The sequence below is a fragment of the Oncorhynchus tshawytscha genome, linkage group LG34 (assembly GCF_018296145.1).
Source record: "Oncorhynchus tshawytscha isolate Ot180627B linkage group LG34, Otsh_v2.0, whole genome shotgun sequence".
NCBI lineage: Eukaryota > Metazoa > Chordata > Actinopteri > Salmoniformes > Salmonidae > Oncorhynchus > Oncorhynchus tshawytscha.
Genome location: NC_056462.1, coordinates 15,252,397 through 15,396,575, shown reverse-complemented (window position 1 = coordinate 15,396,575; position 144,179 = coordinate 15,252,397). Strand labels below are relative to the sequence as shown.

At 45.0% G+C, this 144,179-nt stretch overlaps 3 protein-coding genes and 1 pseudogene across 17 annotated transcripts in view; 1 reads left to right on the top strand and 3 right to left on the bottom strand.

The window, feature by feature from the left end:
* Window positions 1-54,651, bottom strand: part of LOC112234715 (GRB2-associated-binding protein 1) — a 70,187-nt gene extending 15,536 nt beyond the window's left edge. For 2 of the 15 annotated variants that reach the window (XM_024402974.2, XM_024402976.2), the window contains exons 1-4: window positions 53,906-54,531; window positions 53,666-53,795; window positions 2,595-2,723; window positions 2,135-2,300 (exon numbers count right to left, since the gene is read on the bottom strand). In XM_024402974.2, the coding sequence (XP_024258742.1) occupies window positions 2,135-2,300; window positions 2,595-2,723; window positions 53,666-53,737 (367 nt within the window). In that variant the 5' untranslated portion in view covers window positions 53,738-53,795; window positions 53,906-54,531. Of the gene's footprint in view, window positions 1-2,134; window positions 2,301-2,594; window positions 2,724-5,973; window positions 6,288-13,354; window positions 13,686-22,006; window positions 22,110-22,472; window positions 24,127-24,194; window positions 24,431-41,312; window positions 41,455-53,665; window positions 53,796-53,897; window positions 54,546-54,628 lie in introns of those variants that run through there. The other 13 variants (XM_024402970.2, XM_024402972.2, XM_024402971.2 and 10 more) reach the window with 13 other exon arrangements.
* A 3,912-nt stretch (window positions 54,652-58,563) lies between these two features.
* On the bottom strand, window positions 58,564-68,506 carry LOC112234713 (ubiquitin carboxyl-terminal hydrolase 38). The gene is made up of 11 exons (XM_024402964.2): window positions 68,224-68,506; window positions 66,971-67,706; window positions 66,186-66,321; window positions 65,901-66,030; window positions 65,151-65,252; window positions 64,391-64,549; window positions 63,959-64,152; window positions 63,669-63,768; window positions 63,434-63,540; window positions 61,218-62,586; window positions 58,564-59,586 (listed from the first exon to the last, which is right to left on the bottom strand). The coding sequence occupies exons 2-11, from the start codon at window positions 67,650-67,652 to the stop codon at window positions 59,425-59,427; spliced, it is 3,141 nt and encodes a 1,046-aa protein (XP_024258732.2). The 5' UTR covers window positions 67,653-67,706; window positions 68,224-68,506; the 3' UTR covers window positions 58,564-59,424.
* Window positions 68,507-68,692: 186 nt separating this feature from the next.
* LOC121841821 (SWI/SNF-related matrix-associated actin-dependent regulator of chromatin subfamily A member 5-like) lies at window positions 68,693-80,001 on the top strand. The gene is made up of 23 exons (XM_042312117.1): window positions 68,693-68,981; window positions 69,835-69,945; window positions 70,051-70,217; window positions 70,357-70,457; window positions 70,937-71,037; window positions 71,257-71,436; window positions 71,805-71,960; window positions 72,131-72,262; window positions 72,469-72,537; window positions 72,844-72,953; window positions 73,061-73,287; window positions 73,516-73,637; window positions 73,863-74,015; window positions 74,265-74,397; window positions 74,518-74,666; window positions 74,841-75,068; window positions 76,766-76,879; window positions 77,169-77,291; window positions 77,483-77,615; window positions 77,760-77,878; window positions 78,601-78,813; window positions 78,980-79,093; window positions 79,338-80,001. The coding sequence occupies exons 1-23, from the start codon at window positions 68,907-68,909 to the stop codon at window positions 79,404-79,406; spliced, it is 3,099 nt and encodes a 1,032-aa protein (XP_042168051.1). The 5' UTR covers window positions 68,693-68,906; the 3' UTR covers window positions 79,407-80,001.
* A 114-nt stretch (window positions 80,002-80,115) lies between these two features.
* On the bottom strand, window positions 80,116-131,226 carry LOC112234742 (annotated as a pseudogene).
* Window positions 131,227-144,179: the final 12,953 nt, after the last annotated feature.

Sequence of the window (144,179 nt, the reverse complement as noted above, 5' to 3'; positions counted from 1 at the left end):
CTCTGAATCTTTACTCTCCCTCTCGTCCCATCCCACTCTTCCTCTCCTCCACTGTTCTCTTGTACACCCTCTCGCTCAATCGCGCCCCAATCAGTCACTATTCTCCTGCTTTATCCTGTGCACTCTCCTTCTCTCCCTCAATCACTCCCTATACATTGCATCCCTCCGCCTCTTCTCCCCATTCCCCTCTTCAGTTCTCTCTCTCCCTCCCGCTCTCCCCTCCTACTCTCACTACTATACTGCTTTATACACTATCACTCACTCTCTCCATCCCCTTGTTTGTCTGTCTTATGTGCTGATTCACCCAGGCATCAGGAAAATCCCTTTCCTCCTTAATCTCCCCCTCCCACACCGCTGGGCTCCAGCCCTGCTGCTCCAGCCCTGCTTCTCCAGCCCCCTCCACTCGCTGACATTTCCCCAGCCACGGTGCACCCTCGCCTGGGCGCGGGAGTGGGCTGAACTGTCCCCTCTTTGTTTGTGCTGTATGATCAGCGAGCGAGACTTCGCGAGGCACAGAGAGCAGTAGCCAAGGCAATATGAGAGCCACACTGCTCGACCACAGAAGTCTGCATGGGTATTAAGACAAACTTGCTGCTTGAAACCATAATAAACTCAACATTCCAAAATGGCCCCATAGATAAGTGATACGTTGTGGTTGAAGTTACACTAGAACAGGGAGGGTAGGATACAGCCACAACACCGAGGAAGGAGTGAAGCTGACCTTGTTGGATACATGGTCTCCCCGTTGTCATAGATGTAGTGGGTACTGCTGATATCATAGTCCAGGACATTTCTCCTCGACTAGGCCTCTAAAATTGTTCCCTAACATTCTGATTAAACCCACATGCATTACAATAGTGAGTTTAGATTATAGGGTCCATTTCTGCAACTCAACCACGGCCTAAAATTAACACGCACCAGCTGCAAAATGCAGGTAGATTTTGGAATTGTTTTTGTTTCATAGCTGGTAAATGAATCACACAAAGTCAAAGAACTACGAATCATATATAGCCTATACCACCTCTGCTGCAACACTGCCTGGGCTGGAGGCTGTGCGCACCTGAAGAGTGAAAGATTCATTTTTAGAAGCACTACGCACAGGCATAAACGTCAGTTTAATTTACAGAAAACTTTAAGTCACCTGATGTGAGACTTTGTCCTTGTGTTTCTTGGCCATTTTCATTGTTTTGTTCACAAGCTAGGTTGTTTTTCTATGTTTGAGTTTCAACAGCTAGAGGACAAGACAACTCTTCTACTAGTCAGACTCAATCTCACAGGCACAAACATGAAGACTGGAGTCACGTTACCACGGTAACCCCCAGCTCTTAAAGGGACAGGTGAACATGGTCTCATCTGTGATATTTTGGTTAAAAATGTAATTAATTTACCACATTACTTCTTACTAGTAATAAATGTTTTAGAAGCAGGCTCATCCGTTTTGAGTGGCTGATAGATTTTTCCATATAAAAAAATAGAGGTAATTTTAGGCCCCGAACTCAACAGTACCTCCCTTGTCACCTGAGAGGGAAGTTCAGGTCTGGAGGTACCTGTATGTGGCCCCCACTGATGACGGTGGGAATGGCCGTAGACAGAGGAACTCTAAATAAACCACAATTACAGTTTGGTGGGCCCCACTCACTCGCTTTTCCCTGAGTAAGCGCGCGCGCGCGCGCGTGCGAACGAAGTAACGAATGTGAGAGAACAAAAATGAGAGGGAGAACAAATGAGTGACAGAAAGACCGCGAGAGAAAACAAATGAGAGCAACTGAGAAAGGGAGAACAATAAAGGTAGAGAAGGAGAGAAAGTGGCAGTGGGGCTCAGCTTAGGGGGGGCACACAATGCTTTAATTATACAGTACAGGGAAACATGTGGTAACGTGAACCCACCTGAAGACACGGCTCATTAGGCCTCATTAAGCCTGTGCTGGAAACAAAGGCTGCTTGGCACACAGTGTCCAAACCTACACTACACCAGGATATGATCATTATGTGAATAATACGTGTGGGGAAAGACTACCGCTTCCTCATGCATATCACTGTTCTGTTGCATTTCTGCCTTTCTCTCACTGTATAGACACATCAGAGTTCCTCTCGTGTGTGCGTGCCTGCGCAGGGATGTGTGTAGCATCATTACCGTCGTCCGTGGGGTTGAAGCCGCAGATGTCACAGATGTAGCGGACCCACTTGTTCATGTCGTCCTCCGTGTCGGCCACCAGGTAGAAGACGCGGTCGATGGTCTTGATGTCGAAGATGAAGCTGTGCTCCAGGTCCTTCTTGTTGAACGTGAGCCCTGCGTCCACCTGTGGGGGGGGGGCGTTAGCATGTAGCTGTAGCATTACCAACCACGTAACAATAGGGCTTAGCACGTAGCATTACAAACAATATTGGTAGCAATACCCGTTGTAGCCACAGCAGCTATAGGCCACTGTCAATGTCATAACTGTCATAACTGCCTTTTAGTGGTACTGTAGCATTACTAGGACCATTAGTTTTCCCTGATCACATGACCTGACCAAAAAAAACATATTACATAACTAGGGTCCAGAGTAACAAACTCCGGGCCCTAATCAGCCATAGCATAAGTAGTGTTTCACCTGTTCACACAGGTTGAGGTCGATCACGCGGATGGGCTTCTTGGCGTGATCATTCTTGTAGTACTCCAGCACGTCTGGGTCGCCCGAGAGACGGCCGCTGCGGAGAACAAACCACCGCTTCTTCCATGCCTGCAGAGAGACGGGAGACATTTTAATGTTGATGATCTGTTCACATATCATCCCTTACTTAAAAATTCCACAGTACACCCATAAACTCTCCCCTACCCCCACTTGAAAAGCTTAACAAACCCCTGAAGACTTCACAACAACCCATATTTTTGGGCATGGCCTTGTCCTAGAGTGGCTCAGTGGATCAGACAAGAGCAAGAGAGAGAAAGGTCACTGTGTTCGCTCATACGGCTCCATTCCTGGCTGACCACAGGCTGGACAGGGGCTTTGTTTTTCCGCCCTGGCCTCTGTGTGCTTCTCTCTAACCCTCCCTCTAGCTATCCCTCCCTCTCGCTCTCTCCTCTGGTCCTGTAAGCCACACAAGGACAGGCCTGTGTTCAAAATTCACCCACTCTCCCCTCTTCTTATATCCCAATCCATCCCTCTCCTCTGAGCCCCACTAGGACAGACAAGCCAGAACTATGTGTCTGGAACACCCAGGGCCCACAGTCACTACAGACAGACATAGTTTGGTCTGGTTAGGTCTAGTAGCCCGACTGTGGAAGAACACAACCAACCACTCTAAAAAGGGCCACAGGCAATTAGGATTTTACAAAAGGATTTGTCCTCCATCTGTCTATGAGACACAGGTTTCATCCAAAATGGCACCCTATATAGTGCCAAACTTTTAACCAGGGCCTATAGGGTTCCATTTGGTACACAGCCACAGTGCTTCCAAGGCAGATAGGGTTTAAACACAGGGCACAAGACCCAGACAATGGGATATAGCATAGGAAAACTACCTAAATAGAAACCCATTCTATTTCTATGGCAGACTTAAGACTGTGGGATGGATAGGGTTGACAAAGGCACTAAGAATAAACCCTGGGTGTCAGTGACCGTCAGGCACTACCATCTGAAAGTCAGTCAGAGGAGGGAACGAGACAGAACCAAGTGAGATGCCTAAACAGGAGTCTGTTCACTAATGCTTTTATTTTTTACCAATGAGGCCCGGCCTATCTAGATGTCTTGTCACCTTGTTAACTTGTTCAATGAAACCTGCTCCCTGAACTAGGAGAAGCTAACTCAAGGATAAGAGGGGCTAAAAAGCACATGATGAAAACAAACTGTGGCTAATTGCTATGAGCCACCAACTCTGATTCGCTGAGTCACTTATTCTAAGCTTGAGTTTTTTGGAAGGATTCATTCCCAGATTGCAGCTTTAATTGTGCTTAATCACTCCGCTTCAGGTTGAGCAATATTGTGGAGCGAAATAGACTGCCTATCAATGGACACTTGATAGAGCTATTGAATATTGAACAGTGAAATTGGATACAAAAGATGACATAACAGAAAACAAATGCTATTCATGGAATTTCAAACAAGGAGGGGAAACCACACCAGTAGAAAAACAACTCCCCTTGGAGATCAGAGCCCTGGCCTCACCCGAGCACAGCAACGGCCTGTGAGGAATGCAAACTAAAAGCTTTGTTGTTGTTTTTTCGGGTTAAGATTTTAACCGGATTAACAATGCTGTGTGGTTTTTTTCACCCTCCCTTCAATTCTTTTTCCATCCACAGAGTTCCCTTTGTTAGCGGGCCAAGCTCCGGGTAGGGACGAACAGCCAGGAGGAGAGGAGAGAGAACTCCGGGTGGGAAGAGCATCGTCCTGCTGTCCTACTCTGTCAACAGGAGAGTCGACCCTGGAGAAATAAACAGGCTGGCTGAAGGAGGAACTTTACATGGGCGCGCGGGCACGCACACACACACACACACACGCAGCCGTGCACGGCAGAAACGCACACACACTGAGAAACGCACGTTCATACACACACACACACACACACACACACACACACACACACACCCTTTGAAATTCTAATAGACCTACATTCATGGCACAACCCTGCAAAAACCCTAACACTCCTTACAGTCATGAAGTAAACATGCCGACACAGGGTTCAAGAGGTCTGCTTGACCCCGCCCCGCTCCCACACAGTATGCTCCGCCCTAAAATATCTACATTTAATAATCACCGTTTATTCAACCATAAAACAAGAACCAAAAACAGCCTGCAGATAATACACAGAACAATTAATTCCGTCTGTGTACAACTGGTCCTGTCCAGCATGAACTGCAGCCTAACCTAACCCAAGCAGCACACATTAGCATGTTGTTGATGCGCTGCTCTGTTGCGGTCAGAGAAAAAAGAGGAGGGCGACCCCTCTCTCTGGTACATGACAAAGCACTCTGGGCTCATGTTACCCTGTAGGGACACAGACAGGGCCATGGGGTGAGGTTACACTGGGGGGAGAGAAAGAGCGAGAGGTTAGGCCAGGCCTGAGACGTGTTCATTTTTTGCTAAGCATTTCTTATTGGACAAGCTCAGGTAGTTCCTTCCCGTTTCAGTAGTTTTTCTACCGTTTGGTGCCTAATGAAAACGACCCTGGTTTAAACAGACATGGGGACATTTGACAGACGCTCTTATCCAGAGAAATTAGGGTTAAGTGCCTTACCTCAAGGGCACGTCGACAGATTTTTCACCTAGTTGGCTTGGGGATTGGAACCAGAGACCTTTCAGTTACAAGCCCAACGCTCTTAGCCACTAGGCTACCAGCCACTCTGCTGCTGTCCATAGTACCAGCTGGTCTGACTAGTTTCAATGGTGCTGGTTAAGAGCTTGTTGAAGAAGGCTTGTTTGAGTGGTGCTTCACTGCAACTTCAATACGGAGTACTTGATTAAGGGGTGCTTTTCCCATATTAGCATGGTAGCAGACCGTGTGTAGGGGTGGGAGGGAAATGGTCAGGGATGAAGAGCTGAGGGAAAATATGAGCGATGAGAATCACTCAAAAGCTCTCTCTCCACTGACCCACACACCCCATGTGGCCATTCCATTCAGCACACCTCTAGTTAACACTTAGCTAAACTGGTCCCTGTAAACCCCTGCCAGGTTCCTATCCAGTGAAACTGCACGCAACCAGAAATGCCATTGGCGTCTCCAGCCAGACAGCCAATGGCATCTCGCTGACACATACTTTCTATTGTCAGTGGAAAACAGGCCAAAAAGCTCTTCACAACAACCACACATGACAGTGAGTGATGCACACAGTAGCTGAATAGCAGCACTGTTAGACAGTAACTGTCCACAGACATAGCCTGGTTCCAGATCAGTTTGTGTGGTCATGCCAACTCTTATGGCCCTTGTGACAATTACCATAAGAGACGGCAAGACAGCACAAACAGATCTGGAACCAGGCCAGCACAGACCTACCGTGTGCTATCGATCCTGAAAAGGCCAGCAGTGGCAATGAAGACTCTAGCAGTGCTGAACCCCTGTTACTGTCCTCTTCTCCATTGTAGTCAATGAGGCACAGAAGTCAATAACCCAATAGTCCCCAAACTGATCCGAGAGCAGTCGTTACTGATCACACGACACAGCTAATCCAGTTTGGTCTACTTCACAAGGCCCAAGACGATAGAGTAGATCTCAACTGATCACAAATCAGTCCTTACATACAACCAACCAACCAAACAATCGAAGTAGTAACCAAGTGTGTGTGTTGACTCTTCACTGTCCGGGGGAGTGGAGTGGGACTGGGTGGGACGAGACAGGAGGAGCCCCTGGTGCAGCAGCTGTCCCCCCCTCCCTCTCCCCAAGCGCCCTCCCCTGCCCTCTGATAGGGTGTGATGCAGGAAGAGACCCCTGTGCCCGCTCCAGCCTCCAGCCAGACAGAGACACCATTGAGGGGACAACCGGGAGGGCTGGATGGGGGAATGCCATCCGAGTGCAGTCACACTGTTGCCATCAGGGCACCACTGACCCAGAGACAGAGAAGAGAGGGGGGAGAAGGGGAGAGAGATGGAGTGTCTGAGAGGGAGATGGATGAACAGTATAGAGAGAAGAGAGAGGTAAAGGAGGATGAAGACAAGAGTGACTGAGAAAGAAGATAAGCGGGAGAGAGAAAGCTAATACAATATACTTGAAGCACTTTACCACATTGGGGGTTTCCCCCCAATTGAAGACTGGTTATGGGGTGTGGGGGGTGAATCAGAGTGACAGGGACAGACGTTAGGGAAGGGGGTAACAGTGGGTGGGGCACGGGGCCCCTCAACCGCCACATTCCTGGCTATGGCCTTGGTCCTGCCCTCGGCCCTGCCCTCAGCCCTGCCCTCCTATCCAGAGAACAGTGGCCTGTTGGGCTTGACTTAATCAAGCTGCCCCCTGGAATATCTGGAGCTCCAGGGCTCCAGTCACAACCTTCTGCCTGATAGATAGGGGCCACAAGGGGCCCAGAGTTTTAGAGATTCCCAACTACCCAATCGTCTGCCCATACATATGTATTTATATACTGGAGTCTTGAAATATCTACTGCTGTACATATGATGTAGTATATCGTGTGTAAATTCATGCAGTGTACATACGTATAGATTGAATTTGGATTACTGTCAGTGCTATTTGGCTGTTAATTGGATACGTGCCGATATGTCTTGATTTCCAGAGTAAAAAAAAAAAGATTGTTTACTATGACATTTTACTGCATTGTTAGGAGCTAGTAACATCCACTACATCTGCTAAACTGTGTACGCGACCAATACACTTGGATTTGATTACTGTACCAACTCTGACAAACTGGGAGGTTGGCAACAATACCAACCCATTATACATCATGATGTAGCCTAGCGTCTGGTTTATTATAGTGATAAACACAGACCCAGATTAAAACCAAACAATACCAACCCATTATACAGCATGATGTAGCCTAGCGTCTGGTTTATTATAGTGATAAACACAGACCCAGATTAAAACCAAACAATACCAACCCATCATACAGCATGATGTAGCCTAGCGTCTGGTTTATTATAGTGATAAACACAGACCCAGATTAAAACCACTCCTGTACTTAGTGTTTATAATGGAGAATCTTCTTTGAAAGCTATTTAAAGTAGTCCAGGCGTGGGCTTAATCTCTGTGCAACCGCCCTCGACTGTTCTAACATACTAACGTCTATTACATAGTCTAACTGTGGCACATCTCATAATAAACAACCAAATGATGCAATAGTGACAGTGAACATTCCAGAAGGATAAGCGCACCAGCTGGTTGGAGAGTTCCACCGGGCTATAATCCTAATCAAAGAATGTTCTGGAAGGGGAACTAGAAGAATGGGACATTATGCCGCCATTGAGGACAGTGATTAATGACATGCTCCGGTACTGTAGCTAGAAATGAGGCCAGACAGCTGGAGGAGCTGGCTGGTGGTTAACAACCGTGAGACTGCAGCACCTCGGAGTAGGACTGCTGCCGATCTAGGATCAGTTTCACCTTTTAGATAGATCTTAATGAATATGATTACATTGACAGGCCAGACCTGGATCAGCGTTCCTACTTTGAGAAACTATGTGAATATGGGCCCAGCAACATGATATTCAATATATTCTTTATCATTGCTAACTACATAGTAGCTTCTTCCTGCACTTGGGGGCTAATTCTATTGAAAAAGGTAGCTAATGCACCCGAAGAGCCTTTAAGAGCACAGATGGCTACGGATGGTCCTCCAGGGTAGATAAATGGCACACTTAAAACACATCCATATACTCTACATATCTGATGGCTTGAGAGTTAAAGCTAGAATCCTTAATTGGGCTACAATCATTTTTGGTCTTATAAATTAATGATATATACACCTATTAACTTCCACTATTAAGTTCCACTGTCATAACCCATCAGCACCCAAAATATCAGCCTGTTTTACTCCAATGTTTATTAATTAGGTAAATGTAAACAAACACGGTATAGTCTCAAAACATGGTTAAAACTATCATTTTGATATCATGGCTGGTCTGTCCTTGCATCCATAGCTCAGTCTATGAATGAGACTGGTTCTATTTCTTTAGGTCCATTCCTTAACCAAAAGAGGCAGGTGGAGGCTTTATTGTTTCAAACAAATAGTTCAACTTTAAGCAAGGCAGGCCTTGGGCTTTTTGGGATGCCTGCCACAGTAGCATTTGGAGCAAAAGAGAGAACCGTCAACTGAACATATAGGACGGTGTTGTTCCTAGGATACCAGCGCCAGCGACTGACAAGCAGGCGAAAGGTGACGCTGAAGTCATTTGTAAGTGTGAAATGGGCCCTGGCTCGTGTGCCAACGAGGGCTAATGTGGCACAGCGTGTGTCCTGCTGGACCGTCAGACTCAACGAGCCGGAACACCGGAGTCCAGTCCGTTTGGAACGACAACAGGAGCCACTGACCACATAGCCACTGCTAACCATAAGCTCTTGCATTGGTTGTAATAGTGGAAACTGACAGTGTTTGGTTGGTCAGGGATTTAACCATGGTGCTAGTTTTGCGGGGGAAATTAGCAGTCTATTATATAGCTGTTAAAGTCCAGCTTTAGCTTGGTTGCCTCTTCATAAAGGGCCTACCTGCACATTGAACAGATATTCCCACATTGAGCCAGGTGGGGTGGTGAATGGTTCAGGGGGTGTGTTACGATGTCAGCAGCTCAACAAGGAGTACCACAGATTGGCCTCGTAATCAACTGACTCACCCAGGCATGAGCCAAGAACAGGAGATGCACACAAAGACCGAAAACAAACTTGGCACTGGAATCGGATATGCACTACAGTAAACCAGGAAATTAACTTGAAGGGTTTAATCGGTCTTGGTAAGTGTAGCGAACCAACGTAACACCACGAGACGAATCATAACCCACTGACTGACTGGGTTACATAACTGATTACAGAGGTTACTGGGGCTGTTTGTGTCGGAATTTGTGACCAGAGCCCAGCTGTCCCAACTACATATATAAACACACACAGCTGCTACCTTTGAGAGGAAAGACTGAGCCAGGCACACTGGCTTGTGTTCAGTGTGTGTCAAACATGTCAGGGCAGAGTCCCGGGCCACCACCCCTTGTGCTGCTGGCACTGCCACCAACACAGGGTTACAGTGTCTGTCAGCTGCAGCAGTCTGCCTAGCTACAACAGTCACCTTCGCTGACAAACAACCACCTCTCACTCCATTATATTTAACACTGCAGGCCTATGCTGCCTAGTGACAAGTGAACACGTGGGTTGGTACAATATGAAAACAAAAATCAAGGCCAAGTTTACATTCTTTTAAATGTTTTTGACATTTAGCAGACCCTCTTACAGAGTGACTTACTGTAGTGAGTACATACAAGTCACGTAAAAAGTAGATCATTACTGTTTTAAGGAAACAAGGTTGCAATCTACAAAGGAAATTGACCGCTGAAAACGTTGCCATTGCCTCAAAGTAAATGCATCGTAATGGCTGAGACTCAGGTTCTGCAGGGGAGTGATGTCACTCACTATTGACACTATGGTAAACCCTAACCAACTCACCAACCTCATCAAAAGCCACTTTCCTCATTACCAGATGGATTGGGATTCCCTTCCTTCCCACTTCCCAGAGCTCCAAGGGCCAGAATAGGTCATACTACCTCTGCCTAGACGATACTCCGGGAGGTGGTATCTGCATGAGGTCTAAAGGCACACGCCCTGTGGTTAGCTCTGAGGCTATTATGTCTGAGCGGCCGGGCTAATGGGTTAAGCAAGTGTCGTAGTGGAGAGTCAACCATTACCCCTCTGGTCCAGTGTTCTCTCCCTCTCTATCCCTTTCCCTGGTTCAAATCAAGAGCATATATCAACTTTAAATGGATGGAGCAGCTATGTTTTTACGGTCTCTCTCCTACACTCAAGACAGCAGGTGCCTCACGAAATATCCCTTTCTCTCAGTCCCCCTTTCTTCTTTCGGCCATTGTGTGTGCTTAGTAAGGGGTGAGGTGAGGTCAGATTGTTTTACGGTCTTGACCTGAATAATGATACAATTGTAAACCATCTTTTCTCTTAAGAGTTTCAAAGGGAGAGCCTGACAAAAGAGCGCATCAAAGTCTGTTGATTTATGAAAGGAAACATCTGGATGATAGTGTCCTGAACCCTTTTGCTCCCATGACTGAGTCAGTATTAGCCTGGAACTATCCCTTACTCAGATTGTTGTTAGCATTAGCGTAGAACTCTCTGCTTAAAATCAAACTTGTGGAATGCAATAGATTTACTCTGTTTTTCTGTTTGGTATTAGCAAAAGCATGGGGCTAACAGCGATTACGCATTTGTAGCATAGCATTGGCACAAGTCACTTTGCACATGTTTTTAGCATTATAATAGCCTAGCTCCCTCAGTGACTGGTGTGGTTGTTAGCAGTATAAGCCTAGCATAGCTCCCTCAGTGGCTTTGGGTGTGTTAGCATTTAGCGCTGGGCCCAGCAAAAGCAATCTTGGTGGAGTTGGGATGGAGAAAGAGGGCGCCGGGGGCATGTGACCTGCAGCTCCAGCTGCACTGACTCATCCCCGGCTCGGAACAGCCTCTCCGTTTGTTCCTCTGAAAACAGCTTCTCTCCAAGCCCAGAGAGAGAGAGACAGAGGGGAGAGGGGAGACAGAGGGGGAAAGAACCCGAGAGAGACAGGACAGAACCAGAGAGGAGACGGGAGTGAGAGGAAAGGAGTGGAGAGAAGAGGTCAGGGTATCGATGATGCCATAACAAATAACAAGATGGCTTGGTGACACTAACAAAGAACGGGGTTACATATTTTCAGGCCGGCCAGTCTGCAGACAGTGACTGCTTTTCTTCCAGACCAGGTCACGTGGAGGTGACGTACGACCAAACCCTTCTCATATGGACTACAGCCATATGAGATTTATGGACTAAGCCATAAAGAAACAATGAGCAGTCAGTAGTCCAAGGGTAAAAGACCAGGCAGAGACCCAACCCAGAGAGGTACAGTTGATGGCAGAAGTTTACATACACCTTAGCCAAATACATTTAAAGTCACTTTTTCACAATTCCTGACATTTAATCCAAGTAAAAATTCCCTGTCTTAGGTTAGGATCACCACTTTATTTTAAGAACATAAAGTCAGAATAGTAGAGATTATGATTGATTTCAGCTTTTATTTCCTTCATCACATTCCCAGTGGGTCAGAAGTTTAGACACACTCAATTAGTATTTGGTAGCATTGCCTTTAAATTGTTTAACTTGGGTCAAACGTGTCAGGTAGCCTTCCACAAGCTTCCCACAATAAGTTGGGGTAATTTTGGCCCATTCCTCCTGACAGAGCTGTTTGTAGGCCTCCTTGCTTACACACGTTTTTTCAGTTCTGCCCACAAATTTTCTATAGGGTTGAAGTCAGGGCTTTGTGATGGCCACTCCAATACCTTGACTTTGTTGTCATTTTGCCACAACTTTGGAAGTATGCTTGGGGTCATTGTCCATTTGGAAGACCCATTTGCGGCCAAGCTTTAACTTCCAGACTGATGTCTTGAGATGTTGCTTCAATATATCCACATAATTTTCCGTCCTCATGAAGCCATCTATTTTGTGAAGTGCAGCAAGGCACCCCCACAACAGGATGCTGCCACTCCCGTGGTTCACGGTTGGGATAGAGTTCTTGGGCTTGCAAGCCTCCCCCTTGCAAGCCATTGAACCCCCCTCCTCACATAACAAAACAAATGGTCATTATGGCCAAACCGTTCTATTTTTGTTTTATGAGACCAGAGGACATTTCTCCAAAAAGTACGATCTTTGTCCCCATGTGCAGTTGAAAACCGTAGTCTGGCTTTTTTATGGTGGTTTTGGAGCAGTGGCTTCTTCCTTGCTGAGCGGCCTTTCAGGTTGTGTCGATATAGGACTCTTTTTACTGTGGATATAGATACTTTAGTACCCGTTTCCTCCAGCATCTTCATAAGGTACTTTGTTATTGTTCTGGGGTTGATTTGCACTTTTCACACCAAAGTACGTTCATCTCTAGGAAACAGAACACGTCTCCTTCTTGAGCGGTATGACGGCTGCGTGGTCCCATGGTGTTTATACTTGCGTACTATTGTTTGTACAGATGAACGTGGTACCTTCAGGCATTTGAAAATTGCTCCCAAGGATGAACCAGACTTGTGGAGGTCTACAATTTATTTTATGAGGTCTTAGCTGATTTCTTTTGATTTTCCCATGATGGCAAGCAAAGAAGCACTGAGTTTGAAGGTAGGCCTTGAAATACATCCACAGGTACATCTCCAATTGACTCAAATGATGTCATTTAGCCTATCAGGAGCTTCTAAAGCCATGACATTTTCGGGAATTTTCCAAGCTGTTTAAAGGCACAGTCAAATTAGTGTATGTAAACTTCTGACCCCCTGTAATAATGAATTAAGTGAAATAATCTATGTACAATTGTTGGAAAAATTACATGTCATGCACAAAGCAGATGTCCTAACCGACTTGCCAAAACTATAGTTAGTTAACAAGAAATTTGTGGAGTGGTTAAAAAACGAGTTTTAATGACTCCAACGTAAGTGTATGTAAACGTCTGACTTCGACTACATCGCTCTAGCCCTGACTAACAGTAGCAGCCTCGGTTCCAGCCATGTGTTGTGGTGAATGGAGGAGTCTTGTGGGAGAGAGGCAGCTAGGGAGAAGAGAGCAGGGAGCTAGTTGAGGCATTAGGTGCGGTAACCCGAGAACCAAGCGTTCTTCAGCTGCCACCCCCCATTCGACAGCAACCTCCTCTCAGCTCTGCCTGTAAACCAAACTACTAACTTGTTCCTCTCTCCCTCCTGCTCTCCATCTTGTTCCCTCTACCTTGAACAAACAGGTCTGTTTGTTCTCAAGTCAGGTTCCGCTCGAGCACCAGGATAGAACAAGATGAGGAGAACCCACAGACCACGTCCACGGTGTACGCGCGTCATTGGCCCTTCTTATTAGAAACCACACAGCGATACGTTGCAGTCATCTCTCACACGTTGGTTGGTTTGCCTTTGATTACACTTTGCTTTTCCAGACTGTGAACGCATGAACTGTGCTTTGAAAGGTCCCACAAACAAAGACGGTGCCGTGCAAACGCAGGTCATTTCAACAGAATAACCCTCATTGAGATCTTGTTTTCCCAGCAAGCATGTGTTCTAATCAAGTGCGTTTCAGAGCATATGTAGCCTAGATTCTATGGGGCATTCCGGGTAGTGGAGCATTTGTTGTTTTTCTTATAGAGCTGCTCATGCAGGCAGGCATGCCACAGGACTGTGTTTGTGCAACAGTGCTGGGAAAAGGGAGAGACAGTGGGAGGAGCCATTCTGGAACTTTTCCTGTTCCATGTTCATGACAGATGCGAGACGCATTCAGTTGCAATACCATTGGCTCTGGCATTCATCATAATGCTGTCCTCTTTAAAAGCTCAGTGTTGCAACAGGTATACAAGTCAAGCTTTCCAGTAATGACTTGGGAGAAGCCAATAAAAACACAGACCTGCTGGAAATAGTATTCGAAGAACTAGACGTGAAAGCACTAGTGAGAATCAACTCCCACCATATATAAGGATAAACTTTTTATTATTTTTTATTGTGAAATAGCTCTCTGCTTACTCAAAAAGGTCCTGAAACCAACCACACATTCTGAATGACGTCCAACATTAGGGCTTATAAACAAATACAATCGCGTACACCGTTGTGGTACGCCAAGCCAATCAGCAAGGACCCCAAGGCCATCCCAAACAATGCCCGTTATTAAAGTAGAGTATTAGAAAGCGTCAGAGGTTTTGGCGCTCGCGGCCTTGGTGATGAGGTCTGGAGAGAGAGGGAGGTTGGGGGCACAAAAGCCTCTCTATGCTTAGCCCAGCAGCTTGCATAAATCAGTCTTTGTTTTCTGGGCATGTCTAAGATTCTTGCTGCTAAACAGCTATTTTTACATCCTCATAGGCCACAAGAGATAATATGGCGGTCAGCGAAGGCCAGTTGACGCTCGAGCAGTGTGTATGCCCTTTGGCTGAGTGTCTGTCCAGGCGTCATCCCCTCCTCCGCTGGAGGGAAGGGGGACTTCCATCTGCAGGCAGGCAGGCCTGAGGTCCAGCTGCCTGGAGACTGGTGGTCAGTGGTCAGTCCCTTCTCCTGTTATTTACTGCCATCAACATGTGACCTGGGATCAGCTTTGCCTGCTAGCAACTGTCACTTTAATCACTAGCAACAATATAACAGGTCCTGGATCTGCTTATAAAGGCAAATTGTGCACACAAAGACATGAGTATGGCACCTCTAGAGGTTTGGGGAAACAAAACAACAGTGTGATGATACTGGTGCTGATACATTGAACAGTGTTATCACAGTTTTCTACTAGAGAAGGTAACTGTCAGTGTGTCGAAAGGCCATTGACAAACCACCAACTGCCACAATGTGCGTTTATTCAAGGTTCCTCTGAAGTGAGAAAAGGCCTCCCTTGTTTCTGTTCTAATCAGTGGGAGTCGGTATGTGTCCTAACAATCCTCCATGGCCAGACAGGAACCCAGGGAGAGAGAAGAGAGACAGAGGTACAGGCCAGCCGCCCCTGCAGATACACACACAGAGCCAGAGAATAAGAGAGAGGGAACGAGAAAGAGCCACACGGGGGCAGGAAATGAGGGCTAGGAGCTGGAGGAGCGATGGCAGTTTTCCCCGCGAGTGAGCGGGAGAGAGACCGAACAGAGAGAAAATGGTCTCTGTGATAGTCAGCATCTGGCTCTGTCCAACCTGGCACAGTCGTTAGGGGAATTCAAAACCCATCTAAACCGCTGGTACAGTTCATGTCAAACAGACATAGGAGGCCAAAATAAAATAGTTCAACAGAAAAGGTGGCAAGTGTTTCAGTTCACAGCTATTGTAAAGCCATTGGTTTTCAATCAGTAATAAAATACTGAGCTAACACCTCAACAAGCATGAGTGGATTTAATAGTACTCCCTCCAACAACTGAATAGAACAAACATCTGGATCTATTTGTTCAGTAAAAGTAGTGTATGGCTGCCTGGTTCTCCTTACGCCAGCCTCTCACGTCGCCCAAAGTGAACGAGACAGACCATGTCAAATACAAAGCTGCAGGAGCAGAACAGAAGCTCCTGTTACGTTGAGAGAGATCAAGCCAAAAAGGAGACCGCAAAACACCTCGACCCCTCTGTGACCCCGTTCTTCCACCCCAAACGCCTTCCACCACAGATGAGTGAGAGTTTCAGCCCATGCTGCTCCACTAACACACACTCCACAGGTGAGTTTCAGTCATCTCACCTGGCCTCTCCCAGCAACCCTCTTGGCAGCTTTAATCCCCTTGCACACACACACACACACTCTAGGTATTTGATATTACCTCCCCTGGCTGACACACTGTCCAAACAAACACAGGAGACTGAGCGTTCCCTTTACTGTACCTTACGAGTGCTGCGCGCAGGGTTTTGAAGAGTCTCCTTGAGCGTCTGGTTAAATTGTGAGAGTGTTGTCTGCTCTCCTGTCTTTATGGAGAGGTGCAGTGTGTTGCGCAGGGCTGCAGTGTGACCTCTCCCTCCTCTGACTTCCTGTGTAGTGTAATCAGGTGGTCCCAGACCTCCTTAACTGCCAGCAACAGAAAGCAGCAGCCACTAGCCACCAACCCACCACTAAATCAGAGGGGGAGGGCCAGACAGGCAGGGGTGGAGTGTGTGTGTGTTAAAAAAATTAAAATGCACCCCAATACACACATATATTTGGAAAGATAGTGAAACGATTACCCAAGAGCATCTCTGAAAATCAAACACACACACACATATATATATTCCCATTCCACTAAAAAAGTTGTTTTATTTCACTGACATTGATGGATAACTGCCTTCAGCAGTCATGAGGAGAGTCTTCCTCTAATATTGGCACTCTTTTCCTCCTCTTTGAGAATGAAGATATGGTCATCGTTTCACACACAACTTATCAGAACCACAACATTTTCAAAATTCCCCTCAGCACTAACAGTAACTAAAAGACAAAAACCTTGCTTCCGGCCAGTAACCAAAATATCGCTGGTAGGAATCTGCCGTTCTGCTCTTGAGCAAGGCAGTTAACCCCCAACATCAACTGCTCCCCGGGCGATTCAGAAGGGTTGAGTTAGACGAGTTAGACCTTTGGGTTGAACGCATTCAGTTGTGCAACTGACTAGGTCTCCCCTTCCCTTTTCAGTAAGACGGGTTTACACGCTTTGCAAGCAGAAAAATGTCCCTAATAACCCTGTTGTGGACAGATCTGACATCAGGCTACATCATGGGACTTGAATAAATGCAGAAAATTGACTAAATAAAAACATACTACAGTGACCGTGTTATTTTTTGCAAAAGAATATTCGTTTCGCACTTCAAACATAACGTTTGTACGTGACAGTTAGAGATGTTGTACCCTGTTATGACTTACACCAAATATGTTGTCTTCTCACACTATTCCAACCCCTCAATCAATAAACAGCTTATGAAGCTCTAAGCCTATACTAAAGATCACATATTGCCAACAAATAATCTTGAACTAAAAACACCAAATATTTTGGAATTCCTCTACATACTTGACAATGGTTAATCAATATCCAAAAACGGGATACGTTTTTTTCTGCAAACCCACACGTTCTCTTTGTTGTGGCACCAATGTGAGGGGTTATGGTGGAGTAAACAGTGTCGCTGTGGTGTGTGTGGTGCGGGACTAATCACCAACATTTCCCTAAAAAAGGGGAACCGGCCCTCGTAATTCAAGTGAACAGAACTCAGGCCACCTCTCAAAATGGAGTGCTCACGCCGCACAACAAATTAAACTATCAATGTGCTGGCAGACGCAGAGTCCACAAAAATTGGCTGAAATTGACCACGTGTGAATACTTTAAGTTCTTCCGCTTGTGTAACAGTAGAACTTTAGACGGTCCCCTCGCCCATACCCGGGCGCGAACCAGGGACCCTCTGCACACAACAACAGTCACCCACGAAGCATCGTTACCCATCGCTCCACAAAAGCCACGGCCCTTGCAGAGCAAGGGGAACCACTACTTCAAGGTCTCAGAGCAAGTGACATCACCCATTAAAACGCTATTTAGCGCCACCGCTAACTAGATAGCCGTTTCACATCCGTTACACTTGCATTACCAGTGCTGGCACATCCAGCTATCTATTTGATCTGTGTAACACAGAAAAGGCCGTTTCCATATCCTAATAATTCTAAAGATTGTAACACCTAGTTCTGAGCATCGACTAGGACCTAGGCCAAATTAAGACAAGCAGATAAAGGTGTATACGTGACTAATGCCATAATCAGTTTGACATTGAAATATTACTGTGCATGTAAAACATGCTCAGTGTCACTTCTTGAGACTTTAACTGATTTCCTGAATCTTGGGCCAGGTAAGAGTCTTACTTCCTGTGCTCGGTTAGTTTCATCCTGGGCTTGGTTGCCACAATTACTGTATAATCGCGTAATGAACAACAGACTGAAGAGGGGACGGTCGGGCATTCATGCGGTTCAGTCCATTTCCACAGTAACATGACCTCTAAACATATAACTTTGTTGCTCCTTGCTGAAACAAGCAAGGTTTTGCGGCAAACAAGAATTTGGTCTGCCTATGCAACGCCCCCCCCTCCCACACACACACACACACACACACACACACACACACACACGAGGAGAGGAGGAAATGTGCACCAAAAACAAATTATACTATTTAAATTTTTGTTAGTGAGTGTGGTCATTCCATTAACCTTCACAGGCCTAAACACAACCACAAAACAACATCTCAGCACTACCAGTAACAAAAAGACCTAAACTGAAAGACAAAGACTTGCTTCTCAGTAAGACAGCCACATTCCTTGCAGACAAAGCAGCAGGATTTTATTATTTTTCCAGCCAGTATCACATCTTGAGACTTCAACCAATCTCCTGAATCCTGAGCCAGCGAAGTCTTCCTTCCGGTGCAGTTTATGGTCCTGTTCCTGCACGGTCAATAAAAGAGGTTGGAGACGGCACGGTCTGTGTGGTTGGTTTCCTCCCGGGCCTGGTCGCCAAACACTCCCCATTTACAGAGCACAGCCGCCTCTTACACTGAACAAAAATATAAACCCAAAATGTAAAGTGCTGGTCCCATGTTTCATGAGCTGAAATAAAAGATCCCAGAAATGCCTAATACACACAAAGAGCTTGTTTATATCCCTGTTAGTGAGCATTTCTCCTTTGCCAAGATAATCCATCCACATGACAGGTGTGGCATATCAAGAAGCTGATTAAACAGCATGATCATTACACAGGTGCACCTTGTGCTGGGGACAATAAAAATGCCACTAAAATGTGCAGTTGTGTCAAACAACGCAATGCCACAGATGTCTCACGTTTTGAGGGAGTGTGCAATTGGCATGATGACTGCAGGAATGTCCACCAGAGCTTGGTGTCAGGTGGATGTATTATCTTGACAAAAAGGATAACATGCTCACTAACAGGGGTGTAAACAAATATGTGCACAAAATCTGAGAGAAAAGCATTTGGAACACTTCTGGGATCTTTTATTTCAGTCACCTAACATGAGAACAACACTTTACATGTTGTTTATATATTTCTTTAGTGTATTTGCACATTGTTACAACACTGTATATACCCATAATATGACATTTGAAACTTGAGTAATGTTCAGGGTTCATTTCTTACTGTTTATTACCGATTTCACTTGCTTTGGCAATGTGAACATATGTTTCCCATGACAAAGAGAGAGAGAGAGACCGTGAGACTAATTTATGCTGCAGCTCTTTGCTATTCACGAGAGTGGTGAGCGTAGCTTCTTGTAGTTGGCCAATCATAAGTCATCAAAGCGGCAATAGGGTACAGTCAGAGCCTCCATGTGGGGCAAAAATTAGGAGATATATTGGAATTATAAATTAAAGGAGAAGGTTAGGCTACAATGACCAAGTACAACAGTAGGCTGCTACGTTTATATTCTAGATGGAGTTGTTTGTAACTGTGTAGGACTCACGCTATACTATTAGTCTACTATAGAACACATCTGATTGGTTGGTTGAGGTCACTCGTCTCTCCCTCCTGCCTCCCTGTTCCCCATGTCACTCGCTCACACTCACAGTAGCCCACACACACACAGCCCCTGCTAGAGCGTCACTTCTCTACCTCCTCTCTTTATCAGCTCCGTTGCTGAGGGGAAATTGACACTTCTGCGTTGATCTGTTAATTTCTGATCGTTTTCTAAACCAATGAAGATGTCCAGTGAAAGCAGGATGTGCAATTTGTTGACATTACAACACAGTAAAGACTTGGAGACACATTATCCTGAATGTTAATTATTAAAAACATCTGTTAAATTCACTGCTCTGTTTTGCTTGTTTACAGCGGGTCATTTCATAGCCAATCGTCAGAGGCACTCTAGTAACGTTACGTCACCAAGACTCTTACTGAGGGGAGTTACTGGGGCCGACTGTGGTCCTCTCAAGTCCACTCGTGTCGACTGACTGGTATGAAATGGACTAGCATGAACTGAACAAAGAGTTCATATTTAAAACCAAACACACACTTTGTTGATAATTGATTGAAACAGGGGGCTGGGTAAGAGAGTGGGCTTTTCCTGCCTTTAACAGGATATTCTATGGGCAAAGTCTACGTGCTCATTTAGAACACATACGGTGGGGGAAGGGGATTTTTGTCCAAATAGAATAAGAGTGGCCCTCTAAAAACAAAAAGGCACACAGCGAGTGACGTTGCCGAGCACCCAGGGAGAGGTCACGCATGACAGTCTAGACTGCAGCTCTGTGCATACTGACTAAGGTACTTGCTTTTTATACCTTCTCACTTTCTTTCCATCACTGCATAAATTGCTCTGTTTAACTGGCTAATTTGAGGCATTACCATGAAACAGGGAAAATAAATATATTCGGGCCAACCCATCGTGATTAACTTGACATTAGGTCAGTTATAAAACTTCAGTTCAAACTAATTTCGCTTCCAATAAAAAAAAAAAACTACTCTCCCACATCACAAGCAGGAGAAAAGAAAAATGTATTTGAAAACCACAAATGGGAGGGGGGGGACTACCACATCCAGTCTGAGGTCAATAGATCATGCTGTCTCCAGGAAAACCACCATAGGGCTATGGGGCAATCAATCTAACACAACCACTCTACAGAGAGTCAGTCCCTAGTTCCTATCCCCAGCACCTGCACTGATATGTGAGCCAGCAGCAGGCTTGATGAAGGTGGAGACACAGGGCTGAGGAGGCCACACACTTCCATTACACAGCCCTTGGCTAATATGAATCATGGAGAATCCCCCTCAATTCATGTGTGTGTTCAAGCAAAATAAAGAGGGGGAAAAAAAGAGGGGAAAAGGAGAGAGAAAAATAAAGTCATGCTAGTAAGAGGTGGAGGAATGGGCTGAGGAGCACCCGTGACCTTCTATTACAGCGACCTTGTAAACAACAACAACCATGCCAGGTGTAGGCTAACACCAGAGGGGTAATACTACCAAGCAAGATCAATGAGTTAGCCAGCAAACTTTGATAAACAACCAGAAATGTGTTTATTTTCTGGTTGATAAAAGGAAGCTGAACTTAGATATGTGTTTTTGGTTGTTGAGTTGAGTAGACCATGCCCATTTCAAGTATATTTCTAAAAACAATATATATATATATATATCTCAACAGAGTCTAGCCCTCCCTCACTCGAGCAAGCGAGCGCTCATCATGCTGGGGAATAGGACTACAAAACTAAGATCACATCCAACTCCTCTCTCTGTGGTGAAGGAGTGAGAGAGTTCATCCTGCTGTGGAATAAGACTACAAAACTAAGATCACATCCAACTCCTCTCTCTGTGCTCTATTCATTTCTTCCTACACTGGTCAGTAACACAACAGAGATGTACAAATAGCAAGGGGACAAGATTTGACTCTGGATGGGCCAACATCAGAAGGAAAAAACAGTGGCCAGTCCACCTAATGTCGTCATCATATACTGTGACCTTAAACACTTTCCTCCCCCTGGAAATACACTGGCAGGGACCTACATCTGCCATGTAACATCGACGATCCTCTCTCTCCTCCTCTCTGTAAGGGAAAGGCCAGCTGTAAAAATAGCCTACAGTTTATGCAGAGCACAGCTAACAGCAACAGAAAAAGGCATGGAATCAGCATAAGTCTTCATACACATGAGGCCGCAATAACAACGGAGCAGACAGACTGGAGAATATGGCGACCCAAAAACCCCCAGACGCAGAGATCATAAAACATTTGCGTCGCTGAGACTAAGACTGACTAATGATGATTTCTGTGATGTTGCGAGAGAGAGGAGAATTCTAAAAAAAAAAGAATAACTTTTAAACAGGAAAAAAAGGAGCTCCACTTCTCTCATCTTGTTTTCATATGACGTTAACAATGAAGTGACCCAACAGCCAAGGTACAGTATTCTGCCAAAAAGCCCTACACACACACACAAACAACGGCAAGAGAAGCATCCTCACCTTACAATTCCATGTCCTGTTGAGAGGATATATCCTAAGTGAGGATGCATAGAGAGCATCCCATCTACATAGCCTTCCAGTATGGTGCTGTAGCTGTATGCATCAGACCCTGAGCTACACTGGCTGGCTGGATGTGATCACTGTATTGATCTACCATGATGAACAAAACAAGCCTCCCTCCCTCCCTCTCCGCCGTCCCTCCCTCTCCGCCGTCCCACAGTCCCGCTCTTTGATGTGCAGCTGTGAAATTCACACCCAGCGAGACACTGTCACCGTCGGACCCTCTACACTGACAGTCCAAAGAACACAAATCCATGTTGGATAGCCCTGCTATCCAGCCAAACAGTACACACACACACACTTCTTCAAAGGCTTTCCTGTAATCTTGGGACCACAAGTGTGCAGTACTGGAACAACACATTCTGCTTCTTCCCAGTTGAGATAACGGAGGTACTTTAGTTCTTACCGGTCTGTGGGAGTGTTGGTCAGCTGGGAGGTGTTATCCGAAGAGGCCCAGTTAGAGGCAGTTCCCCTGTCCACCAGATCCTACTTTCCCAATGTCCCATCTCTGCTGCTGTCCATCTGTCATACTGTCACCCAACGCCGTACTACTGCTGCTGTGACGGCTAGGCTAGGTCTGTGTGACTGACTCTTAAGGCGAAGACAAGAGGAGCTCTCAGTCAGGGGTCAGGCCACAATCATTCATTAGGAAAGGCAGAGAAAGAAAGAGGGGGGTGGGGGGCGAGAGAGAACAAGAGAGGGCGGGAGATCAATAGCACAGTAACAGTGGTCCCGTGGGAATGGCCTGGTTTTAGAAAACGAGGACCGTTTTCATCTCCCTCTTCAACTGGTTCCGTTTTCTCCACCACCTGCAACCCGAAACCCCCAGCGACAGACAGGGTTGATGGTTGCCAGAGTGGAGAAATCCTCCCCACCACATCCCCCAGTATGTACAGCTCCAGTCAGCCCAGGTTAGGCTGCAGAGGCCTAAGGCGGGTAAAGCATTAACTATGAGTGAGTGGGCTTAAACATTAACGTGTCGGTTGATTTCCCATCGTTCATGGCTGAGAGAGCGTGGTTAAGTAACAGCTCTCACACAGCGACTGAACACACAAACACAACCACCGACTGAACAGTAGGTACTAATCCATTCCTCGAACGCCAAACCAAACACCCCCCCGTCTCTCTCTCTCAATGTTTACCAGGAAACAGGGTCTTTTAGAAGAGAAAAACAGGAGAGCGAGAGAGGAGAGACAAACGCACAAGGAAAAACCATCCCTTGCTGCTGGAAGTTTCCACTTTGTTGGCATTTTTATCCTCTTTTTTAATCTTCCTGGTCATCTGTTCCCAACACACACACACACACACACACACACACACACAGGACAAAAAGACTTCCTGTTTTGCCTCCATTGTCACACGGCAGGAGGTCCGTTGGTCAGGGCTAACTATAGACCCCCCCCCTGTTGGGCTTGGACCCATGGGAGGAGGGAATCCTTTAGGCGAGGGGCCCTGTCCTGAGTGTGAGGGGGAACTGGGGATGTCCTGTCCGCCCATCCATCCATCCATCCAATGTCCCCTTTGGGCCCCCACAACTCCACAAGTGTAGCGGAAAGGATTCACACACTGATTACACAGGTTAGATAATATACTGTATAGTGCAGGTTACAAACTCAATAACCCCATTTACATGGACATGCAAGTAAACCTAATGAGATTTAGCTCTCTTGAGAAAGGTCTACTGTTTATCCCAATGCTACCAGACAGAAAGGCTCTTATTGAGAGTGTTATTACCACAGGTACTGCCCAGCTTCCTCTCCTCGTCTTCAAATAATACACGTCGCCTACAACGGCCAGCCTGGAGGAGGCTTCACCTTACATAAGAGTGAGGGCGGATGGCACACTTCCACCGCCCACTTCCGGTCTCCCGCGTCACTGGGTTTTTAGCTGCGGAGTCAAACACTGTCCACACGCAACGGATAAACAAACAAGCTGCGGACAAAGGGATCTATAACGTCCGACTTGAAAGAAAGAGGCACCATAGGCGCCGAGAGAAGGTAGGTGTTACCCGCCAGACGTGTGGTTCGAACATCATTTCCCCAACAACAAGTAAAAAAACATGCATAGCAACAAGAGGAAAACATGGCTACCACTAGTATGCCAACGAACTCAGGGGGCAAAGTTTTACCTGGTGGTGCCGATTCGGAGTGGAGACGGGTATAGGGAAGCGAAGACAGGAGCGTGGTAGCTAGTCATCCAAGCTGCTTGCCAGCCAGCCAGCGTCGAGTCGACCAAGTCTGGTTCCTTTCCTCCCCACCTCCGTCAAGCCTAACACCCTGCTCCAATAACCACTGGCCCACAGGAAGTAGACACAATGGACTGAAAATAACAGAGGCCACCTCCCCTCCACCCACCACCTCCTATTCCCTGCTCAGCTACGACAGGCTGTTTCCACCGAGAGGAGAGGGGCCTACACTAGCTAGGCCAGTGGTACAGCAGTGAGGCAGGACAGAAAACACCCTCACCGTCCGCCCCTCGCCAGGCTGTGGCCAAATGGAGTCAGGACCTTAGTTCTCCTTATGTCTGGCACCACAAGGCCTCAACAGGCCTGACATCCTGTTGAGTCCGTTCCAACCCGTTGTCATGCAAAGTTCATGACCCTACTAACAGATGGTCAAAATACGATGATATGCCTAATAAGTCAGGGCTTCACCACTACCCATGAAGGACAGGTTAACTTCTGACAGACACAACCACAGTATGTTGATGAAGCTGATGGAACCAGAGAGAGACAGCACTAAATCAGTAGAGCTTCCACACTACAGCAGCAGGCTGTGGGTGGTGGAGACGCCAGCCAGACACATGACCAGACCTCACTGCCCACTGAGGGTGTGTGTGTGTGTGTGTGTGTGTGTGTGTGTGTGTGTGTGTGTGTGTACGTGCATGCCTGTGTCACGTGGGTTTGCGTGCTCGAGTGTGAATGCTAGGGCTGTGACGATTACGGGATTTTGGGTAACAATTCATTCTCATGCAAATGAGTCATGATGGTCATTTTCTATTTGGAAAACAAATGTGCACTTCTAATGAATCTTCAAAATTGAGCTATGACATACTATCTTAAAGATTTCACTCCCGACCATGTGGTTCTGCTCATAAAATAATTACGAACCTTACCCTTGTCACAGAAATAAAGAAACGTTAAAGTTCAAATCCCCCTCTTCCTAAAAATGAATATATTGAGACGATGACAAAATATATATATACACGTTTAATGTCCATAATTGTCAGTTACACATTCATACAATTACTGAGGCAGCCATAGTGAATGCATGTGTTTACATGTCTACATAAGACTGTATGCATCTAACGGGGAATCCCTAGCCGGTATACACACACACACTCTCCCTCTCCCTCTCTCTCCTGGGTCCCATCCTGAGTGTCTGAAGTCAGTGACCAGCAGACGACACAGACCGTCTCTAATCCAATCAGAGAGCAGAGCTAACCCAGACCAAATCACATTTACTGCCCCGGGCTGCGTTGATTCAACCATAATCCAATTGCTCTGCTCTATGACTGAGGAGGAGGGAAAGGAAATGTGCCTGAAGTCGCACAGACTATATTTAAAGATAAGGAAATGGCACGGACACAGTAACAGACACGTGGTTTGTGGATGTGCTTGATGTCGCAAGGGACATCACGTTAGTGTTTCCTCACCAAACCATTGGAGTACACAGTGTACAAAACATTAACACCTTCCTAATATTGAGTTGCACCCTTTTTGCCCTCAGAACAACCTTAATTCATCGCAGCATAGACTATACAAGGAAAGCGCTCCACAGGGATGCTGGCCCATGTTGACTCCAGTGCCTCCCACAGTTGTGCCAAGATGGCTGGAGGTCCTTTGTGTGGTGGACCATTCTTGATCCACAAACTATTGAGTGTGGAAAAACCCAGCAGCGTTGCAGTTCCTGCACACTCAAAACGTTGTGCCTGGCACCTACTACCATACCCGGTTGAAAGGCACTTTGATTTTTTTGTCTTGCCCACTCACCCTCAATGGCAACACACAATCCATGTCTCAATTGCATCAAGGCTTAAAAATCCTTCTTTAACCTGTCTCCTCCCCTTCATCTACACTGATTGAAGTGGATTTAACAAGCACTATCAATAAGGGATCATAGCTTTCACCTGGTCAGTCTGTCATGGAAAGAGCAGGTGTTTTGTACATGGAGTGTAAAATGAGTATTTACAAATGATTTGGTTCAACAACAAAAATATAGCGACCAACACGACTGCAATATTTGACCTTCTATAATCAAACCGTCCTTACGGGGGCTAAAAGCTCTCACACACTACTTGCAAATGTGAACGCTTCAACAAGTGCAACTAAAGTAAGCAGTGAGAAGCAGTTTATTTTAAAATCAGGTTATACCACACCTGTCTCCTCCTACAAGTGCAGGTACATCCCTTTGAGGATCATAATCCTGCCCTTTCTATAGTGACTCCAGTCACATGACGTTCCTGTGTGTTTCTCCTCTAAGAAGTGTTAAAAGGTGTTGGGCCTGTTGAGGCACGTTGTTCAGACAGCAAGGAGAGAGACACATCCCCCTCTCCTCCAGTCCCAAGGAACCCTTCTCACTGGCCCAGATTATCACACCGATACAGACACCGTGCTTCACTTTCGATTGAAGGGGATTGTCTGTGAGCGCGTGCATAGTGTCTGTGATTGGAGCCGCGAGGCAGCAGAGGCAGCAGCAGGAGAAATGTGACCCATTTCCCAAGTCAGGCCTAATGCAAGCAGCCCCAAAACAATGTCAGCAATTTCTCAAATAGTTTAGATGTTTTTTGGCCCTTTTTACAGAGGACGGGGGTTGACTTGTGCCTACTCAGGCCCAGGAGGCTTGTACACATGGGGGTGTGACTAAGTGCTATGACGTGTGCAACGAGTTAGGTTATCAATTGTGGGAAAGGACCCATAAATAAGCATTTCACTGTTAGTCTACACCTGTTAATTACAAAGCATGTGACAAATCAAATTCTCTGTCTGTGGTGTGAGTGAGTGTGTGTTCCTGACTGGGATGCATGTTTGACTAGGATGTGTGTGTGTGTGTGTGTGTGTGCGCGTCTGTCAGTATGTGTGTGTGTGTTCCTGAGAATTGTGTCATGATGCGTCTCTCCTGTTAAACTCTGCACACCACAGCTGTGAGCCTGCAGGAGGTTTCAGTTCCTTAATGGGATAAACACCACTGTGTTCTTGGAAAGAACAGCAACCACCCCACTTCCTACTCCTGAAGCAGTTCTCTGAAACTATGAGCAGTGGGCTATTGACATGCTACTCTGTTAACACCAGTGGTGCAGCATTCAGGAGTGCAACCGTTCATAACACAGCAGATGTGAGAAACTATGGGCACAACTGAACTGCATGAGGTCAGCACTGTTTTACATGGACCGATAACTTTTCCAAGCATAATGTATTTGACAGTGGTGGAGCGCAACGGTTCACTGTAGATTCAAGACATTAAGACACAACTAGGACCCGGTTTCCTGGTATGCGAAGAACCTCATGGAGCAGACGGTGACTAACAGAGCAAAGACACCTTGATGGACAATGAGAAGACGGGAGTAGAGAACTGTGCGGCTGTCTATGTGGCTTACAGTCGTCAAGACAGACAGCATAACAGTTTGCTTACACTGCTGCTGGAGACAAGACTCTCTCCGGACTAACCGAGAACTAAATCCCATTTTGGATTGGTCTGCGTCTCCTCTCCAGTGATCCGTCAAGATAACCCCACTACCCTCCCCTCCATGACCCACAGCAAGCCTCCCTCCTCCTATCCCCCTCCACCAAACCACTACTAAATGTCTCCATCCCGCTACACAACAGAGCCAGCCAGTCTCTCATTCTCTTAACAGCAGCACCACCAAATAAAGCAGCGGCCCAGCCCCAGGCCTTTACTCCCTCCATAACATTACTTTGACTGTTTTGGCCCACAGGACAGAGGGTTTCCGTGAACCCAGTGGACATAAACTTTAATAATCTAAAATAATGAAAGCCAATGGCCCGTAGGCTGTGAGTCTGCTGTGTATGTGTTCCCATAGAACAAGGCTAGTCTAATGACAGCATACTGTGTTACAGCAGCAATTTCCCCCAAGCCACTGGAATGTCTTACTACGCACTATATTACGCTCTGCCACATAACAATGGGCTGGTTTTTGAGTTCTAAATAACCGTTTTCACATCAGTTTTGTGACACAATTTTGTTGTTTAGATTTGTTTACATCTGAGAGGAATTGTAGAGCAGTGAGAGTGGAGGCAAATAAACACTCATGTGTGCGCACGCACACACACACACAGACACAAAGTGCCAATAAGCCTGGTTGCCTAGTCTTCTCAATTACAGTGCCTTCAAATTATTCTTACCCCTTGACTTATTCCACATTTTGTAGCGTTAGAGCCTGAATTCAAAATGGATTATTTTTAAATTCACTCATCTACACACAATACCACATAATGAGGTCTGTTCAACGCTGGTCCGACCAATCTGATTCCAAACTCCAAGACTGCTTCCATCACGTGGACTGGGAAATGTTTCGTATTGCATCAAACAACAACATTAACGAATACGCTGATTCGGTGAGCGAGTTCATTAGAACGTGCGTTGAAGATGTCGTTCCCATAGCAACGAATAAAATATTCCCAAACCAGAAATCGTGGATTGATGGCAGCAGTCGCGTGAAACTGAAAGCTCGAACCACTGCTTTTAAATCAGGGCAAGGTGACCGGAAACATAACCGAATACAAACAGTGTAGCTATTCCCTCCGCAAGGCAATCAAACAAGCTAAGCGTCAGTATAGAGACAAAGTAGAATCGCAATTCAACGGCTCAGACACAAGAGGTATGTGGCAGGGTCTACAGTCAATCACGGATTACAAAAAGAAAACCAGCCCAGTCACGGACCAGGATGTCTTGCTCCCAGGCAGACTAAATAACTTTTTTGCCCGCTTTGAGGACAATACAGTGCCACTGACACAGCCCGCAACCAAAACATGCGGACTCTCCTTCACTGCAGCCGACGTGAGGAAAACATTTAAACGTGTTAACCCTCGCAAGGCTGCAGGCCCAGACGGAATCCCCAGCCGCGCCCTCAGAGCATGCGCAGACCAGCTGGCTGGTGTGTTTACGGACATATTCAATCAATCCCTATCCCAGTCTGTTGTTCCCAAATGCTTCAAGAGGGCCACCATTGTTCCTGTTCCCAAGAAAGCAAAGGTAACTGAGCTAAACGACTACCGCCCCGTAGCACTCACTTCCGTCATCATGAAGTGCTTTGAGAGACTAGTCAAGGACCATATCACCTCCACCCTACCTGACACCCTAGACCCACTGCAATTTGCTTACCGCCCAAATAGGTCCACAGACTATGCAATCTCAACCACACTGCCCTAACCCATCTGGACAAGAGGAATACCTATGTGAGAATGCTGTTCATCGACTAAAGCTCGGCATTTAACACCATAGTGCCCTCCAAGCTCGTCATCAAGCTCGAGACCCTGGGTCTCGACCCCGCCCTGTGCAACTCGGTACTGGACTTCCTGACGGGCCGCCCCCAGGTGGTGAGGGTAGGCAACAACATCTCCACCCCGCTGATCCTCAACACTGGGGCCCCACAAGGGTGCGTTCTGAGCCCTCTCCTGTACTCCCTGTTCACCCACGACTGCATGGCCACGCACGCCTCCAACTCAATCATTAAGTTTGCGGACGACACAACAGTGGGAGGCTTGATTACCAACAACGACGAGACGGCCTACAGGGAGGAGGTGAGGGCCCTCGGAGTGTGGTGTCAGGACAATAAACTCACACTCAACGTCAACAAAACTAAGGAGATGATTGTGGACTTCAGGAAACAGCAGAGGGAACACCCCCCTATCCACATCGATGGAACAGTAGTGGAGAGGGTAGTAAGTTTTAAGTTCCTTGGCGTACACATCACAGACAAACTGAATTGGTCCACCCACACAGACAGCATCGTGAAGAAGGTGCAGCAGCGCCGCTTCAACCTCAGGAGGCTGAAGAAATTCGGCTTGTCACCAAAAGCACTCAAACTTCTACAGATGCACAATTGAGAGCATCCTGTCGGGCTGTATCACCGCCTGGTACGGCAACTGCTCCGCCCACAACCGTAAGGCTCGCCAGTGGGTAGTGAGGTCTGCACAACGCATCACCGGGGGCAAACTACCTGCCCTCCAGGACACGTACACCACCCGATGTCACAGGAAGGCCATAAAGATCATCAAGGACAACAACCACCTGAGCCACTGCCTGTTCACCCCGCTATCATCCAGAAGGCGAGGTCAGTACAGGTGCATCAAAGCTGGGACTGAGAGACTGAAAAACAGCTTCTATCTCAAGGCCATCAGACTGTTAAACAGCCACCACTAACATTGAGTGGCTGCTGCCAACACACTGACTCAACTCCAGCCACTTTAATAATGGGAATTGATGGGAAATGTAAAATATATCACTAGCCACTTTAAACAATGCTACCTAATATTATGTTTACATACCCTACATTATTCATCTCATATGTATATGTATATACTGTACTCTATATCATCTACTGCATCTTTATGTAATACATGTATCACTAGCCACTTTAACTATGCCACTTTGTTTACATACTCATCTCATATGTATATACTGTACTCAATACCATCTACTGTATCTTGCCTATGCCGCTCTGTACCATCACTCATACATATATCTTTATGTACATATTCTTTATCCCCTTACACTTGTGTCTATAAGGTAGTAGTTTTGGAATTGTTAGCTAGATTACTTGTTGGTTATTACTGCATTGTCGGAACTAGAAGCACAAGCATTTCGCTACACTCGCATGAACATCTGCTAACCATGTGTATGTGACAAATAAAATTTGATTTGATTAATGTCAAAGTGATTTTAATTGTTTGTTTTTTTTAAACATTTTTGCAAATATACTGAAAATGAAGTACCTCATTTACACCCCTGAGCAAATATTTTGTATAAGCACCTTTGGCAGTGATTACTTAGTCTTTCTGGGTAAGTCTAAGCGCTTTCCACACCTGGATTGTACAACATTTGACTCATTATTTTCAAAACTCTTCAAGCTCTGTCAAATTGGTTGTTGATCATTGCTAGACCATTTTTAGGTCTAGCCATAGATTTTAAAAGTAGATTTAGTCAAAACTGTAACTCGGCCTCTCAGGAACATTCACTGTCTTCTTGGTAAGCAATTAGAGTGTAGATTTGGTATGGTGTTTTAGGTTATTGTCCAGCTGAATGAGAGATTAATTCACCAGTGTCTAGTAGAAAGCAGACAACCAGGTTATCCTCTAGGATTTTGCTGAGCCTAGCCCCATTACATTTATATTTTTTATCCTGAGAAACTCCCGTCATTAAAAATGACACGAATACCCATAACATGATGCAACCAACACTATGCTTGAAAATATGGAGTGCGGTACTCAATACTATGTTGTATTTGCCCCAAACATAACACTTTCTATTCAGGACAAAAAGGTTTTCCGAGTGCCTTGTTGCAAACAGAAAGCATGTTTTGGAATATTTTTATTCTGTACAGGCTTCCTTTTCACTCTCAATTAGGTTAGTATTGTGGAGTAACTACAATCCTCAGTTCTCCTATCACAACCATTAAACTCCGTTTTAAAAGTCCCCATCAGCCTCATTGTGAAATCCCTGAGCGGTTTCCTTCCTCTCCGGCAACTAAGTTTAGAAGGATGCCTGTATCTTTAGGGAGGAGGTCAGAGACCTAGCAGTGTGGTGCCAGGACAACAACCTCTCCCTCAACGTGAGCAAGACTAAAGGAGATGATCGTGGACTACAGGAAAAGGAGGACCGCCCCCATTCACATTGATGGGGCGGTAGCTGGTTCGATAGTTTCAAGTTCCTTGGTGTCCACATCACAAAAAACCATCCTGGTCCAAACTAGGGTTGCACGTTTTGGGGAATATTCAAAAGTTGGAAACTTTCCATAGGAATTTATGGAAATCTATGCAAATTAAATGTAGATGTTTTTTGCATTGGATATATTTACCATATCATATGGAGACAGAAACAAACATTGTACCTTATCATAAGTAGACATAATTGAAATTGATTAAATCCTTCCAATAGAAAAAGTTACAAATTGAACATTAATTAAATGAGTTGACTCTTCACATGGGATGATTTCACTGAACAAAAAGGGAATATTGAATGATCCATCGCATCTCTCAAAAACATTTAACATAAATCTGTAAAATGATAGTCTAGAAACTGAAGCTTTGCTCGTCTTTCATGTCTTCTCCCTGGATTACATCAATGTCCAGCTCTTGAACATCAGACTGAGACATCATCTTCAATGTCACTTTCCAACCTTGTTGAGGATGGCTGGTCAGGCTCAAAAAGCCTCAAATTTGCCCAGGTGGCCACCAATTTTTCAACCCTTTTATTGGTCAGCCTGTTGCGTGCTTTGGTGTGTGTTTCCAAATAAGGACCAGTTGCGCTCTGAGGTGGCTGATGATGGTGGGATTTGGAGAATGGAGGCAACAGGGGAAAGAGCCGCAGATCTATAAAGTCCTTTCCACCAGGTGGCTGATGAGATATGTTGGCACGACTGCCATATTCCGTCTCCATCCCAAAGCCCTTGCTTGAAAGTGTACTTCGCCAGACTGCCAAGAACCTTGTCCTCATCCAGGCCAAGGTGGAGAGACAAGGTAGTAATGACACCATAGGCCTTGCTGATCTCTTCACCAGACAGGATGTTCTTGCCAGCATACTTGAGGTCCAACAGGTAAAGGGTTCAGGCAGAAGTCTTCACGCTTTTTGATGTATTTCAGAACTGCAGTTACCTCTGCTTGGAGCAACAGTGAAGTGGGCAGGGCAGTACAGATTTATTCTCTTATATCTACAAGCAGTCTGAACATCAGACAGGATGGAATTGTCTCTCTCAATCCGTGTAATGGCAGCTGCTATAGGTTTCAGGAGTTTCAGGCTGCTTACCACTTTCTCCCCAAATACATCATACAGGAGGATTTTTTTATTTTACCATTATTTAACTAGGCAAGTCAGTTAAGAACAAATTCTTATTTTCAATGACGGCCTAGGAACAGTGGGTTAACTGCCTGTTCAGGGGCAGAACGACAGATTTGTACCTTGTCAGCTCGGGGATTTGAACTTTCGGTTACTAGTCCAACACTCTAACCACTAGGCTACCCTGCCGCCCCAGGATCCTGATGGAGCTGTCCATATCAACAGACTGTGATAAGGACATTTCTTGGAGACTCCTTCTCCTTCAGGAGACTGTTAATCATGATGACGACACCACCCCAACGAGTGTTGCTGGGCAGCTTCAATGTGGTGCTCTTATTCTTCTCACTTTGCTTGTTGAGTAAATTGCTTTGCTTTCCATTGTTTTCAGTGCCATGATGTCCTTGAGGAGCAGATTCGATGCATGAGCAGCAGAGCCAATGGGTGTGATGTGAGGGTAGGACTCCTCCACTTAAGACCAAGCAGCCTTCATGTTTTCAGCAGTGTTTGTCACCAGTGCAAATACCTTCTGTGGTCCAAGGTCATCGACGACTGCCTTCAGCTCATCTGCAATGTAGAGACCGGTGTGTCTGTTGTGCCTTGTCTGCTCTTGTAGAATACTAGTTGAGGGGAGGAGATGATGTAGTTAATTATTCCTTGCCCACGAACATTTGCAATACGGTGTGCTTTCTCTATGATTTGCTTGACCTTCACCTGAACTCTGCATCCAGCAAATGATTAGATAAAGCATGTCTGGTTAGAGGGGTGTATGCTGGGTGAAGAACATTCAGAAATCTCTTCCATTACACATTGCCTGTGAGCATCAGAGGTGAACCAGTTGTATACAAAGCTCGAGCAAGACATTCATCAGCATTTCTCTGACTACTTTCTCTGATTCTATGAGCTGTTGCTATCGATAAGGTGTCCGATTCATCATGTTCACCTCGAATAGAAGTAGAGGGACTTTTGTCAGAGGTTGCTTTTCGTGAGCGGTGAGGAAACTTAATGCACTTGGCCAGATGATTCTGCGTCTTTGTTGCATTCTTCACATATGAATTGGCACAGTATTGGCAGTTGTACACAGCTTTTCCTTCTACATTAGCTGCGGTGAAATGTCTCCAAACATCAGATAGTGCCCGTGGCATTTTCCTGTAAAGATTAGACAAACATGAGTAAAAAAATATAAATGCAATTCCACATACAGATAAATAGTTAAGCAGTTAGATTGAACAACTCCTTTGTAAGATACAGGTTTTAAAATGAAACATGTATGGAAACAGGTGAATTAACACTCAGTTAGCAGGCTCAAGCAAGCTAAAACCCACATGGTAGCAAAAACTAACTAGAAGAAATGGTTAACAAGTATGAATTTTTTTTTTTTTAAACACACTTTGCTGTAGGCTACTATTTACTAGTTAAAAAAACAAAAACATGTCATAAAATATATTCACCCCACCTAGTATCGTAATCAAAACTTACCAGAAAGCATGTAGTCCTTGGCTCAGACAGTGTAGTTGTGTGGGATCAACAGCATCTCATTAGTGTGCAAGATCTTGAGAATCAGCTGTACATGTGATGGAAGAGTGCACTGCACATGTGATGGAAGAACGCACTGTGCATGCAGAGGGTTGCAATTCCATTGGGGATAGTTTAACCAAAACATGCCACAATACCTAGAATTGCCTTGTGTATCCCACAAAAAAAAGGTTCACTTATAAGCTAACTTTTTTGATGAATTTATGCAAAATTCCAGAGCTTAACTTCCAATGGAACATTTACCGCCAGGTTTTCGACACTTTGCAACCCTAGTCCAAACACACCAAGACAGTCATGAAGAGGGTACAACACCTTTTCCCCCTCAGGAGACTGAAAAGATTTGGCATGAGTCATCAGATCTTCAAAAAGTTCAACAACAGCACCATCAAGTGCATCCTGACCAGTTGCATCACTGCCTGGTATGGAAACTGCTCAGCATCCAACCATAAGGAGCTACAGAGGGTAGTGCGTATGGCCCAGTAGATCACTGTGGCCAAGCTTCCTACCATTCAGGACCTACAGTTGAAGTCGGAAATTTACATACATCTTAGCCAAATACAGTGGACAGAACAAGCATTTGATACATAGCCGATTTTGCAAGTTTTTCCTACTTACAAAGCATGTAGAGGTCTGTAATTTTTATCATAGGTACACTTCAACTCAACTAAAACAAAAATCCAGAAAATCACATTGTATGATTTTTAAGTAATTATTCTGCATTTTATTGTATGACATAAGTATTTGATCACCTACCAACCAGTAAGAATTCCGACTCTCACAGACCTGTTACTTTTTCTTTAAGAAGCCCTCCTGTTCTCCACTCATTACCTGCATTAACTGCACCTGTTTGAACTCGTTACCTGTATAAAAGACACCTGTCCACACACTCAATCAAACAGACTCCAACCTCTCCACAATGGCCAAGACCAGAGAGCTGTGTAAGGACATCAGGGCTAAAATTGTAGACCTGCAGAAGACTGGGATGGGCTACAGGACAATAGGAAAGCAGCTTGGTGAGAAGGCAACAACTGTTGGCGCAATTATTCGAAAATGGAAGAAATTCAAGATGACGCTCAAATCACCCTCGGTCTGGGGCTCCATGCAAGATCTCACCTCGTGGGGCATCAATGATCATGAGGAAGGTGAGGGATCAGCCCAGAACTACACGGCAGGACCTGGTCAATGACCTGAATTGAGCTGGGACCACAGTCTCAAAGAAAACCATTAGTTACATACTACGCTGTCATGGATTAAAATCCTGCAGCGCACCCAAGATCCCCCTGCTCAAGCCAGCGCATGTCAAGGCCCATCTGAAGTTTGCCAATGACCATCTGGATGATCCAGAGGAGGAATGGGAGAAGGTCATGTGGTCTGATGAGACAAAAAAAATGCTTTTTGGTCTAAACTTCACTCGCCGTGTTTGGATGAAGAAGGATGAGTACAACCCCAAGAACACCATCCCAACCGTGAAGCATGGAGATGGAAACATCATTCTTTGGGGATGCTTTTCTGCAAAGGGGACAGGACGACTGCACCGTATTTGGGGGAGGATGGATGGGGCCATGTATCGCGAGATCTTGGCCAACAACCTCCTTCCCTCATTAAGAGCATTGAAGATGGGTCGTGGCTGGGTCTTCCAGCATGACAACGACCCTAAACACACAGCCAGGGCAACTAAGGAGTGGCTCCGTAAGAGGCATCTCAAGGTCCTGGAGTGGCCTAGCCAGTCTCCAGACCTGAACCCAATAGAAAATCTTTGGAGGGAGCTGAAAGTCCGTATTGCCCAGCGACAGCCCCGAAACCTGAAGGATCTGGAGAAGGTCTGTATGGAGGAGTGGGCCAAAATCCTTGCTGCAGTGTGTGCAAACCTGGTCAAGAACTACAGGAAATGTATGATCTCTGTACCAAATATTAAGTTCTGCTTTTCTCATGTATCAAATACTTATGTCATGCAATAAAATGCAAATTAATTACTTAAAAATCATACAATGTGATTTTCTGGATTTTTGTTTTAGATTCCGTCTCACAGTTGAAGTGTACCTATGATAAAAATTACAGACCTCAATATGCTTTGTAAGTAGGAAAACCTGCAAAATCGGCAGTGATTAAATACTTGTTCTCCCCACTGTACATTTAAACTCAGTTTCACAATTCCTGACATTTAATCCTCAGTAAAAAAAAAATCCCCTGTTTTAGGTCAGTTAGGATCACCACTTTATTTTAATGTGAAAAGTCAGAATAATAGTAGAGAATTATTTCAGCTTTTATTTCTTTCATCACATTCCCAGTGGGTCAGAAGTTTACATGCACTCAATTAGTATTGGTAGCATTGCCTTTAAATTGTTTAACTTAGGTCAAACATTTTGGGTAACCTTCCACAAGCTTCCCACAATAAGTTGGGTGAATTTTGGCCCATTCCTCCTGACACAGCTGGTGTAACCGAGTCAGGTTTGTAGGCCTCCTTGCTCGCACACGCTTTTTCAGTTCTGCCCACAGATGTTCTATAGGCTTGAGGTCTGGGCTTTTTGATGACCACTCCAATACCTTGACTTTGTTGTCCTTAAGCCATTTTGTCACAACTTTGGAAGTATGCTTGGGGTCATTGTCCATTTGGAAGACCCATTTGCGACCAAGCTTTAACTTCCTGACTGATGTCTTGATGTTGCTTCAATATATCCACATAATTCCCCTCATGATGCTATCTATTTTGTGAAGAGCACCAGTCCCTCGTGCTTCACAGTTGGGATGGTGTTCTTCAGCTTGCAAGCCTCCCCCTTTTTCCTCTAAACATAACGATGATCATTATGGCCAAACAGTCCTATTTTTGTTTCATTTCCATGTGCAGTTGCAAACCGTAGTCTGGCTTTTAATGGAGGTTTTGGAGCAGTGGCTTCTTCCTTGCTGAGCGGCCTTTCAGGTTACGTCAATATAGGACTCTTTTTACTGTGGATATAGATACTTTATTACCCGATTCCTCCAGCATCTTCATAAGGTACTTTGTTATTGTTCTGGGGTTGATTTGCACTTTTCTCACCAAAGTATGTTCATCTCTAGGAGACAGAACACGTCTCCTTCCTGAGCGGTATGACTGCTGCGTGGTCCCATGGTATTTATACTTGCGTACTATTGTTTGTACAGATGAACATGGTACCTTGAGGCATTTGGAAATTGCGCCCAAGGATGAACCAGACTTGTGGAGGTGTACAATTTTTTTTCTGAGGCCTTGGCTGATTTCTTTTCATTTTCTCATGATGTCAAGCAAAGGTGGCACTGAGTTTGAAGGTAGGCCATGAAATACATCCACCGGTAAACATCCAATTGACTCAAATGATGTCAATTAGCCTATCAGAAGCTTCTAAAGCCATGACATCATTTTCTGGAATTTTCCAAGCTGTTTAAAGGCACAGTCAACTTACTGCATGTAAACTTCTGACCCACTGGAATTGTGATGCAGTGAATTATAAGTGAAATAATCTGTCAGTAAACAATTGTTGGAAAAATTACTTGTGTCATGCACAAAGTAGATGTCCTAACAGACTTGCCGAAACTATAGTTTGTTAACAAGAAATTTGTGGAGTGGTTGAAAAACGAGTTTTAATGACTTCAACCTAAGTGCATGTAAACTTCCGACTTCAACTGTATATACTAGGCGGTGTCAGAGGAAGGCCCAAAAAATGTTCAAAGGCTCCAGTCACCCAAGTCATTGACTGTTCTCTCTACAAGCGTTATCACCAAGTCTAGGTACAAGAAGCTCCTTAACAGCTTCTACCGCCTTCTAACCCCCCCAGAACAATTCAAATGGCCACCCGGACTATTTACATTGACACCCCCCCTCTTTGTTTTTACACTGCTGTTACGCGCTGTTTATTATCTATGCATTGTCACTTTACCCCTACCTACATGTAGAAATGACCTAACCTGTACCCCCCGCATATTGACTCTGTATTGGTACCACCTATATATAGCGTCGGTATTGTTATTTTATTGTGTTAGTTTATTTTGTAAATATTTTCTTAACTCCATTTCTTGAACTGCATTGTTGGTTAAGGGCTTGTAAGTAAGCATTTCACACTACACCTGTTGCATCCAACACAGTAAAATCAAATGTTATTTGTCACCTGAGGGACCTTACAGACAATTGTATATGTGGAGTACAGAGGTGAGGTAGTCATTCAAAAATCACATTAAACACTAGTATTGCACACAGAGTGAGTCCATGCAACATGTGACTTGTGGTAAGTACATGATGGCCGCCATCTTCATGCACTTTCGCTATTGGCTGGTGAAGCTGTATAGATGTTGGTTTGTGGTAGAGGGATGGAGCAACAGAAACCAAAGCTCAATAGCTATTATCACCAGTGCTTGACTTGGACTGAAATAGGTTCAAGTACTCATTTTGGGGGCCAGTACTGTTTATATTTAGGTGCAGGAGCTCCACAATACTTGAGCTGATATTCTATAAGAGGAACAGGAGCTCAAGCAGTAGAAAATCCGACGTGCCAGTACTCATCTCCAGTGAGCTCCTGTCAAAGTCAAGCACTGATTAGCCCATTGGAGAACGACACCCACTGGCTTCTATCTAACTGACAACTGAACAGAGGTGGAGTCCATGTGTTCTCTTGATGCGTGTTTGTAGGGAAAGCACAGAAAGAGTCATCTATTGTATATGTATGGGAGAATACTTCAACTACGCGAAGGGAGTCCATTTGTGGTGTAGGCCTACGTCATCAAATCAGATGGGTTGTACCTCAATTATATTACACAAAACAAGAGAAATGTTTGCCTAAATAATAAATTATGCAACAGTAATCCATGTTTCAGATTAGTTTAGAATTCAAACGTATATTTCCTTATATCAGATAGACTGCAGAGAGAAGTGTACCACTAAATACCATCTGATATCGTCAGTCATACAGTAGGTTGACCCCTATTAGCTTAACCCAATAACCTGAGAATTGACAAGTTGATTTGTAGTTTTACTGAGTTATTGATTGGTTGAAGGATTGATTGGAGTTTGAAATGTGTCCTTCCTTCCTAATAGGCCTGCAATGACATAGGACTACTGTTACTTCCAGATGCACGCACACACACACACACACACACACACACACACACACACACACACGTGTTAATTGTTTATCCAACAAGAACCGCAACTAAGAGCGATTCCCATATTTCCTGTAGTTAATTGCCCTTGTTGCTATACAGCAGCCTGTTCAATTTAGGCAGGATAGTATTCAGTTTGGGGGATTGTTGTGACAACTGATGGGGGACAGGACATAAGGGCTCGGACTAGGTCATCTGACTATAGTAGTACAGGGCACAACAATGTGGAAGGCTCAGATATAAATATATTACGTGGAACAAACATGCTCTCATGCTAGGAGGAATACTGTAGGTTCTACTCATGAAATTTCTAGCTGTGCTGTTCAACAGAGGTTGTCTACTTAACGTGGGGGAGCAGGCATGGTGGAGGTAGGTGGCAGAGACGTCCCTCCCCTTCTAAATCTCCTCTTTGCCTGATATTCAAGTTGATTCTCAACAATAACATCTGTACAAAAGGTTGAGGATCAAAACATGTACAGCAGCCCCCCCCAAAGTCACATGTTTGTCAAAACGGCATCTTTAGGAATTCAACACATTCCATTAGCAGGGCTGGGCCATTCACATGATCAGTGTTTCTTGGCTGCAGAGAGCGAGCAGCCAGGCTGAGGGGAAGACCAGCTGCCCAGACAATTCCCCTCTTAGTTCTGCTGTGGTTTGTCTCGGCCTGCGAGTGCGTGTCTGTGTCTGGTCTGTACACACAAGAGAATGACTGAGCGAACAACTCGACAGGCCAAATGGCCATCAGAGTAGTGGTCCAAACCACACACTGGCATAGTGGAGCTGAACATACAAAACAGATCAAGACAAGGCTATGCCATGTTTTATGTTATATGTTAAGGAGGTATGACAATGAATGCATTGCCAATGCCAGACCTTCTACTTAATTTAACTAGGCAAGTCAGTTAAGAGCAAATTCTTATTTACAATGACGGCTTAACCCGGCCAGACCCAGACGACGCTGGGCCAATCGTGCGCCGCCCTATGGGACTCCAATCACAGCCGGGAGTGATGCAGCCTGGATTCAAACCAGGGACTGCAGTGACGCCTCTTCCACTGAGATGCAGTGCCTTAGACCGCTGCACCACTTGGGAGCCCCACATAACCACATGTATGGGCATAACACTGATCAACATAATGGCCTGCTGATCGATAAATTCTAGTTGAAAGAGCAGTATCTGGCTGAGGCGCATCTACTGTAAACAACAAATCAGCATGTGAGAATACTTTCTGGAATGTTGTCATTACTTTACGAATAAACTATGAGGAAGGATCTTTTGTTTTTGGGAGGATCGTTGTTCAGCTCAAAACCACATCACTTTCACTGACCCAACACTTAGATGCTCTGTCACAGGCTGTATGGTTTCTGAATAGGGGAAGCTGAGTTGGTGTGTGTTAAAGTAGCAGGTAAGAGCTAAGCTCCAACGGAGCTTGAGTTGTGTGAACACCTGCAGCTCGTCAGTCCACCTGGGAACCATAAAGCCAGGGTCTATAGTTGGAAATCCCCAAAATGTCCAGATAAGCAGCAGTAAACTCAACAAAATTCCCTCAACAATAAATACAACAAAAATGCTTACATTCTGCATAGTAGTACTGACCTGGAATTCAATGCCTGATCGACCAGTCCAGTCGCCTAGCCAAATGCCATTGGTATAATCAGAGCGAGAGACGAAGTCGGCCCTACAAAACGTCGACGGGTCGAGCACTCAAGCTAGTCCACAGGGTTCCGAGACGTACCCGAGAGACATACAGAAATAACGTTGGGAGAGTTCACGGGAATACTGAGAGAGAGAAGGTGGGAGTTCACCGTCTCTCAGCCACCAATCAGAGGGAGTGTAATCTAGCCCGCTCTCACAACAGGGTCTTCACTGGGAGTGGGGGGGGTGTCTCACCCCCTTCCTCTGGCTGGTAGCCAGGCCGGAGATATCGAGCAGCACCAGAGCTGAGCTCTATAATGCAATCAGGCTGCCCGCAGGACACTCATAGGGGACAAGCTAAGAAAGGACTGGCCTGCCCCTCTCAACCTCTACCTCTTGACTAGACATCTCTTTTTCTCTGGTATAAACTCATTTAGATAATGATTTTTTTAAAGAGAGAAGGAACAAGATGAAAAGCGAAAAATAACGAGAAAGAGAGCGACAGAGGTAGGGAGGAGTGTGTGGTCTGTCCGTATGGGCCGGCTGACTCGCAGTAACCCGAGAAATTACACGGGGCGGCGGTGGGCATTTCACAGCTTGTCTCCAGGGTGCCCCCTCCCCCCGTCGCACAAACACACATAGGAATCCTCAAGAGGGGAGATTGGGCCACAGCAGCAGTGGGTCTAGAGGCTGTACGAAGGCCCTGCAGAAGCACAGGTGCGTGTACATGTGGCAGAGACAACAGATGAGCCGCCACGGGGGGGGGGGCGGGGCCACTTACACACACAGTCCCTTGTAGTCGACTCTCAAAAGTAGACCACTCACATGGATTGATAGAGCCCACAAACAGTTCAGATGTCTAGATCAAACAGTAAAGTCACTAAACACTGAAATGTGAAGGGCACACCATTTTCTCTCAACGACCATGAATTACAGTGGCTGTAAAATGTATGAGGTCTGGATATTAAAATGTAGCATTACAGGCTTTACGGCCCAGTTATGCTCATCTAGTTCATGTCTGCGTCCCAGAATGGCACCCTACATAGTGCACTACTTTTGACATGAGCCCTAGTCAAAACGTAGTGCACTAGATAAGTAATAGGGTGCCATTTGGGACGTGACCAAGGCATGCAGGAGGAGGAGGGAAGATGATTTAATGGTTGTTTATAATGAAGCATGTCTTTTCTATGAAAGTGGATCTGGGAAGAGGCTCAACTATAAGCTGACTAAGAGGAGCACTGAGACAGACAGGCAGAGTTAAGAACCTCTACTGGGTTAAACAGCCCACAGCAGCAGCTCACACTCTGATACACACCCAAACTGTGGGATTAGGTTAGAGCCAGAGAAAGAGAGGAGACAGAATGACCCAGAGACAGCGACAGAGCGACCCAAACAGAGTGATTCAGAAAGAGCGACAGAGCAACCCAGACAGAGCGACCCAGACCGAGCGACAGAGCAGTTGTCAGAGGGACCGAGCGACCCAGACAGAGCGACCAAGAGAGAGCGACCGAGAGAGAGCGACCGAGAGGAAAAAGGTATCACAAAAGTGAAACAGAACAAAAAGCACTAGACACCAGCGTGGTAGACCACTATTCTCTCTTCCCTCTCTCCCTCCAGACATCTGGTAGCCATCAGCACCGCACACAGGAAGCGGCCGCCATGCCGTGCTGGGGCGCCAGGGAGCTGCGCCTTTTTCCTCCGTCAGACTCAGCGCTGCGCTCAGCAGAAACAACAAATCAGGCAGCAGAGGCCAACCCTCACTGAACACAGCAGAAGCACAGAAGAGGCTCACATTCCTACTGCCACAGCCTGCCAAGAGGAGCCCTGAGCAGGGAGAGGGACAGAGTAGGCTGACTGAGGCTGGCTAATGGTGTGGGTTTGAGGCTAGCTCGGTGCATCTTTTAGTTTCCTTCCTTTCTCTCCCTCCCACTCTCTCTGCCTACTGATGGCCTATGAGGAGGTGGAGTGGATTATTGATTGACATTCTGGAATATCCTAAATTGCACACACAACACATGAACACACACCTTGCTCATTTAGTCTCGTAACTGGTTCTGAACTCCTTCCAGGACGATTTCACATGTGCTTATACACAGGCTCCATACACTCTCAGCTTTAGAGACTTGTTCCCATGACTGCACAAACAATCCAGTGGTCTGGACCATAGAAACAGGATCACTAGAAAAAGCATCCCCATTCAAGTCAATGTTCTGTGATGGGTGGATGGCCTGCAGGTCATATTTGTATTTCTATGGTCTGGTCCCGTGAGCTGCTGGAAGGGGAAGCCAGCTCTGCCTGAGAGGCCAAAGCAAAGGGACCATCTTTGGACATCTGTGTGCTCCTGGGTCCCTGCAGCAGCCCCCTCTCTCTGGAGCAGCAGTAAGACTCAAAGTTGGGGCTGGAAATAACCTCGCTCTCTGTCATAAGGTCTATTTTTACTAGCCCGATGACTCCAACTGAATTCTTCCGCTGCTCTGTTTGATACATAATTCAGTCTGAGACCACCACAAACTACTTCAAACGATGTCAACGTCAAAATAAGGGGTGTTGTACAGAACAAAGTAATCAGCGATTGGATCATCTCTAACCAGAGAATCAAAGCCAATGACAAATGTAAATAAAAATGAACTGCACTTTACCCACGAGTGTCCCGGCCCAACCTATCAGTTTCTGAGACCAATCAGAACGGTTAGAATGTTTGCGTCGGGGAGGTAGTAGGTACTCAGATAAATTGCAGAGAAGAAAGTAGCATCCGTGGTCGTGGCGTAGCCAGGCAATATCTTTACAGCGAGACATTTTTCCAGCCAGAGGTCACTGGACTGGCTTAACATGGAACAATAAATAACGATTTCTAAAGTTGAACTCTGAACACGTTCGTATTATATCGTACTGCAAGTTGCATTTATGTAGCCTGCATTGTATAACTTAGGACCAAATCTGTCTTCATTGTCTGCCCTGGATACAGGCATTTAAACATATCCAGCCAAGAGTCTGGAGAAGTGTCTTATCTGTGCTTCATAAGAACTGGGTCTGGGCAATGTTAGAGTTGGCATTTTCAACAATAACACCATGTGACTGTGGAGCTCTACAATCACAGGAGAGTTTCCACACAAAAAAATAGAAATGGTGTGTATGTGTGTGTGTATATTAGAGGTCAACAGATTAAATAGGGCCGATTTCAAGTTTTCATAACCGGAAATCGGTATTTTTGGACACTGATTTGGCCAGATTTTTTTTTTTTACACCTTTATTTAAGTAGGCAAGTCAGTTAAGAACACATTTTTATTTTCAATGACGGCAGAGGAACGGTGGGTTAACTGTCTTGTTCAGGGGCAGAACGACAGATTTTTACCTTGTCAGCTCCGGGATTCAATCTTGCATCCTTACAGTTAACGAGTCCAACGCTCGAACCACCTGCCTTATTGCACTCCACGAGGAGCCTGCCTGTTACGCGAATGCAGTAAGAAGCCAAGGTAAGTTGCCAACTAGCATTAAACTTATCTTATAAAAGACAATCATAATCACTAGTTAACTAAACATGGTTGATGAAATTAGTTTATCTAGCGTGTCCTGCGTTGCATATAATCGATGCAATGCAGGGTGATTATTTAACAAAAGCGCATTTGCGAAAAAAGCACAATCGTTGGACGACTGTACCAAACCATAAACACCAATGCCTTTCTTAAAATCAATACACAGAAGTATATATTTTTAAACCTGCATATTTAGCTAAAGAAATCCAGGTTAGCAGGCAATATTAACCAGGTGAAATTGTGTCACTTCTCTTGCGTTCATTGCACGCAGAGTCAGGGTATATGCAACAGTTTGGGAAGCCTGGCTCGTTGCAAACTAATTTGCCAGAATTTTACGTAATTATGACATAACAGTGAAAGGTTGTGCAATGTAACAGGAATATTTAGACTTAGGGATGCCACCCGTTAGATGAAATACGGAACGGTTCCGTATTTCACTGAAATAAACGTTTTGTTTTCTAAATGAGTTTCCGTATTCGACCACATTAATGACCAAAGGCTCGTATTTCTGTGTGTGATTATGTTATAATTAAGTCTATGATTTGATATTTGATAGAGCAGTCTGACTGAGCGATGGTAGACAGCAGCAGGCTCATAAGCATTCATTCAAATAGCACTTTAGTGCATTTTGCCAGCAGCTCTTCGCTGTGCTTCAATCATTACATCATTTCCCATCAATTCCCATTATTAAAGTGGCTGGAGTTGAGTCAGTGTCAGTGTCAGTGTCAGTGTGTTGGCAGCAGCCACTCAATGTTAGTGGTGGCTGTTTAACAGTCTGATGGCCTTGAGATAGAAGCTGTATTTCAGTCTCTCGGTCCCAGCTTTGATGCACCTGTACTGATCTCGCATTCTGGATGATAGTGGGGTGAACAGGAACAGAACAGAAACATTAAGGACACCTGCTGTTTCCACCTGCTGTTTCCATGACAGACTGAACAGGTGAAAGTTAATATCCTTTATTGATGTCACTTGTTAAATCCACTTCAATCAGCATAGAATGTCAATGAAGGGGAGGAGACAGGTTGAAGAATTCTCAAGCCTCAAGACAATTGAGACATGGATTGTGTATTCAGAGGGTGAAAGGGCAAGACAAACAATTTACGTGCCTTTCAATGGGGTATGGTTGTAGGTGCCAGGCGTACTGGTTTGTGTCAAGAACTGCAAAGCTGTAGGGTCGCTCACACAACAATTTCCTGTGTTTATTAAGAATGGTCCACCAAAGGACATCCAGCCAATTTGACAACCGTGTGAAGCATTGGAGTCAACATGGGCCAGCATCCCTGTGGAACGCTCAACACCTTTTAGTCCATGCCCTGACGACTTGAGGATGTTGAGGGGAAAAGGGGGGGGGTGCAACTCAATATTAGGAAAGTGTTTGTAATGTTTTGTACATTCAGCGGGAGATTGAGTCTTTATCTATGACAGTATAAACAGCAAGAGCCAGGCAATAAAGGAACACATCTGTTTACAGACTGCATCAAGCGAGGCCAGCAGCCCAGCTACCAAGCAACATGACAAAAAGCAAACAGTGTTGTTTAAGGGGGGGGGCGGATTAACTTCCAACTAGTTGCCATTTTCCCCAGGAGGAGCGGTAAGGAGAGAGGGAGAGAAGAATAGGGGGGTGGGTGGTGGTAGCGTTATTAGCAGTGTTTGTCAGCGGAGCACGTTGGGAGTTATAACAGGCGGACTTTGGAAAGACGACATGGGCCTAGACCACAGTCGCAGTTGACGAGAATAGCCACAGAAACAGAACTGGTCAACAGGACTGTCCACACAGTGGTAGTGAGTGACGCAAGGAAATTGTTACATTTGGGGAAGGATGGGGTCTGTGCTGGTGGGCCTTCCCACTCCACAACACTAATAGGACAAGTCAGAACATAAGGAAAAACAGATGTACAAATAGTTATAACTATGTAATAACTTAGAAGTTGAAAGGATCTTATCCCTGCTATATCATCACTGCAGTCCACACTGTCAGACAGGGTGCCTTGTCTGACAGGCTACACGTACCTGCTGTAGCACTAAGCCTGTGGGTTTTTGGCCGTGGGTCAACTCCAGGCCTATTCTTGGTCCCCGAGATCCAGACAGACTATCAGGCAGAAAGTGTGCATAGATTAACTGTCTAGTGTATGTTATAAAGAGACCTATGGCTTTCATCACTGGATTGCTAACTACACCAATAAAACCAAATCAGGCGAAAGCGAGCACTCCCGTTGCCACACACACACACCTGAGTGAAAAACAAGCCGCTCAAATACACCACCACACAGGTCAAGTTAAATCAGGCTTCCTCGATGTTGTAAAACACTGGCGGAGGTTTTCACCCATGTGTTGTGTGTGTGTCCCTGTAAAATAACCAAAACTTTATTCATAGGGCTTAGCTTTAATTGGCTGCTGTGTTATTGTGGTTATGCGCATTGTTTATCATGTCGTGATTGGGTTTCAAGCAGCCCCCGCAACGCAAACAAGCAAATGAAAACTTAGACAACCAAAAAGCGCCTTGGGTCGTCTGGCGATACTGGTGGAGCTCTGGGTACATAAACACTAGTCACGTGGTCGTTTTCTTTTTTGGAGAATCATTCAAATACAAACAATGAATGGGTCTGAGACAGTTAATCTGTTTGGATAATATTTCAGTCTTTCGAAACGACTGAAAAGAGGGATAAACAGGGTGTATGTGGTACGTAACAGCATTGTAATGGCTGTGTCAACAAGATATCACCCTGCATTAATGTTGTATGTCTTTTTTCTTTATATTTCTAATGGACATTTAAATCATTGATGGCCGATGCGATCCATTATTTTCTGGGCATGACTGCTCCCACACAACAGCAGCAGTCTGCTGCTTTTCAAAATGGACTGTTCCGTTGTCGTGGTAGCCATAAGGACATACTCTGAATCCCAAATGGGACCCTGTTCCCTATATAGTACACTACTTATTGGTCAAAAGCACTGCAATACATAGGGAATAGCGCTGTTTGGTACACAGGGGCTCTCCAAATCTGTTCCTGGAGATCTGTCCCGTAGGTTTTCACTCCAACCCTAATCTAGTGCACCTGCTTCTAATAAATATCTGGTTGATAAACAGAATCAGGTTAGTTACAACTGGGGTTGGAGGGAAAACCTACAGGAGGGTAGCTGTCCAGGAACAGGGTTGGAGAGCCCTGGTCTTCAACAATAATGTATGCTGGCTGCTGGCTAGGAATAGCCTCCTACGCTAACGCCACATAAGCGCTTCTGTTCTACTTGCTAAGCAGATTTAATGAATCCTGTACTCAACAAAAAAGCTATTCCTTTGTTTCGTTTGACCACTCCACTGAGTCCCGTCTGTCTATCCACCCGCTCTGTCGTTTGTTCAGAAGTTGCAGAATTTCCTCCTTGGTTGGTCGCAAATCAAAAATGTTAAATTAGGCTTGAGCACAAGTAATGGCTTATAGGGCGCTGCAGCGAGCTACATACAGTAAGTGGTTCAGGTCAGGAGACAGACTCCCTCAAGCTGCTAACTGGTGAGAGACATTTACAGAAGTGGAAGAATATTTTCTGAGCCGGCTAGAGGATGTCCTCAGCGAGTCTACTGCCGTCACCCTATGGATTTGTCCCAAAAGGCACCATATAGTGCACTACTTTTGATCAGGGCCCATAAGTAGTGCACTATATAGGGAACAGCCATTTTGGACAGAGGGACACTCAAAACAGGGACCTTTAGGGTTCAACATTTTCCCTCTCAGCTCGTTGTGTCAGCCTGTCTCCGGAGAGTTGTTGTTCAAAAACTGAGGCCCTGTGAGGGAAAGGATGGGAAAAGCACAGCGTGAATAACCCCTCAATGCTTTGGGTGCGACCAACCAATTGAGCTTCCTATGAGGAGAAGAGCAATCATGTCGCCATATGGGGAGGGGACACCAAGAGCTATTCCCCCTGCAGCATCCCGGCCTCAACCGTCTCCGCACATTAAGTGGAGCTGACGAAGTAACAACCAACTTTTATCCCCTTTAATTTCCTTGGGTAGTTTAGAAAACACAGCGCAGATGTCTCAAGACACACAACCTGCAGGGCTCTCTGATGAAAGCTTTACAAGTGGGACCTCCATAAATTCACAGATTGCGAGAGAGGCGAGAAACGAAAGAGGAAGTTTGCAAAAATGAAAGTGCAATGTCAATGAAATGAAAACCTAACAGAGTTGCATGTTCAGAGCAAACGTTTACCTATCTGCGGCTGGGACAAATCAGACTGGAGTGGTTGTGGTTTCCTCATACCATCTCACCAAGACGAGAAAGGTGAACGCAACGGTTCTGAAGGTGACCTTACATTAATACATCCTATAGGCCAGGGGTATTCAACGCCTACTCTACGAGGTCCGGAGCCTGCTGGTTCTCTCTTCTACCTGATAATGAATGACACCCACCTGGTGCCCCCAGGTCGAAATCAGCACCTGATTAGAGGGGAACAATTTAAAAAAGCAGCAGAACTGGCTTTGATGTCCAGGGTTGAATTTGATGGCTATAGTATATCAAATTGAAAAAAATACCTATCCCGTGTATGGATAAACCTGTAACACACTAAACACCCACAACACTGTGGTCCATGAAGTCTATATGCCAGCGTATGGCCGCTAGATGGGACAGAGAACCCTTTCTCTGGGGACCTGCACTGTCATGGTTACGCTCCTACTATATACGCTGTCTGTGTGCCTACATGTCTCCACTCTCTATAAAATAGAAAAAAGGCCTTAGTGTGCACTTTGAGCTGCCCAGTGCTCTGCCTGCCGGTAAACAGGGCGGTGCTGCAGACACAGGCAGGCCGCTGAACAGTTTAACCCTTTATCTCATCCAATCAGGGGCTGAGCTGGCCACCCGGGGACAAACTTTGCCCAGAGTGGTTAACCTCCCGGCAGCTGGCAGGGCTACGTGTCTGGCCTGGAGCTACTGTGGAGAGCAGAGGCTGAATGCTCAGACAGTAAGGGTCAACACTGGAGAATGAGAGGGCACACAAACAGAAGGTCTACTTAGACCAACCTGTACAGTCTATAGATGACCCGTCTCCCTGACAAAAAGCAGCAGAACCACCTCTCTGACCCACCCTCTCAGTTAACGCCTCCACACACACAACCTAAATACCCATCCCTGTATCTGTAAGGTCACCTTTACATTCAGAACCCTTGCCAGAGGGAGACCTACACTACCGTTCAAACAGTTGGGGTTCATTAGAAACTTCCTTGTTTTTGAAAGAAAAACTTTTTTTTGTCCATTAAAATAACATCAATTGATCAGAAATATAGTGTAGACATTGTCAATGTTGTAAATTACTATTGTAGCTGGAAACTTCACTGTTGACGTTGAGACTGGTGTTTTGCTGGTACTATTTAATGAATCTGCCAGTTGAGTACATGTGAGGCGTCTGTTTCTCAAACTAGACACTAATGTACTTGTCCTCGTGCTCCGTTGTGCACCGGGGCCTCCCACTCTTTCTATTCTGGTTAGACAGTTTGCTCTGTTCTGTGAAGGGAGTAGTACACAGCGTTGTACGAGATCTTCAGTTTCTTGGCAATTTCTCGCATGGAATAGCCTTCATTTCTCAGAACAAGAATAGACTGACGAGTATCAGAAGAAAGTTCTTTGTTTCTGGCCATTTTGAGCCTGTAATCGAACCCACAAATGCTGATACACTACTGGTCTAAAGGCCAGTTTTACTGCTTCTTTAATCAGAACAGTTTTCAGCTGTGCTAACATAATTGCCAAATGGCTCCAGCTAACAGCTTCAACCAGAAACAACAATTCGCCAGTGATCAGTGTTCCTTCTCATACTGCATGCAGGGCCTCATCTACACCACACAGATCCTATTAACACTGGAGGGTCAAAATACAGCCATTCATATTGTAGAACACCATTAAGGACACACACACAGTTACACACACAGTTCCAAAACTTACACACAAAAGGTCACACAAGCGGTGTTTAAACAGACACCGCCAGGCTTTGTCAGAAGTGTGAATCAGATGAATTGGGTCAAAGAGTTGTTCAGAGACAGCAGTAGAACAGGCTGTTCCTACAGGGCCACAAAGCGGCAGCAGCAGAACAGGCTGTTATAGGGGCACAATGAAGCCATTTAGGCCAGAATGGACATGTACCAAATCATACAAATAGATTAACACATTCTTAGGGTCTAATGAATGTAGGGTGAAATAAATACACACTAGTCTATAGACCTGAGGGTAGTGAAGTAGTAGGCTACAGTGCAATCAGGTCACTATCAGTTTTCTCAGGGGCCTGGTGAAATGCAACACACTGCATTTACCCATTGGATTATACCTTTAACAAAATGTCCACTTTTTAAGGGAGTAGACCGTTCTCAGTGCTCCATTCACATAAGGATAAGTGTTCCCAGTCTGTCACTTCAGAGTGACATGCTGTAAGTAAGATGGACTTCATGAATGAACACCTCGGGGTGTTGCAGTCCACCAAGTTAGCAGTTACACAACCTCAGTGTGTACAGCAGCTGGGCTGGCTCCCTACACTACCCTTCAGTTAAAACGTCACACACACCCTGTGTCTTGGGAATAAGGAACTTTGGTCACTAAGTGTCATGTGATCAGAGTCTCCTGTCTCATCTGTTCCTGCTGTGGGAGGGCATAGTTACTGTATCACCATGGTTACTGTGTCACCACCACTAGCCACTCCATAGTAACCCCTACATCCCCCTGGCTGACTGATTGTCACACTTCACGAGGACAGAGTGAGTGTTGAGTGCCGGGTGCCGATTGATCATGACCAGGGAGTGGACTTCTTATCCTGACCATGTGACCTGAACAGGAAACACTCTGGGCCCTCAATACAGGCTCTAAATTTGGGGCAGCAGGTAGCCTAGTGCTTAGAGCATCGGGCCAGTAACCGAAAAGTTGCTGAGTCGAATCCCCGAGCAGACAAGGTAAAAATCTGTCTGTCTGCCCATGAACAAGGCAGTTAACCCACTGTTCCACGGTAGGCCGACATTGTAAATAAGAATTTGTTCTTAACAAACTTGCATAGTTAAATTAAGGTTAAATGAAAAAAAAACAGGCTCTAACTAGGACTAAGTAGGGCTTCAGTCAGGACAAACTCCTGTAGTAACAAGGAGAACTATGAACTGCGTTCTGTGCCGATTCAGATTGATCATAACATCAGTAGAGGGGGGACAGAGGGAATGGTATTTGGCAGGCGATGCCTTGGTTCAGTATGGACAATCAGAGACATTGGGAGAATCTCAATGGCATACTCCTCACATCCTCCTCTTGCCCCACCTCCTTCTCAAAACCCATTGGCTGAGAAAGCCAGAGGTCCTTCACCTCCAATGGGTTTTGAGGCGGCGCGAGGTGTATACAGTCGAGATTCTCTCAGAGATCGGTTGAGGAGAACTGGTTGCTGTGAAAACATGTAGAGCGCAGGGCCGTCCAGTTCCCAATGCAAATATCAATAGAGATATCCAATAAGCCACAAATACAACACTTAACAGCCTTTTGGACACAGCAAAACTTAAAAATGGCAATTTGTGTCTCAGAGTTGTGGCGTGCAGTCACTTGAATACGCCATCTTTGTAGATTAGGAGCAAATACAACTGATAGAGGGCCCACGAATACAATGGCGATAGATGTTCTGTGGATAGATAACAGATCCAATATCATGGGAACTAATATACAGCCAACTGATTCGCCCACTTATTCACACAACAAAAGGGACATATACAGGGTGGCAATTTCATTATGGGTGTGAGAATGTTAACACTTTTCAGGTAAAAACAAAAACAAAGGTCATGTAAGACTATCAACAATAACATCCAGCTTCCAAAGAAGTGTGTGATTTATAGAGAGACAACCATTACTTTGCATAACAGGGTTCTAGCTATGCAACTGCGATCGAAATGTATATTCATATCATTTCAATACTGTACTGATTTATATGGGCATTCCTCCCAGTCTCGTAAGTAGGCCGAGTCTCGAGTCTACATGGGACACTCTTCACGCCACTTTGATACAAAGTGATTTGTTGCAGGTTGGGAGAGCATTTTTGGTAACCTTAACCTCAGTCTCCTAACGTGCTGGTTAAGTCCTCCTAACCTGCTACGAAAAAAGTCACTTCGGTATCGAGGTGGCGTGAGTCTACATAGTCTACATAGACTAGACTATGGAGAAGACTGAACATTCTCATTTCCTGTGACAACCAGGAACTGCTTTCAAAAGGATTCCTTTTAAGAACACAAGTCAATTGGAATTCATTCACGACATTGAGAGTTGTCAATGTGATCTGTTTGTTAGATCCGTACATTAGTCAAACCTACACTTAGGATTTTGACATTAAAGCATGTGCTCATAAACTATTATGCTATGACTTAGACAGACGAGCATTTCAGTTGCCTTGCCGTGGAATGCGAATGTTGCACAGTATGGGACCATTTTCATGAATGCTTTGAAATAGGCCCACTGTTGGAATTTGCATCAAATCACGGAAAAGCTCAACAGCATGCAGGCTGTCATCATAACAAGATGTAGCCTAGGAGGCCATTGTCACCTGACAATACTACAATCGGATATGAAATCCACTTCTTGCTATTCATGAATTGTCGATCATTTTGTTGTCGCAAACAAAGATTGGAGATGCTGCATAAACTTTGTGCAGCTGGGGGAAGTGATTAGCGAGGCAACGTACGCAAATTCGAAATAATCGAAAGTGTTACATTTGCATAGCTACAATGTATCCGCTCTGTGGTAACGATCCAAAGCAAGACATGAATATGATCAAGCTCAGACTTACGTAACGTCTCAACTTTTTTTCTGGAGGAGATTTTCTTAACCAGCCCGAGCACACCACATCTCCCCCGCTCATCTTTCCTCCTTTCTTCCTCGCCGTCTGGATGTTTGGGCCGAGATTGTTTTGAGTGAACCTGCAAATATTGACAGGGAGCGGTCAATGGAAAAAAAAAAAAAATGGAAAAAAAATAAGTCGCATTGGTTGAGATTTTATGAGTTGGGTAAGCGATAAATACCGTCACACCTCCTAGTCTGCGCTGCGAGTCACCAACAGCGACTTTACGACAGTCCTCTGAAATGTATCAACCTCTTTTGTCAAGAAGTGTGTTAAATAGCCAAATTAAATCCCAAAGTGCGTCCGTGGTTACCTTCTTCTGGATACGTTTCGTACTCCAAACAGAATAGTTGCTTGCAAGTGAAACTCGCCGAGTTTGGCTTTCAGTGAACGCGCTTTTATGCAATTCCTTCCAAAGTAGAACAAATATTTGTAAGCACACTAGGATACTTATTTTCCTCTCCTTTCCGACGCATAATTGTTTCACGGAAAGTACAATGCCTTTTCACCCAAAAAACGTAGCGTTTCACCGACCTTCCTCCCAGTTTCACTCCCTGTGGTTGCTAATTATGATTGACAGATCGGCAGCTCTGTGTTTTCCCTGAACTCAGCCTGACAGCCTCCTTTGGAACACGCAGGCAGAGGCTGAGGGAGAGGCGGCGTGCAGGAAAAAATAACCAACACGCCATGGGACATGTAGTTCTCAATTGTTTGGCGTTTCTCCCCCAAAACAAATAACCGCATTTTGATCAATAATTTTTTGCATATGGTTAGTATAGATTTACACCCATCTGACTGAATACCGTTGGGAAAAGATGGCTTTCTAATGACTGAACGGAATAAGAAAGAACCTGCATTCCAGTGTTCAATGTAGGACCTTTCATGCCATGCGCACGTGGAAACTACACTTACCACAATGCGCGCCACTTGTGCGCTCGAAGTCAGGCAAACCTCGAAGACAGTGAAGAAATGACCGTACTATTAGAAAGTTGGCGATTGCCATTACATTATATCTATGTGTGTAAGTGTGAGCACCAAAACCAGAAACAACCAAACTCAAATAGGAATATTATAATTTCAGCAACAATAAATAAAACAGATCTCTTCGTCATATGTTTTACCTTTATTTAACCAGGCAAGTCAGTTAAGAACACCTTTCTATTTACAATGTTGGCCGACGCTGGGCTAATTCTGCGGTTGCCCTATGGAACTCCGAATCACTGCCGGTTGTGATACAGCCTGGATTCGATCCATGGTGTCTGTAGTGACGCCTCTGGCACTGAGAGACAGTGCCTTAGACCCCTGCACCACTCAGGAGCCCAAATGAATGAAATGTCTTTGTTGCTTCATTGCAAGAGTAGGCTATCCATCCCTTGAAGACTCTAGAAGTGTTGTTCTTGTAGACCCTGAGCCTGACTATTGGCAATTTGACAGAGATGAGTTCCCATGAGGGTTAAAGTATCTGTGGAATCCTGGAATGTTATTGTAATGGTAAAAAGCTCTCCATGGTATTTTGGCTATTAGCCTGTATTTGTAAGTGCATCTATAATGTTTGACTGCCAATTTCTAATGGGTTTGAGCATAGTATACATGAAGATCAATATTGTTGTGATTAACGAATAGTCAACTGATGTACCAAAACAAATATGAACTTTTCATATAACTTACTAATACAAATGAATAACTATTATTGTGCACAACAGCCATCACAGGGCAGCAGGGATCCTAGTGGTTAGAGCGTTGGACTAGTAACCGGCAGGTTGCTGGATCGAATCCCCGAGCTGACAAGGTAGAAATCTGTGGTTCTGCACCTGAACAAGGCAGTTAACACACTGTTCCTAGGCTGTTGTTGGAAATAAGAATTTACAATTAAATGTATGACTCAGGCAACACAATAACATTCAAACAATGTATTACTCATATGCAGATTCACAACTAAGTACAGCCATGACCCACCCAGTTGTGAGACTTTACATTCTAATATTAATCCATTTAAACATTCACATAGCCATTAAATCTATTTGTCACAGCATAGCTCCATACAGCAGGCAAGCCCAACAATTGAATACATTTGTCAGTCTACCATCCAACTTGTCAATGTCTTCTAAAATACTATTCAGCCTGGGAGATCATTTTTCCTTTTTACTGTGTGCTCCTCAAGATGGGTCGGTGACACCATAGAGCTGAAAGAAAGATATTGCTGTGGTAAAAGTTCTAGTCACTGGTATTTTGCTGAGCCATGCTAGTCACTGGGGAACTTAACAGGAGCATAAATCCCAACTTCATGGTCCCCAATAGAATGAAATGGAAAAAGAGAGAGGAAAGGAGGGAGACAGAGAAGGCATTATGTTTATTAAATTACATTTTAAATAAGTGGATCCAGAGTTCATGCTTTTGCAAGGGACTTACACTTTTATGAGAAAGGCATTAAAACCAATTGCATTTGACGTGCCAACCACAGAAAAATAAAAACAATCAAAACAGGGATCAAACAATATGCATTTGTGATTTGTATTTGTGTGGGGATGTTAGCTGCTCATCAATTCATCCCACGTTGGTTTTTGCCTTCATTGTTATCACATTGAAATCTCTGCAATAATAGAGGGGTTATAGCATCTATTTTAAAGCCCACCGCCACAATAATAGTATTTCATAACTTCAATTGAATTCTAGTGTACTTCATGTTCCCAGAGGGAAGTTGTTTTGGGAGGGCATAGGCCCACCTACTTGGGAGCCAGGCCCAGCCAACCAGAATTAGTTTTCCCCCACAAATGGGCATTATTACAGACAGAAATACTCCTGTTTCATCAGCTGTCCGTGTGGCTGGTCTCAGACGATCCTGCAGGTGAAGAAGCTGGATGTGGAGGTCCTGGGCTGGTGTGGTTACACTTGGTTGGACGCACTGCCAAATTGTCTAAAATTACATTGAAGGCAGCTTATGGTAGAGAAATTAACATTCAATTATATGGCAACAGCTCTGGTAGAGATTCCTTCAGTCAGCATGCCAATTGCACGCTCCCTCAAAACTTGAGACATTTGTGGCATTGCGGTGTGGCAAAACTGCACAGTTTAGAGTGACTTTTTATTGTCCCCAGCACAAGATGCACCTGTGTAATGATCATGCTGTTTAATCAGCTTCTTGATATGCCACACCTGTCATGTGGATGGATTATCTTGGCAAAGGAGAAATGCTCACTAACAGTGATGTAAACAAACTTGTGCACAAAATTTGAGAAAAATAAGCTTTTTGTGAGTATGGAACATTTCTCTGATCTTTTATTTCAGCTCATGAACATGTGACCAACACTTTACATGTTGCATTTATATTTTTGTTCGGTATATTTGGGCAATCTGAATGTGCTGATGAAGCTGCTCTGGTGCTATCAAAAAAAGGCCACACTTGATATCATACAACACTGAGTTGTGTAACTTACAGGGAATGCCATTGCTCAATAAAACTTTTGATGTGTCCTTACAAAACTGTACAAGTGAAACGCAAATGGATCGGTCAATTAATAATTGAGTGTCATTGATTTTTCCCAAATGCTTTTTGAGGCGATTACAGTGCTACTACTACAGTGTGTTGTAAACCTAATGGCAAGGATACCGAATAGCACAGAAATGACCCATTTGCAAACCACAAGCTTGCATTGCTACATTACACATTCTGGCTATGCCATTAGTAACAGCAAGTGTGCTGATAGGGTCAACTGTTGCATACCATTCTCTATTCATGTAGTCCACTATTGCAAGTCTGACGCTACTGTTTTAAGACCCATTACATAAAGATGCTTCTCGATATCCTTTTGGAGAGGGTAAGGGTTCTATAACATGTCGGGCCCCCGTCTAAGAGGTTTTGGGTCAGTTTCCACTGGGTAAGGAAACCTATCCTGGCTGGTAATTTGAATGATGAGGCTTTCCCATGGGAGGTCTGTCTGACATCACCGTGAACTCTCCCTTCTGTTACTCCTATAATCTCTCTACTGGGTCATGTTCATTAGGGGACACCGTGAAAAAAACATTTCAAAATGTTGTGCAACGTAAAACAAAAATTAGTGTTTGTTTTGTTAACGGACATGTTCAGATAGTACCTCCCCGTTTTCAGAACGTGCCTAATGAACAAGACCCGTGGTATTATACAAGATTGTCAAGGAGGACGGATTTATTTCCTTCTTCCTGGACACTCCTTCAGTCTTACTCAAACATATTCACCTATGGGCATAGAAGAGCACCGGTAATTGACCAAATGCCGGGACTGTGCATGAGAAATCTTGAAGCCACCACAGTGATAAACTCACCACATCTGAAGCAGGTGGTCTTGGCTACAGCTTCAAAGCCACTCTGCTCGGTCTTTCATCTAGGGAAGGGAAAGGGGACACCTAGGTAGCTGCACAACTGAATGCATTCAACCCAACCCCTCTAGGTTCTCTGATGAAATCACATTCACACTGGCAGAGGAAATGTTAGCGCGACTTAGCATGCCGTTCATCTGTGTCACAGCAAGACTTCATTAAATGGGAACACCACCCAAAGGTAAATGTCTGGACATTCAATCATTAACAGTGCCTCAAAACCAGTCTTAACATTCACTCAGACATCAAGTGTCCAATTGGAAACCTAAGAACCATGACCAGTACATGTAATGTTCAGTATGACTACAAGCTGAACACAGCCATGCATTCATACGGCCGATAGCTAGCTACTGCAGTGTGTTCAGAGAAGCCAATAATACACAAGCATCTAAATGACACTCGTGGAAGAATGTGAAACGTGAAGAAGAATGTGTAAAACTCACCAGGGGGGCTTGTGGGTAGCGCTAGATGCACAGAGCAGGCAGACACAAACAAGACCCTCAGCAATTCATCTTTAATATTGGGGAAAATCGTGTATTGTAGATCACTTTAAAACACTGTACAGCAAGGCTGAGGTTTGTGTCTTTCCAGTCAAATTCTGCTTGTAAAATCTGGTTTAATAGTATCTAACAAAAAGGCACAAAATCTGCAAAAAAAAAAAAAAGTATCCCTGAATGAATAACTTAATTAAAAAGAGTCAATGTTAGTAACCATAACCCCACTTAAAAACGTTGTCAAACGTTCAGCATGCAATTGTTTTCACGCAAAATACACTCAATTTGTATTAAAAAATTAATCGCATCTTGTACTTTTTGTATACAGTATTCATGGCATTAGTTAATGATATTCCATGTTTATTGAATACTTTCACACCCATATCTGTACATTTTATTGCATATGAAAATGTCTTACCTGACAAGTACACATCAATGAATCTCCTTATCAAAAATCAAACCCACCGCTTGAAAAAAAGAAAGAAATGCATGCAAACCAGAAAAGGTTATGAGGTCTAGCTTGTCCCGAGGCAGAAAGTTGTGAGTTATGGACGATAATAAAACGACAGAGCCAGACATGAGAGGTAAGACCCTCACTGTAAGGTTGAGTCCAGTGTTGAGTTCAGTGTTGTGTTGGATTTAAGTCCATGTGGGTGTGTACATTATGCGCTGTATTCAAGTGCTCCCTCCAAGATCTTCAGCGCGCTCCCTCTCTCTCTCTTTACGTTCATATGTGCTTTACCATCCCATGAATGAGTAGCCAACCAGACTTCTCTGTGCATGTCTCTCATATATAGAGTCCAGTGGTCTTTCAGTGCTATATTTACTTGTCTCTCACTTATTCTTCCCAGTCCCTTCTCCATCAGAAGACCAGTCTGTTGACAGTGTTGAACCCCCCACCTCCTCCTCCCCCCGAGGGACCACAGCTGCCCGGGGGTTCGTTGTCGTCTGGTCCGTTGGGCCTGAACGAGCAGGAGGCAGAGGCCGCCTGGAGAGCTCGGGTCCGCGCGTTCAGTTCCTGTTCCTATTGGACAAAGGAGTTCGGGACCATTAAAACCCTGTTCAGAGGGTCGTTCATTAGGGAACAAATGGAAGAAAACAGAAACAGGCAGGGACTACCTGGAGTTTAATTTTCCGTTGCAGAATGGTTTAAAATGTTGCCTGTCCTAATGAGCATGACCCAGGAGTTTGGGTTTTCTGTCTGAGCAAGAAAATGCAGCTCTGCTGCCCTCTAGTGGTTACTGCAAATGTGTGGTTGAAATGTTTTTTTTTTTTTAGAGATTAACGACTCATGAAATTTCACTTGACTAATTGCATCTTGAAAGCACAAAGGAAATGTGTAACATGTGTATGGTTGGCTTTCTGAATACTTGCAACATGTTTTGATCAAAGCTTGTTCAGAACTACTTTAATCCCATCAATGGATACATGGAAAACAGGGTCCTGTTAAATTTTGAACATGGGCACAAGTTGAAAGGACAAATTCCAAAAACAAGTCCAAAAGAGAAGAGCAAAGCGTGACATTACCAGAAATACCCAGAAGAATATGGAAACGTGCCTGACATATCGATGCCACCCCCACAAAAAAATAAAACTTATTTTCCCCACCATCACTGACCTTGCTGATAACCAGGGGCGCAACTTTGGTTTTAGAAGTGGGGGGGACATAATTTATATATTAAAAAAAAAAAAATGTATCCAGTCAGATAAACATGCCAAACAGCCTACTGACTGCTCAGAGGCGTCCGCATGGTCCTAAAGCACATGGTTGCCTTGTTTTGTATCACATTCCAATGATAAAACTGGGGGGGACAAAAATGCTATTTCAGAATGTGTGTGTGTGTGTAAGGGGGGCATGTCCCCCCCGTCCCCAGTGAAAGTTGCACCCCTGCTGATAACTACTTTGTTGAGGGAAAATGTACTGATACGATTATGATATGTTGTCTCACCTAGCCATCTTCAGATGAATGCATTAATTGTAAGTTTCTCAGGAGAAGAGTGTCTGCTAAATGACTAAAATGTAAATACGCATGCACCTCAGCGTCCCATGCTAATCAAGCAATTAGAGGAAGGTTATTGGAGGCTAGCGTGATCATAAGTGAACACATTCCACTTCCCTGGGCCAATACATTAGCATAGCCTGATGCATCATTTAGGTCAGGATCACACTAAACGGTTATGCTAATGGCTGCGTCACCCCTCCTTGGCCTGTATTTAGTGACAGAAATGACAGGCGCCGACACAGGTTGGGACTGGAGGGCTTTTTATATAGAGATAATTGGTTGGAGTGAATCGGCTTTTCCCCCTTCTGCTACCCTGTTATCTAAAACTGGTCATGGAGAGAGAGATGAAAGCAGATTATTATAATATGGGTTGTTGTCCTCTAGTGGTTAACAGGGTAGGGATCAAAGGTGAGGCTTGTCCTACTTGTAAAGCCAATGGAAGAGGCTGCTTACACGTCACCAATTTAAGAGTTCATTCGATGAAACAAAAAAATGCACTGATAACTAAAAAGAGACAATTTCCTTTTTTAAAGGTTTCAAATCAAAAATGAACATACTGTAAATGAAAGTTAGTAGAGCCCTTGGATAAACACGAGCAAACAGAAAACGCCTCATTCACTACACTGTAACTCCTCACACCCCCTTCTCTCACCTGTAAAAAGAGCTTATTGTCCTTGGTGACGGCGTCCATCAGTTCTTTCTGCAGCGGAGGTTCAGAGCCCAGTCTCATGCCGTTGGCCGTCACTCCCCCGGTACTGTTCTGCCCCCCGGTAACATCCTGTTTCCGGTAGATCAGCACGTAGGCCGTGTCCTTGGGGAAACGGTTGGTGACGTTCTGAACCGACCCCAACGAAGTGAACGTTACCCTGCTGTCGTTGAACAGCAGCCAATCCCCGGCAGCCTGGCCTCCGTACACCTCCACTTCCTGTTTGGGATGAGTCGCCCCGGAGCAAGTGAGTGTGATGGGCTCAGTCTTCCCGTTCCCAGGCTCCTCCCCCAAGGCGAGGGGATTGGCTAGGTGGTGTTGGGCTCCGTCGGCCCCGTTGAGGTTGCGGCCGTAGGAGTAGTAATGGCCGCTCTCCGACGACATCCCAGAATGCATCACTACAGAGCTGAGGACGTAGGGAACGAACTGGGCCGCCGGCCACACCCCTACCGCACTTTCTCCTCCTGCCATCCCGTTGTCGCCCTCTAGCCCAGTCTCCTCCTCCTCTCTCTGTGACGGCTTCAGTTTCTTGGCCAGGTTTTCGCTGCTCTCGGGCGAGTCCACTTGGAGTGGAGAGGATGGTGGCGAGGAAGAGGACGAAGAGTGTTTGGGTGGAGGGGCGTGCACGGGCAGTCTCATGAGTGGCGGGATGGTGACGTTGTCCAGGATCTTGCGGCGCACGTGGCACTTGGCGTCGTAGGAGAACCTCAGCAGCGTGAGGATGAGGTACTCGGGCGCCGCCACCACCCTCATCCCCCGCTCCGCCCGCTGCAGCGAGCCACACTTCTGGCAGAAGTAGGCGTTCTCCTTGTCCAGGATCTCTGGCGCCAGGAAGTAGTCCACCAGGTCAGGAACAGACAGCGGTGGCTCGCTGGACCCTGGAACAAAATGGACGCCGGTGGTGGAGGCCGTGACGGGTTTGGGAGAAGGGCCTATTTCGGGAGCTTCGCTGCCCCCGTTGACAGCCCCCTGGCAGGGGCCCCGGGATTCCTCTGAGGGGCCCTCGGTCTGAAGAGGGCTGGAGGTGGTGGAGGGACAGAAGGCCAGGGATAGGTCAGTGAAAGGTTCTTCTTTCTCCGAGACGCTGTTGCATGTCATACAGCGGATACCCGTGCTCAGCCTGCCTCCAAACATCCTCTCAATCAGCGTCCTCTCATCATTCCCCTCGGACTTCCCCTCCACAGGGGCCACGGGTGACACTCTGGCATCCTCCGCAGAGGTTTCACCCCCGGTGTTGTCACTCGGTCCGTTGCCAGGGGAGACATTTGGCTTGGCTGTCATGAGAACCTGGATAGTTTTCTCCTCTTCGTGTAACCTTGGCAACAGAACATGAGGAGACAAGAGAAAGTTCAACCAAAAATACAACATGCAAATGAATGTAACAGCATAATAAATGGAGCCGTCCTTTTCAATAACACCCATTCGAGTGAAAATGAATTCTTTAACTTCTTAAAATCCTTCTCTCAAAACACTAGATTTATACATACATTCTTTCCATCTGTACCTGGAGTCATACAGGTTTTAGGAGCTGTAGGTGCTCCAGCAGTCTACTAATCAAATCAAATTTATTTATATAGCCCTTCGTACATCAGCTGATATCTCAAAGTGCTGTACAGAAACCCAGCCTAAAACCCCAAACAGCAAGCAATGCAGGTGTAGAAGCACATACTAGATGGTGTACTACCTGTCCAGGAGGAAGGAGCTGTAGGGTGCTCCAGCAGTCTACTAGATGATGTACTACCTGTCCAGGAGGAAGGAGCTGTAGGGTGCTCCAGCAGTCTACTAGATGATGTACTACCTGTCCAGGAGGAAGGAGCTGTAGGGTGCTCCAGCAGTCTACTAGATGATGTACTACCTGTCCAGGAGGAAGGAGCTGTAGGGTGCTCCAGCAGTCTACTAGATGGTGGAGGAAGGAGCTACTCCAGCAGTCTACCTGTCCAGGAGGAAGGAGCTGTAGGGTGCTCCAGCAGTCTACTAGATGGTGTACCAACCTGTCCAGGAGGAAGGAGCAGTAGGGTGCTCCAGCAGTCTACTAGATGATGTACTACCTGTCCAGGAGGAAGGAGCTGTAGGGTGCTCCAGCAGTCTACTAGATGATGTACTACCTGTCCAGGAGGAAGGAGCTGTAGGGTGCTCCAGTAGTCTACTAGATGGCGTACTACCTGTCCAGAAGGAAGCGGAGGTACTCAGAACAGTCCTGCTGGGATCCTGCATTGAACCATGGGGGCCGAGACGCCTCAAAGAAGACTCTGGGGGCGTACGCTGCCCTCTGCAGGAGAGACACACAAACTGAATGACCACTCACCGAATACACACACCAAGTGAAACGTCAGGGATGGATCCATAGTAATTTCCATTGAAAAACTCGATGGCCACTAACAGCAGTGGGAGACAAACCTGGGTGTGTGAGAGGAAGGTGAAGAGGAGCTGCAGTTTCTTCATCAGTGTGTTGGCAGTGGCATCATTCAGACGTAACGATAAGACAAGCCTCCTGAAACTGGGACAGGACCATAGAAGGGTTCGCGCAGAGCATTTCATAAGAACTTCCTACATAAATATTGCAGCATTATATCATTCTATTGTGAGAGGATTCAAGTCAGAATGTATATACACAGCTTTGTTAACCATGCGGTCAACTCAATATAAATGCAACGTGTAGTTGTGTGTGTACTAAATCCACTACTCACTCTGTGGCTGAGAAGAGTGTCTGTATGATACTGTTCATGTAGCAGGTGTTTCCCAGGTTGATGAGGCCAGTCTTGCCCGTCTCAGACTTGCCCGGCAGCCTCAGCAGGCCTGAGGCAAACGAGTTGGACTGGGACGTCCAGGCACTTTGGTTCAGAACCAGCTTGATCTTCTCCTCACCGGGCCCAGGTAGCTCCTAGAGGGGAGGGAGACAGCATTCAGACACTCCATACATCCCGTTTACTATACATGAGCTCCATAGTATTGTACACTGTCCGAATTTTAAAGGTCTATCCTTCAATAATGACGACATTACTCCTCCCCCCCCAAGGTAATATATATGTCAGGTGGATCATAATATAAGGACAGTAAATGTTTGATACATTAAAAAAAGGGCAACACTCGTGTGATCACTCGTTGTCAAGGTGTCTTACTTTGATGGCCTCCAGGATGTCGTCGTAGAGGTCAGGGAAGCCAGAGTACTGGTACATCATACAGTGGACGAGCTCTGTGAAGTGCAGCAGGAAAGCCTTACTGGTGGGCAGGCCGTCATGCTTCAGACTCTGAACCAGGTTCACTATGTGTGGCACGACCTGGGGAACACACATTGAATGAACGTATTGTAGACAAACATTTACATTAAAGTCGTTTAGCAGGCATACAGTTAGCGCATTCATCCTAAGATAGCTAGGTGAGACAACCAACATATCACAGTCGTGGTACGTCAATTTATCCTCATCAGCAAAGTCAGTGCTGGTAGACATGATGTTCTTGGTCATATGCACATCACATCTGTTACAAGGTGGAAAGGTGCAGTGTAAGAAACTAGGCACTGCATATAGCAGTAGAATAGCACTAAACACACTGATGTAGTGACTGGTAAAAACATCAACCTTCACATGCTACATTAAACTCCCTTTTTGTCAGGGGGGGGGTCACACTGACTTAAATATAATCAACCTTTTAAAATGAATTGACAATCATGCCAGATGAAACCACCACCAGTCAACTAAAGGACCATCATGGTGCTTTAAACACTTCACACCTCATTAGTGGAAGAGCCCTGCTGAGAGGAGAGTGCTTCTGGGAAATGGAGTTTAATGGAGCCTGAAGGTATTTCAGCTAAATAGGGGAAATGAGGGAGAGAAAGACATGCGGTGCGCAATAGAACAAGTTGTATTGTGTGTTTCTTACCAAGTGGAAGGCCTCAGGAGAGTGTTGGAAACTCAGCAGCATATGGGAGAGAACCACTAGGGCCCCCTGTCGCACGATGGGGTACCACAGACGGTTGAACACCTACACACAAAGATAAAACATACAGCATATGTATTGTACACACACTGACACAGAAACACACAATTCAGAAGTGATATAGCTAGACACCATAATGACCAAACTACAGGAACACATTTTCGTTCATGTGATCATCTATTCATCAGTTCTAACTGAAGTTACTCTGTAGTTATAGATGCCATCACCATAGAGTTTCTAAACCCAGAGGCGCAACATCGCAAGACTTCCGGGAACGCTTGCGAAACAGATCAGGCCACTTGACGTTCGATACGTCAAGTGAAAAATTGTTCCGCAGTTTTGACTCGTCTTAAAATCTAAAGCTACAGCCTAGATTCCAGCCAATGTCTTCAGTAGTTGAACATGTTATACTCCAACCTCGTGAAAGTGACAAGGTTTCATACTACTTCATATCGACGGCCTGCACATGCACAGTTCAGCGCTAGACGACCGTTCGACACGATGACGTGTTTCTGCGTATGGGCTTAGCTAGCCAACGTCGCCTACAACTGTGATTGGGGGTTTCTATTGGAGAAGCAGTTTCTGCCTATCTTCATACTGTACTGTCTTTGCTATTACCATGTGTAACTACCATCTTAGCTCATTGGTGCATTGACACACCCTGCTGAGGTAAGTGGTCAGTACACTACCCACCAGTTCAATCTTAAGCAGGGTGACATCTATGAGGATGGTGAACTTCTGCACCGCAGCCAGCCCCTTCAGTAGGGCAATGACCCACATCTCAACATGGTGGGCCAGAGGCCAGGACAACCAGTCAATCATCCTGAGGAAGGAAAGAGAGAGATGCAGAGAACAGTAAATAAGGGCAGAAAAGCTCTATTAAATCACTACATCTCATCTAGTATACACACTGCAAATACAACAGATTCCTTTATTCAGTTTAGCTAATGAAAAAACACAGTAAAGGCACCCAGTGACCTGCAGAGTGCTTGAGTCATGCTGGTGTCTTTGACGTTCTGGTCGGTGGTAAGGCTCTTGATGAGAACTGTGATCATCTGGAGAGGTATGTGCTGGACCAGGCTGGCTAGGGCAATGGAGGGGTCGAAGGAGGGGTCTGTGCAGAACACAGAAAAAGTTGAGTATAATTGACTGATGTTTTTTTTTTTTTTTTGGGGGGGGTCACAGCTTATGAAATATGTCCCAATTGTATTCAAATGTCTTGTTTACAACCTCTACCCTAACCAAGTGACCCAATGCAAGTCTGATATTGAGCGGTGAATGATCTCTCCACCACCCTGGATCATTAAAATGACAAAGAAGTTACTGTTCCAAGTCTCAAGCATGTGTTAACAAGCCTGACATTCCTAGTTTTTCCATAGGTGGGCGAAGGTAGTCAAATTGGTGACTGCATTAGAAAATACTATAGTGTACTTTACTTCTGTACAGTAAAAATTGATATTGTATTTGAAACTGCTAATTTTGTTCAAAGGATTTATAAAAAGTATTTAACTAGGCAAGTCAGTTAAGAGCAAATTCTTATTTACAATGACGGCCTACCTGGGAACAGTGGGTTAGCTGCCTTGTTCAGGGGCAGAACGACAGATTTTTACCTTGTCAGTTCGGGGATTCGATGTACTGGCCCAACACTTTAACCACTAGGCTACCTGCCGCCCCAACTTGTATGGGGCATTGATGCTTAGACACATACAGTGCAATTTGTGCTCATCTGTGACTGTGTGTGGTGCTCCCTCCCTCAGTCTCACCAGTGGAGGAGATTATAGCAAACACCTCCTGCAGAGATGGCAGCAGTGTGACCGGCTCCGCCTTCCAGATGTTCTGCAGCAACGTGCTGACCTTGGTCACCTGGTCTACGTACTCCCTCAGCTCCCGCTCCTGGCTGGCAGGACAGTGGAAGTACCCAATGGTCCTCACCAACTGCTGGCAGAACAAAATGGCCGCCTTCTCCCGGGGGATGCACTGTACGAAGTCTGAGAGCATGGTGGCAAGACGGGCGCACAGGGCTGCCTCAGGGCGTTCGCACACCATCCTTAGGATTTCTGTCTGGATGATGGAGAAGATATCCAGCACCGAGGGGCAGCTGATCAGCAGCCGCAGGCAGCCATGGATGTAGTCGACCACGGCCGGGTCCTTGCGGTCCAGGGGGCCGTAGCCCTGCTGTAACAGGCCCAGGACAAAGTCTTTGCTGAAGAAGAGCTCAAAATCAGCACGGTGGTAGCGGGCATAGGCCTCCAGCACCTGGAAGCCCACCTGTTTTTGGAAGGCGTCTTCACCCAAGAAGATGAGGCGAGTGGTGAGGGTGTACAGGGCCTGACATTGCTCCGCCGTGACCTCTTTCTCGGCGGCTTCGACTACCTTCTTCACGATGGCCTTCTTCACTGGGACTGAGTGAGAGGAGCTGACCAGCGCCTCTAGAATCTTGTCCATGATGGCAGGCGATCTATATAGCTGTGAGGGGAACGATCAGAGAGCAGTCCACACCTAAAAGACGAGAGCGAGCAGGACATCAAACACCATTAGTGACCAGTTACTTATTCTGGCTAGCTTTCCATTTCTTCATGGCATGTCCGTTCAACAACCTGTAAATAACCAACTGTAATCGTTTTTACCATTGCTGAAAAGTTATATAAGCATAGCTATATCACAAGGCTTTGACGCTAGCCACAGGTAAACAAAAACAACACAGCATCATGCTTTGCCTTATCATCACAAAGCTAGCTAACTTAGATAGCTAAACAAGTTACCACATTGAGCTAGTTAGAGTAACCACAAGCAGCATGTTATCGAATTCAAATGACCTGAGATTAAAAGCATTGATGCACAAATAAAACATGTGTGGATAATAAACTATTTTTTCGTAATCTGGCTAGTTAACGTTCTTTAACAAACTAGCTAGCAATGCTAGCATGACGTTAGCTGTGTATGGTATTGCAACAAAGCAGGCCGGAGATGTCACTAACTTAGCTAGCGGAAATGTATCTTCCCAAACATCACGTACCAATATAATTCATAACACCAGCATCCGATGAAAATGCCAGTTGACATTAGTCGCCTGTTGACAGCTCATTCATCTTTTATTTTGACATGATAAAATCAGCTGATTTAAAAGCCCTGCAGAAACGTCATTCCGATGGACCATGAATTTTTCTAGGAGTCTTCTGCTTTTGACGATCTCATTGCCTGTTTAATAAAGAACGAAAATGGCATCTATAAAATATATAAACGTTTTGAGAATTACAGGTTTGTTTAAATACAAATATAAACATACTGACAATGGTTTGTAATGACTTAAAACGAAATGTATTATTCCACTGACTTCTTTTACGCATTAACTGAGCTCATAGCCATTGGGTAGGCATAGCAGTTAGACTGGTAGATGTAGCAGATGGGTTATAAGTCAGTACATTTGTGCAGTTTTAACATTTTGGGGGGAAAACACGCAGCCACGCTAACAAAGTCTCGCGAGACAAAGCGGAACCTTTGTGAACGCGGGTAGCGGGGAAAGGAAGCTAGCGAATGAATCACTTGTAGCCAGCCAGTTTCTTTCATAATAAACAGTAGGACTATAGCAGCGTATTTTCTGAAATAAAGTTTTTGAAAACCATATCTGCCATTTATAGGCGGACGAAGTAATCGAATAAACAGACGATCTGTTTAAATCGAGTAAGAAATTCGGTAGCAATGTCCGAGACTGGAAACGGCGTGGAGCTGCGGAAAGAGCAAGCAGTTGAACTTGAAGAAACCGGAGGAGTGGAGGTGAGCCTGAACAAAATAATAATAATACCAATTCTGAGCCCATCATTAGAAAAAATGTCTCAACAAGTTTTAGATTAGGCTAAAATCAACCATATGTCTTTTGTGACTTCCAAATCGAGCCATCTCAAACTTTGTCTTTGCTAGCTCGAGTTGTTTAGCTAGCTAGCATTAGCGTCGTTAGCTAACGTTAATCGACAGCTCCGACCCATCTTCCCGGAGAGTGTGTCTCGAGGTACTGTATAGTAGATCTATCAGGTAGCCTGTTTCATAAACACTCATCTAACTATGCTAGCTAACGTTATAGCTAATACACTTGATTTTAATACGCATCAAGGGTTTCTATACAATTGTAGCAGTTGTTTACATCTGTTTGACGCTGCATTCGAACCTCTGTATACTTGTGCAGCTTATTAAGACAACTGGGAAGTCCCAGTCAAACCGTGACGTCAGTGATCTACAGGTTGGGAAGTCGGAGCAGTTTTTCCCGAACCTGGTCCTCGAGTACCCCCAACAGATTCGTTGTTGTAGCCCCTTGACAAACCCACCTCACCCAACTCATTTAGGGCTTGTTGACAAGTTGAACCAGGTATGCTTGTCCAGGGTTACAATACAAATGTGTACTGTTGGGGGTACTCGAGGACCAGGGTTGGGAAACACTGCTCTAGAACGATGCTCAAGTTTCAGACTTAGAATTCAGAGTTAGATGACCTTTCAAAATATTTTTCCCAGTCTGAGATTGTTTTTTTCTTCTTTTTTTCGAGTTCCCACTTGTCTTGAAGCCACTTAGGTCAGAAGTCTGAGATTTCTGAGTTCTCAGTTGTTTTGAAAGTGGCGTTGCATTCCTCTTTTCCAGGAAAAGGATGATGTGTCAGAGGCAAGCAAGGAGGAGTCTTCTGAAGCCGGACAGGATGCCCAAGATGAGGACCCCTCTTCATCTACAGCGCCAGCCTATGAGGAGAAAGTGGTAATGGCACACTGCTAGATGTTCATTTACAGTTTTAATATGTAATTATCCGGTTGTAAGCGTTGTTTGTTGCTCACAAAGTTTCACTGCTTTTTCTGTGTGTAGGCATCAGACCGGACCAACAGATTTGAGTACCTACTGAAGCAGACAGAGGTGTTTGCCCATTTCATCCAACCTGCGGCCCAGAAAACCCCCACCTCCCCGCTCAAGATGAAGCCAGGGCGCCCTCGTGTCAAGAAGGACGAGAAACAGAATCTCCTCTCGGTCGGAGAGTGAGTATACAACGCAACACGCAGAACAACTTGACCCGATGATTCGTCAGTCTTCCGTGGGAGTACATTGGGTGTACGTGTGGGGCATTTGATATGCTGTCTCTGATGAATTGCGGGTACCCCTTTCTGTCTTTGACAGTAACCGTCATCGTCGCACAGAGCAGGAAGAGGATGAAGAGCTGCTGAGCGAAAGCAGCAAGACCACCAACGTCTGCACCCGCTTCGACGAATCTCCCTCCTGTAAGCAGTCACATGGTTTTACACATTAGAGCTACAATATATAACTTCTTGGGCGACCCGACCAAATTCTCATAGAAATGCGTGTTATAGATCTGTCGTTCTCATTGAAAGCAAGTCTAAGATGCGGTAGATCTGTGCTAGGTACTCATTTTCTATGCTATCCATGGTTAAGTTTAGCATATTTTTACTTTAGGTATTGTACACCAGCTTCAAACAGCTGAAAGTACAAAATGTTATGGAAAATACATTTCACAGCCGTTTAGATGGTACAAAGATTCTCTACACTAAACTTGCTTGTTTTGTCACAAACTGAAATTAGGTGAACTATTACAATTTTAGCATCCATGAAATTGCTTCTGCATAGTGCATCTTTCATGTAGCAAAGTCCTGACCGCGACTACTGTAGTCCATATTTGAACGGTAAGTATGTCAAACTTGTGCAATACTGAGTATGTTGTGCTGTATCTATCTCCCAACAGTTGTAAAAGGGGGTACAATGAGAGACTACCAGGTCCGTGGTCTGAACTGGCTCATCTCTCTGTACGAGAACGGAATCAACGGGATCCTTGCTGATGAAATGGTAAGTTAATGTGAAAAATATTACCTTTTTGGATAGTCCGGTAGTTCTACATGCATATCTCTTGGTGTGTGTGTGTGTGTGTGATACTCATGAAGATTACTCTTGGACTACAGCAGTAACAGCATCCAAAGACCCATTCATGCTAATAAAAAAAATCGCTATTCAAATTATTGTACTTTAAAAAAATATATATCTCTCACCTTGCTTGTTGTCCTTCAGGGTTTGGGTAAGACCCTGCAGACGATCTCTCTGCTGGGGTACATGAAGCACTACAGGAGCATCCCCGGGCCCCACATGGTGCTGGTGCCCAAGTCCACCCTGTACAACTGGATGAACGAGTTCAAACGTTGGGTCCCCTCCCTCAAAGCAGTCTGCCTCATCGGAGACCGAGAGCAGAGGGTGAGCTATGAGCAGCAGCAGACCACATGAATTCTCTGATGTAAAATTAACAGGGCATGTTGATTGCTGTAGCTCAACTGGAAAGCATTAGGTGGTGACTGTGGGACAGTGTTTAGACTTATGTGTTTTCCAATGTTCCATATGGGAAGAAATGTTGTCATGGAAATAGTCAGTTCATCTCTATCTCCTTCTGCAACTGAAAACGTAACACGTAGATTTCCTGCGACATAAGACGACTAATGGATATTCTGCATAATGCAATCCAATGCAAGTTAGTCATTTTTCAATAACTTGTACTACAGCAGTTGCAGCGTGTTTGACTGGTGATGTTGCTGATAACCCTGTATCTTCACCCTCTTTTTCCCCAGAATGCCCTGATCAGAGATGTGCTGCTGCCAGGGGAGTGGGATGTGTGTGTCACCTCTTACGAGATGCTCATCATAGAGAAGGCCGTGTTCAAGAAGTTTAACTGGAGGTACCTAGTCATCGACGAGGCCCACAGGATCAAGAACGAAAAGTCAAAGGTTAGGGAGCCTCTAAAGTTGACACACACACACACACACACTGTATACATATTTGATTAAATGTAAATGTGTGATTTAAAATGTGTATATACACTAACAAAACGTCAATGGGCTCAACTCACAAAAGACTCTTAGATGGTTTGTCTGACCTGTGTATGTTTGTGCTGTAGCTGTCTGAGATAGTGCGTGAATTCAAGACCACCAACCGTCTGCTGCTAACCGGCACCCCGCTGCAGAACAACCTCCACGAGCTCTGGGCCCTGCTCAACTTCCTGCTGCCAGACGTCTTCAACTCCTCTGAGGTAAGAGGCAGATAAAACAGGATTAACTTTAATGTACCTGGGGGGAACAAATTGTTGAACACACAGACAATTGCCCTCCATTAATACTACAGTTTAGGAATAACGCTTAGTAACACTTAGTGAAAATAACAATATTCTCTATTTTTTACTTATTTCAAGGGCCCCGAAAATATGGATTGATTTAACTTTTTGTTTTTCTCTCGAAGGACTTTGACTCTTGGTTTGACACCAACAATTGTCTGGGGGATCAGAAGTTGGTGGAACGTCTTCACACTGTAAGTATCTGAAACACTTCCTTACATTTAACTGTACTGTATGAATGTGTACTGTGTATATATGAATATTGAGTAAATAGTATTTTTGTCTCTTGGTGCCTTGACAATGTATTACTTTCGATTTTAATGTAGTAACATCTTGTGTTCTTGTCTATAACTGTTTTTTGTGAACTGAGGAAGAGTATCTGCTGCATGTTCAACAGCTAATGGGGATCCTAATGAACTAAACATGTTTTTATTAAATAGTGTTATGGTGCCTTCCCTTACCTTTCATTGGTTGTTCTCTCTCTGTGTACGTGTGTGTAGGTACTGCGTCCTTTCCTGCTGCGTCGTATCAAGAATGAGGTGGAGAAGTCTCTGCTGCCTAAGAAAGAGATCAAGATGTACGTGGGGCTGAGTAAGATGCAGAGAGAATGGTGAGTAGCCCACACACAGTCAACGTATGCCCTTTCCCTGCCAAACAAATTCTTCAGCCCCGTGCACTATAATGTTTATTTGAAAACATTGTCCCGTCTCTCCTCAGGTACACCAAGATCCTGATGAAGGACATAGACATCCTGAACTCTGCAGGGAAGATGGACAAGATGCGCCTGCTCAACGTCTTGATGCAGCTGAGGAAGTGCTGCAACCACCCGTACCTGTTTGACGGGGCCGAGCCCGGCCCGCCTTACACCACCGACCTGCACCTGGCCGTCAACAGCGGCAAGATGGCCGTCCTTGACAAGCTGCTGCCCAAGATGAAGGCTCAGGGTGGGTGGACGAAAGGCTCCCCTCTAAGACCAGTTACAAAATTGGTGTTTTTATGGCCTGTTTGATGGCTCTTTGGCCCTTTCAACTCTAAGTTGAAAAGTTGATATGGAGACGGTGTTGTGTAAAGGCTATTTCAGACTTTTTGTGATTCAAACTACTATGTTAAAGTTGCAGCAATGTAGGCATGGTGGATGATTGATTGGCGGCCATTTTGAACTCCTCTCCCAGGCTCCCGTGTGCTGATCTTCAGCCAGATGACCAGGATGCTGGACATCTTGGAGGACTACTGCATGTGGCGCAACTTCGGCTACTGTCGCCTGGACGGACAGACGCCCCACGAGGAGAGACAGGTACGACTATGACTCCCACTCCTGGATCTCATTAACGGCAGTGGCTTATTACCCTGGTCCCAGATCTGTTTGTGCTGCCTTGGTGTGACATTGACCATAGGAGTTGACAGGGCAGCACCCACAGATCTGGGACCAGGCTAATAAATGGCTTGTAAATTCAAACAATTTGACTCGTTGCAGTTTGAACACACTTCATTTAACACTACATTTCCCATGTTCCTCTAGATCTCCATCAACGCGTACAATGAGGAGGACAGCCCTAAGTTCATCTTCATGTTGAGCACCAGGGCCGGAGGGCTGGGTATTAACCTGGCCACAGCTGACGTGGTCATCCTCTACGACTCAGACTGGAACCCTCAGGTCGACCTACAGGCCATGGTCAGTACCTCTCATTGACCCACGTTCGTGGACTAATTCATCAGTCTTTTATATGACATTTTACTATTACTTTAATTAGAATTTGCCCTACAGATTTAACATGTTCAATTCCCCCTAGTTTGAATCATATCACAACAAGTGAGCTTACGTTCAATAGAATCTCTCACCAGTAACTTAATTGATCAAGATGCTTCTACCTGGTAACTGTTAGACACTTACCTGATTGGTTCATCTAACTTTTCTTCTCAGGACCGAGCTCACAGGATTGGTCAAAAGAAGCAGGTGCGCGTGTTCCGTTTCATCACGGAAAACACAGTAGAGGAGAGGATCGTGGAGCGGGCCGAGATGAAGCTCCAACTGGACTCCATTGTCATCCAGCAAGGTACTGCACCGGTGGCCATTTTGGATCTCCTCTTCCCAGTTTTAAACCTACACTATTGAAGTCAATGCCTTGGTAATGCAACTGGCTGACTTGTCTGTGTCTACTTTGTCTGTTCTGCAGGAAGGCTAGTGGATCCCAACGCCAACAAGCTGGGGAAGGACGAGATGCTGTCTATCATCCGGCACGGCGCCACGCACGTCTTCGCCTCCAAGGAGAGCGACATCACCGACGATGACATCGACGAGATCCTGGAGCGAGGCGAGAAGAAGGTCAGAACGCAGACGGGCCTAGCATTAGCATTTATCTGCACTCAGATCATTTATATAATATGTGATAGCATTAGCATTGCTATATGTGGGTTGATGTGGCAGTATCTAGAGGCCAAACACATTAGCAATGTGTAGCTAGATGCTAACGCTTTGCTGCGTGTTTGTATCTGACAGACCATGGAGTTGAAGGAGAAGATGAACACCATGGGCGAGAGCTCCCTGAGGAACTTCACCATGGAGTCCGACAACAGTGTGTACACCTTCGAAGGAGAGGACTACAGGGAGAAGAAGAAGGTGGTCACCAACTGGATCGAGCCACCCAAGAGAGAGAGGAAGGCCAACTACGCAGTGGATGCCTACTTCAGAGAGGCCCTGCGTGTCAGCGAGCCCAAAGCACCCAAGGTAAAGTCTCACTACCGCCGGCCTCTGGCTATGTATACGCACGCCACTGGGATAGCTGTGTGGAATGAATCAGACCATCTTTCTCCATGACTAAACTGCTGTCCTCCTCTTCCAGACCATCTTTCTCCATGTCTGAAACTGCTGTTCTCCTCTTCCAGACCATCTTTCTCCATGACTAAACTGCTGTCCTCCTCTTCCAGACCATCTTTCTCCCCGACTAAAACTGCTGTTCTCCTCTTCCAGACCATCTTTCTCCCTGACTAAAACTGCTGTTCTCCTCTTCCAGACCATCTTTCTCCCCGACTAAAACTGCTGTTCTCTTCCAGGCCATCTTTCTCCCCCAGACTAAAACTGCTGTTCTCCTCTTCCAGACCATCTTTCTCCCTGACTAAAACTGCTGTTCTCCTCTTCCAGACCATCTTTCTCCCCGACTAAAACTGCTGTTCTCCTCTTCCAGGCCATCTTTCTCCCCTCTTCCAGACTAAAACTGCTGTTCTCCTCTTCCAGGCCATCTTTCTCCCTCCTCTTCCAGACTAAAACTGCTGTTCTCCTCTTCCAGGCCATCTTTCTCCCGACTAAAACTGCTGTTCTCCTCTTCCAGACCATCTTTCTCCCCGACTAAAACTGCTGTTCTCCTCTTCCAGGCCATCTTTCTCCCCATCTTTCTCCCCGACTAAAACTGCTGTTCTCCTCTTCCAGACCATCTTTCTCCCGACTAAAACTGCTTTCTCCCCAGACCATCTTTCCCCGACTAAAACTGACCATCTGTTCTCCTCTTCCAGACCATCTTTCTCCCCGACTAAAACTGCTGTTCTCTTCCAGGCCATCTTTCTCCCCGACTAAAACTGCTGTTCTCCTCTTCCAGACCATCTTTCTCCCCGACTAAAACTGCTGTTCTCCTCTTCCAGGCCATCTTTCTCCCCGACTAAAACTGCTGTTCTCCTCTTCCAGGCCATCTTTCTCCCCCACTAAAACTGCTGTTCTCCTCTTCCAGGCCATCTTTCTCCCCGACTAAAACTGCTGTTCTCCTCTTCCAGACCATCTTTCTCCCGACTAAAACTGCTGTTCTCCTCTTCCAGACCATCTTTCTCCCCGACTAAAACTGCTGTTCTCCTCTTCCAGACCATCTTTCTCCCGACTAAAACTGCTGTTCTCCTCTTCCAGACCATCTTTCTCCCCGACTAAAACTGCTGTTCTCCTCTTCCAGACCATCTTTCTCCCCGACTAAAACTGCTGTTCTCCTCTTCCAGACCATCTTTCTCCCCCGACTAAAACTGCTGTTCTCCTCTTCCAGACCATCTTTCTCCCGACTAAAACTGCTGTTCTCCTCTTCCAGACCATCTCCTCTTCCAGACCATCTTTCTCCCCGACTAAAACTGCTGTTCTCCTCTTCCAGACCATCTTTCTCCCCGACTAAAACTGCTGTTCTCCTCTTCCAGACCATCTTTCTCCATGTCTAAAACTGCTGTTCTCCTCTTCCAGACCATCTTTCTCCCCGACTAAAACTGCTGTTCTCCTCTTCCAGACCATCTTTCTCCCCGACTAAAACTGCTGTTCTCCTCTTCCAGACCATCTTTCTCCCCGACTAAAACTGCTGTTCTCCTCTTCCAGACCATCTTTCTCCCCGACTAAAACTGCTGTTCTCCTCTTCCAGACCATCTTTCTCCCCGACTAAAACTGCTGTTCTCCTCTTCCAGGCTCCTCGTCCACCTAAGCAGCCCAATGTGCAGGACTTCCAGTTCTTCCCCCCAAGGCTGTTTGAACTGCTGGAGAAAGAGATCTTATTCTACAGGAAGACTATCGGCTACAAGGTATACAACATGTACTGTTACTAGTGTAACTGTTGGTACATCAGTGATGGCAGGTGCCACTTAAAATCTAAGGATGGGCTCATAGTAATGGCTGGAATGGTATATATGTGTTTGAGCCGTCCTCTCCTCACCAGCCTCCTCTGTGGTCAATTATGATGCCGTCAGTATGATAATGTTCCATCAGACGGCGGCCATTTTGCAGTTTCAAATCAACACAGTCGGTTTAGTTTAGAATGGGATGTATCTGTAGAGTGTTTAAGTGTATATGTGATATACATTTTCTCTCCAGGTTCCTCGTAACCCAGAACTGCCCAACTCTGCTCAGCACCAGAAGGAGGAGCAGGCCAAGATTGACGAGGCCGAGGGCCTATCAGAGGAGGAGCTGGAGGAGAAGGAGAACCTCCTCTCGCAGGTAATTGGCTTAAACAAGACCTCCAACTTAAACACTCTAGACATTCATCATAGTGCCCTACTCCATGTCATATTTATAGAACTACATATAGTTCAGTTGAGATACTCTTCAATGGCTTCAACTACAAAGTAGAGACAAATGTTAGCGTTTGTGGCTAGTGTCGTTACAAACTGTCATCGATCTCTCCACAGGGCTTCACCATCTGGAATAAGCGTGACTTTAACCAGTTCATCAAAGCCAATGAGAAGTGGGGGAGAGATGACATCGAGAACATCGCCAGAGAGGTGGAGGGCAAAACCCCAGAGGAAGTCATTGAATATTCCGGTAAGAAGAACCCCTTATTTTTTTTTCTTCAAATTGCGGAAATGTATCAATCTACTTCTTATATAGCTAGTGGACATTACTCCCAAGTGTATGACAGAGATCTAGAGTATTATGATCTAAACGTGTGTGTGTGTACACACACAGCTGTGTTCTGGGAGCGCTGCAACGAGCTGCAGGACATTGAGAAGATCATGGCTCAGATCGAGAGGGGAGAGGCCCGCATCCAGAGGAGGATCAGCATCAAGAAAGCACTGGACACAAAGGTAAGCCATTTCAGTGAGGTCCTCATTAACAAGAACAACATTGGGGAGCCAAGACCTTTTATTTTGATCAGATGATTGATATAGTTGTGAAAACCAACCCTTATGAAGGAATGTGTCTGGGCCCTCCCAACCCTTCTGAAGGAATGTGTCTGGGCCCTCACAACCCTTCTGAAGGAATGTGTCTGGGCCCTCCCAACCCTTCTGAAGGAATGTGTCTGGGCCCTCCCAACCCTTCTGAAGGAATGTGTCTGGGCCCTCCCAACCCTTCTGAAGGAATGTGTCTGGGCCCTCCCAACCCTTCTGAAGGAATGTGTCTGGGCCCTCCCAACCCTTCTGAAGGAATGTGTCTGGGCCCTCCCAACCCTTCTGAAGGAATGTGTCTGGGCCCTCACAACCCTTCTGAAGGAATGTGTCTGGGCCCTCACAACCCTTCTGAAGGAATGTGTCTGGGCCCTCACAACCCTTCTGAAGGAATGTGTCTGGGCCCTCACAACCCTTCTGAAGGAATGTGTCTGGGCCCTCACAACCCTTCTGAAGGAATGTGTCTGGGCCCTCCCAACCCTTCTGAAGGAATGTGTCTGGGCCCTCCCAACCCTTCTGTAGGAATGTGTCTGGGCCCTCCCAACCCTTCTGTAGGAATGTGTCTGGAGCTGGTGTCTGATCATGTCTACCAGAGGCTTACCATATACCCTGAAGGACATCTTTTCTCTCCCTCGTTATAGATTGGTCGCTACAAGGCGCCGTTCCACCAGTTGAGGATCTCGTACGGCACCAACAAGGGGAAGAACTACACGGAGGAGGAGGACCGCTTCCTCATTTGCATGCTGCACAAGTTGGGCTTCGAAAAGGAGTCGGTCTACGACGAGCTGCGCCAGTGCATCCGCAACTCGCCCCAGTTTCGCTTCGACTGGTTCCTCAAGTCCAGGACCGCCATGGTGAGCGGAGTGGCCCCGGGCCGACAGTGGAATTAAGTACAACTTTGTTGTAGAATCAATAGAGTACAACCTGTAGATGGAAATGTGTCTTTACTTCTTCAGTAACATGATAACCAATAATTCAAAACATTACACATGTTGTGGTTGTATACTTGTGTGTGTGTAGGAGCTCCAGAGGCGATGCAACACCCTGATCACCCTGATTGAACGAGAGAACATGGAGCTGGAGGAGCGGGAGAAGGCAGAGAAGAAGAAGAAAGGACCACGGAGTCAGTCTTCTGTAAGATCACAACGCTCCACTTCCTGCCCATCACTGAATTCTCTGGTCATGCAGTCCTCTATCACTGTGCAGGAAGACACACACACGGCACTAACAATATCACACAATGTCCTTTTCCACTATATACTCTTGTCTAAACCAATATTCCGTTGTAAGCAGACGTTATTGTATGAAGTGACGATTTTTATGATCATTTGAGCTGACACTCCGTTTCTGTCTTCCTCTTCATCCCACACTTCCTCAGGCTCAGAAGCGTAAGGGAGAAGGGACCCCAGACCCGCGAGGAGGCCGCAGGAAAAAGCTAAAGCTGTGAGGCGGTGGTGGTCAGAATGAGGGCAGCGGCAGACAGCAGTATAGTAGTCGTAGCGTCTGTTTGTTTTGTACGGGTTACCGTGGTGATACATGATGATGATTTACTGTATAAAACCCAAGAGGACTGAACTTTTCTTCACTATAGCGTGTCGTTCTATCTAGAAGATTCCAGGAGGGAACCTAGGTTCTTAGTGTCGATTTAAGGCAGCCCCCCGCACCTCTCTGATTCAGAGGGGGTGGGTTAAATGCGGAAGACACATTTCAGTTATACAACTGACTAGGTATCCCCCTCTCCCTATTGTATTCCTTCTATTCACAGGCCTGCTAGTAGGGACTAGCTGACATACTGCAGCTGCGCTGATTTAGTTGAATATTCTTTTTGTTGTTTTAGTTTTCTACCCTTTTTTACTAGTACTTGAGGTGACGAGAAATGTATTTATGCCTGTTGGTTATGTTATCACATTCCATTGTTGTACCGATACCTGTATGTACCGATACCTGTATGTATCCCCCCTCCCACTCTGTTATGTTACCGACCTACATTGTAGAAAATGTATTTTTGGAACGTGTCACTAATAAATTTCCCCTTTTTTAAATAAGTCTATTCTTATGCAAAAAAATATATACTTTCTGTTGAATATTTGTGCAAAGCTTTTCACACAAAGAGCAGTGGACGTTCACAGTCTGAGTGAAGACTAGGGCCAAAATCATTCAGAAAAGCACATTTGTATTTGGCAGTTAAAGTTGGAGGACATCAAACAATTGATTGAAATTATCACAAAATTGATAAGTCACCAATTTGATCTAAATTGGTCGGAGACATTTCTTTACCTTCTAGTTGGCACCTATTAACTTATACTGTCACTTGCATAAGATCAAGATAGTCACATTCTTCCGTTGAGAAACAGCATCAAATGTGGGGTTAACATATTCTTCAAGTTGCACCAGGGTATGATAATTGATACCTTTCTTGTTTGCATTGTCCTGTGTTGACTTTGACCATCCTATACATGCAGGTATGTACACAGACTTATAAAGAGTTAATAATATGCACATACTATTAACACAAGTTTTTTTTTTTTTAACCGCACCTGAAACAAAAATTTATAAAAACATTCTGAATGAATAGTTTACGCACTTGAATGACTAAAATGGACAACGTCACAATCCCATTGAATAGCACCATGTCTGTGCTCTGCTGCAGTGGGCACACCTGCTGACTCCCGAGGGCTTTGTAAAGCATAGCAGTGCATCAATCAATATTAGAAAAGACACATTTACCACGTTTGATACAGCCAGCCTTGACCGGACCGACACAACCCAACATTCGATCCACTTGGCTCTCTATCTCGCACTCAGAAAAACAAATATTAGTTGACACGGATTGAACAATCGATAACAAAAATACCATGAAATGCTAGTTCTCTTAAAAACAGGATAGAATAGTCTCAAAGCTGCTCTGCACTATCAAGGGGGACATTTAGTTGTTTTTACCTTCTGGAGATGCCATTACTGTTTTAGGATTTAATTGGGATGTTCAGCTATGGCAGTTAGCATAGTTGGAAGGGGTATTCTCCACAACATCAGCCCTTGGGGATTCCTAATATTTGACACATGAACTAAAGCACACTTGAATGGAGTTCTGTCAATTGGGTTGTTGAGGGGGACTAAAACCCATGTTGTACCACAGGAAAAGGGGTGAAAACACTTCATTGAGGGTTCATGGATCCTCACATGACTTTCTCTCCAGGCTTGGCCAGCCATGCATGCATTCATACTCTGGTTATAGGCCCACAACACACATCAACTGACATCAACTGTCCCACGAACTGGCTGTGCTGTCTTCAGTGCTAGCAGAAGGCAGGGTTAGCCGTGTTTTAGGGCTCTATTCAATCCGTATTGCTGAAGTTCAAGTGTTACAGCGCAAATTCAATTTAAAGCCAGTGTTCCCGAGTTAGCAGAGACTGTATTCACAGTAAACGCCGCATATGTCGGCTCAATCGGAAATGACCTTTGCATTTTTATCACGCAATCTATAACGCTTCAGCGGTAAGGATTGGATAGAGCCATTAGACGGCACCGCAGTAGTAGAGGGTGGAACCGTTGACAACTGTCAATGTCTTATCAGAAGGCCACGGGGACGGGATGGTGTTGGTAGGAGGGCTGTCTCTAGTCATGAGCCTAGACCTCCGAGCTGTCCAAGCTGCTGCTCCCAGTACCCATCATGCCCTCTCTGCTGTTTCCACTCCCTCCGCTGTAGGCCGAGCACGACGAGGTGGAGTAGGGAGGGAACTGGCTCTTCTTCTGGTTCTTCCTCTTGCGCCGCACCAGCAGAATAACCACCATGGCCACCAGGCAGGTGAGAAGGATCAACCCGGCCAGGCCTACCAGCATGGGCAGGGTGGAGGTGTCCACAGGCTCCCTGCCGGAGCTCTCCAGGAGGGGGCGCTCCAGGAAGGGTGAGTCGCGGTCCGACCCAGCCCGGTCACGTCCACCCCATGGCTGGCGCTGGCTCACCACCAGGCGGTCCGTGCGGTCCAGAGCGATGTGCTGGATGTTAGTTCCCCGATTGTTGTCAGTGCCGATGTCCTGGGCCAGGTCCGGAGTGGGGGCGGCACGACGGTAGCGACCCAGGGAGGAGGTGTGGAGGTCGGGCTGAGGGTCGGCCACGGAGGACAGGCTGTGGTGGTACTCCAGGCTGCGCTTGCCGATGCCACGGTTGGCGTTGTCTCGGGAGCGGACGGTGTAGATGGTGTGGATGAACCACTCCCGACCTGCAGCCACCTGGAACATCCAGACACAGTGGAACTTGAGGTTAGTGATAGAGACTTTGGCCTATACCTTTCAGTGTGATTTCAAACAAAATTTGTGTGTTTTTTTGTGCAAGTAATCAAACTCAGATTTCAGAAACCATACAGAGACTATTTACCCATTGCTACCCATTTTACAGACCAGATGTAAATATTGTGTTTTTCCTGGAAGCTGTTGCCGTGGTGATAACCAAAAGATACTTGTGTTGGGGGTGCGTGCGCGTGTGTGTCAGCTGACCTGGAAGAGAGGCGAGGAGGACAGGGCGAATCCGTCTGAACCAGGCTGTCTGACCAGAGGCAGGCCTCCAGGAGTGTCCAGGGCCAGAGTGGCACCAAACAACACATCTCCAAACGCTGTGGCCTGTGTCTCTGGCTGAGCCTTGTCCTGAGGAGGAAAACACACACCGGTTAGACCACTGAAATCATTACAGTAGGAACCTAACTTACAAATATTGTATAGGATGTCAATGGATTAGAGGTAGGTAGCTTAGCGGTTAAGAGCATTTGGGCCAGTAATCAAAAGGTAACTGGTTCGAATACCGTGGCTGACTAGGTGCCCTTGAGCAAGGCACTTAACCATAATAGCTCCTCTAAGTCGCTCTGGATAAGATCGTCGGCTAAATGACTGAAACGTAAAATGTATTTAAACAGCCTGGCTCACATGTACTGGGATGTCAAGAACACAAATGGTTCTAGATGGTTGAAGCAAGAAATTATTTGTGAATGAATTCATGAATAAATATAGCAAAACTGACCAAACTGCATTCAAAGTGACCATAACAAAACTCCAGAGGAATATCCCCCTGAGTGGAGGCATCATGTGTTAAGTGATTGCCATACGCACCAGGATCTTGAATCTGTAGAGCAGTGAAGGTGCGTCCGCCAGGCAGCCATACTCCTTGTTGGTGGGGTTGTACTTGGGGACGTAACCGTCAGCTCCTGTACACAGGAACACCTTCTCTATACTGCAGGAGAATGAGTCACCCAGGTTCTGGACTGGGTCCACCATCACACGGCCATAGATAGAGGAGCCTGGAGAGGGGGGTGGAGGGAGAGATTAGAGGAGGGTGGTGTCCCATTGCTCTGTGACACTTCAACAAGCACTGAAAGCTTCATTAAATGGTTATTAGACTGTTAAATATTATCTTTACATTCAAACTCAGAAAGCAGTTAGACAGAAAGCTGTGTGAGTTCTATAAGATAAAACAGCTAATAATGTACACTGAGTGGACAGAACATTAGGAACACCTTTCTAATATTGAGTTGCACCCACTTTTGCCCTCAGAACAGCCTCAATTTGTCAGGGGCATGGTCTCTACAAGGTGTCCAAAGTGTTCCACAGGGATGCTGACCCATGTTGGCTTCCCACAGCTGTGTCAAGTTGGCTGGAGGTCCTTTTGGTGGTGGACCATTCTTGATGCACAAACTATTGAGCGTGAAAAATCCCAGCAGTGTTGCAGTTGTTGACACTCAAACCGGTGCGCCTGGCACATACTACCATACCCCGTTCAAAGGCACTTCAATCTTTTGTCTTGCCCATTCACCCTCTGAATGGCACACATACACAATCCATGTCTCAATTATCTCAATGCTTAAAAATCCTTCAACATGTCTCCTCTCCTTCATCTACACTGATTGGAATGGATTTAACAAATGACATCTATAAGGGATCGTAGCTTTCACCTGGGTTCACCTGTGCAGTCTATGTCATGGAAAGAGCATGTATGTTGACTAGTGGTGTATCTATCTATATGTTGACTAGTGGTGTATATATCTATATGTTGTAGTGGTGTATATATCTATATGTTGACTAGTGGTGTATATATCTATATGTTGACTAGTGGTGTATATATCTATATGTTGACTAGTGGTGTATATATCTATATGTTGACTAGTGGTGTATATATCTATATGTTGACTAGTGGTGTATATATCTATATGTTGACTAGTGGTGTATATATCTATATGTTGACTAGTGGTGTATATATCTATATGTTGACTAGTGGTGTATATATCTATATGTTGACTAGTGGTGTATATATCTATATGTTGACTAGTGGTGTATATATCTATATGTTGACTAGTGGTGTATATATCTATATGTTGACTAGTGGTGTATATATCTATATGTTGACTAGTGGTGTATATATCTATATGTTGACTAGTGGTGTATATATCTATATGATGACTAGTGGTGTATATATCTATATGTTGACTAGTGGTGTATATATCTATATGATGACTAGTGGTGTATCTATCTATATGTTGACTAGTGGTGTATATATCTATATGTTGACTAGTGGTGTATATATCTATATGTTGACTAGTGGTGTATATATCTATATGTTGTAGTGGTGTATATATCTATATGTTGACTAGTGGTGTATATATCTATATGTTGACTAGTGGTGTATCTATCTATATGTTGACTAGTGTTGTATATATCTATATGTTGACTAGTGGTGTATATATCTATATGTTGACTAGTGGTGTATATATCTATATGTTGACTAGTGGTGTATCTATCTATATGTTGACTAGTGGTGTATATATCTATATGTTGACTAGTGTTGTATATATCTATATGTTGACTAGTGGTGTATATATCTATATGTTGTAGTGGTGTATATATCTATATGTTGACTAGTGGTGTATATATCTATATGTTGACTAGTGGTGTATCTATCTATATGTTGACTAGTGGTGTATATATCTATATGTTGACTAGTGGTGTATCTATGTTGACTATATGTTGACTAGTGGTGTATCTATCTATATGTTGACTAGTGGTGTATATATCTATATGTTGACTAGTGGTGTATATATCTATATGTTGACTAGTGGTGTATGACCAGTGGTGTATATATCTATATGTTGACTAGTGGTGTATCTATCTATATGATGACCAGTGGTGTATATATCTATATGTTGACTAGTGGTGTATATATCTATATGTTGTAGTGGTGTATATATCTATATGTTGACTAATGGTGTATATATCTATATGTTGACTAGTGGTGTATCTATCTATATGTTGACCAGTGGTGTATATATCTATATGTTGACTAGTGGTGTATATATCTATATGTTGACTATCTATATGTTGACTAGTGTATATATCTATATGTTGACTAGTGGTGTATATATCTATATGTTGACTAGTGGTGTATATATCTATATGATGACCAGTGGTGTATATATCTATATGTTGACTAGTGGTGTATATATCTATATGATGACCAGTGGTGTATATATCTATATGTTGACTAGTGGTGTATATATCTATATGATGACCAGTGGTGTATATATCTATATGTTGACTAGTGGTGTATATATCTATATGTTGACTAGTGGTGTATATATCTATATGATGACCAGTGGTGTATATATCTATATGTTGACTAGTGGTGTATCTATCTATATGATGACCAGTGGTGTATATATCTATATGTTGACTAGTGGTGTATCTATCTATATGTTGTAGTGGTGTATCTATCTATATGTTGACTAGTGGTGTATCTATCTATATGTTGACTAGTGGTGTATCTATCTATATGTTGACTAGTGGTGTATCTATCTATATGTTGACTAGTGGTGTATATATCTATATGTTGACTAGTGGTGTATCTATCTATATGTTGTAGTGGTGTATCTATCTATATGTTGACTAGTGGTGTATCTATCTATATGTTGACTAGTGGTGTATATATCTATATGTTGACTAGTGGTGTATCTATCTATATGTTGACTAGTGGTGTATATATCTATATGTTGACTAGTGGTGTATCTATCTATATGATGACTAGTGGTGTATATATCTATATGTTGACTAGTGGTGTATCTATCTATATGTTGACTAGTGGTGTATATATCTATATGTTGACTAGTGGTGTATCTATCTATATGTTGACTAGTGGTGTATATATCTATATGTTGACTAGTGGTGTATATATCTATATGTTGACTAGTGGTGTATCTATCTATATGTTGTAGTGGTGTATATATCTATATGTTGACTAGTGGTGTATCTATCTATATGTTGTAGTGGTGTATATATCTATATGTTGTAGTGGTGTATATATCTATATGTTGACTAGTGGTGTATATATCTATATGTTGACTAGTGGTGTATCTATCTATATGTTGACTAGTGGTGTATCTATCTATATATTGACTAGTGGTGAATCGATCTATATATTGACTAATGGTTCCTAGAGTGTCCACTAGGGGTCAGTAGTAGTATGATGACTAGTGGTGTATCTATCTATATGTAGTCCAGTACCCTCTGAGAAGGCTGTGTCGGTGCTCTCTCCGAAGCCCATGGATCCGTCCGACAGCCACAGCTCCCTCTTGGACAGCAGGAACATCTGGGTGTTCAGACTGAACTCAGCCGCCACCGGGTCACTCACCTGGGGTGGTCAGAGGGCAAAGGTCAAACACAAGCACCAAGAGAGTTGATAAGATGTAAACGTTTGGTTCAATGCATTTAATCAATAAGTATCTGCTACTATTGTTTTTTAGCCTCATACAACACCAAGACAACTCAGCATTGGCGAATGACAAAGTTTCCTCTTGATTCTAGCGTCTTGGGTATGCTAGTCTGCCAGAGACTGTGGGTATGCAGTGGTGGTGGTGGTGACCTGCTGGAAGCGGATGTCCATGTGGAAGGTGAGGGGTTCTCGTGGGTGACACACAGGGGGAATGCTGAACTCCCCATTGGGAGAGGCACTGCAGGGGATCATCTTCACTGTGTACGTGCCAGAGTAGTCCCGCACCTACAGACAACAACATTACAACATCATTAAAACAACTTTAAAACACATCAACCAGTTAAGGTAGTTACTGCTGGTCTGGTATCCATACTGTACGTGCTGCTAAACCCTAGTCTTCTGTCATTACTGTCTACCAGGTGGCTTCAGCACAAACACTAAGAATACAAAGTTAAAGGTAGACTCAGCGATATGACGTAGGTACACAAAGTAAACAGCATAGTGGGTCCATTTCCTCAACAACTAAGAGCGCTCGGCTGTTTTGGTCCTGCACCGACCACGCTCGAACAGCGTGAAGCGAACCCGTGCACATATGCAGATACTGTGTGTGACAGTGAAGTCTTGTCTCTCGCTCATCGCAATATCTACCGTGCAGCTCGTGGCCACGTCATATCGCTGAGTCTACTTTTAAGACAGACAATGATCAAGATGGCAGCTCACAGCGAAGTCCGAGACGAAGCTCCACTGCTGCATGGGCTGGTTGTAGGTGGGCTCAGTCCTGATCAGGGCCAGGGTGAAGGTCAGGCCAGAGAGGTCAGCACACATCACCATGGACGACAGAGTGGTTCCTGGAAACACACAGTCAATCCTCTCTTTAGTCTCACACGTATACTTCTGTTTCTTTGCTTGATGTGCCTGACAAAGGGCATACATGAACACAACATCTTAAGACTGGCGTTGTACTGTAGACTGTATGTCGCACCTCGTTGTAAGGTATACACATTTTACGTTGTTGACGGTAGTTTTATTCTTACTGAAAAGGGTAATGTCATGTTGACATTTGGCAGAACAACCCTTAAGGACAGTTCCATTCTAATAGCGGTACAGGATCTGGGGGGGGGGGGTGCGTACGTGCGTAATACCTGGGTGGGACATGACAAACTGTCCCCTGAAGCGGGCCTCAGTCTTGAAGTTGACCACCAGACGTCCCTCCTCGTTGATCCTCATGCTGGTGGGGTACATGGATCCTATAGGGACACAGTTACATCAACTTACAGTAGCAATTATGGGTAAGTGCCTTGCTCAAGGGCACATTGATAGATTTTCACCTCGTCTGCTCGGAGATTTTAATCAAATGTGCCTGCAGACTATTAATTATACAGGTATTAACAGAGTAATACTGCAAGTCATCCACCTCACTTTAGTACTTAAAATAGCCAACAGTGGGCCGAATTGGCTGTACCTTGAAGTTCAGCCTCCGGCGGGCTGCCGATTCCGTCCTGCCACAAGATGGCGGTGTCGTACACAAAGGTGAGCTTGAGCTCTGACTGCAGGTCAAAGTGCTGCCATCCTCCCACGGCGACGGGGGAGTGGAAGACGTAGGACACATAGAGAGGCACGCGCAGAGTCACATAGGACTGGACCAGGTTCAGCACCTAGAGGAAGAGCAACACAGAGATACATAGTCAGGGTCACCTTCAACTGTACCTGGATCAGCATATACCACAGTACAAAACAGAAGGATAGGAACACTTCAGAGCATTCAAGCATGAAAGGTCACATAGAGGGAATTTAACACCAAGGGAATTTAACACAGAGGGAATTTCAAAATGTCTACTTTCAACTTGACAGATTACTGAAAAAACAACGACAGCAGACTGAGTAATCGAGAGTTGCACACAGAGAACAGCCAGCGTGTTTGTGTGTGTGTGTGTTTGCATCAGTGCATATGTGTGTATGTCTCTCTCTCTCTCCAGTACCTGTCCATCCGTCCCGATCGAACCTCCACAGGTGGTGAGCAGCTCGGACATGTCGTAGTAACTATTAAACTCCCACAGACAAGCCTCCAGATTCAGGTTCCTGTAGAATCTCAGGCTGTTGGTGGAGCGCATGTCGGCGCTGTACTGGTAGGGCGATGTCTCGCCGATGATCTCGGGGTTCTTGGTGGCGTCGGTGATGAAGCCGTGGCCCGTCTGGATCTCGTTGAAGTCCAGTAGGTTGGAGCAGCGGTGGTTGCCCACGCGCGTGCCGTCCGGAGACAGGGTCAGCTCGAAGTTGGACAGGGGCCGCGTAGAGATGACCGGTAACATGCCTGAGGAGAAGAGGGGTGAGAGAGAGACGATTTCAATACATCATCAATCAATTGCAACATTTATAAATCTTTTAATGACCTGGTAACTTTTTACCCTTGACAACTGATCTTGAATCAGTTATTTCTACCTCAGTCCAATTGTCATCGATCGTTAGCTAAACAATCAAACTGACTTTAGACCAGTAAGTAAGGACATGACAGAGCCTGTCACTCACCGTCCATGTGCGGCATGTTGACAGTGAGTTTGATGAGGTTGGGGAAGTCAGGGTCGTCAGGGCCAGTGTAGCGGATCTTAGCAGAGAAGGGCTCAGCTCCCACCGTGCCAGAGATACGTGGTTGACACAGACCTACACAGACACACGAGACATATTATTGTCGGATAGACAATCGTCCTTGAACTCTCCATCACAAGGCCTACGTAACTCTGTCCTAATAAGGACATATAACAGATGTCATCAACAGTCATGAAGGTTGATGTCACTGAACTCTGAAGTCTCCCCCCCCAGTCTCCACTCACCCTCCTCCTTGCTGACCACCATGATGGGACTGGACAGCTCCAGACCAGCATCCCTGTTCCCAGTCTCCACTGAACGCCCGGGCAGCACACTGGACTCCCCGTGAACCCCCCACTGGACTCTCCCAGTCTCCACTCACCCTCCTCCTTGCTGACCACCATGATGAGACTGGACAGCTCCAGACCAGCATCCCCGTTCGCATTGAATGCCCGGGCAGCACACTGGACTCTGAACCCCGCCCCTCCCCAGTCTCCACCACCAGGATGAGACTGGACCCACCTCCCCGTTGCTGACCACCATGATGAGACTGGACCAGCTGGACCTCCAGACCAGCATCCCCGTTCGTATTGAATGCCCGGGCAGCACACTGGACTCTGAACCCCGCCCCTCCCAGTCTCCACTCACCCACCTCCTTGCTGACCACCATGATGAGACTGGACAGCTCCAGACCAGCATCCCCGTTCGTATTGAACGCCCGGGCAGCACACTGGACTCTGAACCCCCCACCCCCTCCCAGTCTCCACTCACCCTCCTCCTTGCTGACCACCATGATGAGACTGGACAGCTCCAGACCAGCATCCCCGTTCGTATTGAAAGCCCGGGCAGCACACTGGACTCTCGACCCAGCCTGGAAGTAGATGGAGTCCAGGGTGATGGACTTAGTGTTGGTGAAGAAGGTGTTGGTGTCCACCTCTCTCAGGGGCGAGGTGACCCCGTCCGACCCGCTGGGGGCGCTGACCAGCCAGCGGTACTGGGTGAGGGTGTCGTTGATGCTCTCCGCCGTGCAGATGGAGCCCGTCTTGTCAAAGTCGTGGTATTTGGGGTTGCAGGCCTGCAGGTGAGGGAGGGGCCACAGATACGTGGGATTATGGCATATGTAATAGGATGATACACAGTCGTCTTGCAAACCGTGCTTTACGAGGCTATATGCGTATATCGTAATATGTATTTGAGAATACATGTGTACATTTGTTACGCCAGTGAAAGGGACTCATGTTTAGGATTTAGTCAGAACTGGAGAAAGCATTTCAATGGGAAACAGATTCATTTACCACTTAAACAACAGGTTTTGAAACTATGAAACACAAAGACCTTCAGTTTGAAGCCTCGTCTTTTTGGACTGGATGAAAGTATTCCGACCTTGTCGCTAGCTTTACATGTTTAAACACCTGGATATAAGGTGTGTGTGTCTAGGGGGTTGCATTCTGCGTGTGTGTGTCTGGGCCCTGTGGCCACCACTCACCGTCACACAGACGATGGGGTAGCCAGTAGAGGGGTGAGGGTTGTCCCTGGCGCGGGCCGTGTCATCGTACATTAGCAGGGACACCACAGTAGGCACAGCCGGGAAGGTGACGTCTGCCACGCTGTCCATCTCCTCGATGTACACAATTGCCTTACTCATCTGACGAACGGGAGAGAGAGATTCAAAACACCATTCCATGGGTATAATACACTTTATTGTGTTCTACATGGTAAACTTGGACGTTTGAGAAGGTGGAGTCCTCCTTAGAACAGCATATTTGTAATACCAAAGGAGAAGAGTGAGTTAAAGTGAGCGTACACCTCTAGCATTATTTGTGTCAGGTTAGTGGTATGGTACACTACATGTCTGGGATGCCACATAGCTGTGTTTATAGGTCACACTGCTCTGTGGGTTGACTTGAGGGACATTCTCATAGCATGGACTCAACCAGGAAGTCTTTTTATAATAGCTGGTGATTTGGGTGCTGGGGCTGCTGACAGTGGCAGCTGCTGCCTGGCTATTTGTGTGTTCAAGTGTGTGTGTGCATGCCCTGAGAGGGTATTTATATGGTGTGTGTGTGTCTCGGTGGGTGATCTAGGTGGGTGTAAGCAGCATACCATCCTGCATCTCACTGCTGGCTTGCCTCTGAAGCTAAGCAGTTAAGCAGGGTTGGTCCTGGATGGGAGACCAGATTCTGCTGGAAGTGGTGTTGGAGGGACAGTAGGAGGCACTTTTTCCTCTGGTCTAAAATAAAGAAGATCCCAATGCCCCAGGGCAGTGATTGGGGACATTGCCCTGTGTAGGGTGCCATCTTTCGGATGGGACGTTAAACAGTGTCCTGACTCTCTGTGGTCACTAAAGATCCCATGGCACTTATTGTAAGAGTAGGGGTGTTAACCCTGGTGTTCTGGCTAAATTCCCAATCTGGGCCTCATGCCATCATGGTCACCTAATCATCCCCAGCTTCCAATTGGCACATTCATCTCACCTGTAACTATTCCCCAGGTCGTTGCTGTAAATGAGAATGTGTTCTCAGTCAACTGACCTGGTAAAATAAGGGTTAAATAAATGCATAAAGTGTGTGTGCGTGCGTGCGTGCGTGTGTGTGTGTGTGTGCGTGCGTGCGTGCATGCGTGCGTGCAATCCCATGCCCTCAGTCTTACCTGTATCTCTGCGACCATGTACTCATCAGGTTTCATGTGGACGACGAAGGCTTCTCTCATCTCTCTCTGGCCGTCATACAGGATCTGCACCTCCACAAAGTGTTCTGTCTCACCCTCCTTGAACTCCACATCTTGAGAGACACACACAAGGTTAAACAAGAGCTTAATAAGGATCTCTATTAAAAATGTATCAGGTCGTTTTTGGTGTGAATGGGTTATACACGACGATGCCCATCACAGTATGACAACAATGGCTGTATAGGGGCAATCCTACGGTGACAGAAAACAGATTAATGCTGAAAATTTAAAATGTATGTCAAACAGGAAACATATCATTGCAAAGTTAAACAAACCATACAACTCTCTGACAATGAATACTTTTAACAATTTACACTGAAAATTTTACAAAAAACTAATTTACTTGAAGAACAGTGCAGATGCAAAGTTTGGTAACAGAATGACAGTATGTGTTGTTTCTTCAACTAAATGTGTTTTTGTCAAATGTTCAGTGGACATTATTAAATGTCGTCCTTGTGCATAGAGTCGTATGGTTTATTTGACTTTGCAATCATTGTTTTATTCTTTGACATCCATTTAAAGTGTCAAATCTGAGTCTCAGCATCATTCTGTTACTGTGGTAAGGCCCCTACCCTTCTCTCATATGGTTCTGTTCTAACGCCCATACTAGCATCCCACTTAGAATGAAGCAATGTTTTGGACAATCTAAGAAGGATGTTAGAGTGGATAATGGAACATAGACTACAGTTCCTGTATGTGTACTCACCCTCCGACAGCAGGTTGTAGTCCTCTCCAGACGTTAGGGTTAGTTATGTCTGTGTTACATTATTAAACTATATAATAACTTAATGCTAGGACTCACCCTCCGACAGCAGGTTGTAGTCCTCTCCAGACGTTAGGGTTAGTTATGTCTGTGTTACATTATTAAACTATATAATAACTTAATGTTAGGACTCACCCTCCGACAGCAGGTTGTAGTCCTCTCCAGACGTTAGGGTTAGTTATGTCTGTGTTACATTATTAAACTATATAATAACTTAATGTTAGGACTCACCCTCCGACAGCAGGTTGTAGTCCTCTCCAGACGTTAGGGTTAGTTATGTCTGTGTTACATTATTAAACTATATAATAACTTAATGCTAGGACTCACCCTCCGACAGCAGGTTGTAGTCCTCTCCAGACGTTAGGGTTAGTTATGTCTGTGTTACATTATTAAACTATATGATAACTTAATGTTAGGACTCACCCTCCAACAGCAGGTTGTAGTCCTCTCCAGACGTTAGGGTTAGTTATGTCTGTGTTACATGATTAAACTATATAATAACTTAATGTTAGGACTCACCCTCCGACAGCAGGTTGTAGTCCTCTCCAGACGTTAGGGTTAGTTATGTCTGTGTTACATTATTAAACTATATGATAACTTAATGCTAGGACTCACCCTCCGACAGCAGGTTGTAGTCCTCTCCAGACGTTAGGGTTAGTTATGTCTGTGTTACATGATTAAACTATATGATAACTTAATGTTAGGACTCACCCTCCGACAGCAGGTTGTAGTCCTCTCCAGACGTTAGGGTTAGTTATGTCTGTGTTACATGATTAAACTATATGATAACTTAATGCTAGGACTCACCCTCCAACAGCAGGTTGTAGTCCTCTCCAGACGTTAGGGATAGTTATGTCTGTGTTACATTATTAAACTATATAATAACTTAATGCTAGGACTCACCCTCCGACAGCAGGTTGTAGTCCTCTCCAGACGTTAGGGTTAGTTATGTCTGTGTTACATTATTAAACTATATGATAACTTAATGCTAGGACTCACCCTCCGACAGCAGGTTGTAGTCCTCTCCAGACGTTAGGGTTAGTTATGTCTGTGTTACATTATTAAACTATATGATAACTTAATGCTAGGACTCACCCTCCGACAGCAGGTTGTAGTCCTCTCCAGACGTTAGGGTTAGTTATGTCTGTGTTACATTATTAAACTATATAATAACTTAATGTTAGGACTCACCCTCCGACAGCAGGTTGTAGTCCTCTCCAGACGTTAGGGTTAGTTATGTCTGTGTTACATTATTAAACTATATAATAACTTAATGTTAGGACTCACCCTCCGACAGCAGGTTGTAGTCCTCTCCAGACGTTAGGGTTAGTTATGTCTGTGTTACATTATTAAACTATATAATAACTTAATGTTAGGACTCACCCTCCGACAGCAGGTTGTAGTCCTCTCCAGACGTTAGGGTTAGTTATGTCTGTGTTACATGATTAAACTATATAATAACTTAATGTTAGGACTCACCCTCCGACAGCAGGTTGTAGTCCTCTCCAGACGTTAGGGTTAGTTATGTCTGTGTTACATGATTAAACTATATGATAACTTAATGTTAGGACTCACCCTCCGACAGCAGGTTGTAGTCCTCTCCAGACGTTAGGGTTAGTTATGTCTGTGTTACATGATTAAACTATATGATAACTTAATGCTAGGACTCACCCTCCGACAGCAGGTTGTAGTCCTCTCCAGACGTTAGGGTTAGTTATGTCTGTGTTACATTATTAAACTATATGATAACTTAATGTTAGGACTCACCCTCCGACAGCAGGTTGTAGTCCTCTCCAGACGTTAGGGTTAGTTATGTCTGTGTTACATGATTAAACTATATGATAACTTAATGTTAGGACTCACCCTCCAACAGCAGGTTGTAGTCCTCTCCAGACGTTAGGGTTAGTTATGTCTGTGTTACATTATTAAACTATATGATAACTTAATGTTAGGACTCACCCTCCAACAGCAGGTTGTAGTCCTCTCCAGACGTTAGGGTTAGTTATGTCTGTGTTACATGATTAAACTATATAATAACTTAATGTTAGGACTCACCCTCCGACAGCAGGTTGTAGTCCTCTCCAGACGTTAGGGTTAGTTATGTCTGTGTTACATGATTAAACTATATGATAACTTAATGTTAGGACTCACCCTCCGACAGCAGGTTGTAGTCCTCTCCAGACGTTAGGTTAGTTATGTCTGTGTTACATTATTAAACTATATAATAACTTAATGTTAGGACTCACCCTCCGACAGCAGGTTGTAGTCCTCTCCAGACGTTAGGGTTAGTTATGTCTGTGTTACATTATTAAACTATATAATAACTTAATGTTAGGACTCACCCTCCGACAGCAGGTTGTAGTCCTCTCCAGACGTTAGGGTTAGTTATGTCTGTGTTACATTATTAAACTATATAATAACTTAATGTTAGGACTCACCCTCCGACAGCAGGTTGTAGTCCTCTCCAGACGTTAGGGTTAGTTATGTCTGTGTTACATTATTAAACTATATAATAACTTAATGCTAGGACTCACCCTCCGACAGCAGGTTGTAGTCCTCTCCAGATTAGGGTTAGTTATGTCTGTGTTACATTATTAAACTATATAATAACAATAATGCTAGGACTCACCCTCCGACAGCAGGTTGTAGTCCTCTCCAGACGTTAGGGTTAGTTATGTCTGTGTTACATTATTAAACTATATGATAACTTAATGCTAGGACTCACCCTCCGACAGCGGGTTGTAGTCCTCTCCAGACGTTAGGGTTAGTTATGTCTGTGTTACATGATTAAACTATATAATAACTTAATGTTAGGACTCACCCTCCGACAGCAGGTTGTAGTCCTCTCCAGACGTTAGGGTTAGTTATGTCTGTGTTACATTATTAAACTATATAATAACTTAATGTTAGGACTCACCCTCCAACAGCAGGTTGTAGTCCTCTCCAGACGTTAGGGTTAGTTATGTCTGTGTTACATTATTAAACTATATAATAACTTAATGCTAGGACTCACCCTCCGACAGCAGGTTGTAGTCCTCTCCAGACGTTAGGGTTAGTTATGTCTGTGTTACATGATTAAACTATATGATAACTTAATGTTAGGACTCACCCTCCGACAGCAGGTTGTAGTCCTCTCCAGACGTTAGGGTTAGTTATGTCTGTGTTACATGATTAAACTATATGATAACTTAATGCTAGGACTCACCCTCCGACAGCGGGTTGTAGTCCTCTCCGGAGGTGGCTGACCCGTCCTTGGTGTGGACCCTGACCAGGGAGACCTTGGAGGTGTCTCCTAGCCTCAGGATAGGGATCTTCACCACGGCTGTCTCCCCCTGGATCTGGGGCTCCCGTACACTGTACTTTATCTCACTGAAACGGATGATGGGCTCTGAGGAGAGAGAATACGGTTAGACTCCCGATACAAAACAGAACAAACTACTGACTCTAACTCTCTAGAGACTGAATCAAATAATTAATTAAACCGAGTGTTTTGGCATTTTATTTGTAATACTTTGTTAGATAGATCAATACAATGTAGCCCTATGTTCGGTGTGGTAGATATCTCTCCGTGTTCCTTGGGTAAAGCTTACTGTCTTTCTCGTCAGTAATGGTGACCACCGCCTCGCTCTGTTCCCCTGTGGAGGCTCCGAAGGGTGACTTGCTCTTGGGCGTTCCCAGGACCAGACGGAACTCTTCGTCCTCCTCGTATAGGTTATCATCCACCAGGTTCACCACACACTCCTTCTCACTCTCCCCTGTGGGACAGACGGACAGGGGGAACACAGCGTTAACACATAGAAATATGAGGATATGGGGGGTTGGCATATAAAAAGACATTGAGAGAGAGAAGGGGTAGAGCTAAGGAAGGAGGGAGAGAGAGAGAGAGGGTGAAGAGGGAGAGAAGGAGAGAGGAGGAAGGGAGAGAGAGACAGAGAAAGGGAGAGAGAGAGAGAAACAGAGAGAGAGAGAGACCGGGGTTACCTGGGAAGAAGGTGATGAGTGACCCGTCCGTGTTGGGCCTCTCATCATAATCCATCATGACCTGGGCAGAGCCCTGGCGGGTGTAGCAGCGCACCGTAGACCTGTGACTGATGTCTCCACTACGATACACTACGGCCTTCATCTCCCCGTCTGCCTCATCCACCTTATAGGTAGCATCCTTGAACTGAACCTTGGGCACTGGAATGATAAGTAGATTTGAATTAGGCTCTGAGGAGAACAGAATACTGTGGTTTTCTAGTAGCTCAATATTATTTTCATGGCTTCTGCATAGGGAGCATAGTTTAATTTTCTCATTGCTCACTGACTAAATGTGCCTTAGACGATCATCTCAAAGCTACTTTTATATGGATAACAAAACACAAACAATTCATACAAGGAGAAAAGCTAAAACAGTGGTTATGTTAGTGCTAAAACAGTGGTTAATGCTAAAACAGTGGTTATGTTAGAGCTAAAACAGTGGTTAATGCTAAAACAGTGGTTATGTTAGAGCTAAAACAGTGGTTATGTTAACGCTAAAACAGTGGTTAATGCTAAAACAGTGGTTATGTTAACGCTAAAACAGTGGTTAATGCTAAAACAGTGGTTAACGCTAAAACAGTGGTTAACGCTAAAACAGTGGTTATGTTAGAGCTAAAACAGTGGTTAACGCTAAAACAGTCGTTAACACTAAAACAGTGGTTATGTTAGACTAAAACAGTGGTTATGTTAGAGCTAAAACAGTGGTTAACGCTAAAACAGTGGTTATGTTAGAGCTAAAACAGTGGTTAACACTAAAACAGTGGTTATGTTAGAGCTAAAACAGTGGTTAACACTAAAACAGTGGTTATGTTAACGCTAAAACAGTGGTTATGTTAACGCTAAAACAGTGGTTATGTTCGAGCTAAAACAGTGGTTATGTTCGAGCTAAAACAGTGGTTAACACTAAAACAGTGGTTATGTTAACGCTAAAACAGTGGTTAACACTAAAACAGTGTGTGAAAAAGTGTGTGTGTCTGTATAATTCATGATCAGTAACAGTATCATTAATAGTGATGGTGGTCTTGCTGGGGGCTATATATCTACATGTGTGGGGATGTGTTACAGAGTGTGTATAATTCATGATCAGTGACAGTATCATTAATAGTGATGGTGGTCTTGCTGGGGGCTATATATGTACAAGTGTGGGGATGTGTTACAGAGTGTGTATAACTCACGGTCAGTAACAGTATCATTAATAGTGATGGTGGTCTTGCTGGGGGCTATATATGTACATGTGTGGGGATGTGTTACAGAGTGTGTATAACTCACGGTCAGTAACAGTATCATTAATAGTGATGGTGGTCTTACTGGGGGCTATATATCTACATGTGTGGGGATGTGTTACAGAGTGTGTATAACTCACGGTCAGTAACAGTATCATTAATAGTGATGATGGTCTTGCTGGGCTCTCCCAGCACAGCGTTCATGGGCATCCTCAGCACCAGGTCAAAGGTTTCCGGCCCCTCCAGCTCCGGCTGACCCAGGTCATCCAGGATGGTCACTCTGAATGTCTGCATGGTCACCCCGGGGGCAAAGTCCAGGTTACGGCTGATGCCCACGTAGTCCAGACCGGCTGGCAGGGGGACACGGGGAACATAGAAATAGAACATTACACATATATCTTTATGGAGAGAGAGTCAGTAAGGGCATTGGAATACTACCATAACAGAGAAAGAGATGACACCGGAATGTTTGAGAAATATTAGGAACGATTGGGAATTCTGTGTAATTACACTGATAGAGAGATTGTGAATAATGTGAAAACAGAGACTGAGGGGCTCCAGGGGAATTGTAAATACTGTGACACATACAGTGGCTTGCGAAATAATTCACCCCTCTTGCCATTTTTCCTATTTTGTTGCCTTACAACCTATAATTAAAATAGATTTTTTTGGGGGGGGGTTTGTATCATTTGATTTACACAACATGCCTACCACTTTGAAGATACAAAATATGTTTTATTATGAAACAAACAAGAAATAAGACAAAAAACCTGAAAACTTGAGTGTGCATAACTATTCACCCCCCCCAAAGTCAATACTTTGTAGAGCCACCTTTTGCAGCAATTACAGCTGAAAGTCTCTTGGGGTATGTCTCTATAAGCTTGGCACATCTAGCCACTGGGATTGTGCCCATTCTTCAAGGCAAAACTGCTCCAGCTCCTTCAGGTTGCATGGGTTCCGCAACCTTTAAGTCATACCACAGATTCTCAATTGGATTGAGGTCTGGGCTTTGACTAGGCCATTCCAAGACATTTCAATGTTTTCCCTTAAACCACTCAAGTGTTGCTTTAGCAGTATGCTTAGGGTCATTGTCCTGCTGGAAGGTGAACCTCCGTCCCAGTCTCAAATCTCTGGAAGTCTGACACAGGTTTCCCTCAAGAATTTCCCTGTATTTAGCGCCATCCATCATTCCTTCAATTTTGACCAGTTTCCCAGTCCCTGTCGATGAAAAATATTCCCAAAGCATGATGCTGCCACCACCATGCTTCACTGTGGGGATGGTGTTCTCTGGGTTATGAGAGGTGTTGGGTTTGCGCTAGACATAGCGCTTTCCTTGATGGCCAAAAAGTGAAATTCTATTCTCATCTGACCAGAGTACCTTCTTCCATATGTTTGGGGAGTCTCCCACATGCCTTTTGGCAAACACCAAACGTGTTTGCTTATTTCTTTCTTTAAGCAATGGCTTTTTTCTGGCCACTCTTCCGTAAAGCCCAGCTCTGTGGAGTGTACGGCTTGAAGTGGATAGATACTCCAATCTCCGCTATGGAGCTTTGCAGCTCCTTCAGGGTTATCTTTGGTCTCTTTGTTGCCTCTCTGATTAAGGCCTTCTCTTGGCAGGTTTGTTGTAGTGCCATATTCTTTCCATTTTTTAATAATGGATTTAATGGTGCTCCGTGGATGTTCAAAGTTTCAGATTTTTTTTTATAACCCAACCCTGATCTGTACTTCTCCACAACTTTATCCCTGACCTGTTTGGATAGCTCCTTGGTCTTAATGGTGACGCTTGCTTGGTGGTGCTACAGACTCTGGGGCCTGCAACACCACTAAGAACAGGTGTATATATACTGAGATCATGTGACACTTAGATTGTACACAGGTGGACTTTATTTAACTAATTGTGTGACTTCTGAAGGTAATTGGTTGCACCAGATCTTCTTCAGGGGCTTCGTAGCAAAGGGGGTGAATATATATGTACGCACCACTTTTCCTTTTTATATATATATATATGTCTTCTTTTTTTGAATTTTTTGAAACAAGTTATTTTTTTCATTTCATTTCACCAATTTGGACTATTTTGTGTATGTCCATTACATTACATTTAAATTACAGGTTCTAATGCAACAAAATAGGAAAAACGCTAGGGGGGATGAATACTTTTGCAAAGCACTGTATCCTGGAAACGCTACACCACAAAGAGGATAGGAATAATAGATCTAACATTCACGTTCTTCTGACCTTCAGCAGAGACGGGGTCACTCTTCCTGGAACGGACGGTCACTGTGGCCGTCTTGGAGAGGTCAGTGCCAGTCCTCCAGACCCTGACCTCCACATAGCCTGAACTCTCATCCACAATGTAATCTAGTTCTCCGAAATACAGAGAGGGCTCTGTGTGTTAGAGGGAGAAAGAGAGATATGGGGGAGGGTGGGGTGAGAGAGAGAGGTCAGGTCAGTATATTATCATCTACATCTTACAGATATGAACATTAAGTTACAAACATGTGGTTTCAATTAAGGATGTCTTTAGGGAAGAAGCTGTCATGGGATAATCCATATTTCTGGTCTGAACTCTGCTTGTCAGATACAGTTGGTACAGCTGACGGGGTCACCCCCCTCTTTCACTCTCTTTCCAGGAAGATACCTGTCACCCCACTCATCCCTTCATCATCCTCCCCTCATCGAGGCCAGACAGTGTCGTCTGAACTCAGTGCCAGAGGTCTACAGTGCACACCTGAAAAGCCAGGTAGAAATGGGGGATAAGTGAAAGGGGGATGAGTTGGGGGGAGAAGAGGGATGGGATGTCCACCTTGTCTGATGACAGTAGCACTGATAAGAGGGAGGAGACGGGGGAGGCAGCACAGACAGGAGGATCTCTACCTCTCCCTCTCTGAGTAATAGACTAGAGGGAAGGAATGCATATCCTTGGAACACACAGCGGATTAATTTCTCTACACCCCTCTATAACAGCCAGACTGATCATCCCTGACAAGCTACCGCTGTCTACTGTCCACCCCTCTATAACAGCCAGACTCATCATCACTGACAAGCTACTGGTGTCTACTGTACACCCCTCTATAACAGCCAGACGCATCATCACTGACAAGCTACTGCTGTCTACTGTACATCCACTAATGAGGTTGATATATAATTGAGCTTTCTGCCACTTCTATAAGGGGCAGATACAATATTGTGACACTCGTGATTATTTAGTCTATAGCTGGATAAAATAGTAAAAGTAAGACATGGAGAATAGGAAGTATGTACACATTTAACTGACAGTTAGGTAAAGAGGATTTTAAGAGGTGGTCGAGATGTGCTGCCGCAGTCAGACAACCACCGCTGACCCGCTAAAACTTGGCTTACTCTCAATGCCTCTCAATCACCAGAGATACTGTTTAGTAACTGGCTGGTTAGGGGCAAGGAGAAATGGCAATCCCTAAAGGATCACTGAGAAGGAAGAGCCAGACTAATAACAATGAAGCCTAATGCTGGCCGGGGTCCCAACCACAGGTTTGCTCAGCCAGGGAGATGGGTTTGCACGCACACACACACACGCACACGCACACACACACACACACACACACACACACACACACACACACACACACACACACACACACACACACACACACACACACACACACACACACACACACACACACACACACACACACACACACTCCCCCACACACAGTGTTGTCACTTTAGATATCAGGACCCACCAAGAAGTTTGTGGCACAATGGAGGAATGGATCTTTACATTGAGAAGACATCTCCTCTTGTCGCCTGGAGATCATGTCTGGGAATGCACGCTGATTACTTAGACATAACGTTTCCATTGTACTCCAAATTACAGGGTGGGGAGTGTAGCCCAGACTGTGAGTGTGTCTGTCATTAGAACAAACCAGTTAGGGAAATGAATGAGCTCTGAAGGGTGGGAGAGAGGAAGGAGAGGAGGAGGAGGAGGAGGAGGAGAGAAGTGCAAGAGGAGAAGAAGAGGAATGGCTCAGAGAGACAACTAAAGAGAGATAAATGACTCATTCAGTCAGAGTGGATGGGGAGGACTGGAGTGGCCTCAGATTCAGAAAGTAAATCACTTGAACATGAAGGGGCAGTTTCCCAGACACAGATTAAAGGCTGATTTTCATGATTTTTCTGTGTTTTCTATATATTTCCACACTTTGAGTTTGGAATAATACTGTGAAATAGCTGTTAGTGTAAGAGCTGTTTGAAAAGGCCGCCTGAAATTTCAGCCTGTTTTGGTGGGATGGAGTTTTGGCCTTCCATGGTGACATCACCATGTGGTAATAAGAAAGAGATTTCTAAACCTCTCTACCAGTAATGGCTCATTTTCAGTTTTCCCCTTCCCACTCAGACCACTCCCAGACATTCCTAGAAAAGTTCTTGCTTGAGAAATGACCCTTTGCTAAGAAGCAATTTTTGTGTATTTTTGTCCATTTTAATTTAAAACAATCACGGTGAGGTAATTCATTCTTTCCCAGTAATGATTTGATATTGAGATAAAAACGGCTGCATTGGACCTTTAAGTCTGGTCCTGGATTAACAATCATTATCAATGGAAAATCTCAGTTGAATGTGCTTCTTGGTTTACCTGTGTCCAAGAAACAAACACATCTCCTTTTTCTCATCTAAAGCCTACGGGTGATATTTGACGTACATGCAAACGAAAAGAGGGAACATTTATGTCGATATGATATATGTTGCACTTTCTTATTTTCTTATTTTTTTTAACTTCCAGAGCATCCTTGAAGTTGTAAACAAACCATCACCATCACCCCCATCTCAGATAACAGCTACACAATTAAAACAAAAATGGAGGCTGAACGCCATCAAACAGGAGCTGGAGGAAAAACATGCCTGTCATTTGACATTCCTCTCCCACAAATCCCTGTTTCCCCCTGTTTCCCCACCTGCCTCTTGGCCCCTGCAACACAAAGGGAAGCCCTCTGTTTTCCCCCAGCTCCACTGAGTGGTGGAGTTGGAGGAGTGTCTCAGAACAAAACACATTCGGAGAGCTGTTTTATGTGTCATGACAGAGGGTTGTCCAGTGTAGTTAAGACTGGAGTTTCTATTCTATTCTATTTTCTCTCTTCCCAGTTCTACCACCTGTTACTAGAAGTATAGGATTGTAGAACAGATGGAGTGTGTAGTCAGGGGTAGAGCGAGAGGAGGGAGCAGGGAGGAGGGGAAGGACAGGGCAAAGAGAGGGGAGTCAAGACAAACATGTGGGGAGAGGTGCTTTTGTTTTGGGTTGAGTGTGTTTGTGTGCCATTGTCTGTCTGTGTGTGGCTTTGGGGAATGGCACCATCCATGAGTGGACCTGTAGTGGAATAGATTACACATAGAGACCAGTGGTTACAGTAAAGAAGGGCATCACCCGGGCTCTGAGTTATGGTGTTGATGATGGCTGGAGGATCCTCAGCACCCGGCCTCTGAGTTATGGTGTTGATGATGGCTGGAGGATCCCCAGCACCCGGCCTCTGAGTTATGGTGTTGATGATGGCTGTAGGATCCCCAGCACCCTGTCTCTGAGTTATGGTGTTGATGATGGCTGGAGGATCCCCAGCACCTGGCCTCTGAGTTATGGTGTTGATGATGGCTGGAGGATCCCCAGCACCCGGCCTCTGAGTTATGGTGTTGACGGTGGCTGGAGGATCCTCAGCACCCGGCCTTTGAGTTATGGTGTTGATGATGGCTGGAGGATCCTCAGCACCTGGCCTCTGAGTTATGGTGTTGATGATGGCTGGAGGATCCCCAGCACCTGGCCTCTGAGTTATGGTGTTGATGATGGCTGTAGGATCCCCAGCACCCTGTCTCTGAGTTATGGTGTTGATGATGGCTGGAGGATCCCCAGCACCTGGCCTCTGAGTTATGGTGTTGACGGTGGCTGGAGGATCCTCAGCACCTGGCCTCTGAGTTATGGTGTTGATGATGGCTGGAGGATCCTCAGCACCCGGCCTTTGAGTTATGGTGTTGATGATGGCTGGAGGATCCTCAGCACCTGGCCTCTGAGTTATGGTTTTGATGGTGGCTGGAGGATCCTCAGCACCTGGCCTCTGAGTTATGGTGTTGATGGTAACACTCTCACCAAAGAGGCTTCACTAGGCTTTGTACAGTCCTACAGTCTACATGCTCTCACAAGCCCTACTGTAGTTCCTATGTGGCACAGTTGTTTTTTGTTGTTGATAAACCAACTTCTAACCACATCTTTCCTGCCTCTCCTCTCTCCTTTCATCTACTGTTTGGCACCAGCTCTCTCTCTTTCAGTCTCCTGTCTTTCCTCTTTACCTTAGTGCTTTTGGCATGGCTGCATCAATTGTTCCTTTATTCTACCTCACTAACAGGAGAACAAAGAGTGAAGCAAAGTAATGCTATTGATACGCGTCTATCGTCAGTGAAAAGTAATGACCCTGTTATCAGTTCAATAGTGTTGTATCTAGTTGCACGACTCTGTGTTTTCAGCGACTGTGTTGAATATTAGACAACTGCTGGGAGATCAAATGATAATAAATCAATGTGGATGAAAGGGTTTGGTTGCTAAGGCATCACAGGTGCACACTGACATACAACACACAGCACAGACAGAGACTGACACACAAAAACCCAGAGACAGAGACACACACACACACACACACCTGTACACTTGTAAATTGTAATTGCTCACATCAAAGGGTCTCGGGCAACAGTTAAGCCCTCTTAACAAACATAGAGGGAGTCGTATCATTATTATTGGCCCATAGGAAGTCCCAGGAAGTCATATCATTAGGAGTGGCCAATAGGAAGTCCCAGGAAGTCATATCATTAGGAGTGGCCAATAAGAAGTCCCAGGAAGTCATATAATTAGGAGTGGCCCATAAGACGTCCCAGGAAGTCATATCATTAGGAGTGGCCAATAGGAAGTCCCAAGAAATCATAGAGAAATGCTGAGATGAACAGGGTTCATAAAGGGTTATTTTTCTGTCCCCATAGGATAAACATATTTGGTTCTAGGTAGAACCCGCTGTGGAAGGGTTCTACATGGAACCCAAAAGAGTTCTACCCGGAACCAAACTTTTTTAATAAAGGGTTATCCTATGAGGACAGCTGAAGAACCCTTTTAGGTTATAGATCACACTTTTTTTTTTAAAGAGTGTACTCCTGTTCACTGAACCCAAGAGACTGGAGGGTCGAATAGGAAGTAATTATGATACTGGTAGAGTTTCCTTTATAGTCAATATAGTAAAGGGTCAGGAATCATTGAGTCTGTTGCCATTGACAAGTAGCATTCAAGTTGACTTGAACCTGTGTGTTGAACTATTTGAACTAGGGTTTCAAGTTTCAAGTAGGGTTTAATGACAATTGACTGACCTCTGTATTCAACAGGTGACTATAGATGCCACCACCCACCATACGCCCAACAACCCCACTCACCATCGTCGCTGTCGGCCAGGATGGTGACCTTCGCACTGGGGAAGGTGGCTCCCACCTGGCCACCCATGGGCATGCTGAGGGTCACGTTGAAGCTCTCTTCCTCCTCGTAGAGCGAATCGTCGATGATGATGATGCGGCAGGGCTTCTCCCTCTGGTCCTTGTCGAAGCGGAGCACGCTGGTGTGGTCCTCGGGACGCGTGATGTAGTCGCTGTAGGAGAGGACCGTGCTGGGTATGGTGCCCGTCGCACTGGCTGTTGGGAAAAGGAGTTCAGGGGTCAATGGTTAAGGGTCAATAGAAGAATGACAGGCAGTTGTAGGGGAAGGAGAGTTGTTTTATGTTACAATATATCTACAGTGCATTCGGAAAGCATTCAGACCCATTGACTTTTTCCACATTTTGTTATGTTACAGCCTTATTCTAAAATGGATTAAATTTTAAAAAATCCCCCTCATCAATCTACACACAATATCCCATAATGACAAACCAAAAACTGAAATATCACATTTATATAAGTTTTCTTACCCTTTACTCAGTACTTTGTTGAAGCACCTTTGGCAGCCATTACTGCCTCGAGTCTTCTTGGGTATGATGCTACAAGCTTGGCACACCTATATTTAGGGAGTTTGTCCCATTCTTCTCTGCAGATCCTCTCAAGCTCTGTCTGGTTGGATGGGGAGTGTCGCTGCACAGCTATTTTCAGGTCTCTCCAGAGATGTTCGATCGGGTTCAAGTCCGGGCTCGGGCTGGGCCACTCAAGGACATTCAGAGACTTGTCCCAAAGCCACTCCTGCGGTGTCTTGGCTGTGTGCTTAGGGTCGTTGTCTTGTTGGAAGGTGAACCTTTGCCCCAGTCTGAGGTCCGGAGTGCTCTGTACTTTGCTCCGTTTATCTTTCCCTCAATCCTGACTAATCTCCCAGTCCCTGCTGCTGGAAAACATCCCCACAGCATGATGCTGCCACCACCATGCTTCACCGTAGGGATGGTGCCAGGTTTCTTCCAGACGTGACGCTTGGCATTCAGGTCAAAGAGTTCAATTTTGATTTCATCAGACCAGAGAATCTTGTTTCTCATGGTCTTAGAGTCCTTTAGGTGCCTTTTGCCAAACTCCAAGCGGGCTGACATGTGCCTTTTACTGAGGAGTGGCTTCCATCTGGCCACTCTACCATAAAGGCCTGATTGGTGGAGTGCTGCAGAGATGGTTGTCCTTCTGGAACTCTGAAGCTCTTTCAGAGTGACCATCGGGTTCTTGGTCACCTCCCTGACCAAGGCCCTTCTCCCCTGATTGCTCAGTCTTGGTGGTTCCAAACTTCTTCTATTTAAGAATGATGGAGGCCACTGTGTTCTTGGGTACCCTTCCCCAGCTCTGTGCTTCGACACAATCCTGTCCTGGAGCTCTACTGAAAATTCCTTCGACCTCATGGCTTGGTTTTTGATTTGACATGCACTGTCTACTGTGGGAACTTATATAGACAGGTGTGTGCCTTTCCAAATCATGTCTAATCAATTGAATTGACCACAACTGCACTCCAATCAAGTTGTAGAAACATCTCAAGGATGTGTTCTGGCCATGTTCTGTTATAATCTCCACCCGGCACAGCCAGAAGAGGACTGGCCACCCCACATAGCCTGGTTTCTTCCTAGGTTTTGGCCTTTCTAGGGAGTTTTTCCTAGCCACCGTGCTTCTACACCTGCATTGCTTGCTGTTTGGGGTTTTAGGCTGAGTTTCTGTACAGCACTTTGAGATATCAGCTGATGTACGAAGGGCTATATAAATTTATTTGATTTGATTTGATCAATGGAAACAGGATTTACTTGAGCTCAATTTCGAGTCTCAATTCTAAAAATCTGTTTTTTCATTATGGGGTATTGTGTGTTGATTGATGAGATTATTAATATTTTTGATTCATTTTAGAAAACGGTTGTAATGTAACAAAATGTGGAAAAATGTATTTCATCTTTGTAAAAACCCATGTATTTAAATTATATATTTGACTGTATTCACCTTGCTGGGTGTAGCAGACGACCATGAGTTCCTGGCTGAGGTCTCCAGAGCGGCGAACAGGCACCAGCAGCTCCCCAATGTCCTCCTCTATCTTGTACTCTGCCTGGGGGATGAACACCATGGACTCTGCAGAGGAAAGAGGGAGAAACCATAGAATTCAGAATTAGAATAGTAATTTAATAGGATCTCTATGGGAGAAACACAGAGGATAGGCCATAGAGAACAAGAGAAGAAGAGTTTACAAGCCCAGGTGAGTCTGTACTTATTTGATGCATGCATATTTGCTGCTGCCATCAAATTGCCCAGCAATGGAACAATAAACATGATCTGATTCGGAATCTTAAATGAAGGATACAATTATATTTTTTCATGTGTCAATCCATGTAAATGAATGTAGCCTTTCCAATTGACTTAAATCCTGTCTACTATTTCATGTCGGAGGGCAAATCAAACAGACAATCTGCAGATAAGGCCGTTCATTCTTACCATCACCAGGGTCCACTATCTCCACAGTGGCTGTATCGGGGTACTCCAGCACGGCCATGACAGGCTCTGACAGCTGGATCTCAAAGGTCTCGCTGGTCTCAAACTCCAGGTCCGTGAAGATCTTTACCCTCCAGGTGGCCACTGTCTGGCCTGGGTTGAACTGGACCTGCTTCTGGGCCTTGCCCCGGAAGTCCTTGTCCTTCTCCGCCGTGCCATCCTTGGTGGTGATGCCTGAATAGAACCTCATTTAATTACATTTAATTGGAATTTAGCTGAGGTAAGCTGAGCTGAACTGAACCTAATTGAACTGAATAGCTTTATAATAATGACACTTAGCACTGTGTCGTTTGTAGGGCCTCAGAGGATGTGAGATGACTGCAGGTTGACTGTGATTTATAGACTGTAGTTGCCTGGTTAGCTCTCATTGTCTGTCTTTGTTCATATTTGCCCACTACTGCATCGTCAAAGACAACTGTAAATATAGGAGCCTATGAATAAAAGCTTGTGTGTTGGATGTAGCCAAACAGACAAGCATGTTGACATGACCTTATGACCTCTATGAGGAAGGTCTATCTGACCCCTCAATCAAACTAGGTTTTTCACCAGCGAGACAGGAAATGGGTCATCAGTCAAACAGGAACACACACAGGGCAGCTTGATAACCAGGGGGTCTGTTTTATTCTTAGGCTTCTTCTAATGGCAGGGTAATAACAGACACATACACTCCATGAAGACCCTTAAAGGGCCAATCAGTCTTTTAACACAATGACAGTTTAATAGGTCCTGCTTTCTGAATAGTCTCTCCACTGACATTTGCATCTTTTCGGAGTACCCCTAGTCAGAGTTGATGGTGGTGGGTGATTGAAATATTTACACCCCATTAGGGATAAAATAGTGGCAATTTAAAACTACCTTTATCTGAGTGGCAAGCAGAGAAAACAATGGGAGAAATGTACTAACTCAGCTATATCACCTGGGGGATGAACCAACGAAGTGCAAACCAGTTCCAACAGGATCTACCATGGTACACTCTTAGAAAAAGGGTTCCAAAAGGGTTCTTCAGCTGTCCCTATAAGAGAACCCTTTTTGGTGCCAGGTTCTACAGGCGAATTGGGACAGGCGAATAACCCTTTATGGTTCTAGATAGCACCTTTTTTTCAAAGAGTCCACGCCCTTGGCGTCGGCTAATGGGGATCCTAATAAATCAAAAAATCAAACCAATATACTATAGATCTGATGTAAATCCTGTTCAAGACTTTCAGTACCATAGACATAGAATCTCCATGTCAGCCATATTGCATGTACCCATGAGTATTCTGTAAAATCTATGTTCCCTTACATAAAAACCACATGGTTTCACATGTGGAAAATCACAATTCATATGTCCCATTGTATTTCTAGGTCAAGGGGTAAATACTGCTATAGGGTCAATTTTTGTCATTTTATATCTATGTTTATTGGTAAATACGGCTATAGGGACCCTTCTAGTCATTCTATTTCAATGTTTATAGGACCCATTCTAGTCATTCTATATCTATGTCTAGAGATAAATATTGCTATAGGTCCCATTTTAGTCATTGGGTTTATCTGTTTAGGTAAAGGCTGCTGTAGATCTGTGGTAAATACTGTGTAAGACTTCCAATACTCACTGACGAAGGATGTCTCTCCCAGGTATCCCCTGCGTCTGAGCGTCACCTCCAGGAATTTGGCGTCCTCATCCACCAGATAGTACTCCTTCTCCAGGCTGATCCACGACCAGTTGAGCCGGAATGGCTGCGGCTTCAGCTTGTTTCCACCTGGAAGACAAAACTTTGATATCAGTTTTTGCAAACTCATTGAGCCCTATGACAAAAGACAGATATTTTAAATTGTGAAGGGTAACTTGATAACTTAATGTCAGGGCTTACCCCCAAATCCTCCATCACAGGAGTCTTGAGTGATGCCTTGTTTCTAATTTCCTCTCTCACTCCATTGTTCTCCCTCTCTCTCTCTCTCTCTCTCTCTCTCTCTCTCTCTCTCTCTCTCTCTCTCTCTCTCTCTCTCTCTCTCTCCCCCACCACCCACCCACTCTCAGTCAGTGCCTGGCTAGGGTTTCTCACCTCCTCACCCAGATATGTGTGTTAGTTCCCTGGCTCCTTTGGCAGGGTTGCCTGCCCCTGGCTAGACTCTTACCTCCTTACCAGTCTCAGGGAATGGGCCAAAACAGGACAGAGAGAGAGACCAGATTTAAATGGATCACTTGCTGACAGTGACTCATAGCTACTGTAAGTGACGGTCTGTTCAAGGGAATCCCTGTCTCTCTTTGTCTCTCTTTGTCTCTCTTTGTCTCTCTTTGTCTGTCTGTCTGTCTGTCTGTCTGTCTGTCTGTCTGTCTGTCTGTCTGTCTGTCTGTCTGTCTGTCTGTCTGTCTGTCTGTCTGTCTGTCTGTCTGTCTGTCTGTCTGTCTGTCTGTCTGTCTGTCTGTCTGTCTGTCTGTCTGTCTGTCTGTCTGTCTGTCTCTCTCTCTCTCTCTCTCTCTCTCTCTCTCACTCACACACACACACACACACACACACACACACACACACACACACACACACACACACACACACACACACACACACACACACACACACACACACACACACACACACCTCTGACCCAAACCAGACAGTATTAGCAGAGGGGTTAAAGGTGAGGTGCAGAGAGAGGCTCCATTACTCCTGGTGACTCACTGACATGGCAGCCCCAGCCCTATCCCTTTCAGCATCAGCCCTATCCCTTTAAGCACCAGCCCTATCCCTTTAAGCACCAGCCCTATCCCTTTCAGCACCAGCCCTATCCCTTTCAGCATCAGCCCTATCCCTTTAAGCACCAGCGGTATCCCTTTAAGCACCAGCCCTATCCCTTTAAGCACCAGCCCTATCCCTTTAAGCATCATGCCTATCCCTTTAAGCACCAGCGGTATCCCTTTCAGCATCAGCCCTATCCCTTTAAGCACCAGCCCTATCCCTTTAAGCATCAGCCCTATCCCTTTAAGCACCAGCGGTATCCCTTTAAGCACCAGCCCTATCCCTTTCAGCATCAGCTCTATCCCTTTAAGCATCAGCCCTATCCCTTTAAGCACCAGCGGTATCCCTTTAAGCACCAGCCCTATCCCTTTAAGCACCAGCCCTATCCCTTTAAGCACTGGCGGTATCCCTTTAAGCACCAGCAGCACCTCTGAGGGACAAGGGTAACTTCATGTCTATAGGCTTAAAATATACCTTTTACCCCTTGGTGTTAAACGTTAGTATTGTGAAAGTAGCTTACATTTGTTGTGGTGTAAAACAGAAAGATTAACTAATTAGTTCTTACAATGTTTGAGTCTGTGCACTATGCACACGGAAACCTCTGACTTGAGATTTGCACCTGGACAGGACCCTCTGTAAAACCTCAGATTTCAAGCGATTAAGACTTCATATCTAGGTCATTTTTCTCAGCTTGAAGTGTATCTACCTCATTAGGCCCCATGAAGAGAACAGGTGCCATAAAACACACATATGAACCAGACCTGGGTTCAAATACTATTCTAAATCATTTCATCATTTCAAATATGTTGCCTGGTCTCTATTAAACTTACCTGATGCAATGGGACCAATATAATAGTCCCAAAAGTACAGCCCCCCCCCCCTTTTTTTAGGGTATTAAATAAGATATCAAACAGTATTTGAACCCAGGTCTGAAGCTCGTAGTCACCTGGCACTGATCACCATTGACTATACGTTGCTTCCTCTGCCCTTAATCCATACTATCTCATGACTCCTTTATCCTTCAAAAGAAAGTATTCCACTCGCCGCTTGACATTGGCCACTCTGGACAGACGGAGTTACTTACTCAGCCGGTAACTTTCTTAATGCTTAAATCTTAATCCCAGGCTTCTTTTTAATAACTGCGGCCAAACGTCCAAATGCCTTGGCTTATCCCCTCTCTGACAGGCCCTAGGAGGACCCTTGACCTTGTGTCTGATTGGCCAGAGCTTAGTGGGTTCAGAGAGCCGCGGAGGTTAGAGAGGTGTTGGTCGGTTTTGCACCGCTGGTCACAGTGGCAGAAAGGCCTTATTAGCCTGTTATTAACCTGACCCCTGAGTCTAACTCTGAGCAGCCATGGAGGAAGTAGGTCAATGTCAAGATAAGACCCTTTCATATTAACCCTTTACTTCCTTTAGTGTAGCGCCATGGTGGTTGTGGTCATCAGAATATCACTCTATTTCTATGGTTGTAGCGCCAGAGTTGAGGATTTGGTAGGTAGACTGAGAAAAGGCTGTGTGATATTAACCATTGATCTCCTTCTAGTAGAGGAGTGCTAGTGTTAGCCTAGTAGCATAGTGGTTGCCAACATACGGTGGTGGATTTGGTAGGTAGACTGAGAAAAGACCGTGTGATATTAACCATTGGTCTCCCTCTAGCAGAGGAGTGCTAGTGTTAGCCTAGTAGCATAGTGGTTGTGGATTGGTGGTGGATTTGGTTAGGACCGTGTCAAGAAGTAAATACCCTTGATATTATTAACCTGTTGTGTCCTTGGGGTTTTTGAAAGGTGCTCTAAATTCAATGTATTATTATGTGTTATTCATATCATTATTATCGCACTCTTGTAGCATGATGGTTGCAGCACCAGAGTCGAGGATTTGGTAGATCAATGCGGAGAAAAGACCCTTTCGGATATGAACCCCTACATAACAGAACACTAAGGAAAGGAAGCAGAACCAATCCTCTGAGGGGTGACAGAGAACCTGTGAGAGGAGGCTAACTAAAGAAATAAACTCTCACTAGGCTTTATGGAGGACAAGAGCATGGAGCATCTGGTTCATTCATACAATGAGCCTGCATTGGGGCTGGTTTTGCCTGGCTGAGGGAGAAAGGAGCTGTGGGTGTTCTGCTATGTGACTGGGGAGAATGAAAACACTGGAGGGAGAAGATGGGGCCACTTCCTCAAACCCACATGTCAACATGGCACGCCGGGCCATAACCGAGACACAACAGGGCCAGGGACAAACCACACTCCGCCTAGCCTGAATGTCAATGACGGTGGATTGAATTGAACTGATACCAACTAGTGGATTTTTCCGGGGGTTTGATTAAATTGGATCGTTTCACTTGTTCATGTAAATCACACACACACACACACACACACACACACACACACACACACACACACACACACACACACACACACACACACACACACACACACACACACACACACACACACACACACACACACACACACACACACACACACACACACACACACACACACACACACACACAGAACCCGCCACCCTCCCACCCCAGCCATCCCCCAATGCTATAGTATAGTAGCCATGGAGTCCCAGTTTGACATACGAGCCCCTAGCACCGAACGGTGTCTATCCTTGACCATGCTCATGTTTCTGACAGCTCCGGCTAAAAATACAGGAAGCATTCATCATGTTTGTCTTTGCCTGCCCCAAATTCCACCACGCTTGATGAGTGCACATGTGGCCAATTGATAGACAAGATGAGCCAGTTAACTTCCAAAGAAGATTTGAGTGTTTGATTAAGTGTATTTTAGTTTAGCCTGAGTGGAAATATCAAACACTTCTTGAGCATCTTTGCAATGTAAAAGGGAAGTGCAGTGACTGTTGACTTTCGTCCGTCACTTGTACCTAAAACGTACAGTGCACATAAACTAAATGCTACATGGCACATTAGTCACACCTCAGTCCATCACATAAAGTATAATAATCACTTATCAAGGAAGATACTTGATTTATCAAACCTGTATACATTTCTGCTCATATCTCCTCAAACCCACAGAATCTGAAGGAGTGTTTCTGTTCAGAAAGCCACGTGTTCCTAGGCAGGCTGCCCAGTTTACACAGAGCTGATATTGAGCTTAGTGAGCCTGTATTGTGTGTCAGATAGATAAGATTGTCATATGAACATAGTCAGCAACAAAAAGACTATCGTTCTGGCATCCAGACTGGCAGCCTATCTGACAGCTTCTGGTTTCAGCTCTGACACTGTTACCCTCAAGACATATAATAATTCCATTTTGTCTTGAGTATTGCATAGAAATACCTTCAATTTCTAACATGGTGTAGTTTGTCTGGTGAAATACTGTATATGACGAGACTATGTAAGTAAAATAATATTGAAAACGAAGGAGTCAATTGACATGTAAGAATTAGAAGCAGACTATTCTGCACTGGGGAAATTAATTAATATGAGCGCTAATGATCATATTTAATTGAATTGATCAGCTGCTGTTATTTCTCAATTGTCACTCAATTATCAGGGTGATAATAAGGTCTTGGAGTTCATTTGAGTTGAAATCCTCAGAATAACCTAAATCAACAGGCCGATAAAATAGGACAGATGAGATTTAAGGACATCTAGCATTTACCACCTGACCTGGCGCCTGTTAAAAGAACAGAGTTGGATTTCTGACCGGGGAGGGCGGATGGGAGTCAATTGGAAAAAAAGAGCAGAGGAAAAGTCTTCCCTAACCATGTCTCCATTTCCCAGACCTGATAGAGATACGTTGTGACACCATGACATCGCTGTGACGCTATACATACATCATGTTATACATAGACGCCCAGCCAGTGGAGGGGACCTCAAAGCCCTGGCTGTGTGATATCTGAGCCTTTGAAAACTCTATGACAACTATGACAAAGGCAATGTCTTCATCATCCATATATTTTGTGTGTCGTCCAAGAGAGTTGGCTGGCAGGCAGGCCTCAAAAACAAATCAGTACCTGTTACAATGATGATACAAGCACACAAACATACCCTTTAAAATGACACGGTGATATCATTACAATCTGAGCTGTCTGTGTATAATCAATTACACTAATATCACATTCCATCCCCCAGGTGGACATGATCAGAGCCATAGACATGACCATGAGATAGGGGGCTTCAGATCCGGCCGGTGTGACACTTCAGTCAGCCATGGTCTCTCTCTCTCTCTCTCTCTCTCTCTCTCTCTCTCTCTCTCTCTCTCTCTCTCTCTCTCTCTCTCTCTCTCTCTCTCTCTGTGTCTCAGAGAACTCCTGCCAGAACTTCAGATTCCGGAAAAAAAAGCTGAGTGACAGCTGTGCCCTCCCACCCCATCTCTCTGTCCCTATGTTGGCTTTGTCCCTCCAGGATGAACAAGGGACAGCAGGCCACTGTCTGGGTGGCCCACAGCCCACTGCTCTGGCATGTCTCTCTGCCTCCCTCCCTGCCTGCTTTCCTTTCTCAAACTCAGAGGAGGGGATCCTCTTCTGGCTCCTTTTGTGAATCCTGTCAGATACCGTGTCCAGACCTGGCATGGAATCCAACCACACCAGACACGGATCCAGTGGTGTGTTGTCAAGCACACTATACACTTTCTGCTTTCCATTAGAGAAGGTCACATCAATACCACTGATTCAGATAAACCTAAAGTGAAACTGAGTGGTAGCCTTTTTTCAAATGATATATAGACTGATTAGTGCTCAGCGCTTCTCCCTATTGAAATGAACTGAGGCGTCTTGCAGAAGTGGAGAGGGACTCCTTCCTTGGTATTTATGAGAGCAATACCGTGGGTAGAGTATATAAGGCTAAGCAATGGCCACATTCCCTCTGAACCAGGTGTCTCTGCTGGGACTTTCATAAAGTTACAGGAATAGATCAAAATGGAGGGGTTCTGATGTCTCTAACTGATTTACGAATTCATTTATTACAATCTTTACAACTAACATATCAACCACACTCCCAGCTCACATTTCTTTTGCGTTTCCAACTGACAATAATAATAGTTCTCACCATCAGATGAAATGTTTTATAGAAGACGGGATTTTGAAACACCCCTGTTTCAGGCTCTTAATAAATTTGTCCTTAGAGTGATTTATTAATGCTAGGCTAATCGTTTGAGTAAGCAGTAAGCACGGCCAGTATATCACAGCCACTGCTAAGTGTTGGCCCCTGGACATTTTTCATGTTCTTAGACCTGAGTGAGAAGACTGGATGTTTTCCAAGTATGGGGCTCCCTACGGTGCATCCATCTTTGGATAACTAACTCACACGGTAGCTAGCTAGCCTGCCTCCCTATGCTCCAACAACATGTAACTTTAGTGGCTAACAGGTCAAATTAATTTACCACTGTCATTTTAATGACCTGTCAGGGGATTTGCCAAGATTCTCAAGATGGTCTCCTGTGAGCCTCGATGACTAAGGATATAATGGAGACATCAGTTAGGTTCATTCCGATTCCAAACATGTTTGATTGTATCTCCTGACTGTACATCAGAGGAGGCTGGTGGTGGGAGCTATAGGAGGATGGACTCATTGTAATGACTAAAATGGAACGAAGTCAAATGTGGTTACCATATGTTTGATGTGTTGGATACCATTCCATTATTCCATTCCAGCCATTACAATGAGCCTGTCCGCCATTGCTAACTACCAGCACACTTAGCTAACTAGGTCTCATTGTTGCAAAGAGTTATGCGATATTATATACCGTTGTTTTAACCTTTGTCATCTTCAACCTCGACCATGGTCAGCAATCCATCCATAAAGCAACCAGCAGCCCTACAGACCCCCCCCAGTGTCCTTTCATCCCACCTTCTTCATCAGGTCATCAGGTCCTATTTACATTGCTACAGTATTCATAGCCATACATAGATATACTTAGGATAGTGGGTGGGACTCAAGAGGAGGGGGGGGTATCATTGGTCAGAATGAGGTTTTGACAGCCAAGAGAATGATGCAAGGGTGAGCAACAGAAAGCGGCGCCCATGTAAGTATATCCCCGCTGAGTGACAGGAATGAGGACCATGATTATTACATTTCCTCATTCCTCTTTTTATTTATACTGGGTCACATTGCACTCTGCAACATGGCCCGGTATAAACTTGCAGAAATGTACATTTTAGTAATTTAGCAGACTCCCTTATCCAGAGTGATTTGCAATCAACTAAAGTAGGCAAAACAACCACATATATACAAAAATAATAATAATGTTTTATTGTCACATACACCGGATAGGTGCAGTGAAAGGAGGCTGGTGGCTGGTGAGGGGAGGACGGCTCATATTGGGGAGGACAGCTCATATTAATGGCTGGAATGGGATCAAACACATGGAAACCATTTGTTTGATGAGTTAGATACCATTCCATTTATTCCGTTACAGCCATTATTATGAGCCCGTCCTCCCCAATTAAAGTGCCCCAACTTCCTGTGGTTGTTTTACAGGGTCAGGGTAGTACAGTGCCCCTAGAGCAAATAAGGGTTAGGTACCTTGCACAAGGACACATCGCTAGATTTTTCACCTTGTCAGCTCAGGAATTCAAACCAGCGACCTTGGGGTTACTAGCCTAACACTCTAACTGCTCGGCTACCTGTGGCCCTTAATATTACAGTCTCTACAGCTAAAACCATCAACAACACCTGTGTGAATATAGATTTCACATGTGGTCCTTTAATTTAGTCATTATATTGAGGTGTACGATCAGAATTTCTATACAATTTATTCAATTACAACAGCTTTCTCTTTTTTTAAGGTTGGCGCTACAGTACAGAAAGTATATTCTCAAATGCCAGTGTGCTCAACTCAGTTTCCTCTGGGGCATTCCGAAGATCCCATGGTTGGGATTTTGGATTGGAGGAGCCAGGCATATTAATAGATCCTATTGGCCACTGCCGTGTACTGTAAAATAACACTGACTCCAGAACAGTGACCTGATCTGGGCCGGAAAGGCAGCATGCCGCACATCACAAGTTGACAGAGAGACTGGGTCACCCCCCAATGGTGCCACTGGCGCTTATTGCATCATTTTGGAGAAAACTAACCTAACTGTCCATGGCAACTGGCCAAAATGAATAATTTAATCATATATATACACAAAACTGAGTGTACAAAACATTAAGAACATCTGCTCTTTCCATGACATAGATTGACCAGGTGAAAGCTATGATCCATTATTGATGTCACTTGTTAAAGCCACTTCTAATCAGTGTAGATGAAGGGGAGGAGACCGGTTAAAGAAGGATTTTTAAGCCTTGAGACAATTGAGACATGGATTGTGTGTTGCCATTGAGGGTGAATGGGCAAGACAAAATATTTAAGTGCCTTTGAGCGGGGTACTGGTTTGAGTGTGTCAAGAACTGCAACGCTGCTGGGTTTTTCAGGCTCAACAGTTTCCCGTCTCAATCAAGAATGGTCCACCACCGGGAGGACATCCAGCCAACTGTGGGAAGCATTAGAGTCAGTATGGGCCAGCATCCTTGTGGAACACTGTTCTGAGGGCAAAAGGGGTACAACTCAATAATAAAACGGTGTTCCTAATGTTTTGCACACTCAGTCTATATGCCATTTAGCAGACACTTATCCAAAGCTACTTACACTCATGCTTGCATACATTTAATGTATGGGTGATCCCGGGAATCGAACCCATTATCCTGGCATTGCAAGATCCATGCTCTACCAACTGAGCTAAATGAAACGACTAAGTGGTGTCAGGATTTTTAGTGAATCCTCCCAGAACTTATAGACTGAGGGAAGGAATGATAGAAGAGAGAGAGAGGAAAGGAAAGGTGCATCTGCTAAATGACTAAAATGTCAATATAAGTGAAGGAGAGGATAGATACTGACGTTATAGCTTAAGTGGAAGACATACAGATGTGGGATCTTAATTTGATCCCCCTGTTGCAGGAGAACCTTTCTGCGATGTAGGACATTTAAAACATGTAGGGTATTTGAGGTTTGAAAAATGCTTCTGAAATTTGCCATTTACACTCTGAAGTACAAGTGTGCAAGTGACACGTCTTTAAACAGACAGCGAGAGAGTAGAATATAATGTAAAGTATAGAATATAAAGACAGTTTTAAAAGAAAGTATGGGGAGCAGCAGACAGCTTTGCCATATGGAAGCAGACATGAATAACCTCTAGGGGCCAGACATCATAACACCAACACTCTCCCAACCCCAATAAATCTATCTGCCCCATGTCAGGAGGCAAGGAGAGAGCGAGAGAGAGCGAGAGGAAGAAGCCTCCGCCTCACAGTCACAGTATACATGTAGGTAGACCTTCAACTGGCACCAGGGGACAGTAAATCGTTGGCCGGCTGTTGACATGGCTGACAGGTTAGATCCGAACACACACTTAGGAAGTCATGGTGCCTGCTGTGTAAAATGGCCACGACCCACTCAAGCCTCATTCACTGTCTCTCACTGCCTCGACAGCACACAAACCTACAGTACTGTTATGTGCTGTGCACTATCCCTTCTGGAAACAAATGTTTTAGCATGGGAACAACTATGGAACATCATACATGCTCTCTCTCTGTCTCTCTCTCTCTCTCTCTAAAAAAGACTATGCCCCTCTGAAAATGTGCCATTCTACCCCTCTGGAACAGAGCAGGGGCTGTGATGCAGTCAAACGTTCCTATCTGAGTATTGGCTTTGATTTCTGGGGGTTGTGAGTGGGGTCTGTGGGGGACTATGAAAGGGGATACTGCCGGTCCTGGAACTCTCCCAGTCCCATACACCTGTCTACTAGGGTTCCCACTTCACTTCCAGGTATGTCTGTGTGTGTAGCAGGAGACGGGAGTCTTGAAGGCAGGAAGCACATTCCTTGTTCCCAGGAATGATCGAATAACACTGTTACCTCTGCCACTGGTCTACTGTCATTCCCCATGCAGCAGGAGCCTGGAGTGAAAGGGGAAGCTACCAGATTATAAAACCGAGAATGATTCAACACAGGGAGGGTATTTTCAAAATACAACCAATTAGCATGACTATATATGTACATTTGTATCATTGCTATTGCTATGAAACCTAAAACGGCACAACCTTCTCTTGCATAACGTATTAACCTTGGCAGAGTTTGCCTGGAAGCTAATATTCACTATCTACTCACTAGCCTATCATTTTCTTAATGAGCGCTCTTAAAGAAATCTGATGTAGACTTCCCATGTCTATCCAACTACCTGGATGAGTTTAAAACTCTGATGCAAGACTCTGTTCAGGAGGAGTGTAAATTGTTATCGTATTGTTGTGCTGATTGTATTGCATTGTTGTGCTGATTGCATTGCATTGTTGTGCTGATTGCATTGCATTGTTGTGCTGATTGGATCGTATTGTTGAGCTGATTGCATTGCATTGTTGTGCTGATTGTATTGCATTGTTGTGCTGATTGTATTGCATTGTTGTGCTGATTGCATTGCATTGTTGTGCTGATTGGATCGTATTGTTGAGCTGATTGCATTGCATTGTTGTGCTGAATGTATTGCATTGTTGTGCTGATTGTATTGCATTGTTGTGCTGATTGGATCGTATTGTTGTGCTGATTGGATCGTATTGTTGTGCTGATTGTATTGCATTGTTGTGCTGATTGTATTGCATTGTTGTGCTGATTGTATTGCATTGTTGTGCTGATTGTAATGCATTGTTGTACTGATGGGATCGTATTGTTGTGCTGATTGTATGGATGACAGAAGAGGAGTAACCCCAACTGACACACTGAACTTATTCATTATTGGGATAGAGCTCAGAGGCTAATAATAGTTGTGCCGTTAGACTAGTTTCCTTTGAAGAAGCTATATGGAAATTGAAAAATACATCTGGCCTTTTATGATAGAATGACACTGCCTTTCATCCAAGCACCTTGTCATAAACCTATTATCACACAGGGGTAGCCAACAATAACAAAAACAGTGTTGAGGAAACATTCAAAGGTGGCCATTTTGAGCGAGGCAGAATTCCCTCCCTTCCAGGTCAGGGCTTTGCTGTGTCTTTCAGCAGGATTAGGTGAAGGGACGGAGGGTTGACACTAGATCAATAATCAGTGATCTGTGTAGTGATGGTAATAATACCCCGTCCTCCTAACCCTAACCGTTCTAACCTGTTCTAACAACTTGAGTCCATCACTCAACGAAGAGGACATCTCTACATGGCCATATGCCTGGAGATGAGGGAGTAGGTCTGTACCTCAGCTCACTTTATCCATCAGAGTACCTCATAATCGCCCCTCAGAACAGAACCAGTGGGCTGGTTGGGTCCTTATGGGATTCAAGGTAAGGTAATCCCTCATCAAATAATACATTAAGGCTTGAATGAAGGGAACCTGTATTGGGTTTGTCACTTATGATTCAGTCAGTCTGCTTATTGTTTCTGAACAACCATTTCCAAAATGCATTTACATTTTTGAATTGCTACTCCTCAGGGCTGACTGATGATTTACACATTCCTCCATCCATCGGATCTCCCCGAAGGGTGAAAAGTTAAACAGGCACTCCGCAGGGCCTCCCTCTGGGGTCCTGACAGAAAAAGGACAGCATATGCTATCAGGACTTGGAATGTGGCCACTGTCCATTTCAAGAGACAAGGCTTCCCGCAGTGTGGCAACTGCTGACCCCTTCCTTGAACAATGCAGAGACACTGGGAAGTCATCACTAATCCCCCCCCACCCCACATTTCAACTCTATATCTGACATGGTACAGGTGTCTTCTTTTTTTAAGCCCATAACCATATGTGTGAGGTGTATACTTTTATTTCAAAGTAGATTTGTTTAAGACTACCAAGAATCACTCTGTATGACCCTAAAAGGTTAAAGACAGCCGCAATTTTAGCCCACTGCAGTAAAAGGTTAAAGACAGCTGCAGCTATCAATGTACTGTATCTGCAGGTCTATTTCCTCATTGGAAACACGTTTATCTGAATGATGAAAGGATTCAACTCAGTAATGACACTTCCGTATTCATTTTGGTGTGCAGCTAGAAAGTGTAAAAGTTGTGGTACCACATAGAGTAAAAGGCACATTTCACACAGTATCTGACTAAGCTGAACCCCCTCTCTCTTCTGGTCTCTCCCTCCAAAACACCCAGGACCAGAGCCACCGCCACCCTGCCTGGACCCAGTACAGCCTGCCTGGAGCCAGTTGAGCCTGCCTGGCTCTCCTTGTCAGAACCCCCATCAACAGATGTGCTCACTTGCCCCAGGAAGTCCTGGGCTGTTGTAGTGTAGCCAGGGTGACACAGTTCGGCAAATCAAATCAAATCAAATTTTATTAATCACATATGCTGAATACAACAGGTTTAGACCTTACAGTGAAATGCTTACTTACGAGCCCCTAACCAACAGTGCAGTTTCAAAAAATAGATGACAACAGAGAGTGGCAGTGGTGTGGAGAGGGGGGTGGGGGGCAATGCAAATAGTCTGGGTATCCATTTGACTAGATGTTCAGGAGTCTTATGGCTTAGGGGTAAAAGCTGTTCAGAAGCCTCTTGGACCTAGACTTGGCGCTCCGGTACCACTGTTGTGCGGTAGCAGAGAGAACAGTCCATGACTAGGGTGGCTGGTATATTTAGAGCCTTTCTCTGACACCGCCTGGTATAGATGTCCTGGATGGCAGGAAGCTTGGCCCCAGTGATGTACTGGGCCATTCGCACTACCCCCTGTAGTGCCTTGCGGTCGGAGGCCGAGCAGTTGCCATACCAGGCAGTGATGCAACCAGTCAGGATGCTCTAGATGGTGCAGCTGTAAAACCTTTTGAGGATCTGAGGACCCATGCCAAATCTTTTCATGCTCCTGAGGGGGAATAGGTTTTGTCGTGTCCGCTTCACGACTGTCTTGGTGTGCTTGGACCATGTTAGTTTGTTGGTGATGTGGACACCAAGGAACTTGAAGCTCTCAACCTGCTCCACTGCAGTCCCGTCAATGAGAATGGGGGCGTGCTCTGTCCTCTTTTTCCTGTAGTCTACAATAATCTCCTTTCTCTTGAGGTATGCTAACGCACCGAGGTATGCTAACGCTACATCACCACTTCACACATACAGGTTATGCTAACACGTTGCTATGCTATATCACTACATTCCCATCAAGGTGAGGGACGAGGGGAGAGCTTCATTCAAAGGAATTCAGTCAGGGTCTCAACATACTATTCAGTCTCTACACTCTCGCATAGGGTCCCCAAAAGGCTAGGGCCGGCCAACACCCACTCCTGACCAACACCCAGGGGAAATACCCTGACCCCTCGCTCTTTCTCTTCTTACCCATAACACATTATTTATGACATGTTGTTTCAGTACAGCAATAAAACTCTACAGGGAGACAATGCAGCCATTTGGACTATTTTCTATGTGAATTTTGCACACTTGTAAATAGTATTCATTTTAAGGTATTGTTCATGGTCACTTCTGCTGCAGACATTTATTCTATAGAATCTAGAACGTCCAGTGGTGTTTCTCACACACATAAAAAAACACTAAACTTTTATGTGCATATTCGCTGACCAACAGAATGCTGTGTCAACTTGTTCCTACATGCCAGTAACAGACTCAGGCAATTGTTGCCTTTTCATGCCTATATTTGATGTTACTCGGTGTGTGTGTGTGTGGTGTGTGTCCTACCAGCCCTGACTCAGTGCTCTGCACATGTTAAACGTAGTCAGACAGAAACAAAGTCACATGAGACAGATGGCAGAGAGGTATAGAGCCAACCCTGCACCTGGTTCAGATGTGCTGGCTGGAATCTCAAACAGAACAGTGGGACAGACTACACTACAAACACAGGGGATTGTGGAGCTAATTGAAGCCCTTGTGTCCCCTTCCTGTTGTAGCCAGACCCTCAATTACAGACAGCCCTGAGAAAGAAAGCCCTATTATCCATTAAGGCTATACGGTCTGAGAGCGCCAGCCATTTATGGCCATCTGGAATTCAGCATGTTCTGCTTTAGCAGAGTAAGAGGACGTGTCCATCCAAAACAAATGGAAACTTTGGGAAGACACATGCATTAAAAAATATAAATAATTAATCAAATAAGTCTCAGTATTTCAGCATGTGTGGATCGGGACAGGACAGGAAATGTAATTCCTTGTTGTGCAATATCTTCAGATACTAGTTAACAACCTTTCTCCCACTCTGTTCTCACAGTCAATTCTCTGTCCTAACAGGAGTGTTCATTACTGGGCGTGAACACTGACATGAAGATGAAAGGGTTAACTTAGGGGTTAAAAACGTGGTGAAAACAACAAGAGGAATTGACCAAAAGGCCATGACACCTAAACCCTCCGTGGCCATCAACCATGGTGATGATGATGATGATGGTGATATTGTGCTAGCTAGCTAGTCCTCAATCCAGCATAAATATAGCCCAAACCTTTCTTACAGTGTGTCATGGAGGGATGAATTTCAAAACCTCAGAATGTGTTAAGCATTTACAGCTGATGTTAAAATAGCAGTGCATGCCTCCATCCCCACCTGCTATATTTTGTTCCTTTGCTTTGCATTCGCTATATATATCCGTGATGCAGATAAACTAGGTCCACAATGGTACTTTGGACGAAGTGAACCATAACAAAGCGCAAACGAATATCCAACAACTGATTAATTTCAAAACTCTACAGCCTGTGTGTGATACAACAAATGTGTAGAATATGTAGAATATACTTTGATACCAAAAACATATTTTATGGTATACATGCTTTACTCCAATAGTTGAAATCTACCGACAATACGATAGAAAAGCTACGTTATATAAACACTAACATCATAATCATGCATATTAATTACTGTATACCGAAAACACCAATAGGATTGTCACGATAGAAATGCAACCTGTGTGGATAGTTATGAAATCCAATATGACATCGGACCAAAAGTTAATTTCCAGGGGAATATAAATACACACAGCTACTGAAATCCAAAGCCTCCCAGGCAAAGGATCCCTAGAGAAGGTAAGGAATGGATCTGGCAGCAAAACGCAGAAGACCATATCGGATGGTGATGACAAGTCAAACAGAAAATAGAATCCAAAAAATAGAAGCACTTAAAACGATTCCAGGAGAATTTTGGATTGTGATGCAAAACTTGCTAACTTCGCTATGAAACAGTTACGTGTGTCTGAGAAGCCACACGTTTCTGTTCCACTAACCTAGAGAAGCAATGAAGCAGGTCATGACCTTAACAGTCACCTTGATCCTTACAAAACTGCTGTTCAAAATGTGTAGTTTCCTCCACACACAGGGTCAAAGGCTCATGCTATTCTCACTTATCTAGGATCGACTTCCATAAAAACGGACATATGGTTTGATGAATACTTGGAATGCCTTGGAGGCATTGGAGGTGGCAAATTTGGTTTCATGCTATCACTTCAAACACTGAAGCAAACCCAAGACAAAAACCACAAAGGAAAACCCCCATTGTTCATGATACAATAAAGTTCAGAGCTTTTTTAATTGCCGGGCGTTCCATCCCTTTCACTCCTAACACACCCAGGGACACTGCTCGGCCCATGTCCCCACTGACCTCTTCCACCCCTTCTTTAAACCTTCTTTAAACCTGCCACCCTCAGCAGTGGGGCGAGGAGAGAGAAGGGGTTCTGTGCTAGCTGTCAGTCATGGCGAACTGCGTTTAAGTCTTTGTGATGCAAACACTTTGGAGATTGACAGAGAGCAGGAAGATTCAATCTCAAAGAGATTCAATCTTAAAAGAAGGATGAAGCCGAAAAGAATGCCTACAGGCCATGTGATATAAGTCTGCAGTAACGGGACACAACAACGTCAATGAGCATGAGGTTCAAATATTAAAAAAGAGGGTCTTACCTTTATCCTCTACTGTGAAGTAGAAGATATCACTTGTGGCGTTGCTACCATCAAGCAGCACGTAGCAAATCTTCATTTCGTCGATATCAGCTGATGACATGAAAGGGAGAATTGTAAATGTAAGGAGGAGAATCTGTACATTCTTTAGAATATCTGAGATGATTACTCCACTTTCTACTGAAGGTTACTTACAGCCCTCAGGCATCATTTTAGATTATGTCAAAGACAAAGGCATTACAATACTGATTCTGGCAGGAGTGTGAATACTGGTCTTACTGATATTGTAAACATAATTTTCCCAAAGTACATAACTTCAATCAATTAGATAGAATAAAATGGGAAAAAAAGGTAAATATGTCAGATTTTAATTTTATGAATCTTCGTTCACTTTTTCCTCAATTGTTTTTTAAATTGTTATATATGTCATATTAAATGCTAGTCTTACCTTGTGTGAAGGCCTTGATGCTGTCATTGCCCAGGGCGGTGTTCATGATGAAGCCGTGCTGTGGGGCCTCGGCCACGGAGTACTTGAGGACTTTGTGAGGACTGTCTCGATCCTCAGACTTCAGGGCCTTGCTGGTGATCAGGAAGCCAAGGTGGCCGCTATGCAGAACCCTTAGGGACGGGGCAGCCTTGTTGACCACAATCTGGGGGACCCCATTGTCAATAGTGCTGATGTGAATGGTCATCATCTGAGGCTTACGTGTCTCGTACACAGTATCAGGGAATACGTAGAAGTCGTTGTGTGTGCCGTCGGTGACGGTGAACGAGAAGCTATCCTCGTTGGACTCGGTGCCATCATGCTTGTAGGTGATGAGGTTCTCGCTCAGGTCCTGCTTGGTGAAGGTGTTGATTGGCTGGGTGCCGTTGAACAGCAACTGGCCATGAACCGGCACCTGGGTGACCACAAAGCGCAGCAGGTTGTCTGGGGTGTCACGGTCCTCCACCGTCAACTCGAATGGGGTGATGAGCTTGTTTTCGCCCTCTCCCAACAGCAGCTTGTGGACGCTCAGGACAGGTTTCTTGTTGTCCACGTCCGTGATGGACACTCTGAAGGTGCGGAAGACCGGGTTGTAGCCGTCCGTCACCTCGAACTCAAAGCTATCCATCTTCATCTCATCGTCTGAGGTGTGGATGTAGTAGATCTTGTTGCCGGCCAGCTGCAGCTGGGTGAAGGTGGAGATGGGCACACCTGGGAGGTCAGTGCATTCAAGATGGCCTCTGCTAGGGGCACGTGTGATGCTAAAGCTGAGGAACTCATCCGGGCTGTTGATGTCAGTGGTGCTGAGCAGGTCAGTGGTGAGAGTCACTTTGCCCCCTTCTTTTAGGGTCACGCCTTTGTTGATGACATCGGGGAAAACCATGTCGATGCTTCCGATGTTGATGTAGAAGTATCGGTCGATAAGGGGGTTAATGCCGTCGGTAACGTCGAACTTAAGCAGGTCACGGACACCCTCCTGGCCCGTATGCACATACTGGATCAGGTTTTTGTCGACTTCGTCTTGAGTGAAGTTCATGTCGAGGGTGATGTTACCCACAACGTGTCCGAACTTGGTGATACGCTGGAGATAGCCTTGGCTTGGGCCGTAGCGCACAACGTAGATGAGCTCTTTGTCTTCCGAGTCCAGATCAGTAGCCTTCATGACCCTGTTGTTGATTATTTTGGTTTCTCCGATCTCAACCTCCAGTCCGTCATTGATGGCCATTCTCGGTGTCTCGTCATCGACAGGAATCACCATGATGAGAATCTTCTTCTCCACTGTGTGTTTCCCGTCTGTGAGCCTAACTTCGAAGCTGTCTTCTTTGGTCTCTGAGTCGTCGTGTTCATAGATGATGTTGGAGGCCTCATTGATCTGTTCCAAGGAGAACCTGACAACAGGGACTGTGCCCGTTGTAAGCTGCTGAACTATCTTGCCATGCTTGGGGTTCTTTATGATCTCAAACTCCAGTTCGTCCCCTGGAATGTCTGCATCGGCCGCATTCAGGATGGGTGTGTCGATGACCAGACTCATGCCCTCCATCACAACAAACTCACGGATGAAGATCTCTGGTTTCTCATCATTGGCAGGGATGATGACGATGGGGAAAAAGTGGCGATCAGAGAAGTTGATGCCGTCGGAGCAACGGAAGGTGAACCTGTCTTCCACAGGCTCCACACCTTTGTGGATGCTCTGGACATAGTAGATATGACCGAGGAAGACATCTTTGAAGCTGAAGGCGGTGATGGCGGTGCCTGCTCTGGACTTCTCAGAACCTGGAGCTGGGGAGATATTCTCCACGTACCCGGATGTTGATTGGACAATAACGGTGCACAGGATGTCATTGTTGTCTGTGTCCATATCCTCAGTCATAACGTGATCCAGAGTAATGACGTTCTTCTCCCCTTCTATCACCACAAACTGCTCCCCGACGCTGACGATGGGTGGGATGCTGTCGACGGGCAGGATGGTGACGAGCACCCGGACTCCTTGAACCTTGTTGCCCCCGACGACCCATTCATCGGACATGTCGGAGATGGTGAGGTTGAAGGAGTCATGCTCTTTGAAGGAGCCAATCTCACCACTAGTGTGGGCATACATCACCACGCCGTTGATGATGTCCTGTTGGGTGAACCTCTCGGCGCGGGCACCGCTCACCAGGATCTCACCGAGCCTGGGGGGCTCCTCAACGATGAAGGTCAACATGAGGTCGTCGGTGTCTTCGTCACGGCCCTGGATGACGTTGCTGGTAATTTCAGTTGCCCCATTCTCCAGGACATCGATGGATGCCCCTAGAAGGCCAGCAGGGAGCATGATGGTGGGGGTCTTGTCATCAACTGGGTTAATGGAGATCTTGATGATGATTGGTACCTCATGGAAGCCGTCGCTGACGTCACACTTGATAACGTCACTGAGGCTTTCCTCCCCACCCATGGATGTAGGCAATATGGCCATTTTCGATGTCCTCCAGGACAAATGTCTCACTGTTCGACATATCGATCCCTAAATACTGCAACTGCCCATAGCGAGGAATCTGGGTCACAGTGAATAGAATATTTTCATATTCTGTGTCCTGGTCGGTGGCATCGAGCTCCTTCTTAGTGATGATGTACGTGCTTCTCTCCTGGCAAGTAAAACCAGTGTTGGTGATAAAGGGAGGCTTGTTGTCAACGGGCTGTAAGAAAATAGTGAATAGTCCATCTACTGTATTCCCAGCAGTATCCTCCACAATGAATGTGAACTGAAGGACTTTTGGAGTGATGCCCAGTTCCTGGTCTGGTGGCTTGTAGGCCACTTTGTGGTGGTTGACCTGCGCCTGTGTGAACTCACTGATCACAGAGTCGGGACTGTCAGTCAGAACAATGTCACCCAGGGGGGCTGGGTTGTTCTCGTCTGTGTCAGTGGGGGGCTTGGTGATGGTGTATTTCAGATCCCTGTCATCCGAGTCCAAATCTGTGTAACGCAAAAACGTCTTCTTGAAGTGAGTCAGCTCATACTCTTGCACTGTCATGTGAAGCGTGGTCCCTGGGTAGAGCTCTGGTGGGAGGTCATCCACCGGGTGGATTTTAATGGTGAAGGTATGCTCACCGGACTGGTTTGGTGGGTTATTGTCGTCTTGGACGCGGAACACAAACTGATCCATCACAGTGGTGGTGCTGTGAGGACCAATGTGGCGGTAGAAGAGCTTCCCATCTAGAATGTCCTGCTGGAAACATTCGGTTACCACCTGTTCAAACATCTCATCTGTCTCACTGAACTTCCAGAGAGAGGGGTTAGAGGGGAGCTCCACTTGTCTGAGGATAAGCTCCCCTACAGTGGAGTATGGGGCCTCAAGGGTGAATTTAATGGTAGAATCCTCTGAGTCTATGTCTGTGGCGCTCAGAATAAAGGGGGAAATCTGCATGATTTCATTCTTGAAAAGCACCAGGCCGGTGTTTGCATTGATAATAGGGGGTTCATCGTCAGTGGGGGCTATAGTGATAGGGAACAAAAACTCGACCTCATTGCTGCCATCAGTCATTCTAAAAATGATGTTGTCGCTGTAGGTGTCGCTGCCGTCGTGCTGGTAAACCACGATGCCGGCATCTAAATCGGCCGGTGTGAAGAATTTCCTGCGCGCGCCAAGCACCGTCAGCTCGCCGTGCTTCAAGCCGTCCACCACTGTGATTTTCACATTGTCCAGGTTATCTTCATCACTGATCTCTAAGTTGTGAGAGCTGGAGAGAGTTCTGGACTGGCCCTCAAACAAAAGCTGCCCTGTGTTCTTGGTTGCCACGGGAGCAAGAGTATTCATAGGCTTCACCACAATCATAAAGGCAAACGTATCAGAGACGGCGCCCTCGGTATCTACAATTTCAAACTCAAGCTGGAAAATCCTCTCTACTTCTGAATCCTCGGACGGAGGCTTATAGGCTATCTTCAAATCTTGAATGTCTCTCTGGTAGAACGAGGTGATGGGGAGGTTCTGATCATCTGTACTGATGATGTAGCCTTGCTGATGGCCCAGGGGGGAAGTAATGTTAAAGATTAAGTCGTCTGGATCAGATTCAACATCCTCGGCAGCCAACATATCACTGGTGATAGCTGTCATCACAAACTGATCAATCTCCATCATCATCATAGCAACAAAACTAGGCTTAGGAGGGGTGTTCTCTGTACCCTCTCTGATTCTAACCATGATCTGGAAATGCTCCTGCATAATGGTGTTTCCCTCATTATCCTGCAGCTCTACCAACATGGGGATATAGTCTCTGTTAGGAGAGTTGGTGGTGGATGTGTGTTTGTAGCGAATGCCTTGCTTAAGAAACTCATCACAGTCCATCATCTGGCCATTAGTGGAATTATTTAAAAGGGTGCCATACCTGGGGAGACCGCCGGCGCCGACCAGCGTGGCGACCTTGCACTGAGTGACACCATCCTCAAAGGAAAAGTCCAGGCCCTTTTTGTCGATGGGGTTGCTGTTGCCGTTGAGCTTGTCCACAGCCAGGGGCATGTTCCTGGTGAGGACCTCCAGCTGCTGGAAGACCACCTCCACCTCCAGCATGAAGGGGATGACCACCGTGTCCGTCTGGGAGTCGTAGCGTAGCTGCAGCTTCACCCTGTCTTTACTGGGGCTCCGGGAACCAAAATGAGTGTATTTCACCTCATCACCGCCAAACGCACAGGGGAACTTCTTAGGGCTAAGCATTCCGGGTTTTTGGGCCAGTGGGTCATTCTCCAGGACCGTGATGGAGCAACGGTCTCCGGGCTGCACCTCAGTCACCAGGTCATTGACAGCGTCCAGGTACACAGACTTCCCGAAGGGAACACGGAGGCCATTGTTGGCCACAATGATGCTGTCAGCATGATGTCCTTGTCGTTGTCGGTAAAGGAAAGCCGAATCAAATTGGTGGGGCTCCGCGTCCACAGAGGAAAAGCAAAAGACAAGAGTGAAAAGCACAAAGAGGCATCTCAACAAACGTGCCTGCCCTTTACAAAGTCCTGTCCTTTGCAGACAACCAGCCATGTCCACTGCCAGTTGCCCTGCAACTTTGTATAACTCAGCAGAAATAAATGTCCTTCAAATCAAATCTCTCCAGAGAAGAAAAAAGATGAGAAATAGTAAACCCCACTCTGGCAGTTGAAAAGTTGAAGCTTGGGTCTCTGGTTCTCTCTCTCTCTGCTCCCTCTTTCTCTCTCTCTCTGTCCACTCACACTCACACAGGAAAAGTGTAGTTGATCTTATGGTGCAGGTAATACTGAAGCAGGAGACAGTGACAGCGTCCCCAGACTCCTCCCTCTGACAACACAGAGAGAATGCCTCCTGCCCCCAACAGCTAATTTAAGAAAGCACATTGGACAGCCCCTCCAGTACCCTTGCCTATTCCCCCCCCCCTTGCCTATCCCCTCCCTCCCCACTCTCTTCCCCCTGCCTATCCCCTTCCTCCCCTCTCTCTTCCCCCTGCCTATCCCCTCCCAGCTTTCCCTCCTCCTCTTTTCCCCCAGCCTTCCCTGTCTCAGCCCCCATCCTCCTCTGCCCCCCAACAAACTACCTAACCCCCTCCAAAAGAAACCTAAATCATCAGTTGAAGACCTCCAAAAATGCTGTGTCTGGGTTTTCAAGACAACACATGCAGATTTGGCTTTAATGTGCGTTGGGACCCAAAGTGGGCCCTGGGCATGTATGTGAGAGAAGGGTTATGAAAATAATCACACACTATTTCTTCTTAATTTGCGTTGATGGAGGACGATTTTGGTCACGGGAGGAACTTCAATTTCTCATTTGAGTCTCGAGCTGAAAACGTTTAAGAACCCCTGGTCTAAACACATTGATAATAGACGTTAAATAAAGACACAGTTTGATTAATGCATATTTATTTTGAATGAGTCTCAGATTAAGGAGGATGTGAGGATTTTGTGGAGTATTACCTTAAATATTTCAGATTCAAACACCAGTGCTGATTTAGAGGTTTGCTTTCATTGTGCATTAAGCATGATCAAACATTGAACAGGAGCGTTTGAAGTGCAAGGCAATGACACTGTGGAACACTGACGATAGTGCCCTCTATTGGGTCACCTGGTGCAGGATACATGAACTACAGTTATTGAACTACATTCCAACCAAAATAGAAAACCCTAAAAAATCCCATTTAGTCAGTTAACATGATCAGTTAAATATGTGATGCAAAAACAAAGTAATACGAGTTTTAAAATATCACATACATAAAGTTGTCCTCAGGGTATTTTCATGGTCAGATATTATGAGGTATTGGTAGGCAGGTAACCTGCCCCATTAGTTCCGGAGACACTTTGAAGTCAACTCGGTGCTCTGATAGGCTATATCATCAGTGATCGCCATGGTAATTTCACATTGTGCTTCACATGAACAGTGGGGTCTTTCAGAAGGGCCAGGTCCAATGCTAATGAACCATGACATCTCTCTTATCATACGGTGGCCTGACAGACAGGCTACCAGAGAATACCCAAAGCCAAGGTCAGTAATGTAATGTCCTCTTCCTCCCCTCCACTCTATTCCCGTGTTCAGGGGCCCTGGTGTGTCATCACACCACAACCCCTCACACCTTGGGGTTAACAAGCTTCTATTCTATTTTTCGCTGCATGGGATGATATTTGATAAGGTTTAGAATATCATCATACAAAGCATTGATGTTTAATGCAGCAGAAAACACTACATAACATATGCACAAGGAAAACGTTGAAGTGTTGTTCCCAAGACATCCTATACAGTCAGAAAGACTTTCCACGTTACATTGTTTTATCCCTCATCAATATACACACAACACCCCATAATGACAAAGCAAAAACAGGGTTTTAGATTGCTTTTGCAAATGTATATATAAAGAAACGTAAATATCACATTGACATAAGTATTCAGACCCTTTATTCAGTACTTGTTGAAGCACCTTTGGCAGCGATTACAGCCTGGAGTCTTCTTGGGTATGACGCTACAAATCAAATCAATCAAATAAAATGTTATTAGTCACAGGTGCCGAATACAACAGGTATTACCTTACAGTAAAATGCTTACTTACTTATAACCAACAATGCAGTTTAAAAAAAATACAGATAAGAATAAGAAATAAAAGTAACAAGTAATTAAAGAGCAGCAGTAAAATAACAATAGTGGGAATTTGATTGGATTATTTTACCTTTATTTAACTAGGCAAGTCAGTTAAGAACAAATTCTATTTTTCAATGATGGCCTAGGAACAGTGGGTTAACTGCCTGTTCAGGGGCAGAACGACAGATTTGACCTTGTCAGCTCGGAGTGAACTTGCAACCTTCCGGTTACCAGTCTAACATTCTAACCACTAGGCTACCCTCCCGCCCCAATTTGATATATATAGGGGGGATATCGGTACAGAGTCAATGTGCGGGGACACTGGTTAGTTGAGGGAAAATGTACATGTAGGTAGAGTTATTAAAGTGATTATGCATAGATTATAACAACAGAGAGTAGCAGCAGTGTAAAATAGGGGGAAAGGTGGGGCCTAGGCACACCTGTATTTGGGGAGTTTCTCCATTCTACTCTGCAGATCCTCTCAAGCTCTGTCAAGTTGGACGGGGAGTGTCACTGCACAGTTATTTTCAGGTCTCTCCAGAGATGTTTGATTGGGTTCAAGTTTGGGCTCTCGCTGGGCCATTCAAGGACATTCAGAGACTTGTCCCAAAGTCACTCCTGCGTTGTCTTGTCTGTGTGCTTAGGGTCGTTTTCCTGTTGGAAGGTGAACCTTCGCCCCAGTCTGAGTTCCTGAGCGCTCTGGAGCAGTTTTATTTTATTTTATCAAGGACCTCTGTACTTTGCTCCGTTCATCTTTCCCTCAATCTTGACTAGTCTCCCAGTAGCTCCCGCTGATAAATATCCCTACAGCATGATGCTGCCACCACCATGCTTCACCGTAGGGATGGAGCCAGATTTCCTCCAGACTTGACACTTGGCATTCAGGCCAAAGAGTTCAATCTTGGTTTCATCAGGCCAGATTAGGTGGTCTTTTTTTAGGTGCCTTTTGGCAAACTCCAAGAGGGCTGTCATGTGCCTTTTACTGAGGATGTCCTGGCCACTCTACCATAAAGGCCTGATTGGTAGAGTGCTGCAGAGATGGTTGTCCTTTTGGAAGGTTCTCCCTTCTCCACAGAGGAACTCTGGAGCTCTGTCAGAGCGACCATCGGGTTCTTGGACACCTGCCTGACCAAGGCCATCTCCCCCGATTGCTCAGTTTGGCCGGGTGGCCAGCTCTAGGAAGAGTATCGGTGGTTCCAAACTTCTCCCGAATAAGAATGATGGCCACTGTGTTCTTGGGGACCTTCAAAGCTGCAGACATGTTTTGGTACCCTTCTCCAAGATATGTGCCTCGACACAATCCTGTCTCGGAGCTCTATGGACAATTCCTTCTACCTCATGGCTTGGTTTTTGCAATTTAATTTACCACAGGTGGACTCTAATCAAGTTGTAGGAACATCTCAAGGATGATCAATGGAAACAGGATGCACCTGAGCTCAATTTCGAGTCTCATAGGGTCTGAATTGTTTTATTTTTTAATACATTTGTAAAGATTTCTAAATATCTGTTTTCGCTTCGTCATTATGGGGGGTATTGTGTGTAGATTGATGAGGAAAAACATTTATTTAATCCATTTTAGAATAAGTTTGTAATGTAACAAAATGTTGAATAAAGGAAGGAGTCTACAAAAGTTTCTGAATGCACTGAATGTAGTCCTCCATATGACCCCTGTGGAATATAAAATGAACTAAGGGAGAGGATTTTATTGGTAACATGAGCCATGTTTTAACAGTATCCTTCATCCCTGGGAAATTGACATGGACAACAGTAGAGATTGGAGGATCAGTTTACAAAACGGATGTTCAGCCTCTTAGTCCACTCAAACAGTACATTGACCTAACTCAACATCAACACTCGCTTGAACAAAATACATTTTCAACTGCAACTGTTAACAGCAAAACAAAATGGCACCAGGTACAGGCCTACAGGGCAAATATTGAACGCCTCAATAAGTTAAACAATGTGACATGTGGCGGTTTATGATCTGTTCACGGGGTTGGTGCCCTTTAGGGTCAGGTCTCTGGGACACCCCGGCACCAAACTCCTCTCGGTCACACACTGAGAACCACCCAGCACCTGGCATCAGCTGGCCTAGCAGGACAGGTGGGGTGACAGTGACCCTGGGACACTGTCCTCATCCCCCAACAAACCCCTTCCTTTAATGACACTAGACTAGAAACAGCTTATATTACAATCAGACAGATACAGTAAGCAAAAAGCCATTTCAATCAATCAGTCAATCAATCTATAAATTACAATAACCAGTTGTCGACCCCAAAGTCCAAGCAGAAGCAGAACCAAAGTGTCCAGGAAAAACTCCCAAGTATGAAGAACCCTAGAGAGGAACCAGGCTTTCCATATGTGAATGAGTAAATGTCATATTTATGATTCTTGTCATAATTGTTTATAGCTAGGCTATATTACTGATGATTGGAAGTGACCTGCAGAATTCGATAGACCATGTCTCTACTGTAGTTGAAAAAGCACTGGATGACCTTTCCTATAAATGATTAGTAGAGAGTCCAAATATATCCTTTGCGGTGGGCTGTCACTGGCATCAGATTTAAAGCCATGCAATGATGGAAACCCCCCTCCGAGGCCCGTCCTCCCTGGATATGGAGAGATGGAGAGGAGTTGACGCGACACATGATCTAGGCATCTACGCCAGCAGCCAAGTCTTCAGCATTCTCACGTCAATGTCTTAGATTTTTTATGATTATTATATTTTTCATCTAAACTACGATTGGACGACAGTAAGCACCAGGGTTCGCTGGGTTCTCATGACGGTGGGTCACGATGACACAGCATGACACAGAGAGGCGTGTTGCGGTCAGATTGGGAATCCAGGGAGAATGTGAGAATGCACCCTCGGTATGGCGCGGCGCAAGGTCACGTTAAGATAAATATACTTAGTGACCTTTTATAGAGTAACGTGTATGATAGCTATTAAGCTATAATCATGATGACGTTGGTCCACACAGTTTCAATTTTAAAAAACGCAAGTCTTCTATACTTCTTTCTCTTATCATGATTACCAAGTATAGTCAAGGAGAATAAGGAATTATTATTGCAGAAACCCAAACTTACTGTTCTAGAAATGTAAGTGTAGCAATCATTTCTCATTCATTCAATCTACCACAGCTGGTACAAATGAAATACAGTTTCAAGTGATTAATATGGCTCTTCTGTCACTGAATCACTTTCTGGTGAAATGGGCTCAATCTATAAATCTCTTTAATACGGATAGGATGCACTGGTCATAAATCTTTTGTACATTTTTTAAAATGTATTATTTTACCTTTATTTAACTAGGCAAGTCAGTTAAGAACAAATTCGTATTTACAATGACGGCCTCCCCTGGCCGAATCCTCCCCTAACCCAGAAGACGCTGGGCCAAATGTTCGCCGCCCTATGGGACTCCCGATCATGGCCGGTTGTGATACAGCCGGGGATCAAACCCGGGTCTTAGAACTCTGCGCCACTCGGTCCCCCCCGGGATGAGATTTTTATATGGGGGCCCATTGAACAACGCATGGGTGGGTGAACTCTGGCTGCTGAACTTATACCTTAAATAACGGCAATAAAAATAAAAGGCTGTACTGTTTCTGGAGATGCTGACGCGTTTCGGACAACACTGCATGGTACTTAGCAACCTCCTCCCATGACAAACGCCCCTTAACATGTGCCGAATACCCAGCATGGCATGCATTCTGCATCTAGGTCCTTTCATTACATCTCCTAAATAAGTCCTGCATTACCTCCGCTCGTCTGGACAGTTATAGGAATGGAACGGTGGGTGTGTCCGAATGGTGTAACTATAGAAACAAACAAACCAAGCTTTTTCTATAACTGTATAACCCCAATGGTTATTTACTTTGTTTCTACGGTTTAAGAAACTATTTCTGTTTCGCTCCAAGTAGGATAGGGTTTCCTCTCTAGTTGTCATCCAACCCAGGCAGTACTGTAGTTCATTATGGACTATTAAATTGTTCCAGGGGTTAAATGCTAAGTAGAAAATGCTAGCAGTGACTGCCAAAAGAGTTGCGCTGAGTGTATGTGCTGCCTGTGGATGCTGCTAATAAGGGTCATTAGCCTAGGATTAGCCTAGCATTAGCACAAGCCTAGCATTAGCCTAGTGTTAGCATTAGCCATAGTTGTTGAGTCACAGTACAGTAACAGTATATAACACATGGCATAGTGCTGACTGACTCATTAGCTTGACTGTACTATATCAATGACCTAGTTGTGTGAGGTTTACCTTCTCTGTTCCCTTGGAACCATGCTCTTAACGATGGCCTTTGGTAAACAGAGAGAGGTTGGGCAGGGGCCAGGGCATTCAGATCCTGCTGCTGCCAGGTCTCACTTCACCATCCTGGGGACAGGCACACGATGACAGACCCTTAATGACCCATGATGGATGGAGAACAAAGCCGAAGTGTATTCTCAAATCCCCCTCTTTCCTCCTCTTTGTCATGCTTGACTTTTGCAGCAGTTGTTCGTTCCACTAAGGTGAAGTCAAATTGAGGTCCAGGCAGAAGCTTACATGACTCATGCTTTCCGGTAATGTATATTTTCCCCATGTTCCAAATTGTCCCATTACAACCATCGAGAGTTTAGGACTTCAAGGTTCTATCTGCATTTTTGTCAAAATTGAATTATTGCCATAGCCTTGTTCTGTTCAATGTTCTCTGCCTATATAGTACTCTAAATACCCCAATTCATGTTGTTAAGTTCCAAAGAATACAAGATACAAATCACTGACACCATTCAAGCCAATGAGGGTTCGGTACTTTAAATCCAATTATCTCAGAATCATCTTTTTGCAGATATAAACTTAAAGGGGATTTTTTTTACTTTAAACTCGGACAAAACAGAGATGCTAGTTCTAGGTCCCAATAAACAAAGAGATCTTCTGTTGGATCTGACAATTAATCTTGACGGTTGTACAGTCGTCTCAAATAAAACTGTGAAGGACCTCGGCGTTACTCTTAAACCCTGATCTCTGTTTTGACGAACATATCAAGAATATTTAAAGGACAGCTTTTTTTAATCTTCGCAACACTGAAAAAATCTGAAACTTTCTGTCCAAAGATTATGCAGAAACATGTATCCATGTTTTTATCCCTTCTAGATTAGACTACGGCAATGCTCTACTTTCCAGCTACCCGGATAAAGCACAAAATAAACATTAGTTAGTGCTAAACACGGCTGCTAGAATCTTGACTAGAACCAAAACATTTGAACATATTACTCCACTGCTAGCCTCTCTACTCTGGATTCCTGTTAAGGCTAGGGCTGATTTCAAGGTTTTTACTGCTAACCTACAAAGCATTACATGGGCCTGCTCCTACCTATTTTTCTGATTTGGTCCTGCCGTACATACCTACACGTACGCTACGGTCACAAGATGCAGGCCTCCTTACTGTCCCTTGAATTTCTAAGAAAACAGCTGGAGGCAGAGCTTTATAGAGCTCAATTTTTATAGAATGGTCTGCCTATCCATGCAAAAGATGCAGACTAGGTCTCGACCTTTAAGTCTTTATTAAAGACTCATCTCTTCAGTAGGTCCTATGATTGAGTGTAGTCTGGCTCAGGAGTTTGAAGGTGAACGGAAAGGCACTGGAGCGATTACTGCCCCTTGCTGTCTCTGCCTGGCTGGTTCCCCTCTCTCACTGGCTTACTGGTGCTCTTCCATGCTGTCCCTAGGAGGGGTGGGTCACTTGAGTGAGTTGAGTCACTGACGTGATCTTCCTGTCCGGGTTGGCGTCCCCCTTGGGTTCGTGCCGTGGGCGACATCTTCATGGGCTGTACTCGGCCTTGTCTCAGGGTAGTAAGTTGGTGGTTGAAGATATCTCTCTATTGGTATGGGGGCTGTACTTTGGCAAAGTGGGTGGGGTTATATCCTGCCTAGTTGGCCCTTTCCAGGGGTATCGTCGGACGGGGCCACAGTGTCTCCCGACCCCTCCTGTGTCAGCCTCCAGTATTTATGCTGCAATACTTTGTGCGGGGGGCTAGGGTCAGTCTGTTTTATCTCCTGTCTTATCCGGTGTCCTGTGTGAATTTAAGTATGCTCCCTCTAATTCTCTCTCTCTCTTTTTCTATCTTTCTCCTTCTCTCTCTCTCTTTCTCTCTGAGGACCTAAGCCCAAGGACCATGCATCAAGCCTGCCTGGCCTGATGACTCCTTGCTGTCCCCAGTCCACCTGATCGTGCTGCTGCTCCAGTTTCAACTGTTCTGCCTGTGGCTATGGAACCCTGACGTGTTCACCAGACGTGGTACTTTGTCCCGGACCTGCTGTTTTGGACTCTCTCTCTCTACCGAACCTGCTGTCTCTAACTCTGAATGATCGGCTATGAAAAGCTAAGTGACATTTACTCCTGAGGTGCTGACCTGTTGCACCTTCTACAACCATTGTGATTATTATTATCTGACTCTGCTGGTCATCTATGAACATTTGAACATCTTGGCCGTGTACTGTTATAATTTCCAACCGGTATAGCCAGAAAAGGACTGGCCACCCCTTAGAGCCTGGTTCCTCTCTAGGTTTCTTACTCGGTTCCGACCTTTCTAGGGACCTTTTCCTAGCCACTGTGCTTCTACATCTGCATTGCTTGCTGTTCGGGGTTTTAGGCTTTTAGGGTTTCTTTACAGCATTTTGTGACATTGGTTGATGTAAAAAGGGCTTGATAATCCCAAGTGCTCACATAATTTTGTCTTTATCTCCCATGAATTTGATTTACAGAAGTCCCTAACAAATGACTAGTCATGCATATACATTGCCAAACATCTATCATGTACACTGAGTACACCAAACATTAGGAACACCTCCCTAATATTGAGTTGGGATATTAAGAGTAACCTGGCAAAAGAATATAAAGAAAAATCATTTAATTATATAATCTACATTCATGTGGAAAAAAAGGTGCTATCTGGAACCTATAAAAGGGTTCTCCGGCTGTCCCCATAGGATAACCCTTTTTGGTTCCAGGTGGAACCCTTTTAGGTTCCATATAGACCCTTTCCACAGAGGGTTCTACATGACACCCAAAAGGTTTCTACCTGGATCCAAAAAGGCTTCTCCTATGGGGACAGCCGGAGAACCCTTTTGGAACCCTTTTTTTCTAAGAGTGTAGGCTACCATATAGTGTATGCTACCATATAGTGTAGGCTACCATATAAGGACATAAACATTTGTTTTACTTTAGCATTATATATGTCTGTAAATTCCTAACCATGTCCATGACACCACTTACTTCTGCGTACTGCTGTGTGCTGAAGCACCACCACCTCGACGTGTAGGTTGTCTGGTCATATCTGTCACACTGTGTTCACGCCATGTTTAAAAACATTCTTTGCATTCTCAACAAGTCCGTAAAGTTTATAGCACTTGAACATCTCATAACCTCTACATCATGGTGTTGATGAATGGGTTGTTACAGCTGCACGGGACAGTTGTGGACATGCATCCCTGTAGGCCAATATCAGTAGTGAAGGGGAGTAACGATACTGGTAGAGGACATACTGTTATTTTACTAGGCTGCACAGTGCTCACCTTTGCGCCATCAAAGCTGCTGTGCTAACAGACGACAAATTATAGTGTCAATGCATTCTGGCTGTTCGTGACAGAGGCTGCCTTTACACAGGCATCCCAATACTGATTTGTGTTTCACTGATTGGTCTTTTGACCAATCAGATTAGTTCTGAAAAAGATCTGATGTGAAAATATCTGAGGTGATTTGTAAATGACCAATTAACAGAAAATGATCCGAATTTGTCTGCCTGTAAAAAGCCCTAATCACCACAGTTTTGCACTCAAGTGAGCAAAAGTCAGGACTGTTAATAAGTGTGAAGCAGATGCTGAGGTGGAGGATCGGACAGTGAGGAGACAGAAAGGATGTTCTGATGCTCACCACTCAGAGGCTTTTATTTACAATATTGAACAGGTGCAGGTGCAGGACAAAAATATACGTTGTACAGAAAATAACAAACAGGACGTTGACAAAGATTTGAAAAAAATAAAATATCAAAGATATTCTCAGTAAAAACTATTCAGGCAACAACTATTTGCCCATAACAAAACTCAGGTATGGCTCTACTCTAGCCAACCTGCTACCTGCCCAGCCTGCACTCTCCTAGGCAAAGGCAAATTGAGCACCTAAGTACTCTTTAAAGAGTCTTTCTCAAACCAATCATTTGTTTCAGTGTCATTGTCTAGAAGTCACAGACAATAAGGCAATGGCAAATACTCAGCACCTTCATACTTCACACTAAATTCAGTCGCCTCATACTTAGATCTTGTCATAGAAAATCCTACTTCAGTGAACCCATGGGCCCTGGCACTTCTAGTGGAAAACCTGGAACTGTAGGCTACATGAGGGTCAAACCCTGCATCTTGGGGGAAGAGGGAAGGGGACAGTACAGTTGCAGTGGAGTGGAATGTTTTCTTAGTTGTGGATGGAGTGTCCTATATAGCAGAGCTGGGTCTGCAGCTGCTGTCCAGGCATAAGCCATGCACCCTGCCGGGACGCTGTCTGCCACAGTTACAGTATATTACATAGGAATGTTACACTGTACTGTGTCGTTGAATGACCAGACTAGCCCACTTGTCCATGCTGTCCCCATTCTGTCAGGTATAAAGTTACTTTAATGGCTTACACTCGTGGGAATTGGCCTATATGGATCGGGCGAAATGAAAATGTTTCTTACAGAAGAAATATGGAAAGCGTATGTTAGACTAAAAGGACAAAACAGTCAATCTGACACAAGACTGAATCCAAACATTACAGTGTTGATGTCCCATTGAATATTCATGGGACATTTGGGGTAGGTATAACATAAGACAAAAAAAAAGACCCCAAAAAAGTGTTTGAGTGAGAGGACTAACTGGTTTCTTTCCCCAGGTGGCCACACACCTCTCCAAAGTAACGTCGATGCACTTTTATGACTCACAGAGTCTTTACCTATAAGTTGTTGTTTTGTCAGCTCTCCTAGCTGCTGTTGAGGAACTAGAGCAAGCAGACTTGTTGAACACTGACCCGTATTTGTCATTTTGTTTGTGTATAAAGTATTTGGCAACAAGAATTTTAAAATAAATCAAAATCACTGTAATTTCAATGGTCTTGTTATCATTGCAATAGTAACATATTATATCCTTCTTGTTAAAAACATGAGTAGTGTTCAAATCGGTAAATACACGGTAAATACGTATTCAGGAAGGTTTCCCCAAAGATCTATCACAGATTGACATTTGTTGAACACATTCGTGAGTAAGATTTTCACCTTTTTCGCAGAAAACGCAGATATCATCAATAGATGTAGAAACGAGCTCATTCTGTTCAGAACAACCCAGGGTATGACGCCATGTCATCTTGTAACTGTACATCAAGCTTAGTGATCATAAACGTTGACTCTGTGTATGACATGAGTTTTATGACATGGAAATGTGAAGCATACATTTGGACTAACTGGTGTTTGGCTTGTATGACATCAAACCGGTATATTTATTATAATCCTAATCACCTCGTCTTTCAAAATACATGGAGTCCTCTTTATTTACAGCATTTCTCTCACTCAGACAACACAATTTTGTTGTTGTTGCGTGCGGTGTTCAAATTCAGAACCGCTGTCAGTCAAAACCAATACTGAACTGTGAAGTGGAGACCTTGAACTCTGACTCCATGTATAGCATGTTACTGTATAGCCATCGCGTCCAATTTAAACGCTTATCAGTGTCCAAATATGCTATTTTGAATCCGTGTACACACCTTTAAATTAGTGGATTTGGCTATTTCAGACACCCGTTGATGATAGGTGTATAAAATCGAGCACACAGTCATGCAATATTCATAAACAAACACTGGCAGTAGAATGGCCTTATTGAATAGCTCAATGACTTTCAATGTGACACCATCATAGGATGCCACCTTTCCAGTCAGTTCGTCAAATTTCAGCCCTGCTAGAGATGCCTCTGTCAACTGTAAGTGCTGTTATTGTGAAGTGGAAACTTCTAGGAGCAACAACGGCTCAACCGCGAAGTGGTAGGGCACACAAGCTCACAGAACGGGACTGCTTCATGAAATGGATTTCCATAGGAGAGCATCTGCACACAACCCTAAGATCACCATGCGCAATGCCAAACGTTGGCTGGAGTGGTGTAAAGCTCGCTGCTTTTGGACTCTGGAGCAGTGGAAACGCTTTCTCTGGAGTGATGAATCACGCTTCACCATCTGGCAGTCCGACGGACGAATCTGGGTTTGGCGGATGCCAGGAGAATGCTACCTGCCCCAATGCATAGTGCCAACTGTAGGAGGAATAATGGTAATGGGGCTGTTTTTCATGTTTTGGGCTAGGACCCTTAGTTCCAGTGAAGGGAAATCTAACGCTACAGCATATAATGACATTCTAGACCATTTTGTGCTTCCAACTTTGTGGCAACAGTTTGGGGAAATCCCTTTCCTGTTTCAGCATGACAATGCCCCCTTTCGTAAACAGAGATCCATACAGAAATGGTTTGTCGAGATCGGTGTGAAAGAACTTAACTGGCCTGCACAGCCCTGACCTCAATCCCATCAACCACCTTTGGAACGTCGACTGTGAGCCAGGTCTTATTGCCCAACATTAATGGCTGACCGCACTAATGCTCTTGTGGCTGAAAGGAAGCAAGTCCCCGCAGCAATGTTCCAGCATCTAGTGGAAACCCTTCCTAGAATAGTGGAGGCTGTTATAGCAGCAAAAGGGGGGACCAACTCCATATTAATGCCCATGATTTTGGAATGAGATGTTCGAACGAGCAGGTGTCCACATACTTTTGGTCATGTAGTGTATGTTTAGAAGTTCTAATATACCAGATTCTGAACAGGGAGAAGTTCTAGTGGCCACCTTCTTGCCCTGATCACCTCTGATAAGCCCCCCTCCACATCCTCAGAATAGCACCCAGAAAGAGGGTCCACCATAACCCCTTTCTCTTTGCTTTCACCCTTTGACGCAAGCATCCGAATCATCCGGCCCTCCTGTAAAAATAAACAGCGTATAAATAGGGGATACCAAGAAGGATCCGAATACATTTGGATCCAGTTCAGTTCAGGAGGAGGATGGGAGGAGGAGGGTAGTATTCTGCCTCCTTTAGCT

Bases quoted from the DNA above. Each gene is read 5' to 3' on its own strand.
- LOC112234713 (XM_024402964.2), bottom strand. From the start codon at position 67,652: ATGGACAAGATTCTAGAGGCGCTGGTCAGCTCCTCTCACTCAGTCCCA. The intron at 65,253-65,900 runs GTGGGTAGTGTA...CTTTGTGTGTAG, and splicing joins CCCTGCTTAAGATTGAACTG to GTGTTCAACCGTCTGTGGTA. The intron at 64,550-65,150 runs GTAAGAAACACA...TGTGTTCCCCAG, and splicing joins CTCCTGAGGCCTTCCACTTG to GTCGTGCCACACATAGTGAA.
- LOC121841821 (XM_042312117.1), top strand. From the start codon at position 68,907: ATGTCCGAGACTGGAAACGGCGTGGAGCTGCGGAAAGAGCAAGCAGTT. The intron at 72,538-72,843 runs GTAAGTATCTGA...ACGTGTGTGTAG, and splicing joins TGGTGGAACGTCTTCACACT to GTACTGCGTCCTTTCCTGCT. The intron at 77,616-77,759 runs GTAAGAAGAACC...GTACACACACAG, and splicing joins GGAAGTCATTGAATATTCCG to CTGTGTTCTGGGAGCGCTGC.